This window comes from Microcebus murinus, chromosome 25 (genome assembly GCF_040939455.1).
Source record: "Microcebus murinus isolate Inina chromosome 25, M.murinus_Inina_mat1.0, whole genome shotgun sequence".
NCBI lineage: Eukaryota > Metazoa > Chordata > Mammalia > Primates > Cheirogaleidae > Microcebus > Microcebus murinus.
Window position 1 is genome coordinate 22,383,401 of NC_134128.1, and position 143,830 is coordinate 22,527,230.

At 48.3% G+C, this 143,830-nt stretch overlaps 1 protein-coding gene across 2 annotated transcripts; it reads left to right on the forward strand.

Annotated features, from left to right (window-relative positions):
- Window positions 1-19,182: 19,182 nt before the first annotated feature.
- Window positions 19,183-117,740, forward strand: PRKCQ (protein kinase C theta). Of its 2 annotated transcripts, none has more exons than XM_075997654.1 (18): window positions 19,183-19,438; window positions 58,026-58,152; window positions 62,942-63,141; window positions 67,336-67,396; window positions 74,192-74,354; window positions 75,558-75,589; window positions 75,688-75,773; window positions 79,000-79,129; window positions 83,460-83,569; window positions 84,370-84,487; window positions 85,961-86,121; window positions 90,650-90,823; window positions 100,683-100,774; window positions 102,834-102,896; window positions 107,111-107,249; window positions 107,903-108,091; window positions 115,805-115,933; window positions 116,631-117,740. In XM_075997654.1, exons 2-18 carry the CDS (start codon window positions 58,035-58,037, stop codon window positions 116,784-116,786), a joined length of 2,121 nt encoding a protein of 706 aa, XP_075853769.1. In that variant the 5' UTR covers window positions 19,183-19,438; window positions 58,026-58,034; the 3' UTR covers window positions 116,787-117,740. The 2 variants fall into 2 exon arrangements, with proteins under 2 accessions (XP_075853769.1, XP_075853770.1); XM_075997655.1 differs by lacking the exon at window positions 19,183-19,438 and adding an exon at window positions 55,971-57,825.
- Window positions 117,741-143,830: the final 26,090 nt, after the last annotated feature.

Below are 143,830 nucleotides of genomic sequence, written 5' to 3' on the forward strand. Positions count from 1 at the left end.
TACGGTGTGAGGTAGGGATCTGGACCCATTCTTTTGCATGTAGATATCATGTTGTCCCGGCACCATTTGTTTTCCATTGAATTGTTTTGACAAGCTTGTTAAAACTCGATTGACCATACATGTGAACGATTATTTCTGGGTTCTCAATTCTATTTTACTGATCTGTACTCTATTTTTATGACAGTGCTACATATCCACTTCTTCTTGAAACACTTTGCTCTCTGGGCTTCCAGACCACAAAACTTGCCTGTTTTTTTTTGTTGTTTTTTTTCTCAATCTTTCTGTTTCCTATATAGGTTCTTCCACCAGCTATGCTTCTGCTCTCTATGTTTGTCTGTCTAACTACTTCTGTGGCATCTCCATTTACATGTCTCATAGGCACTTCATCTCTCTGCTCTCTGCTACCACCAAGAGACACCTGTCTCCAGCATTTTCCCCCATGCACCGTGGTCTCCCAGGGCCCTCTGACCTTCCATCTGCTGCTCTGTCCAAAACTGCCGCTGCCCACTTTCCAGCGTGTCAACTCCCGCTAGCCCTTTACCACATACCTCGCGTGGCCCTGCTCCTGAAGCCTTTCCCAGTCAGCGCTCCTCCCATGCTGTGTTCGGGACCCTGCCTTGAGCTCCTTCTCCCTCTCCTCCTGTTGCCATGGCTACGCAGCTGTGCGGTAGCTGTCTGTCCCCTCGCTTGCCTCCTCTATTGTCCACACTCACCTGTAGGGCAGGTGATCTTTGTGCCTGCAGTCCCTGAGTAGATGCTCAATAAACATCTGCTCCTTACATGAATGGCTACGTACAGAAATAAAGGAAGGCAGAAAGGAAACAATTAACTTGCTTCTTTGCGCATGTGCCCCTGGTAACGGCGCTGAGATGCAAACAGCTTTTCTAAAGTCCTGGAGGGGAGCCAGCACTCTCTTTTGAAGCTGAAAGCAGCAAGGCATTCTCTCCAAAGAAAAGGGGTTCTCGAGTTTCCAGGAATCTGGCCTGTGGCCACAGGTGTGGAAATTGTAGATTGGCGAATCCGGGTTGAGGGAAGGGGCATCACTCGATTGCAAAGACCATTTTTCCTGGCACTCGTCAAAGAAGAGGACAGAGACATCTGCATGTCCCAATGACATCACTTGGCCCTGCCATGCACAATAGAGGAAAAAAACTGTCAGGGCAAATTTCCAGTTTATCTAGACATCGCTGAGCCAAGGCCAGGATTTTCCTCTCCTCTCACCACCCGTGCTGGTCCCAACACTGAAAATGGCTCTGGGGGCCACTGAAAAAACTGCCTGGAAAGAGTCACACTCTTCTTCACATCTGCAGCCAGGAATCCAAGGTGCAGTCGTCACAACCCTCTCGTCCCTTTGCATTTCCACTCCCCTCCCCCCACCCCCCACCCGAGGGAGCCACTCCGTCACCCTGACGGTCGGCACCCCATGCATTTCTTTATGCGTAAACTGTGGATATGCACATAGTCTTAAAACTGTGTGGCATTGCTTTGCGTTTTTACAACTTCATCTAAGTTATGTTGTGTGCATTCATCTCTAAGTTACGTATGTCTTCTCTCAGTATGATACTGTGACTTTTAACCACAGGGATATTAGTAAGTTTGCTTCCTGCCCCTGCGTGAATATCAGATCCCCGGGGTGGGTATCAGATGTGATGGGTGCCGATTGGAGACATGTCCCGTGTGCCACGTGAGGCTGCTGGGGGGGGGGGTAGGGAGGGCACGGTACACACAGCTCTCAGCCTGTCCTCACCGCGGGGTGAACGTGTATCCGGGGAGTGCTGTGGTCTGTTTTATCACGTGGAGACCGGGCTGATCTCATATCCTGAGCTTTGCTCGCCTCTTGAGCGATTCTACAATCAGGCAGCACGTTGTCACCAAACGAACAGGAGGCTGAAAGACAGAAACCTAGATTTCTTGTCCCGGTTCTGTGATAAGAACCCATGTGACCTCTGGTGAGTTACGTCACCTTGGCCAGCCTCGTCCTCCGCACAGAGCGTGACTTGGTTCCCATAAGCTGTGCAGGTCTCAGAGGAACCCAGGGGGGACACGTGTCTAGGGTAGCTGACGGTGCAATTGTCACACTTTGTGCAAAAGAACCCAGTGGCAGTTTCTGTGCCCTCCGCATCCCAACCGAGGCTAATCAGAGAAGTGCCTCGACTTTCCTGAGCCTCACTCACCTGGTCCCCACACAGCGAGAAAATGATGATCCAATTATTACACGTATGCGAAGTACCTAACACAAGGCTGGCACGTAAAAAGTAGTAAGTATTAGTTGATAGTAGTAGCATTTCTCTGGTGATAACCTTTTCCCATTCTTTTGTGTAGGGTCTGGCCTCCTAAAAAATGTCCCCCATACCTATTTTAATGTCTTTAGATGGTGTTTTGTCCTCTCCTCTAACTGCTTCTGCTTATGGCCCTAAACCCCACCTTGTCCTCCAGCTGGGCCCGCCCCTCAGGGCCAGCCAGAGACACTGTCCAGAGCACTGTGCATCCTATCTTCCCACCACAGTTCCCAAAAGTGAAAACAAAAAGCAAAACTGCCTCTCTCGGCCATTATTGTTTTAGTTTGGTTGTTATTTTAATGGTTGCCGTGTATTTTCAGCCCCGTTGCCTCTGAGCACTTACGGCCTTTGAGCTGGGGAACGAGCGTGAGGGAAGCTCACCTCCCTAACTCCCAACAGCTAAGGGTAGTTGTGTCTCTGGGCTGTATTTATGAGATCCAGGTCTCTAGACCCAATTTATGTGCCTTGCTGTCATCACTTCAAATATAGTAAGTTCCAAAAATAAAAAATAAAAAGAAACCCCGGTAGCCATGCCCACCTTGGCTGTAGCCTCTGCTACTCTGGGACTCCCGGGGGCCCTCCCTGAACACAGGATTCCCACCTCGGCCTGCCGCAGCACTCTACGGAGACCCCTGCTGTCCCCTCGTTAGCGGATTTCTCAATGCCTTGATGGAGAATGAGCCACCTGGTCCCTCTCAGGGGACATCATTAGGGAGCTTGGTAGACAAAATAATTGCCTTCCGAAGACGACTTCATCCTGATCCCCGGAAACTGTGACTATTCACATTACGTGGCAGAAACGACTTTGCAGGTAGATTGAGTTAAGGATCTTGAGATGGGGAGATGACCCTGGGTTACTGGGGTGGCCCAGTGTAGGGTCCTCCCAAGAGGGAAACAGGTGGGTCAGAGTTAGAGAAGAAGGTGGGACCACATGAGCGGAGATGGGAGAGAAAAGGAGACATTTGAAGACGCCACGAGGCTGGTTTTGAAGATGGGGGAAGGGGACGTGGATCAAAGAAAGCAGGTGGCCTCCTGTAGAAGGTAGAAAAGGCAGGAACATCCAGAAGGAATGCAGCCCTGCCAACACCTTGATTTTAGGACTCCTGGCCTCCAGAATTGTCACATAGTAAATGTGTGTTGTTTTGAGCCACTGGGTCTGTGGCATTTTGTTTCAGCAGCAGTAGGAACCTAACATGGGGTGAACGAGCAAGTTCAACGTGACAAATCCACTCCGGCATTCCTGTCCACTTAAGGCTTTTGATTCCTTCCTCTGCCTTCAGCCAAGGCACTCCCGGCATCTCAAAGTCCTTTAGGGTGGGCTGCCACCTCCTGAGTCCAAGCTTCAGTCGACCCTCCGAGCAAAGGTTCAGGACCGTCCTCTGTTACTGGAGCTAGCACACCAAACCTAGAATCCCCAGCAGGTGCCTCTGTTTTGGTGCCCTCAGCCAAATCTAAAATCACGTTCCTTTCTTCCTGGCTCTGGGACTTTTAGCATTCACTCCCATCCATGCCCCCTGCCAGTTTCTGCTGGTATTCATGAGCAAAATCTTGCGATTTCTCTAGTGCGTAGGCATTTCCCTCCCAGGTGAGACTGTATTGACACCGAGCATTGCTGGGCTGTGACTGGGGAGTTGGGAGGAATAGAGGAATCAGGAAGCCGGAGGCAATGAGAGAAGTGTCCTGTTCGTGTCACCCCAGGCGAGATTTTTACATCAAGCCACGGGGCCTGTTTCCATTAGTGAGAAAGCTTCTTTGAGGGTTGAATCTGCCGTAACATCCTCTTCCAATTCCCACGTTCCCAGAACTGTCCTATTTTTACAAAAAAAAAAGGAGTAAGTGGAGCTGGAAGCGTACAACCTGTGCTATAACTCAGCCGCCCATGAAAGCAAACCACGTCTGAGTTGTAGTTGCGTCTGCCCCATACACACAAGACATAAGAGACATTTTTTAGGGCACCCACAGACGTACCTTGGTCTCCCTGACTGTGTCTTTAAAAGAAAATGTTAACCTGTTAAAAGAAAATGTTAACCTTGTCTTTTCTCCTTAAGCTCTCTGGCTCAGGTAGCCCACGCTCTGAAGTTGCTTTCACACCCAGTCAGACGAGGTTGCCAATCCTGGAGTGCCCGTTTTCTTGAGAATAGTCACACCAGCCAAGGGGGAAAGGTTAGTGGCAGAGAGAACAGATTCCATTCTGGGCACTTTGAGTAAGGACAGATTCTTATCACAGGCTAACAAACACCTGCCTTGAGATGGCAAACTCAGGGCTGTGCCTCTAGAACAGCATTGGAATTACACCCCGGTGCCGGGCAGCCAAGGGACCTGGTGCTTTTGTGACAATCAGGCATCGGGAAGCAGGTGATCTAGGGACAAAAGCTGCTGCCACACCTGGTGCTTCCAGCTCCATACCTGCTCTGCTAGGGTCCACCTGAACAGAAAGGGTGTCCATTGCCCACCTCAAATTCAAGTCCTGAGCAAATGTTTCTGCTTGTGGAGCCTAAATCATGTCTGAAAGACTAACTGCAACAGGGTCTAGGAGGTGCACTTTTTAATGTTCCAGCCGCTACTCTGGGAAGGCAAGTGAAGAAACAAGGTGCAGTATTGGCCCCACCCCGGAGAGTTCTTAAATGAAGCACCACCCAGGAACTAGCTGGAAAATCGTGCAGCAAGCGTAATGCAAGCCGAACAGCTGAATTTCGGCCAGGAAATTCAGCCTCAGCACAGACATCATTTAGATCAGAATCCTGAACACCAAATTATGTTCCAATTGTAATCTTTGTGTGTTTGGGATTTCTCTTGCAAGTTACTTTTATATTTAAAAGTTCTCCTATGTTATTTCAGGAAGTGGGGTGGGGGTGAGATTTATTCATAACCTACAATGGGAGCATTAATCAGGGCAAGAGAAATCCTTCCAGCCAGAAGGGAATTCCCTCTGCACACCTTCTCGATTTAAGAATTCTCAGCTTACGCTGAATTTGTCAAACAGTCCTATGTGCATTGTTTTTATTTTGGAATTTGGATCTATATGATCAACTCCGCGGAAGCTAGTATGCTATATGAATGCTAACTAATTACTCCTCATTTCAATAACAACAATTAAGACATTGTTAGCCGTACTGGTTTGTACAGGCAAATTGTGTTTGCCTCAGCTACTCAAAAACTCACTGATCACAGCTGTGTGAAAAATGTCTGGTCTATGAAAGTTCCATCAATCTTCACATGATAATGCTTGGTTATGCAAAATTAATTAGCATTTGCAGATCAAGAGATTTGACTTTTATTTATGTCTACCTTGAACTGCCAGAGCTGTGCAATTCATCCCTTAGAGAACATATGAAGAATAATCATTTAATATGAAGTCAAATGTTAACAGGCCAAAGCTGGGTTGCACATATGCAAATGAGCGTGAGACCGAGTGAGCTTCCAACAGCAATCCCCAATCCCGGAGAAGCCCCAGGCAGCTCCCATCGGCACAGATTCCATAATGCCTAAGACTGTTCTCGTTTTTTCTACACCTTTTCCCACTTTCCCATAAGTGGTTTTAACCCTTTGCACTCGCTTGCTTTTTTCTCGATTCCTTTATTCTACTCGGGATTTAATTTTTTAAATACCCCAGAATAATAAATACTGGAGTTTCTTTTCATGCAAACTTATTTATTTGGATTTTTTTTATATTTCAAATTATTGATACATTCAAAGAGTAATTTTAATCTCTATAATTTTTCATGGTGTGAGCTGCTACCGATGCTAACCGTGTCGAGTCACACTCGACACCCGAGTGCAAAGGGTTAAACTCTGCACTGTTTTTCGACATTGAAATCATCGAATCACCTCAGAGTTTTAAAATAAAGTGGAGAAAGGCCATTACTTAATCACAGCAGTGACAAAGTGCATGAGCTGTTCCAGCATTTGTATGAATGCATCGAATTATCACATGGACCGAGAAAATATGTACAGCTATGATGTAGCAATAAAAATAAATAAATAAATTTTTTAGAACAAAGTAAAAGACCCAGGGGAAAAAGTTAAAATAATAATATGAAATAGCATATTCTAAAAACTAAACAAATGGCACAAAGAAAAAAATCATTCTCTTTAAGGTGACTCTTTGGGAAAGACGTGGAACTTGAATTGGATGTCCAAGAAAAGATTGGCTAGTCAGAGCAGTAGAAAGAAATTTCAGGCTGAAGACCAATTTTGGGTTTTTTTTTTTCTGTTTTGTTTTTTTGAGGCAGAGTCTCACTCTGTTGCCCTGGCTAGAGTGCTAGCTCACGGCAACCTCAAACTCCTGGGCTCAAGCGAACCTCCTGCCTCAGCCTCCCAGGTAGCTGGGACTCCCTCCGAGTGGGAGGCTGAGGCAGGAGGATCGCTTGAGCCCAGGAGTCTGAGGTTGCTGTGAGCTAGGCTGACGCCACGGCATTCTAGCCTGGGCAACAGAGTTGGACTCTTGTCTCAAGAAAAGAAAAAAACAACAAAAAAAGAAGTGAATGAACAGAAAAGAGAAGTTGTCCAAAGACCCCGTGGAGTAAGCCTTGGGCACCACAATATTTTAGGGCTGGTGGGGTCGGCAGAAGAGAGTGAACAGGGAAGCAGTGACCAGAGGCTAGTAGTAGAGGACATTTAGTATATTTCGTGTCCTGATAGCCAAGTGACACAGGATTTTTCAAGACCGAGAGAAGGAGCCACTGATTGCATACCGGTGATCCACTGGACTCTTATTATGTTACTCCATGGTAACAAGTCAGTCCCAAATGTCAGCAGCTCATTTCAACAAAAGTTTATTTCTTTCTTATGTCACACACTAGCTATAGGTCAGCTGTAGCTCTCTGCTCGGCTCTGTGTACTGGCTTAATTCCAGGATCCAGGCGGAAGGAACAGCCTCCGCCTGAGACACGCCATTCTCGTGACCAAGAGAATCATAATCCACGTGACCGTGCTTAACCTTGTGCGTTCAACTGGATTCCTGGTAGTCACATGGCCGAACCTAACTGTTAGGGAGCTTGGGAAAAGTAGTCTAGCCATGTGCCCAGAAGCAGAGAAAGGTTTGGATTAATAATTATCAGTCCCTGGCCCAGCTACCTTGTTAATTATTTTTAATGATAAGTTTTTAGCTACCACATTTTTTTCGCTGGTATATTAAAATCCATTCATTTTTATAGGTTGATTTTATGTATAATGACCTTCCTACACTCTCAACCTTATAATTTATTTATGTGATAGAGTCTTTTCAGTCTCCTACTAAATAATTATCTCATCTCCAAATAATGATTTCTTTTTTCTATCCAATCCTTATACTTTTATTTCTTTCTTTTTCTTGCTCTGCAAGCCAGGACTTCCAGTATAATGTTGAAATTCAGTAAAAGCAAATATTTTTTTTATCTCCTTCCTGATATCAACAGAAAGGTTTTCAGTGTTTCATCATTAAAAATCATGTTGCCTATTGTTTTGTTTTTTGTTGCTGTTGTTTTTTATTTTTAACATATTCTTTTTCAAATGAAGGAAGTACTCTTCTATAATTAAACTAGGAGTTTATCATGGCTAGATGTCAAATTGTAGTTTTTCTGCATCTCCTAAAATGAGTTTAAGTTTTTCTTTCTAATTGGTTATTGTGGTGACTTACATTGATTTTTCTAACGTTAAACTAATCTTGCAATTCTTACATGAATTCAACAGGTCATGAAGGGGGATAGGGGAAAAAATAGATGATGTTAAGTGTTCTTACCACAGTTTTTAAAAAATTGCACTAAACTCCTAAAATATGTTGAAATGATGTCCCCCACCTTTTTTTTCCTGTTTAAGATTAGGCATAAGATTTAAATCGTTTCATTAATTTTATTACTTTTATCAATCATGTTAAGGAATAATAATGCTAGACATGCACACATGTTTAACTACATAAATAAATGACTTTTGCTACATGTGTATCATGTAACTACCTCCCCAGTCAAGATATAGAACCCTGGGGGTGAGGAGATCAAGGAGCTATTGATCAAAGGATACAAAATTTCAGTTGTATAGGGAGGAACAAGTCCGAGAGATTCATTGTGCAACATTGTGACTCCAGTGAGCAACAATGTATTGCTATCACTCGAAATTGCTAAGAGACTACATTTTAAATGTTCTCACCACAAATAAATAATAAATACGTGAGGCAATGCATATGTTAATTAGCTTGATTTAGCCATTCCACAATGTATATGTATTTCAAAGTATCAGGTTGTGCACTATAAATATATACAATTATATTAAAACAAAAAATTAATATAAACAAATAATTTTAAAATATATATATAGACCATTTCCATCTTTCCAGAAAGGTCTCTTGTGTCCCTGTGCATTCAATCTCCACACCCACCTTCTGGCTCAGGAAGCCACTAATCTAATTTCTACCTGCATAGACAGGTTTTGCCTGCTCTAGTACTTCTCACAAATGGAATTGCAAGGTCTGTGTTCTTTTTTCTGTGTTTGGTCCCTTCACTTAGCATCATGTGTAAGGGGTTATTTGCAGGAGGTTTTTGCAGTGGCAGTACCAAAGCTGTGCTCCCAGCTGGTAGGGGTTACCTTCATGGCACAAGAGCTATGAGTCAATTCTTTAAACTTTTCTTCTCCGGCCAAGGGATGGAGGCAGTGGCAAAGGTGCTCACGATGCTCGTGGGACTATCCCCTCCTATCCCGCCAGAGCCTCCCAACCCCACCCGAGCCACCACTACCCTGATTTTCCACCTGGTGAAACCTGGAGTGAAGAAGCAGACCAAGTCAACCGGGACTTCTGACCTGCAAAACCATGGGCCAACAAAGTTGTGTTGTTTGCAGCTACATTGTTCGTGGCAATGGGTTCCAGCAGCCATGGAAACCCAGCACAGCACCCTGCCTGCAAAGAACGATGCCTTGGCTCTGAACTTTGGAGTAATTATCCACGAATAAAGGTTTCCATTGTCTTATTACTGATTTTTATGGAGGATATTTGATTCCAAATGTCTGAAGGAAGATATTTCATTTACGGTAAAGCATTTCCTGTTTTTTGTTTGTTTGTTTGTTTGTTTTTGTCAATGTATCAAATACTTCTTAAGGTGTGAAAATTAAATCACAGCTACTCAATTATTCTGCATAAATAAGTGAATCTAATTCATACACGTGCATGGTGATTAGTTGCATTTCATTCATTCCTTCATTTAACAAACATTGTTTGAATGCCTACTATGTGCCAGGTACTCTCTGGTTGTTGGAGATATGATAATAAACAACATAGAAAAAAAAAATCCCTGCTTGCATGAAGCTTATATTCCAGACAGGTAAAACGAACTACAGGGGCTGCAATTTTAGGTGGAAATGATCAGGGAAATCATCTCCAAGAACTTGATTGTTCAGGCTGAGACCCGAAAGATGTCTTGCGCAAGCATCCTGGGCTGAAGCTTGCTGGCAGGCCAAGGAGCATGAGTGTGGCTAGAGTGAGCAGGGAAGATGGGGGTCAGATGTGGATCTGGGGAGTGGGAGCCGGGCAGGTCCTACAGGGGGAGGGGACCCCTGGACGGTTGGGGCAGACTAGTGAGTGGGCACATCTGACTCTCAGCTTCATGGGATCTTTCTGGCTGCTGTGCTGAGGACAGGCTGTGGCAGACCAAGGGCAGGAGGAGGGGCATCACCCCCAGGCAGAAGCCCCCACCACCACCACCACCCTGGGGTTGATACAAATGCATGTTTCACCACTTGCATAAACACGCACGTGCTGATAACATCTGCTCTCCGGCAGATAAGAGCTTGAGAGATACAGAACAGCTCACTCCGGCTGTCTTCTTCTTCGCTGTCTTGTTCTACTACGCATGCTGCCGTTCCTCCCTCCAAGACTGAACTGGCTTGTGAAAATCGCTTGCATCTGTTCCTCTTCTTATATACTAAGGAGCTTTACTCATTGTATTCTTAACTGATTGTCATCTGTAAGGCAATCAGAAGAAAAACTTTAAACTGCTGTGGATTTACAACTCCACTGCCGTGTTCTTCTCTTGTCGGTTGAGCAGTTCGGCTTTTTCAATGACTGCGTGAGATTTGGTGGGGTGGTTTTTCCCCTCCCCCATCACTACTATCTCCCCCAGGCATCTGGAGAGAGGACTTCCAAAGTTCCAAACAGCAGTCTCTCGTGAAAATAGAATGTATGTAAAACTTACTCCATACCTCTCATCGTTTTAGATGGCTACATTTTAGAAAATTCAAAGGATCTTTTTTTTTTTTTTGCATTTGTGTCTTTCATTTCCTTCTGATTAACTGTGAAATTCAGATGTGTGCTCACATCAGGAACTTAGTTGGTGCTCTTTAAGTATTTATTGAAGAATGCATCAGTTTCAGATATAAACTCAGCTGTTCACAATTGACTACAGAGCCAGCAGTTAAAATAACCGGGAAGGTAGAATGCTCTAGAGGAAGAGTGATTTGAACAGGCCAACTCGGTTCAAGATGGGACCTGATAAGAGACTCTTACGGGGACTTGAGTACAAGACTCGGACCACCAGGAAAGATGTGGTCATCGGGGTTCCCAGAATGTGAACCAAAAAAGAAGGGAGAAGCTGCTTGAAGAACTGTGGGCAATTGAACATGTCCCCGGCACTAAATCCTCCGAATCTAGATGTTCAACCACAACTCTACTCGCCACAACATATGGCCTCGTGCCGTGTCTTCCAACAACTTTTGAAAATTGCAACAATTACCAGTGTTCCTCTCAAGGAAAAAAAACACAACTCTTCTAACATGGGTTTTCACAACTAAGGCAAAAAGGAACCCCCCACAAACACTCTTTCTGATCTACACTTTTTCTGTTTTCTAGTGGAAATTATAACCACAGGTTTACCATGTTTTCTTTCCTGCGTTTGAAAGCCACGTGTGCTTTAGTGAAAACATTACGGTGAACAATGAAACGAAAGATTCCGAAATACCAGGCACCTGTGGCTGGAAAATGGAAATGTCTCACTTACTGCTTCTTCTATGGCCATAAATCCTAGTGAGTTGGAGATGTGAATTCTGGTCAATCAACCTCAGCTGAATACAAACCATGTCTCATTAAACAGAATTTTAAAGAAGTACAAATATTTGCCAGACTTAGGTTATTTTATGCTTTATAGACTTTTCGAATGGTAAGAACCATTGTATACACCATCACTCATTCTACAGCTGAGGAAACTGAGGCCCGGAGGGACGGCGTGACGCCCCAAGTCCACACAAGCATGTCGGTTGCGAAGCCCATCATTTCTCAGCCCTTTGGCGAAGATCAAGGGCAGCTGCAGAGCTCAGACATGCTACGATCATGGACTTGGACTTCTGAGACTCTGAAGTACACAAGCTTCTGCCACCCCACGCTGCCTCTGCTCTTCCTGCGGCAGAAAATGGCGGGAAAGGAGAGGGAGGGCAGCACCGCATGCTTACTTAGGAACATCTACGTTTTATTTAAACTTATTCTCACCTATGATGTAGGAAAGAGGAAGCCAAGTCACGTTGTCCAACCCAGTGAGTTCGTACCATGTGGGCAGGTACTACAATACCCATAGGAGACATTGTTGCCAGCATTGAAGGTGGGGAGAAGGTGATCTTACTTCTCTAAGGCTGAGAGTCAGAATATTATACAAACAAGTTAATATTTATGCATTTCTAGAAGCATAGCTTGAAATTTTCCTCCACTTTTGACTGCCTCAGCTACACCAGACATATCTCCAGAACCGTAACTAACAAAAACTACGGGCCACCTTGCTGTAAATTAATAGAAGGGGTTCAACACTCACAGGTATCAGGGAGAAGGCTGCAGGTGCGGTCAGGTGAAAAAATCAGCCTGAAGTCTGAGTCTGTTCCAGCCCGGCACATGAGCCACCTCTGTCCCCCTCGCTCCTACACCGTGCCCCTCTCTGCTCCTGGCACCGCTGGCTGCTGGGAGTATGAGACCCTCTGGGTGGCTTCTTTCTCTTTAAAAGAATCCTATTCTAGCTCCTGATCCTGGATTTGGCAGTTTGCAAACACAGTGTTAGCAGAGTGTGGTGGCTCACACCTGTAGACCCAGCTACTCAGGAGACTGAGGCGGAAAGATCACCAGAGCCCAGGAGTTCGAATGTAGCCTGGGCAACATAGCAAGACCCCAGCTTACAAAATAAAAATGCAAGAGAAAGAAACAAAAAAAATAAACAACTCAGTTTTGTATGGGTAATCAGCCCATGATGAAAAAAATATGCAAGAGACCAGTCTGTTATTCATCACAGGGGGTCTGCCTCATAAGGTCACGGGTATTGTTTCAATCACTCAGGAGACTAAACCACAGATGGAAATGGTCCTCGGTGAGCAAAGACAAACGTGAGAAAACAATAATAAAGCAAAGTTGGTATTTTGGGGGAGGATATTTATATCAAGTGATAGAGGGTTGACCTTCCGCAGTTTGGCAACACTTTCAGCTCCTTTAGTGAAGAAGTACCATGAAGTACAATTGAACGATTCAAAAGACAAGCTGATGAATTCTTATCATCAATTCTCTTTTTAAATGGTCTTTATCAATTCCCAAGACCTCTGTCAATAACGCCTCACCTTTACCTCAAATTAAAAGTTTCCAGATGATTCTTTTTCCCTTTATTCATATTTTACGGCTGCCATGTGAGGACACTTTAATCTCACAGACAAGACACACTACCTCCAAATACCAATACTGCGTCTTCACCGTTCCCTTTTGCTCTTGGTGCATTTCTGTTATTGGATTCCGTTAGAAATTGACATGAATTGCCTTTTGCCCAAGTTGACATAAATTCTGTTTTTTCAAAATCTTTGTGGCATTTTACCCACTGACCCTATTATGGAATTCAAACTTTCCTTTGCTAAACTTCTGCCTTTTTAGAAAAAATTTTTTTATCATTATTTGCTCTGTACAAGACACATTGCTAGCAAACCAGGAGAGACACAGGGAGAAATTTAACACGATATAACGCAAGAACAAGTCTGGGGGTGGGGGGAAAGAGAAAGAGAGAGACTGGGGGAGAGAGAGGGTGAGAATGGGCTGGAAACACCATTTTAACGAATTAGTTCACTCATCAAATAAGACAGAAGGATTCAGAAAGTACAAATGTCTTCTTTGAGGTCATACTGTCCTTATGCTTAACCTATTGACACTCTGCATAACAGAAAGAGAGAGAGAGAGAATCTGCCACCTGAGCTCCACTCCCCAAGCTCCTGGTGACCTCTCCCTTACCTGGGAAACTGACCCTGTTTCTGGCCACAGGGAAAGGGCTTTATCAATAGAATAACACTATATTCCATTTTCAAATAATCTTTTTGCTGGAGTCGGCACATGCAGAAAAGAGCACAAAACACAAATGGGCAGCCGGATGAACTTTTACAAAGTGGACACACCTGTGTAACCACCCCACATCAAGTAATAAATTGCCACCACGAGCTGTCCGGTGCCTCTTCCCGGACATTTCACCCCAAAGGCAATACCCTGTTTCCCCGAAAATAAGGCCTTCCCATAAAATAAGCCCTAGCAGGATTGCTAAGCATGTGTGCAATAGAAGCCCCACCCCGAGAATGAGACCTAGTGATGGGCGTGGCTGCGCAGCGCATCTGCACAACCCATGCGTGTCGTCGCGGAGCGGGAAAGAAGACGAGCAGCCCTTCTCATCTGCCCCGTGAGAGCTCTGTTGCTCGACATGAGAGATCGGGGCCCATGGTTCTAAAGGAAATTGAGTCCCAAGAAATTCAGGATGGGATTCAGGGTTTGGAGAGTTATGATGATGTTCCAGAAGAAGATGACTTAACTCGATTTGATTTGAATAAATGTAGATGGTTGTATCGTACTTAAAAAAAAATAATAATACATCCCCTGAAAATAAACCCTGGAATGTCTTCTTGAGGAGAAATAAATATAAGACCTTGTCTTATTTTGGGGGAAACAGTAGCTACTATCCCAACTCTTCACAGCAGGAATTAATTCCACCTGGTTTTGAACCTTATGTAAATGAGATCTTACAGCATACACCCTTTCGGACCTGGCCTCTGTCACTCAAATCATGTCTGTAAGACTTGTTCATGACACGGCATGTGAACAGTATCGTGTTAATGTTTGTTGCTGCACCCTTTCCAATGGCTGAAGTATCACAATCCTATTTTGCAATGTATAGTTGATGGGTACTCGGGTTGTTTCCAGTTGGGGGTGATTATGAACAGGGCTGCCATGGCATCGGATACATGTCTTTCAGCACGTATGTGCGCATTTCTGTGAGCTACCTACCCATGGCATGCCTTGGTCACTGGTTTTGCATAGGTTCAGCTTCAGAAGGTGCTGCCAAAGAGTGTCCCACAGTTGTACTAATTTACAAATTTACCTCCTCTAAACGTTTGACATCATTACGGATTAGATTTTGTTTTGTTTTCTATAGTTTTATTTTTTTTTTCAGCTACTCAATTTATTTGGCTCACTTCTAGCATTGTTATGTAAAATAAACTCAAATAGCATCAAAACACTATGAACTTACATAGCATCCCAAATACTAAACAAACAAACAAAAAAGCACTCTATCCCAAGCATAAGTTTAGGTTAAAAGTTTCTTTTGTTTTTCATATTTTGAAATATTTTATGGACTAAACCAACTGGTGATAAATGCCTCATATTTTTTTAAATTAATGCTCTGGTTTTATTTAAGTGGCTTTACAGCCCTTTTTATTAAGAAATATTGGGTAGTATGTACAGACATAAGGAATTTAATAACCCATTCTATTAAGTGAAGTATCCCAAGAATGGGAAAACAAGCACCACATGTACTCACCAGCAAACTGGTATTAACTGACCAACACCTAAGTAGACATACAGGAATAATATTTATCGGGTGTCGGGCAGGTTGTGGGGAGAGGATGGGTATATACATATAATTTTATTATTAAATGGGCATTGCAAAATATTATAACATACGCATTGGCCATCTATCCATATTTTCACTCTTTTGTCTTTGAAATATCTTACGAATCAAAACATTCATAAACATACACAATTCTTTGACAGTTGCAAGAGTCAGGTTAGCATTTCAGCTCTTGCTTTATTTCTGGGAGTATAATGGCAAAAATCCTAAATTTGAGGACCAGTTAGACTGGCGTCAGCCATCCTCTGCCACCTGTGGGCCGAATGAGCTTGTGAAGTCATTTGTGTAACCTCGAAAGCTCAACTCTCTTAACTGTGAAATGAGGAGGATGTTACCAATCTCAAGGGATTTGTTGTAAGAATCAAATGAAATAATTGAAATAAAGTGTTTAACACCATGCCCTGGGACAGGTAGTAAATTTGCAATAAATATTAGCTAATATTAGGTTCATGCCTCATCTCTTTTTTAAATAAAGAAATAATACCCACCTCCCCTACCTTGTCTGAGATTTTAAAAAAAGGTTAACATTGCAAATCGTGTCTAATAACTATTTCAAATAATGGAACTTTTAAAACTGTACTATGGGCTTCACACAGCGGCTCACACCGATAATGTTAGCACTCTGGGAGGCCAAAGCAGGAGGATCGCTTGAAGTCGGGAGTTCCAGACCAGCCTGAGCAAGAGCAAGACCCTGTCTCTATGAAAAACACAAAAATTAGCCAGGTATGATGGCATTTGCCTATAGTCCCAGCTACTCAGGAGGCTGAGGCAAGAGGACGACTTGAGCCCAGGTATTTAAGTTTGCAGTGAGCTATGATGATACCACCGCACTGTAGCCTGAGCAACAGAATGAGACCCTGTTGCAAAACCAAACCAAACCAAAACAAACAAAAAAAACTCCATTGTGAGCATTTTTCCTTTTTTACCGAAGGGTAAGGTTTGCATCCACCTTTCACTTTCCCCTCTGCATGGTTTGGAAACATTGAAGGAAATCGTATTATCAACAGTAACTGAGGTCTGCTTACTCCCCAAGGTGAGGGCCAGTTTTTGTTTCAGATTTAGAACTCTTTTCTGACACTAACAATTTCTAACTTCTAATTATCTTCTTTTTCCCCACTTAAACTCTAAAGTTGAACTGAAGAGGAAAAACAATAACATCTCCCTTTTCCTTGTCCAAGTTGTGAATTTAAAACACCTGGGTTTTTTTTGTTTGTTTGCACACCTATCACTTTAACCCCATAGCTCCTACAATAATTTTGACATATTCTGAATAAATTTACACTAGACCTCACACGTTACTTGAGTCTTTGGTTCGGGTGGTAACTGTCCTAGAATTCCATGCTGATTCCCACCGGGGAGCTCAGGCGGGCCACTTTATAAACAATCTCTGCCAAACCTTTGGGCAAGTATTGGTGGCTTGGTGGCCAAACTCGTCGTCAAACAGTGCAAACTGGTTTCCTCCGAGTGGTAACTTTCTGCAGAGAGAGAAATGAATGTCCTTGTTAAGTAACACTGTACTCAAACTCTCTGTCTGTCACATCCTACTTCTTTCTCCCCAAATACCACCCTTCTTCAATCGAGGCTCAAAACAGGAACGTTTTCTTTTAAACGTCTGTCCTCAATCTCTTATAGAAGACCAGCCCCACAGGAGGGTACAAGAAAGAAGTGGTCTCCCTGGGACATATTTCGCCAGTCAGGTCCAAAAGAAAAGCAAAGGGATGTCTCCACCGCCCTTTTCCAAGTTTTCCAGGTGGAAGGAAGATGGGTTTGATGGCTCCAGGGACTGGAAGCATGGGAGTCCCTCAGCTCCGGGGTGGGCCGCGGAATCCACCGCAAGAATCCCAACTTCCCCAGCTGGACTGAACTGAACGAAGCAGCTGCCCCCAACACTCTGGTTACCCAACACGATTCCAGGAAACTTTAGGGCAAAAACCAGAGGAGGAAAGGAAGCACACAACTGAAAGCTGGGGTGTGTTTAACAGAACGAGTGGAACCTCACCACCACACGCCGGGCCCCGCAGGAAATGCCACTTTGTCTTCCAGGAAACAAAGGTGTGGAGAACTTCTGAGCAGCCACCCTGTTTATAAAACAATGAGGCAGTGGCTGATGGGAAACAGAAACACCCTTGTAGCCCGGGGAAGGAGCAGGCTGGTCCCACAGGATGCCCACAACACCTAAGGTGTACCCACAACAGATTTGGATTTTTTTTTTTTGCTTCAGAGGAAATTTTAAGACCAAAAAAAAAAAATCCCCATTTATTTTTTTTGAGACATATGATGGATATCGTTTTAAAAGATCCAGACTTCATTCAGTTTAATGGGTTTCTCATTGTAGGACTATATGGTTATAGAATGTTAGAGTAGCAGGGATCCTCAGAGACTAGCTGTCCAAAAGAGAGAGAGACAGAGACAGAGACAAAGAGAGAGAGAGGAAACGGAGAAGTTGGTTGTCAGAAAGCAGCAGGTTGAGGGGGCTGCCTCACCCTGGCCAGAGTTTGAATCCTGGTTCTGCTACTTTGTTAATTGCAGAATCTTGGGCAAGCTACCTAACATTTCTAAGCCTCATAACTCTCATCTGTTAAATAGAGATGACGATGATGATTATAACACTCCATAATGACGATTGAAGATTGAATAAATGAATAGTGCATCCAAAATGCTCGTCACAGGGGGCAAGCCTGCAGGGGCACCGTACCTGGTCATAATGATCATCATTATTTGAGACATTTTTCTAAAGCCATCGTCTGCTGATTGAGTCAACCGGACACATACATTTCCCCTGGGCCCCTCTACGTATCTAACCTCCTTCTCAAATTGTCAATGAAAACCCCAGAAATGGGGAACCGGGAGTTTACTATCTTCTAGGTACAGTAGCTGTGGCCAGTTTGCCGTTTATTCTTTGCCGATGTCCCAGGCTCCGTTGAAAAATGGTTGGGACAAGAGCCAGGGAGGGGCCGGGCGCTGTGGCTCACGCCTGTAATCCTAGCTCTTGGGAGGCCGAGGCGGGCGGATTGCTCAAGGTCAGGAGTTCAAAACCAGCCTGAGCAAGAGCGAGACCCCGTCTCTACTATAAATAGAAAGAAATTAATTGGCCAACTGATATATATATAAAAAATTAGCCGGGCATGGTGGCACATGCCTGTAGTCCCAGCTACTCGGGAGGCTGAGGCAGAAGGATCACTCGAGCCCAGGAGTTTGAGGTTGCTGTGAGCTAGGCTGACGCCACGGCACTCACTCTAGCCTGGACAACAAAGTGAGACTCTGTCTCAAAAAAAAAAAAAAAAAGAGCCAGGGAGGAGTCATCGCCAACGAGGGAAGTTTCTCTTTCCAAGTCTGCAGAGAGAGAAGACCAGGTGGGGGCTCCGCCAGCTTGGCCCCAGACCTGGATTCATCTTTCCGCCAAATTTCGATAGCAAAAGCACTCGTCGTCGTGTGTACCATCATCAGCCTCCCCAGCTTAAGGCAAAAAAGATCCCTAAAATGACACCGGCTTGGTAACAGCGTCGCCCGGCAGCTCCGAGCATTGCACAGTTTAAGAGCAGCTCAACTCTGGAAATTGTGTATCAAACGCCAACGTGCAGACACAGAAAATCCAGACAGTAGGTAAGAGGCAGCCCCAGAAACCATTTTCCCCAGCACAGCGTTGTGCCCAAACCTCGTTTTTGAACAGGTGATTTTGTGCCCCAGTAAAAAAAAAAATTTTTTGAAAAAATAAAATAAAATAATAAAATGCATGATTGAATGAAGTAAAAAAGAAAAATTAAGGAAAGAACAATGTGGACAAGTCCTTCCTAGTGTGGAAACGGACGAGTGACCTTCTCCCCTGCTGCCAGAGCATCATTTTCGGTTCCTGTTCGGTTACACGGAGGCGACCTGTGGTCTGTCGCCGCCGTTCCGGGCACTCAGAATGCGGCCGCGGCGGAGGGGCCCCCCAGCTGGGCACCGGCGCCCTCCGGGGGTGTCCCGCGCGCGCCCGCCGCGGCCTGCGGGTCCCGGTCGCAGCAGCAGCGGAGCGACAAGCGGCCAGTGAGGAGTGACGACGGGGGAGGGGACAGGACGCCCGGGGGAGGGCAGACGGAGCCGGGCGCGCCGCCTGTGCGCGGCTGAGCGGAGCGCGCGTCCCTGGGCCGGGGTCCCGGGTCCCCTCGGGCCGCGGGCCCGGCGGGGAGGGTGGCGAGCGCCCCCTGGCCAGCGCCGCCCGCGGGGCGCACCCACCGCGCGCCGGGCCCCGCAGAACCCGCGCCCGTCCCCGCGCCCGGAGCAGCAGCAGCGGCGGCGCCGCGCCCGGACCAGGTAGGGCCCCTGCGCCCCGCGCCGCCGGCCCGGGAGGGACCCCTGACTGCAGGGGCCGGGACCCCGGGCAGGAAGGGCCTCCCAGGTCCCCCTCGGAGCTGTTCCAGGAAGGGGCGAGGGCTGCTGCGGGCGGCAGGGCTGAGAACGAAATCGAAAAGAGCTGGCGCCAAAGCCAACTTCGGGCACTTTTCTCTCTCTGTGGGGTGGCTTCTGGGGGGTGCGGGTCGCGCAGGATCCGCGATGGGGCGGGCAGGGGCGCAGGCCTGGGGCGCCCCCTCCTTCCTCCTTTTTCCCTCTCACCCGAGCTAAAGGGAGCGTATGGGAAGAGGGGCGGTGAAAGGAAAGTTTTTGTGTCTTGGCAAAATGGTGTAAGGAGAGGTGTTTTCTGGAGACGGCCACCTGTCCAGGGAGGACACCTGCTTGCAGGGAATTTGCTGGAAGGGCCGGCAGGGCTGCCACCTTCACTCCCGAACAAACCAAGTGTCTGTCTTGTCAAGGCCTGGGTTAGGGTGAAGCAGGTCTTTGATGGGGGTACAGACAGAGGGGAGGGGAGAGGGAGGTCTGGGCGCTCAGTCCTGTAACCTCGAGTGAGACGGTGTTCCGGCTTTGGGGGCCATGTTACCGCAGTGCAGTCGGGTCAATACAGTCTCTGTATGGACTGGATTTTGGAGAGCCGCAGCTGCCCATGGGAGAGTGACTGTTTAATGCTAAAGGTGTGGGCAGTCCCCACGCGCAGGAAGAGAGGCCCAGAGACTGGCTGCACTGCGGGATTCTTGTCATTTCTGCAAAGGGAAGGACCACGGAACTGCCCTGTCCTCCGGGCTGGCCGTGCCACTGTGCCGGGTGGCCGTGGTGCTCCTAAGAGATTACTGAGTGATGGCACAGGCTGACGGATGTCGAGGTGGGTGGGGAGTGGAACGAGAACTCATTGCTTTTTCCTGTGAGTGGGGAAAGTGGCCCATCTGTGCCCAGTGCCCAGGTCCCTGAAGTTCCTGGTGCCCTGGAACCTCCAGAGCACAAACTGTACCTGTTGGATTGTTTTCACGAACCTCCTGCGATATCCGAGGGAACCCCCCACCCCCACCCCATGCTTTCCCTCAGCTCCAGCTTCTTTGTCTTTTTCTTTTGGCAAAGAGAATTCTAAGGCATTGGGATTCTGGTGCCAGCCTTGTCCCCTAGAGCACCCGTCCCTTCCTGGCCGTGTGTGTGTGTGAGAGATAGACAAGCCCTATTGGCAAGGCCCCGGGTCCCCCAGCCCACGTCCGTACCCCAAGCTTGCGAATCCCCGTCTTCATTTTTTTTTTTCCCCTAACGTATCTTTTGGTAAAATTCTTGTAAAATGGCAGGCTTTACACGGCGGATGCTCACTGTCTTTTAAAAAACGCTGTGTCTAGTGGGAAGAAGGGTGACATTTACTAATTTGGTTGCAGATTCCGTTTGAAGTTTATGCGCAGCTGCCTAAGAGCCCTGAGAGCTGGGCCATTGTCTCGCGCAGGTGTCTGCCGCAGAATGGTCTCGTTAGGCCCTTTCTCGTGCCCCTCGGACGTCCGCCTATTTAAAGATGCGGCATAAGAAGATCTTGGAGAACCTGCCAGGCCCCAGCTGCCCAACTCCCGCACGTCAGCCATGGCGACTCAATCAGATACTTTTGTTCTTTGCTTTTCTTTTCGCTCATGCACTTTTGTTTCTGAATTCCGGAAATAACCTGTTTCCGGGTCCTGTGATTGTCTTCTGTACTTTTAAAATGCGAACTCCCAAGGAAGACTCTTGTCCCTCTCCGCTTTGTCACTTTCATTTCTGCCACCGTCCTCCGCTGTGGTGGCTCAGGATAGTGAGTATTACCTGGGCAAACTTTTACCTCTGTCTTCTCACCGGCTCCACCTGCCGCAAGAGAACGCCACGCTGGGTCTCTGCACTTAGTTGACATGGCGGGACTCCTAGAATTTTGACTTGTGTTGCTGTCTTGCTTGTCTTGCAGGTATTCACAGAGATATTGTTCGGTTATTCACACCTCGGCCCTCTCTGTAATCTACACTCTGTTTCTCTTGCTCACGGCTGGCCCTGGAGGCCGCACGGCCCATTTGTCATGGGTCGTTTTCTATACAGATTCCTCATCCCATTGTAACTTGCATTCTCTCTCTTCTGCGGAAAAGACCGAATTCTTCCATATAATGAGTTAGATGTTTCAGCTAAAATTCCTGTGGGTTGGGTCCAGGATTTGCTTTCAAGAGCGTGGGCTTCTGGCACAAATCTATAACTTCAGAGACTCAGGACGGAAACCGTCACACACAAATCTCCTTAGAATGCAGTATTTAATTATAGTATGTTTGCCTTTCTTTAAACCGGGAATTAGAATGAGCACTTCCCTTTTAATGCATCTGATATTATTAGAATTACTGATTGTGTTGTTTGCCCCTAAAATTGCTCCTGATATATTAGTCTAATGTAAATGGTTTGTTAACAAGGGCATATTTGATTTCAGGTGATTTCTTTTTTATAGAGTTCAATCTTTTATTTTTTTTTTTTAAAAAAAGAATTTCCTCCAAATTATTTAAAATGATACAGTTATATGATGAAAAATCCCAGAAACACAGATGCATCATGTGATTCTGTATTTTTTGCCCAAAATCAAAATCTGTAATTAAAATAGGGAAATTAGCATTAAACGCATTCTATCTGTTGCTGTCCATTATTTTAAAACTTTAAGCATCTCATTTCTAAGCAGCTAGCCATCCAGCTTAGCTTTTCCATAATTCTTCCAGTTTGTAAGGCAGAAATCCTGAGAAAACTCATAAAGAAACATGATGTTAAAGCAGAAGAAACACCTTTAAGCAAAAGGGGTTTCCTTACAATGATGGAAATATCTTTCATTATTTTAACATGCCAGGCATTTATATATACACAGTCAAATTCTGACTTCTCTTTCATCCCAACATATTCCGGGGGCAGATTGAGAACCAGGGCTCACCCAAACGCAGCAGAATCGTAGCTTATACTCTGGGATTAAATTAGATATTTAAAGTTTCTCATTGTGACAGCACGTCCTTGTGCAGCTTACTGCAGGTTGATGCTAACTTTTGAGTTAAGCTAATACTATTAGTAATAATCAGAGCTAGCAGAAGAGTGAAGAAGGGTTCTATTGAGTCATTATTGTTTACAATTTGTGTGCTGGATATTATACGCAGGATTAATCTGCAGTCCTGGGTGACTCACCAATTAATTCCTTTAATTATGGTGAAATAGGCATAACATGAAATTTACCATCTTAGCCACGTGTAAGTGTACAGTTCAGTGGCATTCAGTCAATTAACCCTTTGCACTCGCTTGCTTTTTTTCTCGATTCCTTTATTCCACTTAACCCTGTCGAGTCACACTCGACATCCGAGTGCAAAGGGTTAACGTTGTTGTGCAACCATCACCACTGCCCATCCACAGGGCTCTTTTCAACTTATAAAACTGGAGCTCTGTCCCCATGAAACACTAACTGCTAAGCCCCCTCCGCCCCAGCCTCTGGCAGCCCCCACTCTGCTCTCTGTCTCTGTGATTGTGACTATTCTACTTCCCTCATGTAAGCGGAATCGTACGGTGTCCGACCTTTGGTGACTGGCTTATTTCACGTAGCATAATGTTTGCAAGGCTCATCCATGTTGCAGCATGTGACAGGGTTTCCTTATTACTTAAGCATGAATACTGTTGCATCGTATGTGTGCACCGGAGTCTGCTTATCCATGCATCTATCTGTCCATGGCCATGGGGTTGCTTCCTCCTTCTGACTGTTGTGAATAATGCTGCCAGGAAGGTGGGTGCACAGATATCTGTTCAAGATCCTGCTTTCAATGCTCTCGAGTGGAAGTCCTGGGTCATAGGGTGATTCTATGTTTAATGTTTTGAGGAGCCGCCATACTGATTTTCAGCATTTTACGACCCCGGCAATGATGTGCAGGGGTTCCAGTTCTTCCACGTCCTCACCAACACTTATTACTTTTTTGTCTTTTTGATAGTAGCCATTCTAGTAGATGTGAGACGTTAGCCAATTAACTTTATTCCAAATCACTGGGCGCCTGGTGTCAGGGACCTATAGGCAGACACTACTCCTGAGTTGGTTGATTTGTTCCCACCTCGGCGTGTGCCAGTACTCCTTCTTGCCGTGCAGAATCCCTGGGGGACCTCCTACGCACGCAGCCCCTGAAGGACTAGGGGAGCCATGGGCAGGAGAGCCCCTAAAAGACAAACAAAACGTCCCTGTAGGTAGGGTTATCCTACCTCCATGAAGGACCTGTGATTCAGAAATGCATTGCTGTCGAGGCAGAATCAGTATTAATAACCCTGAGTGTGTAGGATGCTCTATAGAAGACGACTCGCAGCGTCAATTATCTTGTGTACGTGACCAGACTAAAGCAAATTCCCAGGAGAGAACAGAAAGAGAAACTGCCATTGATGAGTTCATCGGGCTTTTGTTGTGAGCCTCAGACCCACACACCGCACTGCTACGCAACCCGGGTGAGAGGCAGCCGGCAAATAGGAAATTAGAATGAAGCATGATGAATGCACGAGATATTTGTATTATTGTGTGTCAGTGTCTAGTGTTATGCAAGTATTATATATATATTTTTTTTCCTTCTTCCTGTAGCATGCAACCCCACGTGGGCTGTCGTTCTGTCCGCAGCTACACCCCAGTCACTGCAACAGGGCCTGGCTCATACCAGGTCCTCAGTAAACATGCGCAGAATGGCCGCATAAGGGTTACAATAGGGGGACACTCATGATGTCACTGGAGCACCTAGATTCGGGGTGTCTGAGAAGATGCCCCAGAGCCGTAAACGACAGCTCAGCAGAGACCTGAGGATAGAGCCAGGCCGGGGGGTGGGGTGGTCCGGGAGGCGGGAGCAGTGTTCACGTGATAGAACGACCCCGCGGCACCTGCCCACAGCATCCTCACGAGCGAGACCTGGTGTGAGCCTCTCAGGTGAGTGGGAGTGAGCAGGCTAAGCCCGGAAGCGTCCGTGTAGACCTCTACTCTCCTCGCTCATTTGCTGAATTTGATCTTAATCAATTAATCGATCACCTTCTCAGAGCCCCCCATTCTCCCTGTTTGTGAAATGAGGAGCACAATGGTCTCGATGGCAGTGATGTTTCCAGAACCAGCACAGGTGGTGTAATCGTTGGCTGAAGCCCGGGGGTGGGGGTTGGCTACGTCAGATCACACGGGGCCAATGAGCAGCTTAGCCCTGCCATTCATCCTCCAGGCTGGGACACGTTTGAGAGTGAAAGGGGACATTATTAATGACAAAACCGGGAAAGCAGGTACAAACCCAGAGTGTCCCGGGCAAACCGCTCTGCAGGGCCACCTTACTTTTAAGTCAGACAGAAGAGTTTGATCCTGTTCTAAGAACAGGAGGAACCCGTTACTGGTTTCCCTACCGATGGATGTCAGCTCCGTTCAAGTTCTCTCCAGCATTTCGGAGTCGTTTTACCTGGCCGAGAACTCGGCACCTGGCTGGCCTCGTAAACTGCTCCACACCTTGGCAGCCGTCCACTCACGAGGCACTTAAATGAGCATCCGCGGGGCGTGGGCAGCTCAGAGGGCTGCGGGTGGGGAAGACAGCCAAGGGTCTATTCTTAGCACTTTTAGCTAAAGAGCGTGGGCTGGTGCCAAGTCTTTTTTTTTTTTTTAAGCCTGTCATGCCTAAGGGACTGGGTGCGGAGTGTTCACAGGAAAGAATCTCAACCTAGTGGTTTAAATGTCTGCACAAGCAGAATGGGTATCGTCCTGGAAGTTTTTGCAAGCAAAACTTCCCCATGGACTGCACAATCTATGGGGGAGGAGAGGTCCTAAAAGTAAACCGACAAAGCGGATATAGTCTAATGATTATTGATCGGTCACGATAGGCCACCGGTCGTGCTGAGCGCTTTACGTAGATGATCTCGTAGGTGCTTTGAGAACAGGTGGAAGGGAACCACGTCCCGACTTGGAGGATGTGCAAAAAGGTTCCAGAGAACAAGATGAATGAGGTGGGGATGGAAGAAGTTGCACAGGAATTAGCACAAGCGTGGAAGGAAGGGTGGGGAGACAGCGAGGAGGTGAGTCTTTCAGGAAAGAAGCTGAAATCTTCTTTCCTGCAGTTTTGGGAGAAGTTCATCTCAGCATCTAGCATTTTCAGGGCGGTAGGATTCAACATTTCTCATGCTGTGTTCACTTAAGCGTTATAGTTATGCTAAAGCAGGCCTCATGCACAGTATTTTTCAAACTGCAAGATAGTCCATTAGTGGGTTATGACACTAATTTTGTGGGTGGTGACAGGTGTGTCTTTAAGAACGAAACAGAACAGAACAGAAAATACTGGAGTGTGTTTCATAGAGTAAGGGTGACTATTTCACGAAATTCTGTATCCTTTGGTTTGGGACATATTAAATCTGTTTCTTAACCTTACCTAAAAGCTTGAAAAGGGACTGGGCGTGGTGGCTCACGCCTGTCATCCTAGCACTCTGGGAGGCCGAGGCGGGAGGATCGCTCAAGGTCAGAAGTTCAAAACCAGCCTGAGCAAGAGTGAGGCCCCGTCTCTACTAAAAATAGAAAGAAATTAGTTGGCCAACTAAAAATATATAGAAAACATTAGCCGGGCATGGTGGCGCATACCTGTAGTCCCAGCGACTCGGGAGGCTGAGACAGGAGGATCACTTGAGCTCAGGAGTTTGAGGTTGCTGTGAGCTAAGCTGATGCCACGGCACTCTAGCCCGGGCAACAGAGTGAGACTCTGTCTCCAAAAAAAAAAAAAAAAAAAAAAAAAAGGCTTGAAAAGGGTAATATTAAAATATTCTAAACTATCCTACAAGCAGAAGAAAGAGGCAGTAAGTAAACATAAAATGTAGCTATACCAAGAACTCAGAAGAAGTTATTTTAATAAAGAGAATATAGGAAAGGATAAAAGAGGTGAAAAAAATTCAAATTAAATGATAAGAAAGAGTTTAAGAATTCCTCAGAACAAAATCATAATTATTTTAAAGCTCATTAAAACAGTTAAGAGTACGAAAAGTTAAAAAGTAAAAGGCTACACAATTAGATATCACTTAACCCCAGTGAGAATGGCCTTTATCAAAAAATCTCCAAACAATAAATGCTGGCGTGGTTGCAGAGAGAGAGGAACACTCCTACACTGCTGGTGGGACTGCAAACTAGTTCAACCTCTGTGGAAAGCAACATGGAGATATCTTAAAGCGATACAAGTGATTCTACCATTTGATCCAGCAATCCCATTGCTGGGCATCTACCCAAAAGATCCAATGACACTCTACAAAAAAGACACCTGCACTCGAATGTTTATAGCAGCACAATTCATAATTGCAAGGCTGTGGAAACAGCCCAAGTGTCCATCAATCCAAGAATGGATTAATAAAATGTGGTATATGTATACCATGGAGTACTATTCAGCTCTAAGAAACAATGGTGACATAGCACATCTTATATTTTCCTGGTTAGAGCTGGAACCCATACTATTAAGTGAAGTTTCCCAAGAATGGAAAAATAAGAACCACATATACTCACCAGCAAACTGGTATTAACTGAGCAGCACCTAAGTGGTCACATAGGTGCTACAGTAATAGGGTATTGGGCAGGTGGGAGGGGGGAGGGGGCGGGTATATACACACATAATGAGTGAGATGTGCACCATCTGGGGGATGGTCATGATGGAGACTCAGACTTGTGGGGGAGGGAGGAAATGGGCATTTATTGAAACCTTAAAATCTGTACCCCCATAATATGCCGAAATAAAAAAAAATTTTTAAAAATTAAAAAAAAAGTAAAAGACTAAAGTCAAGAATTCGTATGATAGGAGTATGCCAAAGATAAAATAAATGCAAACATTTACACACACACGAATGTTGTTTTATTTTTTTAAGAGTAATAAACTACTTAGGGGACACACTTAAAGGTAGAATAGCCCCAAAGTATGAAACCAAAGGGAAAAAAAATAATCTTTTAAAGAGGATTAAAAATAAATCCCAGCCCTAATAAAATAAAATTAAAAAAAAGGGCACTGGCATTTAAGGGCTGCTAACAACAGCTAAGCTTCAGCCGAGGGAATGTCAAAGCCAGCACTTGGTTGGGCTTCTGGCCCGCGTGCCGCAAAAGGCCATGGTAACCGCCATGGGATGCCACGGAGGGAAAAGGCACGGAGTCCACTGTGACATTTCCCTCCCGGGAAGAGCTGGCTCGGGGTCACGAAAGGGCAGGCAGAAGAGTTATGCTCTCCTCCACCTGCGGAATTAGGAGGACGCCTCCTCCTGCCCAAGACCCGGCATCTTCCGCGTCCCAGCCCCTCCCCTCTCCCCCCGTCATGGCGTCTCCACGCAGAGCCCCCTCCTGTCCTCCCGGCTACGGGAAGATAGGGTGGGCCCTTAAGTGCCCAGCACCCACCTGCCTCTGAGACCTCCCGGAGACCCTGTCTCAGACGCAATTCCTGCGACCCGTCCGTGAGGTCTCCCTTCCAAACAGGGTGCTCTTTGCCCCTCCCACGTAACTGGCGGATTTCATTAAAAAGTGTCCTGTTGCCTCAGACCTTCACCGGGTCGTGGTGACTCGTTGACTACTGGCTCTCTCTTCTGCTTCCAGCGCCTCAGGGGACTTGCAGCTTCTAGGCGTGTCAGTACTGGAGCCCAGCCAACGCTGTTTTCATTCAGTTATTGCCTCCGGGGTGAGCTCACCTGAGGGCACGTGCCGGGTCTTCTCTTTCTCTTCCTTTTTTCTCTAACTCTTGGCGCAGGGCTCGGTCTGGCCCTGGAGCTGAGAAGGTTCACGAGGCCGCCTGTTGCCAGGGAGGATGGTCCATTTCCCTGGGGTCACCAACGAGGCGGTTTCTAAGCATGACCGTCGCGCTTTCGGGGCCTGGTCATTCGTGGTAGGCCCCCTAGGCACCCCGATTTCTGTCCGTATTCTCCACGTGAATTTTGGGGGTGCAGACTGAGAAGCGGCATTCGGGGACAGGTGCTCAGAAACCCTTGGGTGCGTTGGTCTCTGCTGGACGGACCGGTGTCTGCCTTGTCGTCTGTTGGGTTCCCCCCCTCTGAGAGCCCCTCCGCCCCGCTGCTCTTCCATTTCCCTGTGTGATGGTAGGCGCCGACAGGTGGCTGTTGGCATACGAGAGTGCTGCAAACCCACGAGCTCGGCCCTTGTAGGAGAAGAGACGGAAGAGAGGCCACGGAGTCCCGCTGCGTCCTTCACCCTGCCCGGCCCTGCTCCGCCCGGGGCATGCCGGTGTCCCCAAGCTGTCCAGGGGCAATGGAAGTTAGGAGGCGAGACTCTGCTTCAGTTGTGCCATGTTGACCGTTAACCACTTCGGTGCGGTGCTCACCAGCCCGAGACGCCTCGCCGGAAGCCGACGCCCACAGTCCGCACGGTGGTCTGCGCTGTGCATTGACCATGCATCCGTTTTGCTCTTGGGTGACGAGGAAAGCTTGAAAGCACCGAGAGCTTGTTTTCCTTTCCAGGCAGCTTTGCTTGTCATGTAAATATCAGAATAGGTGGCATAGACATATATGTTTTCATTACGTTATTTTAAAATGTTCACAATGTTATTTTGATGAATGAAAAATTAGAAAAGTCTTATCACGGCTGTCGGCTAAAGCCACCGTGCGTGTTCATCTGTGGCTGTCGGCTATAGTCGACGCTCGTCCCAAAGTGGTTAAATGAATGAGTGGGATTGGGTGGTCTCTAGGATTTCCCTGATGCTAATGCTTTGTAGCTGGTGTTCATGGGGGGGGGGGTCCTTTTGGCATCCACGCGTTCCCCCAGGCCTGGATCTCACCTGGGCCGCGGGGCTCAGAGAGAAGTGGGTAAGTTTCAAGGACCCCGGGCTGTGGTCGACCCGTCCCGTCACAGCTGTTGGTGGGGTGGCCCTTGGGGACTGAGTGTTGCCTGTGACCCCTCACCCATAAGCTGAACTGCAGTCGCCCCCACGGGGAAGTTATTCAACTACAAGTAGTTTTGATTTGGGGAATTAAAATGTAACGCCGTAGCGGCAACAACGAAACATCGTTTCTCCCACCGTGTGGGTGGTGATAATAGCACAAGGACGGGTGTAACAACCACGTTTCTCCAAAAACGACAACCTGATTTCCTCAGCGGGCTATATTCCTGGAAAATAAGGTAATGATGAATACAGCAAACAGATGGAATCTTCTCTCCTCTAAGAACGGGAACTCTTTTGCTTCTTCTGCATCAGTCATTCGAAAAGAAAAACAAATGAGTGTACATTTTATGTGGGACATAGTCAGGCTACTATACAGAGTGGTAATATTGACAGTAGCCACAAATAAAACCTTTCATAAGAAGAACTGGAATTATTCTACTTCTTAGATACAACCGAGCCACTTCTAGACAATTTTATTTAAAAAAAAAAAAACTCTTAACGTTGGTGAAAATAATTCAGTGAGAAGTAACTTGCATAACTCTGAATTCTGAGCCAGAAGCAGCTTAAGTATTTGCCAAAGGTGCAGCACAAGGTCCTTTAGCCTTTTTCCTTCCATTTCAGTAAAAAGCAGGATTTTACTAATGGGATTCTTTCCTGGTTCCTGGGTGTTGAGATTTGTTAATATTTATAGTACACTTGAGAGCCGTGGCTAAAAGTGCTTTAGGAGAGGTAATGCATCTGATTGGGAGGAAAAGGCTGTTTGTTACTCATTAAAATAAAATAAATGCAACTTATTTGACCAAAAAAGGCTAATATTGCTAAGCATAAATTAGCACATCATCTTAGAAATTAATGAAATAAAACCCATCCATTAACAGTTTCCCATAGTTGGAGCTGGCAGAAAGAAATGTCAACACATAACATCATATTTGAATTTTTATTATTTCAATAGAATTGAAAGGGGGAAAAAAGCAAACCCCTTCTCTTCAGAGAACAGCCTTGCAGTATGCAGAACACAGAGAATATGTGCTTACTGAAATACATAAAATCAGTTTTCTTCTAGGAAATAGATATTTTCTCATGGAAAAAATAATCTAGACCCCTGGGTCTAAATGACATAGACATAGCGAGAGATCACACTATTTATTCGAGTACTGTCGTATCTCAGGACACTTAGCCACACACAGCTAAGAAGGAATTTATGAAGAATCATCAAGCATTCTTGCAGGTTCAGAAAGTGAAACACACATTTGCTTGAAAGTTGGTCTGAAAAAACTACCCACAGGAAAATTCAAGCTGAATTCCAGGGGATTTTAATCCACGGGCCACATTTTCTCAGTCTTTTTGCAAGATAGAATCAGAGGATTACATTTTTCTAAGAACCCCTTTTTTGAAAAGCTATGCCCTAAGCAGCTACATGTGACAAAGGCTTGAAGTGGGATTTGGTAGCAAGTGATTAAGGATGAAGTGCAAGCTGGGGCGTGAGGACACAGGGGACCCTGAAATTGTCAAGGGTACGGTTTGTTATTTAGCGGACATGTATCTATTTGACCTACGGTATTGCTTTGGACATAACTGCCGTGGAACAAATTGCCCCCAAACTCAGTGGCTTCAAATAACGCCTCCATTGTATCTGCTCTTGATCCTGCAGGGCAGGGACGTGGGCTGCTCTGGCACCCGGTGGGTGGGTCTCTCTGGGGCTGCAGATCTGAGGCCGGGTCACTCCCATACGTGGCCCCTCGGTGGAAGGTTGGGACTTCACACACACACACTCACACCTCTCTTTCTCCCCATGTGGCTCCTTTGGGCCTCTTTTCACAACAATCAGATCCTAAGAGCCAGGGTCACAAACACACGAAAGCAAAAGCTCCCATCTCTTAAGGCCCAAGGTAGGAAGTGGCACAGCATCAGCTCTGCCGAGGTCTATGGGTGGAAAGAGGTCACAGGCCAGGCAAGACCCAGGAGGGGCGGCAGAGAGCACCTGGGTGGACCGGGGGGAGGGGGCACAGTGGCATCGCAAGAGGGCAGGCGGGACGGGACAGGCCGATGCACCCGTCTTTGGAAAGCCACTGAGCACACATATTTACGCTGTTGATGAGCCCACGTTGCCTAAAGAGGACCTCGTTTATTTTGCAATGTTGAGCCTCTAGTCTCACCGTTCACGCAGCTGACGGGATCTTAACGGAAACAAAAATCTGACCTTTGTGCTGCACTTTAAAATGCCCTGGTGGCTCCGCACTCCCTACAAAATAGAATCTGGACCCTTTCGTGAGGTTTGCCGGGCCCCTTCGTGGCCTGTCCCCTGCCTGCCCGGGACCCAGCTGCCCCGAGGCCTGGCGCCCTGCAGCTCCCCACGTGCGCCTGGCGTTCATCAGCACAGCTCTGCCCTGACCGTGCACTTCCTGTCACTCACATCCGCGCTGCTAACCCCTGAGACGCCACCTCCTCTGAGAAGGCGCCTGCAGGCTGTGTCAGGCGTCCCTCCTCTGTGCACGGTGGCACCCTGTGCATGGCATGGTGGCACCTTGTGCATGGCACAGTGGCACCCTGTGCATGGCACGGTGGCACCTTGTGCATGGCACGGTGGCACCCTGTGCATGGCACGGTGGCACCCTGTGCATGGCACGGTGGCACCCTGTGCATGGCATGGTGGCACCTTGTGCATGGCACGGTGGCACCCTGTGCACAGTGGCCAGCACAGCAGCGATGGGCTGGGAGCCCCGAGGGCAGGCTCTGCGTGCCCCCATCCATCCAGTCTTGCCCTGGCCTTTAGCAGAGAGTCCCCTGAGGAACAAGAGCTCAGGGAATAGAGGTCGTATGTCAGCTCAGTACAGGCCGGTGGCAGAGAGGGAGCAGTGCCCAGCCTGGGGGAAAGACCAGAAAACCCCAGAGCGCTGGGCTCAAGACCGCCCAGTGGACACTGAGAACGCTCTAGAAAAACCAAAGTCGTGACACGAGCGTAGAAAGTAAAACAGAAAATCCGATTCGGCGTAGGAGAAACCGAGGCGCGTGCCGAGGTCAAGGGCGTGGAGAGGAGAAGGGGCGGCGGTGAGAAGGTCAGGTGGCCGTGAAGGTGGGGGAGGGAGGACCTTGCCTCCCCCACCCAGGGTGTCCCTGACCTGGAGTCAAAAGGCAGGACACTCGGGACCCAAACGGGCAGAACCTCACACCTCCAGAGCCCGGGCACAGCTCACCAAGTGACCTCCCTGCCGCCCGGAGCTACTTGTAGGTGAATGACTTCTCTGTGGGGGGTGACTGCAGCTCAGCTGACGGGTGAGGGGTCACACGCAACGCTCAGCCGGAGAGAGGCAGGGCAAGGTGACACTCACTCTGAAGTCCCAGCTGAAGTCACTCGCGTCACGTGACCGGGTGTCTTCACTCTTGCGCCAACCTGACTGAACACCTTTAAAGGGAAACCGCATGTGTGCCTTTAACTCTAGTTGACAAGGGACAGGGGACACTGTGTTACTGGGGGGGAGGGGGTTCCGGCTAAGAGCCACCTTGAAAGAGCCCATGGCTGTCTTTTGACAAAGTAACTGCGAGGAATGCAGTCATTGCCAGAAATTATTTCTCTGCTGACTATTGAAAGAAGAACACCCAGAAATTATTTCTCTGCTGACTATTGGAAGAAGAACACCCAGAAATTATTTCTCTGCTGACTATTGGAAGAAGAACGCCCAGAAATTATTTCTCTGCTGACTATTGGAAGAAGAACGCATGATTGTGGTCCTTTTGTCTCTGAGGGTGTAAAATAATTATAACTGACACAGGCTGAGCTTTTCTTTTTCTTTTTTTTTTTTTTTTGAGACAGAGTCTCACTCTGTTGCCCAGGCTAGAGTGAGTGCCGTGGCGTCAGCCTAGCTCACAGCAACCTCAGACTCCTGGGCTCAAGCGATCCTCCTGCCTCAGCCTCCCGAGTAGCTGGGACTACAGGCATGCGCCACCATGCCCGGCTAATTTTTTCTCTACATATTTTTAGTTGGCCAATTAATTTCTTTCTATTTTTAGTAGAGACTGGGTCTCGCTCTTGCTCAGGTTGGTTTCGAACTCCTGACCTGGAGCAATCTGCCCGCCTCGGCCTCCCAGAGAGCTAGGATTACAGGCGTGAGCCACCGCACCCGGCCAGGCTGAGCTTTTTCTATCCACTAGCACTGTTCCCATCACCGCACCTCCATCCTCCTAACAAGCTTTGAGGCGGGTCCTGTTAGTGTCCTTATTTTAGTGACAAGAAAACTGAGTTTAAGCCACTAAATCACAGAGCTGGGATTCCAACGCAGGCAGTTCCGTCTGAGTTTCTAACACTCTGTGTAGCTGAGCCCGGATTTGGCGATACACTGCATCTACTGACATTAGAAAAAAAAAAACAAACAAAAAAAACACAACCTGACATTTCTTGTTAATTCTGAGAAGTGAGTTTTGAGGCTTCCTTCCCTCTATATATGTCAATTACTGTTTGGGGCTATTTCCTCGTTTTGCTGCCCAACTTCTCGCTGACCTTAGTAACAGAGAAGATGCTCAGTCCGGACCAGCAAAGCTGTCAAGCCGGGAGCTTTTCTGGATCCTTCCCCAGGCTCTCTCTGCTGGGCCATGGGGCGCTGATCTGTGTATTCAAGCATGTAAAAATTCCTCCTGGAGTTTAAGAGAGATTTAGAAAAGGCTGAAAATCGGTACCCAACTCCTGAAGTTTGTATCTCTTCAGGGGAAGCTTGGGAGGGAGAGAGGAGATTGCCACCGTGATTTGTTTCCGGCTCATCCCTGACTGGGGCGTTTCGAAGGTTGCCCAGAAGCAGAATGGGGTCGCGGAGGCCAGGAGACCAGGTGGAGCTCTGTGACCATGAACATCCATGTCGATCCGATTTAGTTTCTTTCTAATATAGCCGGATGCCAGATGCATTGCACGGCGTCTTCCCTTCTACCAGCCGTATTACAGACCTGCAGCGTTGTAAATTAAAAAAAAAAAAAAAATACATTTCAAGGAAACCTAAAAAATGTGCTTTAAAATGTTAGTCCATTCTCCCAGACTTTGATTCATTGCAGTTCTCAAACTCTCATGACTTCTTCCTTGAACTTCCCTCCTTTCTTCTTTCATCAACGCTTTATCTTTTAATGCTATATTTGATAATAAACTAAATGGATTTAAAATGGCAGATTCTATCATTTGAACACACACACACACACACACACACATATGTACGGACCGCTGCAACTTGCAGATAGCTGTTAAGAAGAAAGTTTGTTTAATTGGAAGTGAGCGAGAAATGAGGCCAGGTTAACATTCTTGGGGAAGAATAGCTTTGGAATTTGAACTTCAATTTTATGGAGCTGTTCTGGGGATTAAAAAAGTAATATACTCTGCTGTCCTGTGAGATATACCTAAATTATTTTTCAGCACGTGCCTTTGTCACTTTCTAATTTGCTTTTTGGTCAGTACGTTCTTGTATATCTGAATCCATAGAAGGTCACATCAACTTTCTGATCCTTTTCGATGCCAATTATTTAGTAGAAATGGACAGGCTCTTGAAACACAGGATTCCAAAAAGCTCACAAAGGAAAGATGTTCAAGGAAAGATCTCTTTTGTCGATAATGTCAAAAGGATAGTTGTTTTTGTTTTTTTTAATTTCAAGAAATGTATACTTTACTGTTTTGGGGTTGGTTTCCCAAATAAAATCAGAATACAATGCATTCTTCGTATTTGAGCAAATGGACAATTTTCAGAGACTGAACAATGCATCGAATGTAAGTATTAGCCCTAAAAATGAATAATAAATGGAAAAATTAGAATAGCCACCAAGGTGCAGGACATCGGTGGTACGCTGTTTCGAGGGCGGAGACAAAGTGCCCACACTTTCCGTGGTGGTTTCTGTTTTATCCTCATCCTTCTGCCGGGGACCCCTCTCCACTGCCTGAGTTTTTAGGGGATTTGTGGATTCAGTCCCAGAGCAGGGGAGGGAGCTGTGGGGGACAAGGACAGGCAGAGGAGGTGTTTTTCTTGGAGTCGACTGCCCGGCAAATCTGGGGTGACCGCCTTTTGAACACTGCCCTGCACCTAATCTCAGAATAATGCCCGAAAGTTCTCACTATGTCTTATCCATCCAGTACCTGAAATTCTGCCAAGTGGGATTTTTAAGAAACACAGATCCTCTTAAAAATGCAAGTACTTCTGAGATTTTCTTCGCCTATCAGAGTGGTTTAAGGAGTAACAAATGGGAATTTTTATGGAGAAAGGGGGCAGCTGGGTTTTACCAGTCAGTCAACAAACGTTTGTTGATCAAACACATAACAGGTCAGGCGTTGTTCTGGGTGTTGGGAATACAGGGGAGAGAAGAGAGAACAGGGACTGGCCCTCAGGAAGCTTTCCTTTCTTTTGGAGGAGAAAGTAGGAAAGTACACAGCACACGAATAGGAGAAGATTAGGCAATGGCAAAGTGCTATGAAATAAAAACAGAGTGAAGAACCAAAGAGAATTTCTAGAACCTGGCCTGATTTTAGATTCCTAATTTTTTTTTATGAAGAGTGAGGGAGAGAAAAATATCTGATATATTAAAATAGAAAAATATCTGATATATATATATATTATGGCAGTGATATACTCACTGCCATAATCCATGGTTTAAAAACAAAACAAAAAAAAAGGATGAAGATGAAGAACACACATCCAGGTGTGTTCTTCCTTGCTGGACCCAAACAACCTGCAGCTCTCGTCTCCTCCAGTTCCAGGGAGGCTGGGGTCTGGGCTCTTCTCTCACCTCCGAGTTCCTTTGCTAGTGGGGTCTGGCATGTAGCAGGTGGCCAAGGTATATTTATTTCTCGGCAAATATAAGTCTAAAAAATCTGACTGTTATATTCATAATGAGGATTCATAACTTGTTTTTTTAGACCTCAGCTTTTTTATTGACTATTGCTGAAATTTCAGGCAGGCGAATGAGTAGGAGGAACCTCAAGAACTGCCCAGTGAATTCCCACTCATGCAGCCCAGCAGGAATTTCTGGTCCTCCTTTTAACTTCTGCACATGTCACCTCTGAAGGGACATGGACACGCCTCGCTGTGCACGATCTTGTGCTTGGTAGCCTCTAATGTTCCTCGGGAGAATGAATAGCCCTAGCTGATTTGCAAACGGAGTTTTTCATTGCCCTCTTACACCTAAAGGATAAAAACTGTCTTTGAGAATTCTCCCCAAATCTGCATAGACACAGACAGAAATAGTAAAATGTGGGATGAGACCCCCTCCTCCCAACTTCAACTTGAAAATCTTATTTCTCTTCCTGCATCCAGGTGACCACATCCTCACAGGTACAGGAATAGATGACACAATATTCCAGCAGGCAGTGGTGCCCCTAAAATTCCAACGCTCCCAGGGGCTCTATGGAGTCAATCTGCCGGCTTCCCAGACCAAAGCGATTTCTCAGATCTTCATATTATGCCCGTGATGTTTGCTTGCTAAACCATCAGCTTCAGTTATTTACCCTGTATCTTTTATCTCCGTTTCTGGTTGTATTTTATCTAAGTCATCTTTACTTTAGTTGAGCTAAAGCTGTGGTTTTGCAAATTACATCGGTTGTGGGTTTCTGCACATATCTGCTCCATGTGTTTACTAAGCTTTTTTTTTTAAATTAGTATGGTATGTCTGTTTACGTCTTTACCATGATGTGAGGGAAGGTTTGTTTTGCTTAAGGTTCTTTTAAACGAATTCAAGACTGTTTAGAAGAATGCATTTTAAAAAGTCAACACATTTCTTTAAGCCCCTTGTTTAGTGTGTTATCTCTAGCCACAGCTGAATTCTCTTCGGCGTTTTGAAGTTTGTATGTAAGGGATCACGTGGTTCGTAAGTCTGGACTTCATACTTTAGGCAAAAAGAACCTGTGGATTCGGTCCCAGAGCAGGGGAGGGAGCTGTGTTTTCAATAAGTTTCGTGTTTTCAATAAGGAAGAGATTTCTTAGAAGACAGCTCACGTGGCTCATGCAGAGGAGAAAAAGCAACATGAGTGCTCAAGGCAGTGGGTAATTCGGCCGGGCGCAGTGGCTCACGCCTATAGTCCTAGCTCTCTGGGAGGCCGAGGCTGATGGATTGCTCGAGGTCAGGAGTTCGAAAACAGCCTGAGCAAGAGCGAGACCCCGTCTCTACTATAAATAGAAAGAAATTAATTGGCCAACTAAAGATATATATATAAAAAATTAGCTGGGCATGGTGGCGCATGCCTGTAGTCCCAGATACTCGGGAGGCTGAGGCAGGAGGATCGCTTGAGCCCAGGAGTTGGAGGTTGCTGTGAGCTAGGCTGATGCCACGGCACTCACTCTAGCCTGAGCAACAAAGTGAGACTCTGTCTTAAAATAAAAAAAAATTAAAAAAGGAAGTGGGTAATTAGAAATCTATTGCAATAATCCTAATCATGGAGAGAAAACATCTGAAGTCCCCAAGCTCCAGGACCTAAGAGTAGTGATCAAAAACAACAGATAACCAGAAAAAAAATAAAACAGGTCTTGCTGCAGGGATGGATGGAGGGGATCAGGACAAAGGAGGACTCACAGTTGATTCCAGTATTTCTAGTGTGGAAGACTCAGCCGGTGGCAATTCCATTGACCAAGACGGAAGAGGGACACACAGGCTCCTGCTTGTGTTTGCTGTGTTTGGGGCAGGTGGCACACCACCAGGAAAGGTCTGCAACGGACTCGAACATGTGGCACTGAAGAGAGTGAGTGTGTAGTTCAAGAAAAATGTCCTGTCCGAGGTTACCACTAAGTAGAGGGTCCTGGAAGTCATCAAAAACGGATGAGATTGGCGGTAAAGGTTGGTAGGAGTGCAGGGAAGAAAGTCGAAACCTGGATAGATCCCAAAATGTTTAGGTAAGGAAGCGGAACCCACAGAGTGAGCGGGACAGTGGCCACAGAGGTGGCAGGACGGCAGGAGGGACAGGGGTGGGCGGTGCTCTAAGGACTATCAAGGAAGGAGACCAAGAAGGATCCGGTACATCTGGAAATTAGCAAGTCGCTTGGAGGGTGCAACACGTGCAGAGCGATGAGTGGCAGAAGCCAAAGGGTGCAGAGGACAGAGACGTGGATGGAAAGTGAGGATGTGAAGATGGTTCAGGAAGCTATCAGAGCAACGTCAGAAGTCGTCAGAGGATGGAAAGCGTGCGTGTGTTTGCAAACGGGAGAGGGAGAGAGGCTGCAGTCACAAGAATGACAAGGGGGAAAAGAGAAGACTGGTTCTTGGCATGTGTACAGGGGTTGGACCACAGGCATGGGATACTGGAGAAAGAACAGGTGGAGATGGAGGTAAATTTGAACTAGAGGGAAGAGAGGTGAGCAAATTTATGCCTGACGGCTCTCATTTTCTCTTTAAGACAGACAAGCTCGCTCGTCTGCCCAGGAAAAGGGGAGGGCAGAGTTGGGGTTTTGGAGACATCAGGAGAACGAGTGTGGAACAGCCTGTTTAGGAAACGGGAAGGAAGGCAGACCAGGAATAAGATCAAAAAGAAAGCTAAGAGTGTCGGCAAATTCAGTAACAGATCAAACACTTATATTACTTGTTGCTTTTGTACTGTGGTGAAAATGTGCATAACATAAAATTTGCCATTTTAACCATTTTAAGTGTACGATGCAGGGGCATTCATTAGATTCACAGTGGTATGCGATCATCACCGCTATTTCCAGAACATTCTATCACCCCAAGCACCCCATTCTGTGCCCTTTAAGCCACTACATCCCATTTCTCTTTCCCTCCAGTCCCTGGTAATCCCATTCTACTGTCTGTCTCTGAATTTGCCCATTCTAGATAGCTCATATTATTTTTTGCTTTTAAAGCATGATTTATAAAATAAGAAAAAGAAAGGAATTGTCCTACAACATGATTACAATGCTATAAATTGATACGATGCACTACCCTTAAAGTGATTCAAAGCAGTTGTAGCCGTTGAACCCTCCAAATGCTCCTTTGAATTTAGTAGTGTATTTATCCTACACATGCACAATGGTGAACCCCGTTTTTTCCATTCAAATGATAGCACAGAATTGTAGTTTGGTAAATATTTTTCTGGTTAGCACTCTGTTCCAGAGGATTGCCTTATTTACTGAATATATGTTGCCTGAAGCAGAAGTTCCTAAAAATTAGCTGATACATGCATCACGCAGAAAGACAAGGGGTTTTGCTATTAAGAGATGCAAACAGGAGCGGGGAGGAGGGGATGGGTATATACAAACACAACGAGTAAGATGTGCAACGTTTGGGGGATGGACACACTTGAAGCTCTGACTCTAGGGGGGAGGGGGGCATGGGCAATATACGTAACCTTAACACTTGTACCCCCATAATATGCTAAAATAAAACAAACAAACAAACACACAGGGAAAAAAAGAGATGCAAACAGCCAGGCATGGTGGCTCATGCCTGTAATCCTAGCACTCTGGGAGGCTGAGGCAGGAGGATCGCTTGAGCCCAGGAGTCTGAGGTTGCTGTGAGCTAGGCTGATGCCACGGCACTCACTCTAGCCCGGGCAACAGAGTCAGACTCTGTCTCAAAAAAAAAAAAAAAAGAGATGCAAACAAATAATCACTCTGCTTTCTGTGTCAGTCAAAGGTGATATGAACAGACCTTGCTTCTCAAGAGGAGGAGCCAAATGAGCCCCCACAGCACCAGACTGAGTTATTTTCAATGGACATACTTTTTTCCCCTCCAATAAAAGTAAATGCTAATAGAAGACGTATCAAGAGTAACGTCTGACATTGTGATCCTCTTCCTAACGCTACTTCTATTTTCATTTTCTGTGAAGATGAGAGCTTTCATTTTCATTTCCACCTCATGGCAAGAGTTGACAAAATCCCTGCCGTGGGGACGGGTGAGATGTGGCTCTCATAGGATGACGCTGGCTGAGCAGATGTCCTCTAACCTCAGAGCTACGGCTAGGAACGGCGACGGCAGCAGCATTTGCAGTATGAAGCTGCCGCGTTCTAGACGCTGCTGGCCCAAGCTCTCGGAAAGCGGAACTGTTCTCGTTTTGTCTCGCTTCCTCCAAACTTACCTTCCCTAATCCAGTTCCGCCTGTCCCTAACACCCAGCTTTGACCCCCCATTTCTCTCCTGACACTGCTACTGCGGAGTTCTCTCTCGCAGGAATCTCAATTCCTTCAGAGATCCGGGTGGCCGTTGGTCCCCACCGGCCCTTGTTGCTTTGTGTGTGAGTCCTGCACCCCAAGGAAACTATAAGTTTCTTGAAAAGAGCGTGTTTTCATTCTTAGATTCGCGAAATAGTACCTTTTTACAAACGAGGGAGTTGGGCCCAGAGTGGTAAAGTAACTTGCCTGACGCCACACAGCCGAATTCAGCAAACAGTGGAGTTAGCCTTTCTTTCCTGGAGCTACTGTCTGAATGTCCTCTCCAAGATGGTCTCTATGGCTCCCTGAGTTTTGCTATTTCCATGGCTAACCGGCACCTTTGTTCTGCAGACCCTTCTCCGAATCATACACAACTCTGCACTCTTGGTTATATCTTTTTTTTTTTTTTTTTTCTAAGACAGAGTCTCACTTTGTTGCCCAGGCTAGAGTGTCATGGCATCAGCCTGGCTCACAGCATCCTCCAACTCCTGGGCTCAAGCAATCCTACTGCCTCAGCCTCCCGAGTAGCTGGGACTACAGGCATGCGCCACCATGCCCAGCTAATTTTTTCTATATATATTTTTAGTTGTCCAATTAATTTCTTTCTATTTTTAGTAGAGACAGGGTCTCGCTCTTGCTTAAGCTGGTTTCAAACCCCTGCCCTCAAGCGATCCTCCCACCTCGGCCTCCCAGAGAGCTAGGATTACAGGCATGAGCCACCAGGTCCTGCCTATATTGAGTTTTAAACCCAGTAAAATCTGCTGCATGTAGAATATATACATTTTAGGAATACATAGGTATATATTACATGCATAAAAATGGTAGGAATAATGAACTCCAAATTCCGTATAGCAATTCTCTCAGTGGGCTGGGAGGTGGGAAAGAGATTGCCGTCGGTCAGAAGACATTGCAGACTTTAAATTTATTAGTGATGTTTTCTTTTTAAGGTTGGTGTGGATATAAAGGTGTTCATGAAGTTACTTTTTATATTTTTGCATGCCTGAAATGTTTTGCAATACAATTTTAAAACTATAAATAGCTATATACAACTCAACCACCACCACCACAACAACAACAAAAAAAACCAATTAAAAATGGGTAAAGTACTTGAATAGACATTTCTTCAAAGAAGATTTACAAATGCCCAACAAACGCGTGCAAAGATGTTCAACATCACTAACCACTGGAAAAATGCAAATTATAAGCACAATAGATATTATCTCATATCTATTAAAATGGCTACTGTAAAAAAAAAAAAACCTGCAGAAAATAACAAGCACTGGTGAGGATGTGGAGAAATTGAAAGCTTTGTGTGCTGTTGTCAGGAATGTAAAGTGGTACAGCTGCTATGGAAATCTGTGTGGCTGTTCCCCAAAAAATCAAAAATAGAATGACCATATGATTCAGCAGTTCTACTTCTGGGTATGTATCCAGAGGAATTGAAAGCAGGGTGTGGAAGAGATATTTGCACACCTGTGTTCACTAGCGTGTGCCGTCTTCTCCATGGCATGTACCGCCAAGAGCCAACCTGGGCCACTTGGTCTCCTCTTGACTGGAGGATGCGGATTTTGTGTCCGAGTGGCTGTCCCTTACTCACATAGCTCCACGCACTGCTTCTCCTTTTCTCAGAGGTGTTCAATCCTCCCATTAGAATTTAAGTCCTTGGAAGACAGGGGCCCTGACGACATGTGGTTGCTTGTACGTGCCTGTTTGAAAGCTTTGCATAGAGCCAGTGCACATTAAGACTGGCAAAGGATGGATGGATGGATGGATAAATGGATGGATGGATGGATGGATGGATGGATGGATGGATGGATGGATAGATGGATGAATGGATAGATGGATAGATAAATGGATGGATGGATGAATGGATAGATGGATGGATGGATAGATGGATAAATGGATAGATGGATAGATAAATGGATGGATGGATGGATGGATGGATGGATGGATGGATGGATGGATAGATGAATGGATAGATGGATGGATGGATGGATGGATGGATGGATGGATGGATGGATGGATCTTCGGCAGGTGAGCCGAATGACTTAAGAATTAAGGATAACATCTTTGCTGAACTCCTGTAGCTCCACTCCCATGTGCTTTCCTGACACTTCTTGCACCACACTGAAATTTCCTTTCCTCTGCAGCTTCATCTTGCTTTATCCTAACAGGTACCTTCTGCTCCAAGCCCACATGGATGTGGAGTCCTAACTCCCCTACTGCACTCCCACTGACACCCCATCTCACTGCCTCTTTTGTTTCAAGGGGTTCACTGTTAATTGATGCATAAAAACAGGCAGCAGGTGACAAAAGATATTCATAATAAGCATCAGGGGCTGTGCGTCATCCTGAGTATTGGGCATTGGCTGCCCAGCATGTCTGTGTTCACTTCCCTGCCGCTCCCCTCACTAGCTGTGGGGCCTTGGGCAATTTAACCTTCGGTCTGTTGTGTTAACACATAACAGAATTTACCACGCAGATTATTTTTAAGTGTACTGTTCAGTGACATAAGAACATTCAACCTGCCGTGCCACCATTGCCACCATCCATCTCCAGAACTTTTTCATCTCCCCAAACTGAAATTTCGACCCCATTAAACACCAACTCCCCATATTCCCGCCTCCTCCCAGGCCCTGGTAACCACCATTCTACTCTCTGTGTCTACGAAGCCGACTACTCCACGGACAAGTGTCAACTGTAGTCGACAGCCACAGATGAACGCGCACAGCGACTTTAGCCGACAGATGTGATATGACTTTTCTAATTTTTCATTTATCAAAATAACATTGTGAACATTTAAAAATAATGTAATGAGAACATATATGTCTATGTTACCTATTCTGATTGACATGACAAGTAAAGCTGCCTGGAAAGTAAAATAAGCTTTCAGTGCTTTCAAGCTTCCTCATCACACAAGAGCAGAACGGACGCGTCGTCAATGAACAGCACAGACTGCCGTGCGGACTGTGAGTGCCGGCTGTGGGCGAGGTGTCGTGGCCAGTGAACGCCATACCGAAGTGGTTAAGTGGAATCATGTAATATTTGCATCTTGGTGTCGGGCTTGTTTCTCTCATGTTGTAGCATGTGTCGGAATTTCCTTCCTTTTGAGGCCCGAATAATATTCTGCTTTAACCTTTGCAGGCCTCAGCTGCCTCCTCTGTAGAATAAAATCAGGAGCCCACTTTTCAAAGGTTGCTGTGCAGATTCGCTGAGACCATGTAAAAATGCTGAGCAGGACCCGGCACGGTGCTTTGACCCAGGACAGACACTGGGTTAATTTTCATGTCCTGCTCTTCCTTTCCTAAATTGTAAGTTTCACGAGGAACAGGGGCAAGAAATATGCCCTTCCCCACTGTATGGTTTCTCATGTCCCACATCAGTAAGTGCCCAGTAATTGCTATGACGTTGGACTGAATTGCATAATCTTGTTTGATGAATTCGAGATCAGCTCCCGGAGTCCCAGCCTTATAAAGATGACCATGGACCTCACACTCTCCTGTAGATCGAAACAGAAGGGAAAATCACAGCAGGTCCTTGTCAGGAAGACAGAGCTGGTGTATTATGGTACCGTGTGCAGTGGGGTCTCTGATGGCCCAGGTCAGAATGGTTGCCTGATAAATCCGGATCCTGAGAGCAGGTGAAGGAATCAAACCAACAAGTAAACACCCGGTTTTCGGTTCTCTTAATTTGTGATTGTCCTTGGCCTAAGTCAATTACAGTTAATCACTGTGGAGTTATTAATAATTATAGCATTGCTCCTTGCTATTAATATACGCTGTGGTTATTGCATTATCTGAACACGCAAATTGTTCTCCGGTAGACAGAGTGACCAGGCCATTCACAGAGCAAATCTGCGTAAAGAGAAAACCTTGAGTGATGCTGGTGGTTTTGGTGGGAACATAGACTCATCCCCAAGCTTTCCAGGGTGGGTGGCACTTGGCAGGAATGAAGCTCCCAATGGTAACTCCGTGAGAGACAGTTTGATGTCTTTAAGATTGATTTTCCCCATTGGCAAAATTCCCATTAAAAAAAAAAAATTTACTTCGCATAGTCCTTTGATTCCTCAATACTTGTTTTTCCTGGATGTCTCTCCGAACATTTTCCCAAAAGATGGTAATGTTATTATAGTGAGATAAAGAATGTCACCGATTTGACTTTACCTGCGGGAAAAACGGCAAAGACAGACTACTTCTAAGGCAAACCATCTGAAAAGGGCACTCAGCGCCGTGGGGTTGGAGACCCCGTCCCTCCTGCCCACAGCAGGGAGATCTGGAACCTTCTGCTGCTCCAGTCCTGGCAACTGCCTGAGCAGAGTGTCTCCGAAGCCAAGGCCTGCCACGTCAACCAGGAAGGATGCACTTTACGCATGAGCGACTGGACGTTCACGGGAAAGAGCGTGGCCGGACTCCGGGATGTCTTCCGACCCCCGTCCCCAAACTGGGGGGTTCCTTCCCGCACCTGCGACTCCGCCCTGCTCAGCCTGGCTCTCCGGGGGAACAGGGCCGTGGCCGGGGAGGGGCCTTGCCGGCCAACTGCTCTGTGAGTCAGGGTGTGCCGGATCACCGATGACGGCGTTCTTATCGACTGGAGGTGTGTGTTTGCTTCTCTCACGTAACCACAAGAGAGCGGTTACGTTCTCGCTAATTGATAAGGGGAGGCAGGAGTTGACGCGGGCTTTGAAAGGGTGCACGAACTCTTCCTGGTCTGGTGATGGACGTGCCGCATTGAGTCGTGACAGCCACCTTTCTGACTTTTTCCTTTTCCCTGACAGCACATTTCCCCTGTTGCACGGTGTTTTTGTTTTTGTTTTGTTTTTGTTTTTTTGTTTTTTCTTCTCCCCCGCGTGGAGAGAGAAAGAGGCCAGGCCGTGCTCAGCAGAAAGTAACAGGAAGCCCGTGCTGTTTCGCACCCCCGGGGCGGGGGAGGCTGGTATCTTCAGACGCCTGGGCTCCACCTGTGCAACGATTTCTTCCTTTCCATTTGAAAGCAAACACGGCAGGGTGTGCGCGCTCACCAATGACCGAGCACACGGAGAGGCAGGCACTGCTGGGCTAACGAACGAGCACAGCTTCAAAGCACGGTGGTGACAGCCCGTCGCCTCCTCTCCCCGCTGGGCTCGTAAGGGCTGCGCCCCAGAAGGCTCCCCCGAAATAGCGGCTTCCCGGCCGGGGACTTTTCTTGGAGCCCTGCAGAAAAGGAGCTCTATGGAGGGACAGGGACATATTGGCAACGGGGGTCCCCTCTAGCTTCGGGACCTTCTGGATCCAAGCAAACAAAAAAATAAACCAACCTTTTCATATGACCCTTATTTAATTTAATTTCACCGAAACAATGAAAAGAGTGTGAGTTTGACTTTGCAACTCCGTACACCTTATGAGATACAGCGATACATTTTCCCAGCGTGTTCCTGGGAATGCCTAAGGAAGATGTGACGCCGGTAGCCTTTATCGCCTCTGCCCTTTTTAGGTGAGGAATTGGAAGCACAAAGCACCTGAGTGACCGTGTGACATCGAGTTCAAGCTGATCTTCTGACGTCCCAGTACGTGCCCCTGCATGCGTGCTGGAATCTGGCGTTGAGGAAAAGCGAGTGTAAAGCACACCCGCCAATCCAGCCGCCGGGCTGTGTCCAAATCCTGCTGTTGTCTCCAGAAGGACTGCTCACTCCAAGTTGTAGACCCTCTCTTATAAGTTAGTCACATCCTCAAATCGCCATAGTTTCTATGAGTGCTGTTGTATTCGTGTTTTATTGCATCTGCTAAAATGCAAGTGTTTCTGGGGTGCAATTCATGCCCCCCACCGGCTCTTGCCCGCAGTGCACGCTCAATGAGTATTTATCGTGTGGGTGTTATTATTGAACAGAGCATGTCCACGTTGCTCCCGTAATATCAGAACGCAAGGGTATTTCTCCAGGACGGCAGGCTTCTGTCTACAAATGACACATTCGTCTCAGCGCGCCGGTGAGTGCAACCACCCGGCCTAGCAAGCCACCACGCACCCCAGGGTGTTGGAATTAAAACAATCTGGAGGGAGTAATTCTCTGCTTCCTCGTGTTCTAGGCAAAGAAGCGGAGCCCCACAGAGCTTAAGTAATTTTCCCAAGTTGACTCGGTTCAGGAACGAGTCGAAAAGGCTATGGGTGCTTTCCTTGACCTCACGCCACTCGCTGCAGAATTGCTTTGGGCTCAGCAGGTGCGGGGAGAACGGGAAATTAACATTTCATGGGGAGAGAGTCTCCGTTTGGGGTTGCTGGAAAAGTTCTGGAGATGGAGGGTGGTGATCATCGTTGTGCCACAATGTGAATGTACTAATGTCACCAAATGGCACATTTAAAAATGGCTAGCATGGTACATGTTATATTGTGTTGTATTTTGCCACAATAAAAAAAAAGTTGTTAATATTACCGTGTTTCCCCGAAAATAAGACAGGGTCTTATATTTATTTTTCCTCAAGAAGACACCCTAGGGCTTATTTTCAGGGGATGTGTTATTTTCCCCTCAAAGCCCCAGCTTGCAGCACGCACAGGGTGGCCGGGACCCGACAGGGGGAGCCGACCTTGTTGGTGGGGCTGCCCGCACCTTTCCGGTCACCTCTGGGACAGCAGCTGTCACGATGGGGCAGATGAGAAAGGCTGCTCGTGTTCTTTCCCGCTCCGCGATGACATGCATGGGTTGTGCAGATGCGCTGCGCAGCCACGCCCGTCACGAGGGCTTATTTTCGGGGTGGGGCTTCTATTGCGCACATGCTTAGAGATCCTGCCAGGGCTTATTTTATGGGGAGGTCTTATTTTCGGGGAAACACGGTACCCGCGGATTAATTATCCTGGCAGCAACCACAACTACTTAGGATGGCTAGTGACACACTCAACCTAGACTTCCTAACATTGACCAAAAGCACACGGACACACTGTGTGTGCCCGAGCTGAGTCGATCAAGGCCACATAGGTCTAGAAACTCTGTCAAAGAGAAGATACTGGAAGGAATTGGGACGTTCGCTGGGCAGAACAGCAGGGCAGGGTGCCTGCCGCGCTTCACTAGCCAGAAGAGGTTCCCACGGCCCGGGCATCGCACATACCTGCCGAAATTCCTGGGAACCAGGACCGATGGGAGAAATGACATTCAGGGAGGTAAACTTCAGCCCGGGAAAGAACGAATGAAAACTCTATTTTTAAAATGGAAGGGTTCTACACCAATTCATCTGGGAAAAAAAAAATGAAAAAAAAAATAAAATAAAATGGAAGGGGGCGTAGCTAAATGCGCCGGAACTGAGGATTCACAGCAAACTTTCATGCAATTTGTGACTGAGAAGGGTCCTCTCCAGGGTCGATAAATGTAAATTTAGAAACGTGGACACCCTCGGAGCGCTCAGATGCCTGGCTCTCACTCGCTGAAGAATCCTGAAATTACAGTGCAGCAAAATGTTAGCGCCCACGGAAAGGGGAGCAGGACCATATGGATGGAATTCACCAGTATTTCTCCCCTCGGGGCGCTAGAGAACCCTCACGTAATGCTTAGTCGTGTCATGGTCCATTACTAAAAAGGAAACTCAAAGCACTGCCTTTCCAGGGGGGTTGGAAGCAGGTGAAAGCCCATGTCCCAGAATCTGGACGAGGAGGCGCAGCCCTACCCGGTTCCGACCCTCCACAGAGACTAGGACTCGCGGGTGCTGCTGAGACAGGCGCATGGGACCTGCATCGCCATGGCGACATCCACCCGGCATCGTGTTGGCAGGCCGTCACGAGCCAGCAAGGAAATGCCCCGCCATCGTGGGCCCTAACTGCAGGAGGAACCAGGGGCAGGTGTCTCGGTTTTAAAGAGCCCTTCCCAAGTATCCCAAGAACGGAAAAACCAGCACCACGTGCGCTCACCAGCAAATTGGTATTAACTGATCAGCACCTAAGTGGACACATAGGAGTAACATCTATCGGGTGTCGGGCAGGTGGGGGGGGTGGGGCGGGGATGGGTATATACATACATGATGAGTGAGATGTGCACCGTCTGGGGGAGGGACACGCTTGAAGCTCTGACTCGAGGGGGGAGGGGGAGCAAGGGCACTATACGTAACCTTAACATTTGTACCCCCAAAATATGCTGGAAAAAACAAATAAATAAACGACACATAACAGATTTAAAAAAAAAAAAAAGAGCCCTTCCCAGGTCATTCAAATCCATCTGTGCCCACCACAGATTGCAAACACAGATTTTGTGCTAACGTTTCCCGATGGAACCGCTTCTAGAAATGTTTCCTGTTTCTCTGTGGAGAGGCCATTCCTGTTGAGAGCCTCCATTCCCAAACAAGCCTGGCTTCCTTAGCTCACAGGAGGAGGCCCATGGAGGAAACACCTAGAATCAGTTGTGCACAGGAGGGGCCAGACTTGCATACCTGTTCCACCCCCCGTCTCCTCCCCCAGTCCAGGAGTTGGAGCAGAAATGTACCGTATTTCCCCGAAAATAAGACCTACCCATAAAATAAGACCCAGTGATGGGCGTGGCTACCCAGCGCATCTGCACAACCCACGCATGTCGTTACAGGGGGGGGGAAGACGAGCAGCCCTTCTCATCTGCCCCATGAGAGCTCTGTTGCTCCACATGAGAGATTGGGGCCAGGGGTTCTAAAGGAAATAGAGTCGCAAGAAATTCAGGATGGAGTTCGGGGTTTGGAGAGTTACAATAATGTTCCAAAAGAAGACAACTTCATTTTATTTGAATAAATGTAGACTGTTGTACCGTACTTAAAAAAAATAATAATAACACATCCCCTGAAAATAAGACCTAGGGTGTCTTCTTGAGGAAAAATAAATAGAAGACCCTGTCTTATTTTCGGGGAAACAGGGTAGCAGGGTGGGCCGCTGCCCCAGAGCAGCTATTCCTGCGTCAGAGCCCGAGCTGTGAGGTAAGATGCAGGTCTCAGCCCTGAACGGAAGGCACAGCCTGGGGGAAGCCGGCGGGAGCCTCCCCACCTTCCCCGCCCTCCCTCTTTTCCTTCCTGTTCGCAGGAAGGCCAGATGTTGTGTCTGTGCCACTCGCCTGTGACTCCCAACGCCTCATAGCAAGAGGCGCTGGGCTGCAGGGGCCTCCGGGGAGGAAGCGTGGGGAAGGGCGGACGGTGGAAGAGGAACCGAAAAAGCAGCCTTCACGCTGCCCTCCTGAGACCAAATATTGAATGACAAACTGTGTGGCTTCACTATGGGGAGCAACTTGGAGGTGACAGTGTCTTTCGAGAGCCCCGGAGGGGCATCAGGTGAATAATAACACCTTTTAATCACCATGTCTCTGCAGTAAGGACCAGACACAGAGAGCTGGGGAGCGGGGAGCCCAAAGGTTTCTCGACAGAGATCTCACCGTAACTAACTCAGCCAGATGTCATTAAAAATAATTACTTACAGAGCAGCGCTTAGCTGACAGGAGAGCAAAGAACTGCGTGTGCTTTCAGAATAGACCCTGAGAAAGGACCGGAACATTTGCAGCACGGTGTCCTCAGACTGGCTTCTATGACATTTGCGTTCCAGTCCCCATGGGACCCTGACAAGCTGTGCAGCCTTGAGCAGATGTCTTCACCTCTCTGAGCCTGTTTCCCCATCTGTAAAACAGGGACAAGAATAACAAATGTGGGTGTGTCATGAGATGGTGGCATTAAAATGGGGAAAATATATGTGAAAGAACTTTGAATAGATGTCAGATTCTATTAGTCCTCACTCTCATCTATTTCCTTGAAAGGTAAACTGAGGTATAGATGAACAAAATCGCTTATTGGTTTCAATTATTTTAGAACAAGATGAAATTTTATTTTTAAGAACAGGTCAGGCGCGGTGGCTCACTAGTGTAATCCTAGCACTCTGGGAGGCCAATGCAGGAGGATCGCTCAAGGTCAAGAGTTCGAGACCAGCCTGAGCAAGAGCAAGACTCCCTCTCTACTATAAATAGAAAGAAATTAATTGGCCAACTAAAAATATATATAGAAAAAATCAGCCAGGCGTGGTGGCGCATGCCTGTAGTCCCAGCTACTCGGGAGGCTGAGGCAGGAGGATTGCTTGAGCCCAGGAGTTTGAGGTTGCTGTGAGCTAGGCTGACGCCACGGCACTCTAACCCGGGCAACATGATGAGACTCTGTCTAAAAAAAAAAAAAAAACGAACAAACAAAAATAAGAAATAGTAATAATGAAAATAATAAAGCATCACCAACTTCCCTTCCTTCTGTCCTCTCTTCCAGGGTTCTTACCCAGAAAACCAATTTGAATTTCAAATTTTAAACCTCAGGAAGACATCTGTGCCCAGAGGTGGCTCTGGTCTGTTCTGTGCTGTCAGCCCTGGAGCTGGACATTGAAGGCAGATGCCTCCTTTGGTTACCACTGTTCATCCTTTTCTGTTTTTTGTTTGTTTGCTTGTTTGTTTGTTTTCCTGGGAGGAAGACACAGAAAATTAGCTGGAGGAAGAGGAAGGGACACAGGAGGAAGGCTTTTTAGAGTATTAGTTGCATTTTGCTGTTAGGAAAATTTGTTATCTTCCAGAAAACTCTTTCAGTTATGGTCTTGCCTGTTTCTTAACCACCGTGTTTCCCCGAAAATAATAAGACAGGGTCTTCTATTTATTTTTCCTCAAGAAGACACCCTAGGGCTTATTTTCAGGGCATGTGTTATTTTTTTTTAAGGACGGTACAACCGTCTACATGTATTCAAATAGAGTGAAGTCGTCGTCTTCTGGAACATCATCCTCACTCTCCAAACCCCGAATCCCATCCTGAATGTCTTGTGACTCTATTTCCTTTAGAACCACTGGCCCCAATCTCTCATGTCGAGCAACAGAGCTCTCACGGGGCAGATGAGAAGGGCTGCTCGTCTTCTTTCCCGCTCCACAACGACACGCATGGGTTGTGCAGATGCGCTGCGCAGCCACGCCCGTCACTAGGTCTCATTCTCAAGGTGGGGCTTCTATTGCACAAATGCTTAGAAATCCTGCCAGGGCTTATTTTATGGGCAGGTCTTATTTTCCGGGAAACGCGGTACCTGTCGCATTCCCATGACTCCAATCCCTGAACAGTGGACTGGGCCCTGCTACTTCTGCTCGGAGTGGCAATACCACCACACACTGTATTTTCTTCGGAAAGTGTCACACGCCCTCAGAGGAAATGGGGTGTGGTGTCGAAGCGGCACAGTGAGGACAGGGGTGTTTTTGCTGCTATCAGGGCAGCCTGCGGCTGCAGTTGGAACCTGTGTGTGGTGAGCAGGGACCGGGGAGCAGATGAGAGCGGTCCGGAGGGCAACTTCTGTGCGTTCCCGTCCTTCCCCGACCTAGCCTTCAAGGACGTTTGCTCATGAGAAGCAATTGATTAGTTTGGGTGCAGACACTCAGCAACCAAAGCTGGAATCCGGGTTCTGTCATTTGATAGCTGTGGAAAGTGTTTTGCACGGTTTCAGGAGCTGTAAGGGATCCAGGAAAGTGTCCCCTCCCCCCCCCAACCCCACCCCCGGCTGTGCCTGTGATTGGAACCCCGAAAGAGCCCGGAGGGCGGAGAAGAAATGTCAGCTTGATTGGGAACAAAGGCTGGGGTGGTGGGTCTGGTTAGAACATTCAAGCATTTAAGTGGCCGTCTCCGTTTACCAAGTCATGGATGCTGCTGGGCTGTGGCAGTCCCCTCTTGCTCACGGCATGGCCTGGGAGCGTGGAGACTCGAACGTCCGGCAGGAGGCAGCTCAAAGGGGGCCCAGGCTCTCGCTGGGGCTCCCAGCCCTTGGCAAGCCCCCTTCCTCCCTCCTCACCCGCTTTCCTTATTTTAAAAATATTGCCTTTGTTAGTATCCCAAGAATGGAAAAGCAAGCACCACATGTGCTCGCCAGCACCGGTTCTCTCTCTTCCCCCATCCCACAACCTGACTGCATCCCCAAAGGACTGTGTCAACAGAGGAAATCCTTTATCACAGCTAGACACTAGAGAAGTAAGGCACCCACATGCACCCACTCTGAGGGGCTTTTGCTAAATACATTGCAAATGAGACCAGAGAGACTTCTCTAGCTGGAGTGGAACTTCTCATCTGAGTTTATGTGGCATCTCAAGGACTCAGTAGGGGACATCCTGGTGCATCCTGGTGAGATTCTACACTATCCCAACATTGGAGGACTGGGAGCCAAGGCCACAGGATCTACCCCACTCTGACTTCAGAAATGTCAGGGGCATTGGTATTAACCGATCAGCACCTAAGTGGACACATAGGAATTACATTTATCGGGTGTCGGGCAGGTGGGAGGGGGGAGGAGGGGGAGGGTATATACACACATAAAGAGTGAGATGTGCACCGTCTGGGGGATGGTCACACTTGAAGCTCAGACTTGAGGGGGGATGGGGGCAAGGGTATTACACCCAACCTTAAAATTTGTACCCCCATAATATGCTGAAATAAAAAGAATAAAAAAATAGTTATGTAAACCTCTTTTAAAATTAATAATTAATTAAACAAAAAAGACATATCATCAGAAAAAAATATGTATATATTGCCTTCAGCTCATGCTTATTATTTTGATTTACCTTTGAGACCATATTTGTGGGTGAAAGGCTAATAAATAACCTGATTCTCTGTTATACTACTTTGTTGAAATCTTAGCAACAGGGTAAAACGCTACCTGATTATGTGGTCTTTTTTTTTTTTTTTACTAGTTACCATTTTTCTTCTGTGCACTCTGTGAGGAAGGTTTTTAAAAATTATATGTTGCTTTTAACAGCTGTCACTTTACCTAGGAAACCTTTCTATCTCAGGAAAAAATGAATAAGCTATAGGTGTAGCTAAATTTGCCAAAACTTTTGTGAACTGATTATTTATCTAATTCGTCCGAGCAGATGTAATTGGAAACCATCGAATGCTTTTTTTTTTCTCATTCCCAAGTTTACTACATTGACTAACGTGTGTTCTCTTCTACAAGATTTTGATATAAGTTATTGTTATTTTATTTCCGTGAGATGTCCCCCTGTCACTGAGACATAGCCAGCTACATTATAGCAATGCGGATGGGGTTCCAAGTTATTTTTTTAAAAAAGTAAAGATGTATGCTAATTCTTATTGCATTTGCTGCAGAGGAAGAGAATTCTTGATACTTTCGCAGCCGATGAGTGTCCACAGCACTTCTCTGCCTTCTATTTCTATGGCATGTCCCCCCCGCCTGGCTGCGTCACGCAGACATCCTTCACATTGCTATGAAGCATTGGGGGGTTGAATTGTGGGCAGTGGGTCTGCCTACTAAGTAGGTGCATCGGCGTCCCACGAGTGTGACCTACAACTGAGCACTCGTGCTTGACCATGGGCCTGCATCCACGCTAAGTGCCAAACACAATCGAGATCACATTTAAAGGTGACAACACTGAGCTTGTAAACATCTTTTGCAAGTTTAAAGTACATGTCATGATGGTGTTTTGTAGCTGAGGTAGCCAAAGCGTGCAAGATTGGATGGACGTGCCCGATATCCATCACGGTAAGTGCTGGCCGCGAGATGACTGTATCAGCTCTCCCCGAGAGATATATGCAGGGTTTTATGGAGGCCTGGTAGCAGAACATGGAGGAAGGTCACATAATTTAGACCAAACGTGCTCCTAAAAAAGACCATTTCTACTCTCCTCCTGCTCTTTCTGGTACATACCAATAAAGTCGAGAAAGTCCATTAGAAAATATATCAGAGTTGTAATAACAATAACTAACATTTATGAGAGGTCACTCTGTGCCAGTCCCATTCTAAGCACCTTGTGTGAATTTGCCATTTAATCCTCGTAGACCTTTGAGATGATCAGTGGTGCAATCAGCATTTTCCAACTGAGAAAACAGGCTTGGAGAGGTTGAATGATTGCAGTAGTTGAGCTCATGAAGGCATAGATCTTCTGCCTGTCACAAGTGCTGGGACATTTCCTTTGCTGTTGATCTCTGTAACTGCCTGTCACTTAATTTGACCGTTGTATATCCTTGCAAGTGAAGCAAATGCAGGAGATTAAGAGATTACGTAAAATTGTTGTTGAAAATGAATCTCCCTCAGCAATGATGCCTTATACATCTACCACATGTCAGACAGGGGATTAGACATGTAGGGGATGGAGACATGGTCCCTACTCTTGGAATCCACAGTCTAGTTGTTAAGGAAGACAGATGCGAAGCAATAAATCAATAAAGTGTCCTAGGGAATACGGCAGCGTAGGCACTAGTGCACCGGTGCTCTCTCTTCCCCCATCCCACAACCTGACTGCATCCCCAAAGGACTGTGTCAACAGAGGAAATCCTTTATCACAGCTAGACACTAGAGAAGTAAGGCACCCACATGCACCCACTCTGAGGGGCTTTTGCTAAATACATTGCAAATGAGACCAGAGAGACTTCTCTAGCTGGAGTGGAACTTCTCATCTGAGTTTATGTGGCATCTCAAGGACTCAGTAGGGGACATCCTGGTGCATCCTGGTGAGATTCTACACTATCCCAACATTGGAGGACTGGGAGCCAAAGCCACAGGATCTACCCCACTCTGACTTCAGAAATGCCAGGGGCAAGGCAAATAAACGTGACAGGTGCTGTCTAGCTGTGCACCCAGGGAGCCGGGGGAGACTGGGGGGCCTGAGTCCACCCGCCCCGATGTGCTGCTGGGAAGGCCACGGAGGAGGAGAAAAGGAAGGCTTCAAAGAGAAGACAGAGACTGAGCAGGCACTTGAAAGGCCAGGAGGAGGCTGGCGGGAGAATGATGGAAGGAAATAGGCAGGCACTCGGGAGAGGTGCAGCTCTAGTAAAAGTCTGGAGCTGCCAACAGCAGACCACCCTGGAGGAGTAGTGGCAGCTCTGCAAGGTCCTGAGAGCGTTCGGGCTGCAGCGTGGAGACCCGACGGCGAGTGAGAGGTGACCAGGCCTGGACAGAGGAGACAGGGTGAGCTGCCGCTGAGCACCACAGGAGGGGAAGAGCCGAGTGGGAGCAGAGGGCTAAGCTGAGTGCCACGGTACCCCGGCACTGAGCCAGCAAAGTGAAAGACGGGGCGGATTTGAAAGGGAAGTTCTATATGGGGCCTGGTGAGCTGAGAGCCCCCTTGGGGACATCCAGGAGAGAGTCAAATGTGTGACTTTATTGCTCAGACAGGGGGTCTGCAGAGGGATCTGGCGCCTGTTGTTAGACCTTGGGCAGGTGTTGTTGTTGTAAAGTACGAGGCCGCCTCTGCATCCTCCAGAAGTCCACCGGGGCGGCTGGATAGCAGAAGGGAGAGCTCCGCTGACGATACCAGTTTGCAAACCGGGAAGAGACGGTCTCTGCATGTGCTAAAGGTGCCCTCTCTTCAACGAGGGAAAGGGCAGGTGGGTTTCATGCCTCGCAGGGTCTGTATCACACGGGAAACTCATACATATTCAGCAGGTTTGGGGAAAGCCATGCCTGTTCATGACGGGGGTCAAGAGCGTGTGCAACGAGTAAACATATATGTAACATCCATTCCGTGTGCACTTGGGGGCTGGGTTTTAGCGTTGAAATGAGGTTGAATTTGGCTCTCTACATCAAAAGGTGAACTATAGGGCACAAACGCAGCACGGCGGGTGTGCGGTCTCTGTAAGCTGCCTGCAACTGGCTTCGTGTGGCAGCTGCTTATCGGCGGAGGATGCTTGTAGGGCCAGTCCTCTGCCCAGTGGGAGCTGTAGTGGTCTGCGTTGTAAAATCAGAGTAAGGAAGGTCTGACAATTTGCGGGATAGCTCCTGGTGCTAGGGAATTTAGCAAGAGTGTGATTTTTCTTGTAGCTGTAGGAATTTAGGAAGTTGCCGTGCGGCTAAGCTCCGAACCGTCAACCCAGGAGGTGGCTTTTCGTTTCCTCAACCCTAGAGTTCGTCTTAGTTGATAAACGGGCATCTATTTTGGTCTCTCCCATCACCCGTAGTTGGAGAGTAAAGATGAGATCGACTGAAATTTACAGTCCACAGAGGGCAGATAGAGTCGCACAAGCTTAGCCTGGAGGCAGCTAGTCCAGCACATGTGTTTTTGTTGACAGGAAATCTCCTTTCTATTTTAACACCCAGGGAAATCCCCCCTCTCCTACCATCAGCTCCGAGCAAAAAAGGCAGCCCAGGAAAATCTTTTATGTTAATTTTATTCTCATGTGCTCATTACACATCTTCTTGGCTGTTCATAGATATATACACACACATATACATACATATACACACATATACATACATATACACACATATACATGCATATACACACAAACATATACATGCACATACATACACACACATGAGCACACGCACATCTGTGTGTGTTCAACAGTGTGGTGTGCACACAATGTGTTTCAGAGACCAAGGATCCCTAACAAATCCTGATGTGTATGCAACCTCCTCCTGTAGACAGACTTTTCCAACTCTGCGGGCAATTAGGGCTTCATTAACATCCGTAAAATTACCACCACCTGTCCTCAGGAGTCCCTAATCTGTCACTCTAGAGATCCCCAAATACCCGAAGAACATGAGCGTTCCTGAGTGCTGGGGACTTCTCGGGGCTTGGCTGGATTGGGTGTCAGCCCCCCGCCCCACGATTGCCAGGGTTACTGATTCTCACTTCCGGGTTCCTATTACTCCAACTAACTCTCTTCCTTTGTAAAAAAAAAAAAAAAAAAAAAAAAAAAAAAAAAAAAGACAGCCAGTGCTTTGCTGTGTCGTCTCTGGCTTACTTTGGGAAATTGGATGAGGATGAAACGGTCCAGAAGACAGTGGGAACTGAGAAATAGCTTTTTCACTGACTACCAGCCGATAGTGTCGGGTAAATGGGACGTGGCTGGGGGGAGGGGACAGTTGGTAGAAAGGAACAGGTGTGGGGTTCAGGTAAATGGCACAAGAGGGAGCAGGAGCGGGAGAGGGAACAGGAAAGGGAAGAGGAGAGGGAACAGTCAGACTGGATTCCCGGATTTGTAGCCAACACTGTGGTAATTTTCACGCAAATCTCCTGGAAAACACAATGACTGGTTTTTTGAGGACGAAGCCCTGTTCTACAGTGGAGAGTGGGTTCGGGGTTTTCTTGGTGGTTCACAGTGTTCAAAGGCTCCCGCCGTGCGTGTGTCCCCGTGAGCAAAGGGCTGTTCTCGAAAACATCCCGAGCAAACAGGGATCAGCTGCTCAAAGCCTCCGGCCAATTCCATGCACACACACAGGCGTGCAAGCACTTTGCGGTGTCATGTTAACCAGGGGGACTAAAATAGACTCGCTCTTTAAAAACGCGTTGTCCCATTGCCGCGTGCTGCCTCCCCAGCACTGACTCGGACAACAGAAGAAATAAAATACTGGGGGACCTCGGCGTCTCTCCGTCTGCTCGGGCGGGCGGAGCGCTCTAGCTGGTTCTCTCCCAGGGGGTTGGATGCAGCCTTCCAGAAAGCCCCTTCCCTCGGAGAGCCGGTCTGTGGTCTGGGGTGAGTCCCGAGACGGTGTCCCCGGCAGCGGGGGAAGTGACAGCGTGTGTTCGCATGGATAGTCCACCCCTCTGCGGCTCTGGCTGTTGGTGATAAAAAAAAAAAAAAAAAAAGCCTCTAGTTACATGCAGAACGGGGCACCCCAAAATAATATCTCCCGCGGCCCCCAAATAGCATTTTGTCCTTTGTCATTTCTCCAGGGAGCAGCCATGTCACCATTTCTTCGAATCGGCCTGTCCAACTTTGACTGTGGGTCCTGCCAGGCTTGCCAGGGCGAGGCCGTTAACCCCTACTGCGCCGTGCTGGTCAAGGAGTTTGTGGAATCAGGTAAGCGTGAGTGGCGGGCAGGGGCCGGGGAGGGGAAGTTGGATCCTGGCATGGGTGTGAAGCAAGGGCGTTCAAGGTCATCCGGTTCAACCGGATTCTGCGGTCAAGGACGCTGATGTGCACGCCAATCCGGGTACCTCCTCAAGGACACCCGCTTAGTGGGGGACCCTGAGCCAGGACCTCGTGACCCACTGGTTGTCCTATAGCTCACTGCGCCATTTTCCTCTTGCAGACAAAGAGGAGGAGAGAGTGGGGTGGAGGGAATTTGGAGAGAGTCAGTGGGCAAGGACTCCAGTGAGCTGGAGCGGAATCCAGGACCTACATTGTCAAGCCTGGTTCCCTGACATAAATCCCAGGTAGATTAAGACCACATAGCCCTGGGGTTGTTTCTGAAGACCGTTTACTGCTTCTCTGGCTGAGCGGCGATCAACGTTACAAAGCCTCTGTCTATCATGAGCCTTCGAATCTAGGTTTCAGAAAACACACTTTTGCATTGATGGAGGCCCTGGGCGAATGAAAGAACAGTCATGTCTCATCAAATGTAAATATTTATAGGCAGTCGATGGTGAGGGGAAGAAGGGGGACAGCCACCTGAGGTTCCTCTAGACAGCGGCCCCCAACCTTTTTGGCACCAGGGACGGGTTTCGAGGAAGACAGTTGGTGCAGGGATGGAGGCGGAGGGAGTGGGGAGGGGGGAGCTCAGGTGGTGATGCGAGCAATGGGGAGAGGCTATAAATACAGATGAAGCTTTGCCTGCTCCCCGCCGCTCACCTCCTGCTGTTTTTCTTTTCTTTTTCATTATAGTTTATTGAGAGACGCCAGGAAGTAGGGATGGGGAGAGACTAATAAAAGGCACATTATTAAGGCAGCTGCCACAGTGGTCAGTTGGAGATTCATCCTGCATGGAGGCCGGGCGAGGTGGCTCACGCCTGTGATCCCAGCACTCTGGGAGGCCGAGGCGGGAGGATCGCTCAAGGTCAGGAGTTCGAAACCAGCCTGAGCAAGAACAAGACCCCGTCTCTACTATAAAGTAGAAAGAAATTAATTAGCCAACTAATATATATAGAAAAAAATTAGCCGGGCATGGTGGCGCATGCCTGTAGTCCCAGCTACTCGGGAGGCTGAGTCAGGAGGATTGCCTGAGCCCAGGAGTTGGAGGTTGCTGTGAGCTAGGCTGACGCCACGGCACTCACTCTAGCCTGGGCAACAAAGCGAGACTCTGTCTCAAAAAAAAAAAAAATCCTGCATGGAAACTCTGAGCTACAGTTTAAAACACATAGAGCAGACCTATCTTGCCCGAGGGCCAAGGGAGCCGGGACGTTTGAACACCAGCTCCCAGCAGTCACTGCTTTGGAAGGTCCTGTTAAAACAATCCTGCTACACAGGGGATCTCTCTGTGGTCACTTCCGCCAGCTTCCCCCATCCTCACCGTTGCATTTCAAGACTTTCCAAAAGAAAGGCAGGAGGAGGTGTACACTCCATGACTTGCCTGCCCTCTCACTGGCTTCTCCTGTTCCCCTGCACACGTGTTTTATTGCAGCAGAGACTTTGCAGAGAGGTACGATCGACAAAGATGCAGGTTTGCTTCTGCAGGTTTGCAGAAGCCATCGCCCTTCATTTACACAGAAGTGTTTATGGGGGGTCCCCCTTGTAGGGATGCTGGGGCCAGAGCAGAGAGAGGGGGAAAATAAATCACATACAAGCCAAAAGAACCCAGAACGAGTGCCTTCCCTATAGAGCAGGGGTCCTCAAACTTTTTTAACAGGGGGCCAGTTCACTGTCCCTCAGACCGTTGGAGAGTGCGCACTGTGGGCCCGGGACGAGTCGACCGCTAAGCAGGACAGGCAGCGGTGGCGAAAACACCCAGCGGGCCGGATAGATGTGCCAGGCGGCCCGCATGTGGCCCTCGGGCCGTAGTTTGAGGACGCCTGCTCTAGAGCATCCTTTCTTGCAGAAGGAGACAGGCAATAAGCAAAGCTAGAACGCGGCAAGCAACGCTCGATGCTACACCAGGCAGAGCCAAGGAGTGGGATGTGAGCTGGGGGCAGAGACGGGTGCCATTTTATACAGGGTCGTCCTAAAGAGGCCTGGAGGGGCAGGGCGGGACATTTGCAAATGCAACGGGAAACTGACTTGGATTCTGGGGTTCCAAATCCCACTGTTTTGTGGGCCCCCTGTCCCCCGAAATAAAAGGCTTTTTGTTTCATGGCTGACTTCACCCTTCCAGCCGCTCTGAAGACATCAAAGCCCAGGACCCTGTCTGAGTCATCTCGGCTTCCCTCCTGCCCGGAGTTCTCTCCTGTTTAGTTGAAAGTGAGAACGCCACTTGCTCCCGACCCAAACCTTTCAAATGTCACAGGCATCTTTGAAGTGCAACGTGTCTTGAGTTTTTCAAAGCGGCTGCTTTTGGCTTCATGGGCCTCCTGGTTCCGGTTCTGTTTACAGCCCCGGGTCTCACTGACATTTGCCTCCCGAGAGCTTTTCTTCTTCTCCTGCTGCTTCTTTTAGCCTTGCCTTTGAACTTGATCTCGTCAGCCACGTGGATCGAGAGACCTCGTCAGAAAAGGAGAAAATGTTTTCCTTTTTTTCCCCCCAGGGGACATTAGCCTGCAGGGTTTTGAGGAAGTTTGGAGATGTTTGGTTTTGATTTTTTTTTTTTTTTTTTTGGTTTTGTTCTAAAGAGAAATCTCTCTGAACATGATCATTCGAGCATCACGTCTGTCGTTAGGGTTTAAAGCCACCTCGAGCTGTGGTGTGTGAGGCTGCATTTTCCAGGCTGAATTGACGGAACATGCAAGCCCCAGGGCTTGGGTCCGTGAGCTTTTGACAACCTCAACACGCACCGTCCACGGAGCCTTCTGAGCTCTGGTCCTCTTTTTAGTTGCTTACAAACCCAGTGAATGAAAATGAAAAAAACAAAAATCCTTGCTGCAGGGATTTTTGCCCTTTCTCTGGGGATTTACGGCCTTTTCCTCTGCACCTGCAGGATGGTTACAGTTGGAAGGAATTACCCCATGGGGAAGCCTCGAGTCTGTGGAAGTCAAATGTTACTGTGATCGTTAATATTGCCACTGCTTTCTAAAAAGCCCAATCTGCAGTCAAAAATGTTTTTAACCAAGCCATAAAAACTTTCTCCTTCCTAGTCCACCCTTCGTGGTTTATAAGCCTTTACTAGCCAAGTTTCCCTAAAATTTGAAGTTTCAGCTTATTCAACTCCTTGCATCTATCTCCCCCAGATAAATATTAATTTAACAAATGCTAAAAGCCTGTCCCGTTCAGCCTTGCATGGTGTTGGGGAGAAGGACCCCTCAAGGTTAGAAAGGCTTTGTTTCCTGGCTGTAAGCAGATTTTTTTCCCCACTGCATCCGCCATCTCCAAATGGCTAAATCTGCCACTTAACGTGCTTATAGCACAAGAAACAAACCCTCAGATGCAGCTGCCGTTTTCTGCTTCTGAAATGATTAAGGAATGAATACCGGAGAAAATCCAGTGTGGGTGTAAGACAGGACAAAACTCCTTAATTCCAGTAGTAAACTCTTTCCCAGGCACCTGGTGGCCGCTGGGGACATTTCCCTTCAACTGATCACCCTGTCCCGGGTTGCCAGAGCTCACACCTACCTGCCTCCATCTCCCACCTGTGGGTTTGCAGGCTACCTCGCTGGCTTCACGGACCAAGACCGCCACCTGTGTAAATCACCTGTCAGCTCTTCCTTAGGGCGCAAGGTGTATGCAAAGCGTGTCTCCATCCAAGAATTAGGGAAGGAAATAATGGCTCATTATGTTTTCATAGTTATTGCCTTTGAGAGTATTGATGCCAAACGGAAAATTTTTAAATATTTTTAAAGGTTTACTCATTATAAGCTTAAATTATTCCCCACCATGTCGATCAGATGAACACACAGTGGTTTTGTGTTGACTATTTTTTACTCAACGCCAGAGAAGTTAATCAGTCACATAATTGGCTGTTTATAAATTAACAAAGGAGGATCTCGAAAGGCATGGAAGTTTTTTTTTTTTTTAAAAAAAAGAAAACTTTATTAGCTCAGGTGTTCACACCCAAAGTGAAGCAACAAACTGTCAAGTAGAAAAAGAACATTTCCATTCCAACGCGTTAATAGAAAATGTGGTATATGTGTATACCACGGAGATCTATTCAGCCACAAAAAAACAATGGTGATCTAGCACCTCTTGTACTTGTCCCAGATGGAGCTGGAGCCCATTCTACTAAGGGAAGTATCACAAGAATGGAAAAACAAGCACCACATGCACTCACCATCAAACTGGTACTAATCAATCAACACTTATGTGCACATATGGAAGTAACATTCATCGGGTTATGGAAGTAACATTCATCGGGTGTCGGACAGGTGGGAGGTGGGGAGGGGGGGATGGGCATATACACACTTAATGGGTACAGTGTGCACCATCTGGGGGATGGACAGGCTTGAAGCTCTGACGCAGGCGGTGCAAAGGCAATACGTGTAACCTCAACATTTGTACCCCAGTAATATTCTGAAATTTAAAAAAGAAAAAAGACATTGGCAGACTGTTGCTGTCTAAATTGTCTATGTTGGCCTCGTAAGATTCAGTGCATCACATTGCATGTACACCGTGGAACCGTCTCGTTCTGTCTCCTGTATAGTCTCTGACCGCCGATGTGTCGCTTTCATCCCCCCGACAGAATGACCTGTCCCAGACCGCAGAGGGGACAGGTCCCCCCGCTGAGCTGACTCGAATCCTCGTCGGAGCTGGCCGTAGGGGTAATGAGCACCTGTCTTTCTGTCCCTAGAGAATGGGCAGATGTACGTCCAGAAAAAGCCCACCATGTACCCGCCCTGGGACAGCACCTTTGATGCCCACATCAACAAGGGGAGGGTGATGCAGATCATCGTGAAGGACAAAAACGTGGACCTCATATCTGAGACCACTGTGGAGCTGTGCTCGCTGGCCGAGAGGTGCAGGAAGAACAACGGGAAGACGGAGATATGGGTAATTGTCCGCGCTGTGAGCTTTTGTGTGATGTGCGTGCACCGTTAAGGGGTAAGCACAATGCCACGGGGCACTGGGGGCCAGCTCGACCCGCCCATGTCATCCTAAAGGTGAAAGGACACTGGCCCTAATTAGGTAACACACTCCCCTCACCACTTAGTCATCGGCGGTTTGATAACGGCCACGGTTATTCACTGTGGGCAACAGAACACTCCGGCGTGTTCAGATCTCCTCTGATTCCTACGCAAGGTGGAGAAGGTCTCTTAGATTGTGAGAAACTGTCATTGATTTGTAACGTTAAAAGCAAGCTTGAAAACAGCACAAATTCCTCTTGCTTTGGGGAGGAATCGTTGTCTAGGTATCAACCCAGTTGTTGGCTTCATTTGCTTTCTCAAGCTTTGGGAAGAGCATGCCTAAAACCCAGGGGGTTGTATCAGTTTTGTAGTTTTGACCTCAAGGAGGAAAAAAAAAAAAATCAATACTTCTCGAGCAAGTATATAAATCTTTGCTGGAGTCACTAAAGAAATCTTTAAAGACAAATTCATGCCAAAAGAAAACCTTTTTAACAGGTCCCTGTGCTTAGCTATGTCTGGGTGATTTAGTTGAGCAATGTCTTTGGAGCTTGGGGGATTCTGGATTCCTCTACGGAGGATTCTGGATTCTGGATTCCTCTACGGAGCTGCGTAGGCAAGTAGGGAAAGGCTAATAAACAGGTGGATGGGCCGGGCGCGGTGGCTCACGCCTGTAATCCTAGCTCTTGGGAGGCCGAGGCGGGCGGATTGCTCAAGGTCAGAAGTTCAAAACCAGCCTGAGCAAGAGCGAGACCCTGTCTCTACTATAAATAGAAAGAAATTAATTGGCCAACTGATATATATATATAAAAAAAAAAAATTAGCCGGGCATGGTGGCTCATGCCTGTAGTCCCAGCTACTCGGGAGGCTGAGGCAGGAGGATGGCTTGAGCCCAGGAGTTTGAGGTTGCTGTGAGCTAGGCTGACGCCACGGGCACTCACTCTAGCCTGGACAACAAAGCGAGACTCTGTCTCAAAAAAAAAAAAAAAAAAAAAAAAAAAAACAGGTGGATGATGTCACAGGTGCTCAACTCAGTGTTGAAGAGTTTACACCAGGCGTCCTCAAACTACGGCCCGTGGGCCACACGCAGGTGTTTTTGCCCGTTTGCTTTTTTACTTCAAAATAAGATGTGTGCAGTGTGCATAGGAATTTGTTCATAGTTTTATTTTTTTTTTTAAACTATAGTCCGGCCCTCCAACAGGCTGAGGGACAGTGAACTGGCCCCCTGTTTAAAAAGTTTGAGGACCCCTGGTTTACATAAACCAGCTAAATCAGAGCGTGGAGCCTCTGGCCGGGCAAGGAGAAAGAAGAGGTAGAAAGTCCATTCCAATTTCCCCCATTCCATATGTTTTCTGCTTCTGCCTATTTTTTTTAAATAAGAGAAGCGTTGTCAACTCTCTAATTTTAAGCACCATTCTATTCATGGTTCTCTCTCAATTAATGCAAGGATAACTCCCAGGGTTATTTTTAAATCCTTTTTTAAATTAGCTTCCACTGACACGCAGGTTGCGTTTCTGTCTCATCAGGCCGCCTCTGATTTCTTGCCTAGGATTTTGCGGATTTTATTCTCACAAGACTTTGCACTCTCTTTGCGTTCTCGGCTTTTTTGGACCCAAGCACGTGTGGCGTGCAGAATCTCATTTAACCGACTAGCACACTTTTGGCATTTTAAAACTTTGTGGGTTTTTATTTTTTTTTTCTCAAGGTCATTTCTTAGTTTATTTCTATTTTATTTTAAAGACCAACAGGTTGTTTTGGACTTATATTTTCCCTTAATTTTATTGAAATCTGCTTTCTTAAAATTAATCTTTTTTTTTTTTTTTTTTTTTTTTTTTAGAAAATGATTTTCTCAAACTTGCCTTGCGCCTCCATAGTGGCTGTCTCGTCTCTTAAATGACAAGGTGGACTTGCCTCCCGCCCCTCCGGCCGTGCAGCCGGTTGCCTGGTCATTCCCCCCCCCCCCCAATCACTTCCCTGAACGTGCCGGAACGTGACTTTCTGTGATCGCTGCTTTCCTGGCAGCTCACCGGTTTAATTTCCCCCCACTGGCACTCATTCCTAAATGTGATAATTTTGTGGTCGCACGTGGTGCCAATTGTCACCGTTTCCTTTGGAAATGGGCCCCTTACCTCCGTTTCCCTTTTTGCCACCCTATTCCACGAACCAGAGAACCGTGGTGTCTACACTCGATGTCAAAAACACCTCTCTTCTCATCAACCTGTTGGAGCTCGCGTGAGAACTTACAGCGGGCCCCAGCAGGACGAGCTCATTTTGTCATAAAATTCTCGTAGCAATGATGCTGTGACGCAGACATTGCTATTATGTCAGTTTTTCAGAGATTTTCCAAGGCTTGGTGTCTTGCACAGGACACACAGCCAGGAAATGATGGAGCCACGGTTCACATTCAATCCTGGGTTCCACACCACACGACTCACTGTTTGTCTGTTATTCCGGCTAAGATATAATGACTGATAATGACCTTCAATTCACCTTCTTTCTTTTTCTTTTTTTTTGGACAGAGTCTCACTCTGTTGACCTGGTTAGAGTGCCGTGGCGTCAGCCTAGCTCACAGCAACCTCAAACTCCTGGGCTCCAGCGATCCTCCTGCCTCAGCCTCCCTAGTAGCTGGGACTACAGGCATGCGCCACCACCATGCCCAGCTCATTTTTTCTATATATGTTTTTAGTTGGCCAATTAATTTCTTTCTATTTTTAGTAGAGATGGGGGTCTTGCTCTTGCTCAGGCTGGTCTTGAACTCCTGACCTTGAGCGATCCACCCACCTAGGCCTCCCAGAGTGCTGGGATTACAGGCGTGAGCCACTGCGCCCGGCCTGATTCACCTTCTTTCTTATTCTTCTTAGTGGGATGGTTTCATATATTAGTGATTAGTGCTCAGGTTGTCTTAGACTTGGGTTTGTCCTTTTTTTTTCTTTTTATGTCACTTTACAAGAGATCCTCCATCATCCCTTAAAATGACACTTTGTTCTGGTCCCTTCTACATGGTGATACGGTACTGAAATATATATTTTTTACTCCCTCCCCAGACTAATCTAATTAAAATTCCCTTTAGTGGATCAGCCAGCACTTCCCCTGGCCAAAAAAACGTCGTCCCTCCTCTTGAAAGAAAGAGGCCACCCCACTGATTAACCTACATATACACCCCACATGGGAGGGCAGGGAGGGCTCTGGAGGCACCCTCAAAGCAGGATTTATCTTTCCCCAAAAAACACCTGCTTTTTCCCCACGGCAGATAGTCCTAGCGCCTGTGATTCTTTTGTCATGATTAAGATCTTGATCTGCACTCCAATGTTTATAGCAGCACAATTCACAATTGCAAAACTGTGGAAACAACCCAAGTGCCCATCAATACATGAGTGGATTAATAAAATGTGGTATATGTATACCATGGAGTACTATTCAGCTATAAGAAACAATGGTGATCTAGCACCTCTTGTATTTTCCTGGATAGAGCTGGAACCCATTCTACTAAATGAAGTATCTCAAGAATGGAAGAACAAGCACCACATGTACTCACCAGCAAATTGGTATTAACTGATCAACAACTAAGTGGACATATAGGAGTAACATCTATCGGGTGTCGGGCAGGCGGGAGGGGGGAGGAGGGGATGGATATATACACACACAATGGGTGAGATGTGCACCGTCTGGGGGATGGACACGCTTGAAGCTCTGACTCGAGGGGAGAGGGGTGGCAAGGGCAATATACGTAACCTTAACATTTGTACCCCCATAATATGCTGAAATAAAATAAAAAAAAAAAAAAAAAGATCTGGGTCTGTCCTAGGACAGCTCTTCAGACAAGCAAATCACAGGGCAGGAAAACCAAAGACGATCTATTTCAGAATTTTTTTTTGTTTCGTCCTTACGTGCGTTTTGATCGCCAAGTAAAATTAATGGATTGCTCGGGTGTTTTAATGAAAGAAAGGCTATCCCCACGGCTGCTGGGCTGTTCTGATGGTAATGAGCGTGAGTACAGTGGGAAAGAACAATGGCCGTATTCTGCACTGTAACCCTCCTGCCATTGCCAGTAGCCAGTTATGTCATTGAGCGCAGGGCTTACTTCACATTCTGATTGATGTTTCTCTCTCCTTCTCCCAACCAGTTAGAGCTGAAACCTCAAGGCCGAATGCTAATGAATGCAAGATACTTTCTGGAAATGAGTGGCAAGTGACATTTCTTCTTCCTGTTTTGGGGGGTGAGGAGGGAGTGGCCTTCTCCTCCAGTGCAACTCAACGTTACTTTTGCAATGATCACAGGGAAGGATTGGGAGAAAAGGGAGGCCCAGGAATTTTCTTAAAATTCCTAGCGGTGCCCAGGCACGAATAGGAAATACACTGTCGGGGCCAGATGAACATAGAAATGTAAAACATTTACAGGGTTCTGTTTCAGGTGGGGTGAATTCATGTGCCCATATCGCTTCTGTCGTCTGTATTTTAGTTTGGGCATTTCGTGTAAATGCAAAACACTGTTTATGTGTCGTGATGCGTGTACACATTGTCTATGTGTAAACGGTGTGCTATGTATGACAAGCTATCACCCTGTCAGTAAAATGCAAGAAAGAAAGAAATGTTTTCCATAAATGTAGTGGCAGAAATGCTAATTTGAGGCTAGTCACCTCAAATCCTTTTTGGAACAGAGAAGGGTAAAAAAAAAAATGCATTGCTTAAGAGCTTTGGTTCCGTGTCCCATGCAGACTTTGGCCACAAAAGTTGAATTTCCCATCATGGTGCGCTAGTCACCAGCCAACAAGCTGCTGGTAGTGTTTACACGAATCAAATGCTACTACTCGTAAAATCCTAAACTGCAGAATGGACGTGTGAATTTACTGATGATAAACTGATTTCATTTTTTACCTCAATCAGGTTTGCTACCAAGAAGAAGAGAGTTTTGGTTTACAGATTTTGGGTGCTTTCTGGGTTTTTGCTTAACACATGTAGTTCCTCTGGGTCCAGGGTCAAACAAATACACTGGAGAAAATAATGTTATAAGATAATGAGGGGAAACGGGAACATTCAACAGATATTTGACGATATTGAGGCACGGTTATTAACTTTTATAGGTATGACAATAATATTGCAGTCATGTTTTTTTAAAGGAGTTTTAAGCTTTTACAGATACATGCTGAAATATTTCTAGATACAATAAGACGGTACCATGAGTTTGCTTCAAAATGATCCACTGGCATGGGGTGGGGGGAGCGAACTAGGTATATTGGAAGAGAGAGGCCATGAATTAGAGGCCATTATCATTGTTGACGCTATATAATTACTATGCAGAAATCAATTACAGCATTTGCTCAACTTTCGTGCATATTTGAAATTTTCCATAATGAAGTTTTCTAAAAAGAAAGAAAAAAGTTCCCGAGAAGGGAAAAATGTACCCCGAACTTTTCTTTTGCTTTTTTTTTTTTTTTTTTTTTCTGCTTGGAGGTTGTAGACGTATAATACATATAATGACACTGTTTTCAAATTGGCTAAATGAGATAGAGTCTTTGCAGGGCATCTGAATAACCAGATTTGCATAAAAAGCGGAAGTACTGACCTGAGTGATAATACCAGTAATGTGTAGTTCCATACATAAGAGAAGGTATACTCTTCCCGTAAGTTTAAACCATGGCCCAACGTAACAACGTAAGTTGAAAACGAGTCCTCCATCAGAATGCAAATGTTTTCGATAAATGATTTTAAGATCCCTGCACTGAACACCAATTCCACGGATATTCCTCCTGTTTATTACTCCTATTACTACAGACAAGTCCTTGCCAGCGCCTGCTCTCATTCATTCCCTCTTGGCCATGGATGCTCTGAACTCCAAACCTTGCATTCTCCCCTCTCATTCTCTGCGGCTTTGCTAAAAAAAAGTCATTCAGCCGACTCCATTGCAAACAGCTGCTACTAGGTGATGTTCCTGTGGAACTCACCCATTCTGCCCCCTGGTAGACCTCCTACGTACTTGAAATTCTGTTGAATTTAAATTACAAAACTTAAGCAGGGCGCTCACCCCTGTCATCCTAGCACTCTGGGAGGCCAAGGCAGGTAGATCGCTCAAGGTCAGGAGTTCGAAACCAGCCTGAGCAAGAGCAAGACCCCCATTTCTACTAAAAATAGAAAGAAATTAATTGGACAACTAAAAATATAGAGAAAAAATTAGCCGGGCATGGTGGTGGTGCATGCCTGTAGCCCCAGCTACTCGGGAGGCTGAGGCAGGAGGATCGCTTGAGCCCAGGAGTTTGAGGTTGCTGTGAGCTAGGCTGACGCCACGGCACTCTAGCTGGAGCAACAGAGGGAGACTCTGTCTCCAAAAAAAAAAAAATAAATAAATAAAAATAAACAACAAAACTTAAAGTGTCCAGATTAAATTGTGTCCAAAACTACTCTCAGCATGTTCACCAGCAAACTATTTCTTTTGCAGTCACTATCTTAGTCAGTTATTGCTCGCTTCGAAAAACCTGGAAGTAATTTTCATAGCCTCCACTTCCTCCACCTCCCACCTCAATCGGTCGACCGTTTCCATGCATGCAGTCTAGTCAGTAATTTTCAACGTCGCCGTCTGCGTTGTCACCTCTTGCTGTAATTTTTCAATGTCGCCTCTGCGTTGTCACCTCTTGCTGTATCCCGTCCACTCTTCTACGCCGCTGGTGGAAGGGAAAAAAACTACATCAAGCCCCAATCTGACCGTGCCACAACTCTGCCCCTGGCTGCAGCTGTGCAGCGTCTGTAAATTATCTACAGGGAAACGTTCGCACTGACCTGCCGCCTACCTGTCTTCCAGGTGTGGCCACAGGTGTGGCCACAGGTGCGGCCACAGGTGTTTTCTGCCTCACCGTCTGCACTGAGGCGACGCCTGCACAGCCCCTGGGGGAGGGGGGGCTTAGCTCTGAGCCCTCTTCCGCCTCTGCTCCCCTCACCGCCCCGTCTCTCGCACATCGGCAGGAGTTATCAGTCTTTCAGAGCTCAGCTCAGACGGGCGTCTCTACTGGCACCTCCTGGTCCCACTTTCCTCTCTCCCTCGCCTCCACCTCCCTCCCGCTCCCTTTGCTGGTCCAACGTCCTCCCATCCGCGGCTCCAAGCATCCTGAGAACACTTCTGTTCTCACACTTACCGCACTGATCACACTGATCGGCTTTCTTTGTGGACTGTCAGCTCCCTGCAGGGGGCAGAGGTCAAACCACGTCTTAGTTATCTCTCTCTTTTTTTTTTTTGAGACAGAGTCTCACTCTGCCACCCGGGCTAGAGTGCCGTGGTGTCAGCCTAGCTCACAGCAACCTCCAACTCCTGGGCTTAAGCGATCCTCCTGCCTCAGCCTCCCAAGTAGCTGGGACTACAGGCATGCGGCGCCACCATGCCCGGCTAATTTTTTCTATATATATTTTTAGTTGGCCAATTCATTTCTTTCTATTGTTGGTAGAGACAGGGTCTCGCTCTTGGCTCAGGCTGGGCTCGAACTCCTGACCTTGAGCAATCCTCCCACCTTGGCCTCCCCAGAGTGCTAGGATTACAGGCGTGAGCCACTGCGTCCAGCCTTGTCTCTTTAACCCCAGCTCCGGGCTGCAGGTCAGGGTTAGTATTTTCAAGAAGTGCTTGTTCAGCTGGAATCACTTAGACATGTGGAAGTTTCTTTCATTTCCTTTTGATTCCCACACAACGGCGATTCCTAACATTCCCATCTCCCTTGGTTTCTGAGGGTCTCTTGTTCTTCTCCCACCGTTGGAGGTGCACTTGGCCATGGCATAATCGGAAGACACTGACCTTTATCCGTCTCTGCACTTTGGGATGCGGCTGCCTTCCCCCTCTCCCGTGTTCCCTCCTGCTGCTCCTCCCAGGAGAGCCTCACCTTTCACAGCCTCAGCCTCCCACCCCAGCCTCCCTGCTCCATCAGCACAGGCCGCTGACCCTCAGCGTCTCCAACCCCTCCTTCCCTCCGTGCTTCTCCTCCCCGCTGCCGAAACACACGGCGTTCAGCCGGCTTCCTCCGTCCTGAGAAAGATCTTTTCTCTCTTAACAGTTTCACCTCCGTGACCCTTTCTCTTCTTCCTCTTCCTGATGCATTTCTTGGAAAAGCAATTTGTATTTGTGAGTTTCTAGGTTCTTCGCGGCTCCTTGCGTCCCTAAACCCTCAAACGTCTGGCTTATTTCCCGTGATCTGCCGGAGTGGATTTCTCCGGGATCATGAATCCCCAAGACAAGTTTCTGTTTCTCAGCCCTCTGGTTCCTGGACGTGTCCCCAACCGTCGATGCTGAGACGTTGCACTCCTTGATGGCTTGCATGGCGTGCCTCTTAATTTTTCAGCTACCCCTTCTTGGTCTCTTTTGCAATTCCTTTTCCTACCTCCTGGAAAATATGGATCCTCCTAAAAAATAAGTATCTCTGAGCCTGTTCCTCGCCATTATACTCTGCTTCTTATAGTGACCTGGTCTTGCGTGTGCCAGAGGAAGCCCCCATTCTTGACGGCTGCCCACTGGGGAGTTAGGAAGGACAGCTCACGTTGCCACAGTGCACTCAGCAGGGCAATGCACTCAGAGCCGCTCCAGAAACATCTGTCATCTGATTGACTGCAAACAAGTGATCGATTAGACTAAATACATACATTAGGAACCGTTAGTATATAAGAAGAAGAAGAAGAAAAAAAAAACACCAAACATATAAAAACCAGTGAGCTTAGTCAAGCCAATACATAGAAATAGCAATTTGTTTCAGAAATAAATAATAGTCATGCCCAAAGAATTAAAGAAATTCTGTGTTCTTACATTCAGTCTTTGATAATCATTGAAATGCTTAGAGGACAAAGGAAATCACAGAAGGGAACAAGGGAATAATAAATGCATTTCGAACAATTTCTGATTTGTTAAAAATTTGTAGTGTTAGAGTCTAATGCACAAATTTATATATACATATATATATGTGTATATATATATACACACACACACACACAATAATATAGCTAGGGTTCCCAGAATAATTCACTTCCATTCTCTAAATTTAGAAAGTATTTTTATACTTAAATTTATGTAATCTGGACCAAAATAGAAATGAGCCGCGTGTGATTATATAAACAAATGACCTAGGACGCGAGTCACAGGTTGTAAATAGATCTCCACACTTAGACCAGAACTTGTGGGAGAAGATGATCAACTCAGTGGCCCTCAATTGACCCTTCCGTAACCTAGCCTAATTTATTGTCAGCCTACTCTTAGTAAAAAGGCCTGACTTTCCCAGCCTTAGAGTATTAGGCAAAGTACGACACCCCATCTAGGGAACTGTCTAGAGGGCTATTGGCACTGCCCTCCATCTAGGGGTTTGGGGGTTGCCATAAACCTTTATCTCTGGCCCAGTGCAGAGAAGGCGTGAGTCCTGGGACACCCACAGGGGGACCTTTGTCCACCTGGTGTGTTTCTGGCCCGGCCACTACTAGGGGTTGGAAAACAAGGTGCCTTGGAAGGGGCGCTGGGCCCAAGCACCCTTGCAGACTGATGCCACTGGTTAGCCAGAAAAGAAGTCATTTAGGTTCGATATTGTTAATAAAAAATTATATTGGTGAATATCTGCAAAATATCCTGAGCCCCTTATTCGTGCTAACCCTCGATGGTTTTATATTTGTAAAACCAAAAACATAGACGGAGCAATCCAGGCATCTTCGAGCAATCGTAAAAATTATAGTTTTAGGAGTTAGACTCGTTACCCTTATTTTGTTTTTATCTGTTTATGTATTCATTTCTTATTCTTATTTTAGTGACTGTTATTTTTATTTCTTTGCTGTTTAGCGTGTTGTTTTCTCTCACCAGTGTGTTCAGCAGGCTGTTTAGCCGTGACTGCCTTACCATTTTGTGTTTTTGAGGGGGGGACCTAGACTTCAGTGAGGGCATGATGGATATTCTCGTAAGTCGCTCACCGTAGGGTCCTTCGGCCTTTTGGAAAGATGTCACCTGGCTATCGGGCACTGTGGGCAGTGACCACCCAGAGCAGCTGCACCAACTTTCATGAGCCCAGAGGAAACGGAATAGATGTGAAGTTGATGGTTTGATATAGATGACTAGCTAACACACAGGTTTACCCAGACACTAAAAAAATCGCAGCAATCTGTTAATCGTCCAGCCCTTTCCACGTTGTCGAGTATAATCTGTGGCTGGTGTGTTTGACCCCTGTGGACATCAGGAACCAGCACACACATGACTTCCCAAAGTTCTTCTGCCCCCACGCAGATGCCTGGCCTGCTCTGTCCTAAACGCAACCTGGCGTACAGCATCCCGGCCCCTCAGAACCGCCAGGCTCAAGTGGCTGTCAGTACACACGCGATTCTCTAGAATTACAGACAGAAAAGCATTTGCCACTTCCTGCCTTTCCGGCTGACTCATCACTGAGGGTGACAAAGAGAGGCTGATGAGGGGTGCAGGGGGTGCAGGGGTGTAGGAGTGCAGGGGATACAGGGGTGCAAGGGTTCAGGGGGTGTAGGAGTGCAGGGGTACAGGGTAGCAGGGGTTCAGGGGGTGTAGGAGTACAGGGTGTGCATGGGGTGTAGGGGTGCAGGAGTGCAGGGGGTGTAGGGGGTGCAGGGGAGCAGGGGTGTAGGGGTACAAGGGGTGTCGGGGAACAGGGGTATAGGGGGTACAGGGATGTAGGGGTGCTGGGGGTGTAGGGGTGCAGGGGAGCAGGGGTGTAGGAGTTACCTTGAAAATTCTGATCTCTGGTTCCAAACACTGCAAGAGGGTAGCTCAGCCCAGTCAGAAAGGAGGGGAGGACTGAGCCTGCAATACAGCTTCACTGTTTGCACCTCTACTAACACACTCCGTGATAACTCCGTAGGGTAGAATTAGGGACAGAAGCTTAGTGTGGCGCCCACCTTAGTAAGTACCTGGAATGTTAGTGGTGTAGGCACCCGATGCTGGTCCCTCTCTGCCCCCCCCCCGGCTGGGACAGTCATGTGCAGAGCTGAGCTTTGTGCCCTGCTGTCTTCCTGCAGACACAAAGGACTTGAGTGAATTCGAGACCGAAGGCTTCTTTGCGCTGCATCACCGCCGGGGGGCCATCAAACAGGCCAAAGTCCACCACGTCAAGTGCCACGAGTTCACCGCCACCTTTTTCCCACAGCCCACGTTCTGCTCCGTCTGCCACGAGTTTGTCTGGTACAGTAACTCGCCATTTCGCCCCTAGCTTCCGGGGCGTGGGTTTCGTTGCATCCTCGTAACCCGCTGGGCCTGGCATGCCCCCCCCCCCTCGTGGGGACGGGTACAGGAATAAGTGCCACGTGAGAGCCGTCGGTGGCCGGGACCGAGAGGTTTTAAAGGGGGTGGCTGTGACCCAGTGAGAGATTTGCGTGACGAGGCTCCTGCCCATCAAGGACGCCGGGCCCAGTTGGGAAAGCCGCCCGGAGGATGTTAGCTCCTGACTCGTGGGAGGCTGCCGCAGGGGGAGAGAGAGCAGGGAGGTGTCTGTGTCCCACGCACAGTTCCGCGGGTTTGTAGCCAAAGCTGCCACCACCCAACAGCCCTCCTGCTCGGGTGCAATCGATTGCAACAGACGGCGCTTTCCCATCGTAGCTAATGGATTAAACGGTTACGAGGCTCTTGGGCGTCTTCACCGCCTTCAAACAGAGACCAGTTCGAGCCTCAGGAACCGCGCGCAGCGAAGGCTGTGACAGAGCGGAGCCTGGAAACGGCTCTCGTTTCTGGTTCTCAGCACCCGCACCTGTTACAGTCCGCGCTTCCCTCTGGGCCGCTGCAGGATCTGCGGGTGCACCGCTCTCCCTAGCCGGGGCATCCGAGGGCCAGACAGACTCCCGGTGGATTTCCATCCATGTGTTTTCGTCTAATCACTTAAGAAACCCCTTTCTTTCTTATAACGAGCGTCCCTCGGGAATTCGCCTTAAACTTGACGCTTTGTGGGTTGCCAGTATTCCCCTGGGTTGCCAGTATTCCCCGACAGAAAGAGGAAACACCGTGTGTCGCAGATGTCTTCGTTCAGCCCTAGTGAGTTTAGCGAGGCAATGAGCGTTTAAGCCTTACCAACGTGGAATTCTGCTGCCAGGAGCCCACCAGGCATTTTTTATTCGGTCACGCATTTTAAGCTCTGTATATGTTTGTTTGGAAAATGCAAAAGTGAAAAGGAAATCAGCAGCTCCTCGTTCATTTAGTTGTCAAACCTTTGACAAAGCAGCTCAAAATAGAAAAACACGATGTTATCGTTCTCGGCAAGTGATTCGCCAGGACCACTCATCGGAAACGCTCTGTGGTCTTAGAAGCTCTTAGATCTCATTCCTTTCTTAAATGTCTCTGGTGCTGACATTGACATGAGCATCCAGGTAAAGTCAGTCCTGTCCTTTCTTGCAGGGGCCTGAACAAACAGGGCTACCAGTGTCAACGTAAGTAAGACGGATTTCTGTTGTATTGTGCTATTGTTATTTCCATTTAGTTGTTCCTTAACTTCTGAAAATCGTAAGCGGTGACTATTTCTTTTCAGAATGCAACGCAGCAATCCACAAGAAGTGCATTGATAAAGTTATAGCTAAGTGCACAGGGTCCGCCGTCAACAGCCGAGAAACCATGGTACGTACTTAGATTCCTCTCTTTGTCTGACGTACGATGATTTTATCCTCGTATTAAATGTTATAGCCCACCCGTTCCTTTTAACAATGCCTGAACTTGGAACCTTAACCTTACCAATGAACGTCAATCCCCCAAAAAAATCTTTCCTCTTCAATACCAAGTTGTTACTAAGTTATCCAAACAAGAGAGTGATTAAGAAGAGCACCATAAGAATTTTAATGACTCTACCCTTTTCCAGAAAAATGCAATAGAAAGTGAGCCAGAAAGCACAGTTTTGATGAATTATATGAGAACAGCCCTTGTGACATCTATAGCTAGAAGTGACAATTAAACAGTCAATAAAGGCGAACGATTAGAAAATACAGAGACGCGGCTCTTACAAGGTCAGTAAGAGATGGTAACAGAAGGGTAAGCAGATGTTGAGAAGCAAATAATTCTCTAAGAGTGAACTTTGAGATAGAATCTGAAGATAAGCCAGATTTTACCTTCTGGAGAAGAAGGGACCCTGGTCTAGCACGCTGGACAGCCTGTCGTTATGAAATACTCTTCCTTCTCCCACACTTGCCTTCTTCCTTCAACCAATGCGTGTTGCGTATCTGATGCACCTTGTTTGATGGACGGAGGGAACGGAGTCGGCTGAGATGGTTGCTGGCGAGGTTGGATTTGTAGATTTGGTGGCCGGCAGAGGAGGGCTCTTCCCGCCGGTGACTTACGTCCTCAACAGAGCCTGTGGGTTGGAGGACGGAAGGAGAGAAGGCGACAGGCAGCTTTGGGGAAAAAGGAAGGGCTGTGAAATAATTGTCTTAGAGATGAGAAAGCAAGGTGGTTAGTGAGAAGCAGCTGGGTTGTGGAGCAGAGCCGAAAGCCGCTTTGAGTTTGACGGGGTCAGCCTGCCCAAGTGCATGGTCATCTCCGGCAAAGGGGCAGGCACAGGGTGGAATTTGTTCTAAAATTTCCAGCCAGAAGGGCATCATCTCATATCAACAAGTGACTCTGCTGAGGCCCAAAGAGGTTAAAGTTGTTTGTCCACGGTGAGTCAGTCACCTGCAAGTGGCAGAACCAGTACTAAAACTTAGATGCATCTCCCAGACCGGACTTTGGCTTATTGAAGTCACGTGGCCACTTTCCACACTTCTCCCCTTGCTCAATGTCTTCAGCTTGTCTCGAAAAAATCAGAAATTCTCAGCATCGCTCTTAACCTCAATGGCTAACGAAGTCCCTGGCACCAAGTGAAGTATTCAGAAACTGTTAGCTAAATGAATGAGTGTCTCTGTGGGTAATGTTCCATTCTCTGGGGACATTCTGATTTCTTGCTCACTCAAAGAGACACCATCTTTGGGGTCCTATACCCGGACCAGTATTGCTCAACAGAAATTGCGTAAAAGCCATGTGAGTGATTTTAAACTTTCAAGTAGCTATGGTAAATAAAGGAAAAAGCAACCGGTACAATTAATTTAATATATTTAATTTAACCCAATCTGTCCGAATATTATCATTTCAACAAACATAAAAAAAAATGGGTGAGATATTTTACCTAATTTTTTCATGCAAAATCTTCGAAATCCACCGTGCATTTTACACGGATAGCGCATCTCAATTCTAAATCACCGCCTTTCATGCGGTCGCTGGCCCCATGTGGCTAACTGGTTTTCACGTTGGAAAGAACACGTGCAGAGTCGTGTCTTGTGCCACTAGGGCTGGTGTTCGAGACCAGCAGTGGTTGCCTTCCAGCCTGGACCCTGACACAGTCGTTGCTCATGTTTACACTGTGGAATATGAAACTAGTTCTAAAAATTAATTTTTTTTCTTGGTTGAAAATAGCAAGAGCAGGTGCTGAGCAACTTTTAAACAATTCTACACACAGCCGGTGCAGACCAGCAAGCCCGGCAGGAGCATTAGCTGTGCTCGTTCCCAAAGGAAGTATTTAACACATTGACTGCCACACCTGAAAAAAAAATGTTTTCCTCGGGGCCAGAGCGCTTTATTAAGAAAATAGAAAAAAAAAACTTTGAAAACAAAACGATCCTTTCTAACCTACTGAAAAACTTTTTATTTTAAATTGTTCTCCGTACATGAGTTCTGTGCAACTTGAAAAATAGTTCACGCAGCTCCCAAGGTAAAGAGAAGCGTGAGTTACGTATGCTTCACGAGGCCCCGGGCTCATAAACTAGCGTGAGTTAAATACAACTCGCATGGCGGTTAATGTGTTAATTTGAAATTTCTGCAGAGAGATTATAAGTCTCAAGAAAATAAAATGTTTTATCTCGCAAAAGAATACTAGCATTCTTACCAAGACTCCAACTACCTGGGTTTTTTGTTGCTGTCCATTGGAGAAGTTTGATTTTTAAACCCTGGAAAACTGTTAAAAAAAAAAAAAAAAATCCTGCAATATATCCACTGCTAGTATCCCTTTCCCCCTCACCTCTCCCCATTCCCCCAAGCCTTTACATTTAATTTTGAGGCAGAAAAGAGAATAGATGGGCTCAGATTCTGACTGCCAAGCTCACAGATATTCCAGCTCCATCGCTGTGTGACCTGGGAAAGTTTCTGGCCCTCTCTGGGCTTAATCTCCTCATCTGTGCAATAGTAGAAGCTACATCGAATGGGGTGTTCTAAGGACTGCACGAGATACCTCCTGTGTAATAGACAATGCAGGTGACATATTCGTCTCTGGCACCTGGTGGGAAGCGTTGCCCAACCGCTCTCACCGCCCCCGCTCACGAACAACAGGTGCGAAAATGCTTCCCACGTGGGGCTCTCCCCCTGCCAAGCCTGGGAAGTTGCTTCCTCTAGAGGAGGCATTCTTTGGCATCCTCCAAAGGTAAAAGCACTAGTTCTGCACCGAACGAGAAAAGGAAATATTTATATTAACACAGGAAGAAAAAAAGTTTCCTCTATTTAAACAGGGGCAGCGCTTCCTGAGCTCTGGTTTACATAAGCAGCCCTCGTGCCTTGCTTCCTGCACGCACCGCTGGGGCCTCGGCCGTCTGCAGGGCGCCCGGCGCGTGCGGCCGGCAAGCTCGCCCCTTGCCCACGACCGCTCAGGGCTCCTGCCGTCCTCAGTCGGGCCCAGGAGCCCTGACAAGCGGCGACGGTGGTTTAAAATGTGCACGGCGGCAGCCCTCTGCCACCATGCGGTCCCTGTTGTTACGCTGAGGTGCCCGGGAAGCAGTCGGGGCCCTGGGGACAGGCACCCTCGGTCTCACCACCCACCTCTCTCTTCCAGTTCCACAAGGAGAGATTCAAAATCGACATGCCGCACAGATTCAAAGTGTACAGCTACAAGAGCCCCACCTTCTGCGAGCACTGTGGGACGCTGCTGTGGGGGCTGGCGCGGCAGGGGCTCAAGTGTGACGGTGAGTCCCCAGGCGGACCGCCCCCACCCCCGAGGGGTGCAGGGGGCAGCTTTCCCGAGAGCAGGAGGGGGTGGGGGGACATAGAGGCACGACTTCCCCACCCGGCCCGGAGGGGCCACGATGGCAAATGCCATCTTCCCGGGGCCACACGCTGCTGCTCTCTTTTCCTTCCACCCTCATCCTTGGATCTCAGGAAAGTGCACGACAGTTCAAGTTCAAGGTCAAGGTCCCTGGGCCCCTGTGCCTTCTGTCGCACTGTGGCCCCGGGGAGAAATGAAGACAGTGTTTCTCCTCTGACTGGTCCCTCTGCCCAGGATCCCACCTCACTCTGACCCGACCCCCTGGCTCCACGGTGGGTTCTGGGCGGCCGCGCCCGGTCCCGGCAGGTCCGGCCGTGGGCTGCCCCGGCACCTCCTCTGCGCCAGCTGGTAACATTCACTCTGTCACCTCCGTCGGGAACAAGCCCAGCACACGCATGTGGCTGGCGTGTGGTCCTGCACGGAGAAACTCTGCAACGTGAGCTCGACAGTCTGTCCCTAAACCATCGCTGGGAGCTCGGAGCGCCCAGGAAGGGGCCAGTCCAGCTCCGGGCCCCGTTTCCCCTTCTCTGGTTCCCCACCCCCTACCCACCCACCCAAAGGCCAGCACGGCCGGAGCCACTCTTTACCGACAGAGTTACTCAGACTCACCTTGAGGAAAGGAAAAGCAACAAGGCCTTCTTGCTCGGGAACTCCAGGTTGCTAAGGCAACAACCTTTAGAGACTGAGATGCTGTCATACCAGGATTAGGAGGCAGGGAGAGGAAAAAGTCCCGGCGAGCAGGGACAAAGCGGTCTGCCTTCTGGGTGGCAGTGAGGGTGGCCGGCGGATGGTACAGTCACAAAAGGAGGACCTCCGGCCACAGCACGCACCCTTCTCGTGAGGGACTATTTTAAGTAGCTAAGCCACTTTTTTTTTTTTTGCGGCCCTACTTGGACGTACGCCCCTGGCTGGGATACGTCTTCTCATGCAGGTGCTGGAGGTGGCAGAGGGGAAGGCACCTCGCGCATTTTCTCTCTGTGTCCTCATCCTGATACCGTCCACCTTCCCCGGGGGAGCCCCGAGCGACGTCCCGGGTGGAGGCAGGAGGAGGCAGGTCCCCAAATCGTCACCCAAGGTGAACATCACGGGGACTCAGCATTGACCCCGATAGTCCGTCCGTGGCCCGGAAGTGCCCCTGACCCCTTTCTCTACGCACCTGTTCGAGAAGACTCCCGTAGGCAGGGGACGGGGCGCACAGGCAAAAAAGTGACATCCCCGGATTCTCTCTGCTTGGACGGGAAACGTGAATCGTGTGACCCTCTCACCGGCTGGTGGGTCCTCTGGGGAGGTCTCCGGCCAGGCGTCCCGTCCCGAGAGCCCACCGGCCTGGCCTGGAACCTCCCGAGGGTTCCTGGCATTATTTCACGGCTCCTCCGGGGCTTGCTTTGTTCCGTCCCTTCTTCCAACATTCTTTCCTTCTTCCCCTCCCATTCTCTTTCCCCGCTCTCTCCTACACCTGTTTCAAGCACTCCCCTCCCCCTCTTCTTTTACTCCCCTCTCCTCCCTCTCTCCCCTCCCCCTCCCTCCCCGAGCATTTTCCAGCCTTGGCCCTGCCCTCGCCTTCTCTCCCCCCCACTGGCCGGCGGCTGGCCCGTCTTGCTTCCGTCTTAAGTAGGGCCTCCCGGTAGCCTTTACCCTGCCTCCTCTCTGCCCCCACGGTAATTCCCATGAAAATAGCCACCAAGGGGGACTATTTGCACTCACAGAGATCCAGTTACCGCGGAATAGGTTAGTAGCAAAGAATTGCGACCCCCGTAGAGGAGAGGTGGCCTCTTTCTCCAAGCCCTGCAAGCCAGAGACGATCGATCCATCGTGGATCAGGCTGCAACACTAAGGGAAGTGGGGCCGGGGCCACGGGTCCCTCCGGGGTCACGCTGACGATTCGGAACTCAGAGCGCCGTCCGGCCACACACCTTTCCTGCATTAAAGACTTTCAATGGGCATAAAAGCGTTGGCTTCCGGTGGATTTTTGTGGCTGACTCTATGCACACAGGCTGGGCCTAGTGAGAGTTGAGAGTTACTTACACAGACATGCTGCCTTTATTTTGGTCTTTGTGAGCTGCCTCGGGAAGAGCGAGCTAGTGAAAACCACAGGTGCGGGCTGCCAACATTCCACCTAGATATTTCAACGTGCACGTCAGTGCGGCACGTGGCGAAGACCAAAGACGAGCTGCGTTTGCGGAGCGCCTACCCGATGCCAGTCCCTGCGCCGAGCTCTTTGCACACACGTGTGCAGATGAGCCGAAGGCGCCATGGCCCTGTCGCTCCTACCGCCCGATTCCGTTATAACAACTCCGACTTGCAGATTTCTGTAGAAGCAAGTAGAACTCGAGATTAGATTGGCAGCTGGAGTTTGGAAATCTTTGTTAGATTTTTTTTTTTTTAATTTTAATGGGGATGTTTGTTTCATAAGCAACATCTGCATTTTCTAAAATGAGCGGCGTGATGTCATCGCCGTCTTTGCACAGGCAAAGACAATCCAGGAAGGCTCCCCTGGTCGTAGGAAGTGGAGGTTAGTCCTTTGGGGGGGGGTGTTGTTTCCAGGACTGGTGGATCAGGATGTTCGCCCAGATTTGGAGGGTCGCTAGGCTAGGAGCCCGCGTGGATCATTAGTTCAGTGCCCGGGAGCCCAAATCCGAAGCCCATGGAAAGCACGTGACCTGCCCAAGGTCACACGGTGTCCAGGCTCCGTGCCGAGCCGTGACCAGCACACACATCTCCTCCCCGACCATCGCGCAGGTATTTCCCACTCCCTTTTTCTTTCTCTTTCGCAAAATCTAGAATAACACCCCGTGTGACTCTTACAAAGGCGAAAAGGAAACTTTGGTTCCTTTTCTTGGAGCTACGTTCCGTAACTAGGTCATAGATGTGAACTTGAGCCATGCATGCCTGCGTGCAAGAAATATCTCTCTCTTTACGACCTTGAACCCCACTTCATCGGGACTCGATCTGATAATTATTGTTTGCAGGAGGGAGATGGCCCAGCCAGGGGCGAGGGTGCAGGGTGCAGGGAGCAGGGAAGGAAAGCCGTTTAGGGAGGGAAAGAGGCACCCAAGTAATGTGTCAGCAGATCTGCCCGCCACAATCAGACAGTGCCGTGATCATTCCGGAGGGGTCGACCGGTTCGCTGTTGGGCAGGTCTCCGTGGCCCCTGGCGCCCTCAAGCCATGCACGGTGCCGTCTCCGCAAAGCGATCGCCGCCGTACTTCCTGCACCCGGGCTGTCGCCCTGGCCAGGAGGAGCGTGGCGCTGCGTTTTCCCAACGGCTCTCGGCAGGGCGCCTGTCCATCCAAGCAGAGGCACTCGGGACCTCGGGGACTTCGTGCCCCAAGGAGAGGACCCGATGGCGTGTCCTGTGCAGGGGGCAGCAGGCGTGGGCGCAGGGACGAGAACCGGAGGGGAAGAGAGGCACTTCTGCGCCGAGTCCCGTTCCAGCGACGTCACGCTGGTGTGGCCGCCAGAGCTCCGTCCGCTGTGGGCTTAGGACGCCACCCTCTCACGTCCCCGGGGGAGGAAGATGAAGACTAAAAGATGTCAGGGTTTAACTCCGCCCACCTCTCTGTCCTTCCGTCCTCCAAAGAGAGGGCTTCACTTCGCTAGCCTCGAATGCATCTCGCAGCTATAAAACAAACGAAATTTCCAAGCTTCCTTCCTGTGAGGGACCAGAAGTCCATCGGATGCCCCCACAGCCTCTCAGTCCTGCCTGTGGGAGACCCCAGTAACCCGGCGGCCCCCGCCACCCGGGGCTCAGAGCTGTGCACCCCCAGGGACCCCTTTCTTGGCCAGTGGTCAGGTCTCCCAGTGTGTTAGCCCCAAAGGTGAGCACGAGGTCTCTGGCCACTCCCCCTCCTCCTTATCCAGTCCCGTGTCACACACACACATGAATACACACACACACACACGAACACACACACACATGAACACACATACACACACACACCCCCCTTCCGTGGCTGACGCTGCAGCCCCGGGCTCCCGCCGGGAGGGTGGAGAGGCTGGTGCAGCAGCCCAGGCAGGGGCAGGGACGCTCGGGCTCGGGACCGAGCGTGGGAGGCAGCGTCCTCCCCTCCCGGCACCCGCGTTGCCGCCGTGCAGAGCCGAGGTCACCGTCTTCCTCCCCACTGCGGCACGGCCTGAGCACTCACATGCTTGGCAACAGGCTTTCCCGCCCGGACACGGGGCCCACCTCGAGCGCCCCGGCACCGGCGGGTCCCGCCGCTCCGGCTCACCGCCCCGTTTCTCCGTTGCAGCATGTGGCATGAACGTACACCACAGGTGCCAGACGAAGGTGGCCAACCTTTGCGGCATAAACCAGAAGCTAATGGCTGAGGCCCTGGCGATGATCGAGAGCACCCAACAGGTAGGGGGCGCATGGCGTGGGCACGTCCCCGCCTTGCCGGCTCAACCAGGACGCGCGACGGCCTTTCACCCTCTGCCCCGTAGCCCTACAGGAAGCCCAGGATGCACTCGCGGGCACCGGGCCTGCGGCCGACTTCCACCTTCGGGCTTGTGCCCCGCCACACCCTTTGAGATACTTATTTAATATACTTGTCCTGTGTGGACCTTTGCTAGGTCTTAAGCTCTTTGTGGAATGATCAGGGCGGGAACAAATAAATGCATTGAAATTATTGAGGATTCATCACCAGATGTAGAGAAATTTATTAGTGTTATATAATAGCCAAGGGAGGGGGGAAAACACTTAATTTGCTGGAATCATCCCCCCAAATCCTCCCAGAACACTGAGCCCAGGGCAACTTTTGCCTGGCCAGTTTATTACTTTGGCATTGGTTGAATTCCCATATCCAAGAACAAACCCTCTGCAAGACTTGACATTACCTGCATGAGCTGTCTTTTCTGTTCGTTGACTGTCTGTTTCGTCCGTGATGTGGGCAGCCCGGGCGGATCCAGGCGGGTCGGCCCCCAGAAACGCGTGCAGGAGCAGAGTGTGTTCTGCAGATGCTAAAATACAACCGATGGACTCTTCCCGGAATACGGGAGTCCGAGAAAGAGTGTTGTGGGAAAGAGGAGCTTTCGGGGATCCCATGCATTTAGGAAACTTAGATGGCTTTTGTCCCCCCGGACAGCAGGCTGAGCTGTCCTGTTAAGGTGGGTGTGTGTGGGTGGGTGGGTGGGTGGTCTGACTCTCTGTTTGTCACCCAGGCTCGCTGCTTAAGAGACACCGAACAGATCTTCAGAGAAGGCCCAGTTGAAATTGGCCTCCCGTGCTCCAACAAAAGTGAAGTGAGGCCGCCATACCTACCCACACCTGGAAAGAGAGGTAGCCGTCCCGGCCCGTGGTTGAATCAATGTCAGCAATTAACCTAGATTAACCTTAACCTTGGTCCCTCCTCTGGCTTTACGTTCTCAATTGACCTCACCTGACAGGCACGGCTGTTCTGTTAAAGATTACAGATCCAGCCAGGAGTCGAGAGACTCCTGCTTCTTGGGAGAGAATTCAAACTACGCCCCATTAGGTACCTTTGTAAGGGGGTGGGAGGCGGGGCTTAGAAACGGGATGTGTCTGGAGCATACAACGGCAGGCATTTCCCTAGAGTTGTTTTTAAAACCTACAGCATTCCCAGGTGGTCTCCCATCCAAGCATGAACGCGACCCTGTTGTTGGAATGTTACTTCCCGTCAGTGTTAAGCTCTTTCATAGAAATGAATCTATCTTAAAGATGGTGGGAATACTACAGGGGACATTCTTGTTCTGCACCTTTAAGACTTTTTAAAGATATTTAAGGATAGAAAAGAGGAGGATAGCAGGGCTCGAAGCCCTTGGCATTCCATGGCATCAGGGAATTTCACCCAGCCCACTGTTTGAAGGTAGCTCATGAGAGGGTAGACCACAAGATTCTGGGGCCTGGATGGCTTCATCATAATATAATAATAATATTCATAATATGAAATATTCATAATATGAACATTATATCATATTCATATATACTCATATATATGAATTCAATATATTCATTCAATATATATTCATATTCATATTATGAATAATATTCAATTATGAACATTATGAATAACATTCATAATATGAATATTATAAAATCCATATTTCTCTTGCACTGCAAGGAAAATATGAAGGATAACCCCAGGGATTAAAAAAATAAAAGCGATGTTATAAACTAGGGGAGACTCCAAAAAAAAATGTTTTTCTCCGTCTCTGGACTGAAAAATTGAAATGGAAGGTCCGTGTTAGACTTAGGGAGGGCTGGGTCTGCAGGCACAAAGGGGACCACGGCTCGGAGGCGGTCCACCCTGGCGGCGTCCCCACTCGAGTTCTGTGATGAATGGCGCCCTTTGGATCTTTAACAGTCCGCTAGATTTCACTTCCTCTTCCCTCACGTGGTGCTTCACAGAAACCGATGCCGCCCTGCCCGGGAGCCACGCACACCATTGGAAATCGTGTCTTCTCAAATTCGGTCCAAAGCCCCAGCCGCTGCCCGCGGTCTGACGTTATCAAACGTGCGCGTGCATATTTCGCATACACGGTCCGATCGGCGGACCGCATGCGTCTCTCTAAGCTGAACTGCTTCCCAGACTGTGGGGGAAAAGGGGACAGGGTCCACACTGCAGATGCCAGGCTCACAGGCAGGTGCAGAGGTGTTAAAGCTGTCTGAACCCCGAGTCCCCCCCCCAAGGCCCCCAGGATGGGGAAAAAAAAAATGCGTGTGCTCTGCGCAGCTAGAATGGCGCTCCAGGCCGCCGTGTCGCGTGTGTAACCGCCAGCTTGCCATTTCCAGAGCTGCAGGGAATCTCCTGGGAGTCTCCGGCAGACGAGGGGGACAAGACGTGCCACCACCCCGAACCGGAACCGAACGCGGAAAGACCCTCCCTCCATATGAAGCTAAAAATCGAGGATTTTATCTTGCACAAAATGTTGGGGAAAGGAAGCTTCGGCAAGGTATGCGTGCCGCGGCGCCGCAGAACACGCTGCAGACCCGGTGTTTCTGCCCGCTTGCTTTTTTTTTTTTTTTTAATTCGGAATAAGACGCGTGCAGTGAGCATAGGAATTTGTTCACAGTTTTTTTTTTGTTTTTTTTTTTTAACTATAGTCCGGCCCTCCGACAGTGTGAGGGACAGTGAACTGGCCCCCTGTTTAAAAAGTCTGAGGACCCCTGAACTAGACCATGGAACTGTGGTCTGGGGAACTTGCCTCGTGAGGTGTTCGGAGGTTTCCCGGGAGATCTCCCAATAAACAGGGCCCCCGGGGGTGGGGGCTCTAGGGAAATAGCTGCTTCTGATTCCCGGGAATCTTTGTCCCCAAAGCCACTGTGCGTTGAAAGTGCCCACCCCACACGCTTGTGAGTTTCCTGTCTTCGGGCACCGAAGAAACAGGAAGGTGCCTTGGCCACTTCCTCTGTCGCAGGGGTTTGTTTATTCTATTGTTTTGGTTTTTTTTTTTTTTTCTTTTGCTTCGTTCTCGAGGCTGGAGTGTTGTTTCTCTTTGTGACGTGACTTTTTTCTCTCTCTCTATTAAATGCCTTCAGGCTTGTGTTAGTTTGCTTGGGCTGCTATGACAAACTATCACAGCCCGGGTGGCTTGAATAGCAAAAATGCATTTTCTCCCCGTTCTGGAGGCTGGAAATCCGAGACCAAGGTTTCTCCCAAGGCCTCTGGCCTTGGCTTGTGGGTGGCCGTCTTCCCTTGCCCTGGTCACATCATCTTCCCTCTGTGCACGAACTTTCTCTTCCTATAAAGACGCCCGCCTTAATGCCCTCATTGAACCTTAATTAACCTTAATTACCTTAATTGCCTCTTTAAAGGTAACAGGTTATAATTGCACATAGAGACCTCCTTAATTACCTCTTTAAAGGTAATTAAGGTAATTACCATATTTGGTCACATTCCGAGGTGCTAGGATACCCCAGCCCAGACACAATTCAGCCCCTAACGACCAGGCTGTAGCTTAAGAATCCCTGACTCGGGCCGGGCGCGGTGGCTCACGCCTGTAATCCTAGCACTCTGGGAAGCCGAGGCGGGAGGATCGCTCAAGGTCAGGAATTCTAGACCAGCCTGAGCAAGAGTGAGACCCCGTCTCTACTAAAAATAGAAAAAAATTAGCTGGACAACTAAAAATATATATAGAAAAAATTAGCCAAGCATGGTGGTGCATGCCTGCAGTCCCAGCTACTAGGGAGGCTGAGGCAGCAGGATCGCTTGAGCCCAGGAGTTTGAGGTTGCTGTGAGCTAGGCTGATGCCACGGCACTCTAGCCTGGGCAACAGAGTGAGACTCTATCTCAAGAAACAAAAGAAAAAAAGACTCCTGGACACGTTTTTGTGGAGGAAGTCCCTCCTCTAAATTCCTCCCACCACGCACATGCTCGGGAGATTGTCTCTGTCACTCTCGGGGACAGGTGGAGGAGAAGGAAAGTGGGGAGGGGAGGGGGAGGAAAAAGACATAATATAAGGAATTATTATCAACTACCAGTGATGGCAGAAAATATTCAAGCAACTGATTGTAAGGAGGGACACTATGCAACATAGACTTTTAGGTCATTTTTTTTTTTTTACATCAAGGCTATCTAATGTATTAATAATGGGGCTCCCCACTGTTTTATATTCTATAATTTTAACCAGAGACTACAGCTCCAGGAGTGCAGCATCCAAAGCCAGCGTGACGCTGGGCACCTGCTCACCAGATAAGACAAACTTACCCAGTTTATTTAATAATAAACAAACTAAAATTCCACTGAGCTCCCGACACAGCCGAATAACATCGTGTTCCAGTCGGGGTTTGGATCTCCACACCCATGTGCTGCCTTGCGGCAAAGTCCGCTCTGCCCTGCAAACTGTGGCTCCTACCCACGACTTCTTCCAACTCTAGCTCCTTCCCGCAATAATAATACACACCGCAGCCGGCTCAGTGGGTGCTCATCTGAGCGTTTAAACTGGCAGTTTTGCAGCCAGTCTTCATTATAACTTAGCATCAATTAACGTGCAATTATAACCTGTTACCAAAAAATTGAAAGCACATTACATAGATGGAAATTGCCTTTTCGGCCTCTTAGTTTACTATGGCTGCTTTTAGGATGTCTTTACGGAAAGAGGCAATTGCCAAAAGAGGACTTTTCGTTGTTAATGAAGTGTTTATCTTTCTTTGTTCCCTTGCGGACTCCTACATCTGAACGAGGTTAAGAAGGAAGACATCATGTCAAACCTACAAGCCTTGGCAAACGTCCCAGGGGACCGCCGGAAGCTCCAGATTTCCTGGCCCCGTGTCCAAAGGGGTCCCCTTCTTTCCATAGGGACCCTGGGTCTCCCAGCTCGGAGAGGAGGGGAGGACAAGGCACCAAAGATAGGGAGAAGATCGCCCTTTCTCACGACAGCGAGAATGCTCTAGAACTCACCTTTCCTTTCTCTTTTGGCTCTGTTAGGAAAGCATCGTTCTTTACCAAAATGCCGGTCTCTGTTCTCTTAGCCTCAATCTACTTTTTTTTTTTTCTTTTTTTTTCTTTTTTTTTTTTTTTTGAGACAGAGTCTCGCTTTCTTGCCTAGGCTAGAGTGGGTGCCGTGGCGTCAGCCTAGCTCACAGCAACCTCAAACTCCTGGGCTTGAGTGATCCTTCTGCCTCAGCCTCCCGAGTAGCTGGGACTACAGGCACGCGCCACCATGCCCGGCTGATTTTTATATTATATATATTAGTTGGCCAATTAAATTCTTTCTATTTTTATGGTAGAGACGGGGTCTCGCTCAGGCTGGTTTTGAACTCCTGACCTTGAGCAATCCGCCCGCCTCGGCCTCCCAGAGTGCTAGGATTACAGCGTGAGCCACCGCGCCCGGCCTCAATCTACTTTTAATTAAGCCCGGGAGAACAAATTGTGTGTTCTCTGAAGACGTGAGCATCCTTCATCTGCCTGAATTCCCACCTAACCTCCCTCCCCTCTGTCCAGCCAGCTGGCACGCAGCCACGGCTCTGTGTCCCTGTATTTTAAACCTGGACACTCGCGTTCTCAGTACTGGTTTATGTCATTGACTTCAGCATTTCCTGAGAGTCAATTAAAAAAAAAAAAAAAAAAGACAAATATTCTTAATAACTGTCACTTATACTCTCCCCTCCCAGGCAGGATCTCATTTGATTTTCACAGTCATTCTGTAAATTTCCTTAATCCCTGGTCAAGATTAGGAAACTGGAGCCCAGAGGGGGTGATCGGTTTGCTCACATCTCCGCGGTGGGCAGACGTGTGCGGGATAAAACCGGAGCCGGAGTTTTCTGTATCCAAATGCCACGTCCTTACAATGGCCAACGGCGTGCCGCTGGGTCATTTGCAAACTCGGGCGTTGTTGAACCTCGCCATCACGTGCCATCTGCCGTCCTTTGATATAAGATTTATGAAAGCAAGCAGGAAAAGTAAACTTTGGTGTTAAGATTTTCTTTTCCAAGTAGCTCCATGAATTTGAGCAAGTAACTCTTTTAAACCCAATTTTGTTATTATTGATATCTGTCTTGCAGAGTGTGATGGGCTGAGAATTAAATCAGATAATAAAATCAGGTAGCACCTAATTTTAAGTCCATAGCGGAACGAAGTCCACAGCAGAATGCCCCAGGCCATATAGTAGGTCCCAAAAATGTTATCAGTTTCAGTGTCATCAGATAAAAATGGTGTTCATTTTCTGAGTCGGCGGGGAGAACTCTATCCCTCAAGTGTTCTTCTTGCCTTGAGAAACTGGGTAGAAGTTAAAGCTGAGTTTTGTGTGCATTGACAGAAATGTTTCAAGTCCAAACAACTTCTCCTCTCCACTACTCTTCTTCCTTCGTTTTGCACGTTGTCTCTCTGAATTGTTATTGCACACTGACTCAGGTTCCTGGGCAGGCAGGGCACGCTTTTAAAACCCATCCAATTGCGTAATAATTTTATGAAACCCTCGGAAAGGTACAAAGCTAGTAGGTGTAATATCCTAAACCACTGACGTGTTCTATTTTGTCTCGGGAATATCCTGTCCAGGATGGAGGGGACTGGAGGAGGAATCGTCCCTTCCCACCCAGCACACAGCTCTCTGTCTCAGGACTTTGTCTCTCTCTCTTTTTTTTTTTTCCTTTGGAGACGGAGTCTCGCTCTGTTGCCCAGGCTAGAGTGAGTGCCGGGGCGTCAGCCTAGCTCACAGCAACCTCCAACTCCTGGGCTCAAGTGATCCTCCTGCCTCAGCCTCCCGAGTAGCTGGGACTACAGGCATGCGCCACCACGCCCGGCTCATTTTTTCTATATATAGTAGTTGGCCAATTAATTTCTTTCTATTTATAGTAGAGACGAGGTCTCGCTCTTGCTCAGGCTGGTTTCCAACTCCTGACCTCGAGCCATCCTCCCGCCTCGGCCTCCCAGAGTGCTGGGATGACAGGCGTGAGCCACCGCGCCCGGCCTTATTTGTCTCTTTTTTCCATGAGTGTGAATCCAACTTCCAAAATAAAGCCACTTCTTCCCATTCCGTCTAGGTCTTCCTAGCAGAGTTCAAGAAGACCAATCAATTTTTTGCAATAAAAGCCCTAAAGAAAGACGTGGTCTTGATGGATGACGACGTGGAGTGCACAATGGTGGAGAAGAGAGTCCTCTCGCTGGCCTGGGAGCACCCGTTCCTGACGCACATGTTCTGCACCTTCCAGACCAAGGTATGGCGTCTGCTCAGGCCGCCCTCCTCCCTCCACCCCGTCCAGGTGTGGAGCTTGCGGTGGTGGCGCCCTCTTTGGGAGACGCGGGGTATCGCCTCCAAATTTATCTCCTTACCTTCCAGTTGGTTGGGAAAGATCTTTGCTTCTGGGTCTGTTTGTCCGTTTTCTTGTTCTTTAGAATTTGGTTTAACTTAGCGTAACGACCAGGCTTCTCAATGGGGGGTGGGGTGGGAAATGTGATACCTGTTGTTTAGGCCATCGTGCGTGTATTTGCACACAAAAAAAGTTGTGTGCCCATAGATCAAAATGCATGTGCACTGTTCTTCTCCTATTCAAGGCTTGCAGAAAAAGCAGCCCTAAGCGGGGGCTTCATCATGAGAGAGCCCCTGGGCACCTGGGCAGGGAGGTGTAGGGCGGATGTGTTGTCATTCCCGCTCAGCGCTGGGCCCCTTCCTCTATGCCAACCTTGCCAGGAGGCTTCACCGCTTTGGCAGGAGGACTCTGGACCTGATGTCTCCTTTTTCCTAAAAAAAAAAGAAAGAAGGAAAGAAAGAAAATTTATTCTTTTTTTTTTTCCTGACCTAATAGTTATTCGGGATCACTGTAGAAAATGCTCATAAACTCCAAGAAGAAAATCACTTACAGGCCAGGCACGGTGGCTCACACCTGTAATCCTAGCACTCTGGGAGGCCAAGGCAGGAGGATCGCTTAAGGTCAGGAGTTTGAAAACAGCCTGAGCAAGAGCGAGACCCCCGTCTCTACTAAAAATAGAAAAGAATTAATTGGCCAACTAAAAATACATATAGAAAAAATTAGCCAGGCATGGTGGCACATGCCTGTACTCCCAGCTACTTGGGAGGCTGAAGCAGGAGGATCGCTTGAGCCCAGGAGTCTGAGGTTGCTGTGGGCTAGGCTGACGCCATGGCACTCTAGCCCGGGCAACAGAGTGATACTCTGACTCAAGAAAAAAAAGAAAAAAGAAAAGAAAATCACTTATAATCCCAACACTTGCATATACTCATCATGAATACTTTGAAGTTTCTCCTTCTAGATTTTTCCCCCAGTGGGATTTTAAAAATAAAAATAACAACCCACTGTTTTGCAACTTGTGTTTTCTATACCCTATGATATATATTTTCTCAAATCCATGGCTATCCCATATGATGTATCTGATTAGACCATTTCTAACTTCCTGCTCTGACTTGAACAGAGCTGAAATGGACATCCTGGCAGGTCAGTCTCTGAGCAGGTGCATGGCGACTCCTCTCCCCTCCTTGGTCCAACCCCGTCCCTGCTCTCCCCACCCTCCACATCCCAGAATAAAAAGCAGATCCGTGCAGGACTGTGTGACAAAGGCCCACAGAGCAGAGAGGGTGGGGTTTTCCTTTTTCTATTTCAAGTCATGACAGCCACAGTATGAGTCACACAGGCCCTGGAGGTGCCTTGAGTCGTGGAAAGAATTAACGAGGCAGCCCAGGGATCAGTCAGGAAAGCGGGTGACAAGCAGGGTGCCCGTCCCCACCCCTGCAGCTCCCAGCAGATTCTCAGCCAACATTTGACGAACAAATAAACAAATGAATGCACTTGCCTAAAATCAAGAGAAAGCAGGCCCTGAGGAGGCACTTGTTGAGCACCTACCGGATTAGAAGCTCTATGGAAGGGGACAGAAATATAGAATGCGGTTCCTGGCCCCAAGAGTTCCAAACTCTAACAAAAGAGCCAAGACTGACACTTCTAACAGTGACATAGGGAACTAGAATGCAGACTTGAAGTGCCACACAGGAGAGAAATTAGAAATTAGAATCTGAATACGCAGAAAGGACCTTGGGCATTAGAGGTGTGAGGTCACAGGAGAGGGGGCGGGAAGGAGTGGCCAGGTCACAACAGGTGTTTAAGAGAAAGCAGAGGCCAGGGGCGTGGTGGTTCACACCCGTAATCCTAGCACTCTGGGAGGCCAAGGCAGGAGGATCATTCGAGGTCAGGAGTTCGAGACCAGCCTGAGCAAGAGTGAGACCCACCCCCCCCCCCCCATCTCTCCTAAAAATAGAAAAAATAAGCCAGGCATGGTGGCGCATGCCTGTGGTCCCAGCTACTTGGGGAGGCTGAGGCAGGAGGATCGCTTGAGCCCAGTAGTTTGAGGTTGCTGTGAGCTAGGCTGATGCCACGGCACTCTAGCCCAGGTAACAAAGTGAGACTCTCTCTCTCAAAAAAAAAAAAAAGAAAAAAACAAGAAAAGAAAAAGAGAAAGGAGGCTCACTCCTGCAGCAGACAGTAGATGGAACTTCTGTCATAAGGGCCGGAGAAATTTTCTACTAGAAACTTCCTCCTCAAGCTGGTACCTATCCCTTAGTCTGGGGTGGCAAAGGTATGTCACTGCAGGCAAAGTGACAGCCACCCTCTCCCAGGCTGTTGTCTTCCTTGTCTAAGCACGCGGGGGGCAGGGGGGGCTCCTCATCACCTCACTCTTCCTTTTGCACTATCAGAGGCTCGTAGCAAGCTGCTAAACACACTTCCGGCCAGGCTTCCGGGCGCGCTCCGCAGCCCGGTTTCACTTGGCACCTTCCCCGCCCCGTTCCCCCGCTGTTTTTTTTTAAGTATTTGCACATGTGACTGTTTTCCTGCCTTGTGGGGAAGGCTGTCAGGAATCCCCCCCCCCTCCCCGCAGGAAGGAGGTATATCCCCTTCCCTGGCCCGTCCATCACAGCTCCAGGCCGTGGGGCTCCTGCGGGAAGTGCCTTGAGTCCCCATGCGGCTGCGACGCTTCGCCCAAGCCCTGACAAGTTCGTGCCCGCGCGGGGCTCGGGCAGGAGGAGGGAGAATTGGCAGAGAACGTGCACATCCGATGTAAGCAGGACCAGCTCAGCGCTTAGATCTCAAAGAACTGGGTCCTTTTTTAGAAAGAGATGGAGGAAAGGAAACAAACAAACAAAAAAGCTTGCATCTACCCTTTCCCAAGGACCCCTGTGTCTCTGTTTTGGAGATGTCTTAATTTATGACTCAAACCTCCCATGTCAGAGTAACTGATTAAACCCCACGAGTGAGTGTTGAAAGCAACGACTGATATGCGATACGAGTGATGATTGGCTCTGGAAACATTTGGGAACGGCCTTTCTTGGGGGCACAGTTACCTTTGCACACTGGTGGAGTCATTAGAGAAGATGAGTGAGCTGCTTACTTCTCCAGGGAACTGTTGTTGGTATTTTTGGAGAGTGGCTCGTTTGCTTTCTGCCTCCAGAGCTGACCCGTTGGATACCAGATTGTTCCAGAGGCTCCGAGCATGGCTGTTCACTTGTTATTTACCGGGGGCATTTGGGATGAAGTCGTTAAAGATTTTTAAAGTTCAGGGATGACAGATATACAACCTGTGGAAGGGTGAAAATAGCGTAAAGCCATTGAGGGAGCTACGAGGAGTGAGAATGACGGTGGGCTTGGATGCGGAAGTCCAGCCCCAGCTCTGCCGTTTATGAATCTCTGCAGGGCTGGGGTGGTGGGGGGCTCCGGACCCGCCCCCTGCCTGGGACAGAGAGTAAGATTTGCAGCGCAGAGGGCCAGACAGGGGTGAAAGAGAGACCCTCAGGGAAAGCACAGTGCCGGGGACAGAGATGTCCACGACAGTCTGTCGAGTCTGAACCTGAACCTGAATGAGGCTCAAAGCAAAAGAATCTGCAAAATTAATTTTCTCTGTGCTAGATCAAGATGACTTTGTTTATCGTTCAAGATCTGACATAAATTATTGGCATCAGAGTCTAATCCGGATCAGCGTTATGAAGAGTAGCTGTTGTCTTAGCAAGAAAGAAAAATAGCTTTTGATACTTTTCTTTCCTTTTTACTAACATTATTTCTTCTTTTTCTTTTCTTTTTTTTTTTTTTTTTTTTTTGAGACATATTCTCGCTTTGTTGCCCAGACTAGAGTGAGTGCCGTGGCGTCAGCCTAGCTCACAGCAACCTCACACTCCTGGGGCTCAAGCCATCCTCCTGCCTCAGACTCCCAAGTAGCTGGGACTAAAGGCATGCGCCACCATACCCGGCTAAGTTTTTCTATATATATTAGTTGGCCAATTAATTTCCTTCTATTTATAGTAGAGACAGCATCTCGCTCTTGCTCAGGCTGGTTTCCAACTCCTGACCTCGAGCAATCCTCCCGCCTCGGCCTCCCAGAGTGCTAGGATTACAGGCATGAGCCACCTTGCCCGGCCTATTATTTCTTAATATTTGTATTTTCTGTGTCTCATTATGAAATTGCATGATCCCATCCCAGTATCCCTTCCAGCATGTATAGCAGCCAACTTTTGCACTATTGGATTTTAAACCTACATATTCACAACCTATTTTCTATTATTTACATAGAAAGTAAAAGATAGGAAAAATCCACAAGCACATTTGTCTACAAGAATAGTTGTCATAAATCTTTTAACTGCATTCACTTAATAAGTAAATTAAAAACAATTAGAAAAAAATTAGGTCACCATAAAACTTTGAAACCCCATCTCACAAATTACCTTCAAAGGTCATTTTTTAAATTAATTCAACAAATTTTTCCTGGGGTCCTATTGTTTGTAAGTTCTGTACTCTGCCTCGAGCGCAGACTCTAAAACTGTGTGGGAGTTAAATTACGAAGCTATTTACATTTCCTATTTAATTCTAATTAGCAAATAGAAAAGACCAGCCTAACTTAGAAAAATAATATTCTATTTTCTTGATCTTAAGATACCATTCATAATTAGATGCATCATTATTTTCTTCATAAACAAAATTATTTTTTAAACTGTATATATTTAGAAGCCATCTCCCAGTTTCGGAACTGTCTAAATGCGAAGTAACACGTGTGTCTGTTGGAAATTGCATTTGGCTGCTAAAAACAGGAACAGAAAAATAGCAATGATTCATTAATAAATGAGATTGGCAGTGTATAATGTATTTGGTTTATCTCTCTTGTATAAAAGGAGTGAGAGGTGTATGTTCAGAGCAGGTGGGACAGTTGCACGGTGTCATCTGAGATCCAGGCTCCGTCTCTGTCTCTCTATCCCCTCACCCCCTGCACTGGGTTTCCACCCTCAAGAGTACTTCTTGGTCCACTGTGGCTGCTGGAGTCCAGCCCTCACTGCCACAGTCTATCCCAGAGGCAGGAGGAAGCAGGAAACCACAGAGCAAGCCCACGCCAGCTTCTGTTCCCTACTGAAGCACTCTCCCGTAAGGAGTGATAAGACCTGACGCCTCTCTAGCTGCAAGGAAAGCTGGAAAATGGAATCTTTCCGCTGGGCGCAGTGCTAGCCAGAACAAATGTTTTTACTCAGAAAGGAAGGTAGCCAGCCAGCCGTCTCTGCTCCTATGTACGTTTTAAAATAAAAATAGAATAACAGCTACTTTTATTGAGGGTCCTTTTTTTGTGCCAGATAGTTTCCTAGGCACTTTGAATATAGTGTCTCATTTAATTCTGGTAATTTCAATAACGTAGACACTAGTGTTCCCATTTTAGCCACGAGGAAACCAAGGCTCTTTATAAGGATGAACTCACCTAAGATTGCTCAGCTGGTAACCGGGAACAATGTACAATCTTCCCATTTGTCTGCGTCCAGATGCTGGTCTCCGTATTGTCTACGTATTGTCTATAGATCTGTATTGTCTAAGCACCTTAGTGACCTGCCACCTCTGTAACAACTAAACTTTTACCCACAGGGAAGATCAAACACTGAAAAAACATAATTTCCCCTCTTTGCAATTATGCTGGAGTTAAAAAAAAAAAGATCAATAATTCAAGCACCTAAAGTTTATCTGATTCAGCTCCGATAAAACTATGGAAAAATAAGAGGGTTGGGTTCCAAAATTAGTTTGGGAAGGAAAGATGCAGCTAACACTGTGAGTATATGGTCTTGTTGGGCTTTTTAAGTATTATTTTAAAGAAATAATTTTTTTCTTAGAAATTAAAAGTGAACTGAGGTCTACTTTCATTTGGGTCTCGTTTGAATTCTGAGAGGCCTGTCTGAATTCAAGTCTAAAGCTGTCATTTAAGAAGTGCTGGCCGGGCGCGGTGGCTCACGCCTGTCATCCTAGCACTCTGGGAGGCCGAGGCGGGCAGATTGCTCCAGGTCAGGAGTTCGAAACCAGCCTGAGCAAGAGCCCCGTCTCTACCAAAAATAGAAAGAAATTAATTGGCCAACTAAAAATATATAGAAAAATTAGCCGGGCATGGTGGCGCATGCCTGTAGTCCCAGCTACTGGGGAGGCTGAGGCAGGAGGATTGCTTGAGGCCAGGAGTCTGAGGTTGCTGTGAGCTAGGCTGACGCCACGGCACTCTAGCCCGGGCAACAGAGTGAGACTCTGTCTCAAAAAAAAAAAAAAAAAATTCAAACTTTTTAAACAGGGTAAAAAAAAAAAAAAGTGTTAACCGTTTCACAACGAAAAGGAGCATTAGATCGAATGAGAAACTCTCTGGATCCTTGAAAGTTGGTAGCTGCTGCGGTTTCCTGAGGTTCTAAATCGCCCTCCCCAGCCTGGGGTCGGGAGCCCTAGCGCCATCGTCCATGGACTGACATACTGCCCTTGACCTCCACACTCCCAGCTGGAACCAGTTGAACATTCTTGGTCACTATTACTTTGAAATTTCTCTTTTATAAAAAAAAAGAAAACTGAGTTTCCCTTTCTATTTATAGAACACACCGAGCTTCACTTCCGCTGATGGCTTTTGGGCCTGAGGGGACAAGTTCCTGTGAACAAGTCGCCCAACATTTCCTTGTGACATTGGTTCTCCTTTTTTTGCCTCCAAAAGGATAATGTAAAATAAATAAATAAATAAATAAATAAATAAATAAATAAATAAATAAATAAATAAATAAAATAGCACTTTGCAGAGACGTTTGAATCTTTTGTGGAGAAAGTACTACTCCAACTGTAAGATCTTACTATTTTTACTTTGAAGTAAAAAAGGAAGATGACTTTAACTGGATAGTTTTTTAAGAAGTATGTCAGTTTTGGTATTTCCATGGTTTGAAGGCAAAAATCCATCTGAGACTGCCAGAGAGTTTCTGATTTCAAGTATTTTATTCAGAAACTGCCTCACCTGAAGCTCTCTCTCTCTCTCTCAAAAAAAAAAAAAGAAGAGAAAAATGCATCAATCCATGAACCTTTCAGCTGAGTTCAGAGCTCTGCAAATGATCACAATTGTAGCAAGGAAAAGAAAAACCGCCGAAACCACATCCTCAAAAAGACTTCTCCCTGCACTAAGACAAGAATTAACTTTTTATGTCATTCCCCTTTTGTGGTGACAGAGAAGTCTCTTTTCTTTAAAGTGCTCCAGCAGCTTTCTGATCCCAGGGATGCTCACACATTGTGCTTTCAGAAATTGGGGTCACTTGTGTGCTTCAGATGCCCTTTTGCAGCTGTGCAGTGATTTGGCAGATGCTGGATTTACCGCAAACTGACAAAAATTAGTGGATTTACAGTAAATGTCTGGTACACGGAAGTCACACTCGCCACGTTTTCGTCAGGTTTTTCCGTGCAAAGACACGAGACAGAACGGGCAATTCATGGGCAAGTTTTCAGGAATTCTCTGGCCGTAAGAAGAAGACGCCCGGTGTGTCTGCAATGCACACCTGCTTTTCAAACTCACAGGTGCGTTCGCACCTTTACGCGACTCTAGCGTTTTCTTCAGGGCTCTCCGGCCTGCACTGTCAGTCCCCGTTCCTTTGTCAGCTGTTCTTTTCACAAAGCCCCAGAATTACTGTCACCAGCTTCCCAGGAGACGGGAGGATTTTTGCATCTCCTTTGAGAGAGCGACTCAGGGAAGTGCCTCTCCTCTGAGAATCCGTCTTCTCTCCCTGGTCGGGAAGCTTGCTCAGGACCCACCTCCCCCACACCTGGCTGTCGGATGTGCTACGTCCTCCCGGCCTCTCACCTGCCGCTTCTCAGCTTACCTGCCCCAGAAAGCTGGTCTTGCTCCTGGTTTGCCGGGTCTTTTCCGCGACTTCTTTTCTGTTTCCCATTTAAATAATACATTCCTCGGTGCCAAGTTGCATGCCTCGCTCTTTCTCTCTCCTCTGTGACTTCTGGGCCCCAACATGGCAGGTTCGACTCCCCAGCGCCCACCGCTAGGTGCGGAGTCTGTCTCGAACCTGAGGACAGACGGGAAGGGGGGAGAGGAACGTGTGACGTGGGGTTGAACCTTTGCCTCCAGACTCCTCCCCCCACTATTATTTCCAAGTCCAAACTGACAGTGTGTGAATTCCAAAAACTTCAGCCTTTCCAGGAATTTGCAAGCATCCTAACACGTAAGAGAAACCATGCATCCGAGCACTGTCATGCATGGCCTTCCTGTACGCTTTGATACCTTTTGTTCTCTTGAGTACGTAAGAGGAGATTCCGGCTGGGCGCGGTGGCTCACGCCTGTGATCCTAGCACTCTGGGAGGCCGAGGCGGGTGGTATTGCTCGAGTTCTGAAACCAACCTGAGCAAGAGAGCAAGAGCGAGACCCCGTCTCTACTATAAATAGAAAGAAATTAATTGGCCATATTTTTTCTAAGATATATATAGAAAAAATTAGCCGGGCATGGTGGCACATGCCTGTTGTTCCAGCTACTCAGGAGGATGGCTTGAGCTCAGGAGTTGGAGGTTGCTGTGAGCGAGGCTGATGCCACGGCACTCACTCTAGCCTGGGCAACAAAGCGAGACTCTGTCTCAAAAAAAAAAAAAGAAAAGAAAAGAAAAGAAAAAGAGGAGATTCCGCCGCTGTGGCTGCCACACGGCCAGCATGGTTCTGAGTCGAAAGGCGAAGGATAGACTAGAAGCTCTCACTACAGTGCTCATGAGCACAGGCACTAGAGAGGGGTGTCGGCCAGAAAACGGGGCATGCGCAGGTGAGGCGAGTGAGGACTCTCAAATCAGGTTTGAAATGACGACGTGAAGCTGTGACTTGTGTCAGCTGAGAGTTTGGGCCTGTTCAAAAAAGAAGACAGCGAGCTCCAGTCAAACACACACGGAATTAGGTCTGAGATCCACTTTGGAGAAAGCGAGCGGACGCTCACCTTTACCTGGATTGTCGAGATAACTGCCGCGGTGCCTGCTGGTCCCCATGGCACGGATATTGCTGTCGGGCCAGAACAGCCTCGCCACCGTTCCCCACGCCCCACGCCCCACGCCCCACGCCCCACACCCCGCCGCCTCTCTCAGCCTCACGTTGGAGGTTTAAAGGTTCATTCTGTTGAGCAGCCCCCAGGTGAGGTGCTCGGGTGCAAATTCCAGCACAGATGCGCCAGGTGTCTCCTCGCTTTACGGATGACTCGGTCTGTGATTCGTTCGAACCCTTTAGAAAAAACTCTAACGACATGCACGGTGGCCTCTGTGGGGAGCGACACCCTCGCAGACTGTGGCTGCCCTCCACAACCAGGGAAGTCTGCACCGGAGAAAAATAAGGTCAAACTTGATTGCAAGTTCCCCGGCAGGAATGAGCACGCCACGCCCGCTCCCCCCGAGCCGTGCCGCGCCCGTACGCTACGCCCAGGACTGGTGATGTCCTGAGTGTGGAGTGAATGGGGTCCCTGGAGTCAGAGACCAAAACATACCCTCTTTACCGCCCTACACATGGTCAGTTCCAACAGGTGTGTGTCCAGCACCTGCCAAGTGCCCAGCACCATCCTACCTCCATCCCCCAAGTTCCCTGGGGTGCAGAAATACAGACCCGCCAAATCATTTTGACAGTCTTTTTTTTTTTTATAAGTGATTTCCGGGTACAGTTGGTGCGTCTGAAATGATCTGATCCATTTGGAAAGTAGTCTTTTTCTTGTGGCTTATTTTGTTGTTGTTGTTTTTGTCATTGTTGTTAAGTAGCTAAAAGTTGGGGTTGTTTTGTGTTTTTTTTTCCCCCTAGGAAAATCTCTTTTTTGTGATGGAGTATCTCAACGGAGGAGACTTAATGTACCACATCCAAAGCTGTCACAAGTTCGATCTCTCCAGAGCCACGTAAGAGCCCTTTGTAAAGGGTTTGGGGTTTTTTTTTTTTTCATTATTCTTGGCAGTCTCTGTGTATCCAATGCCCACAGGAGTATTTTTTTTCTGCCTAAATCCCAGGCCAAGGGCAAGGTATTACCCGCTTTGGAAATATATCAAACCAGGCAATAGTCTTCCCCGTGTGTGAAACTGAAGTTCAGGTCTGTGTAGTTTTATTTCTCTGTGTCTTGAAATCAACGACTTACCGTGTTTCCCTGAAAATAAGACCTGCCCATAAAATAAGCCCCAGCAGGATTTCTAAGCATGTGCGCGATAGAAGCCCCACCCCGAAAATAAGCCCCGGTGACGGACGTGGCTGCGCAGCGCGTCTGCACAACCCACGCGTGTCGTCGCGGAGCGGGAAAGAAGACGAGCAGCCCTTCTCATCTGCCCCGTGAGAGCTCTATGGCGCGACATGAGAGATCGGGGCCGATGGTTCTAAAGGAAATAGAGTCGCAAGACATTCAGGATGGGATTCGGGGTCTGGAGAGTGATGATGATGTTCCAGAAGAAGATGACTTAAGTATATTTGAATAAATGTAGATGGTTGTACCGCACTTAAAAAAAATTACGCATCCCCTGAAAATAAGCCCTAGGGTGTCTTCTTGAGGAAAAATAAATATAAGACCCTGTCTTATTTTCGGGGAAACACGGTGGTTTCTTAAGGAAGCGCCCCCGAGGCATCAGGCTCACCTGCCCATGGAACGCGCAGCGTACAGGTGGCCCCGGGGGGTGAAGCTTTCACGGGAAGTTCAATGTGGAGGCATAAAGCGCTTAGCTCCTGGGGCATGAAAATGAGGCAACTGGAGAGGCACTGACTCTATTGGCGGATAAATCTTCACCTGCTCTGGCATCCAGCAGCCCCAGACACAGGTGAGATGGGACAGGCCGCGTTTACCTGGCAGGACCGCAGCTGAGCCCACATACCCACCGCCCTTTCCCACGCTGTTTCCCCGTGGGCCCGACTTCCTGCTTCCCGAGACCCTCAAGCAAAAGAAACCTGTGCGACCGGCTCACTTATAAACGACGGGCACACGCCAGCATCCTTGGTTTGATGTCCGGTCATCCCCCTCTGCAGCAGCACTTCGAGTGGCTTAGGTCGACCTACGTCAAAAGATGGACTTGGTCCACCCCTAGCTCCTGCAAAGCCCTGGCTGAAGCGGCTGTTCTGTCGAATCTAGCGGGCAGCACTCTCTGCTGGTCTGGCTGCCTCCGGGACACTCCTCGGCCAAGCACCCAGAGAAAATTTCATCAGATTTCTGCAGCAGTCACAGGGCATTTTTCATGCCAGAAAAGATCCCCTCAGCCCGCCGCCCACCTCAGCCGGCTTCGACACGCGCTATCTAGTGTACCCTAAATGCCTTCCAGGGGGAGGATTTTGCATTCGTCCCTGAGATCAGCAAATCTCCCGGCCAGGACACTCCCTCTTCTATCTGACCTCAATCACACTCGTGACAGCGTAATCTCATCCCCTGCGAGCCCGTCGCCAGTGAAGATGAAGAGTAACTTACCATCTTGCATCTTCCGATAGCCCTTTCTTCTGCCTGCCGGGCTGTATTTTTTCACCCAGGCTAAAGGTTGTCAGTGTGCAAATAAACCAAGCCGGATCTGTTTCGAATGGCTCAGCCTACATACAGGTCTGTGGGCGCCAAGCAGAGCTGAAAATAAAAAGGGGGAAACTATTTGCCTGTGATACTATATCATTACGTCAAATGTTCGTGCATGTTTTATTAGCAGAAATTGCCAATGTGAGCAATGCGGTTTAAAATATAAGAATAAGCTGCAAGTACAGGTGGGACCCGAGTAAGATGCCTGCTGTTTCACACCCTCAGAGCCAAGCTTGGGGGTGTCTGAGTCTCCACCTTCTTCTGTGCAGAACGAATGGATGAGATTTTCCTCGTTATGATTAAACAAAATCATGTGCGTGCGCCATTTAGCCGGGCACTGCACAGACGCAAGACATCAGCCCGGTCTGGGGATGTTATTTTGTTCGGTGACTGCATTCACCTTGAACCTTGTTCTCTTCCCGCAGGTTTTATGCTGCCGAAATCATTCTCGGTCTGCAGTTCCTCCACTCCAAGGGAATCGTCTACAGGTACACTCTGCTCTTTGGAAACAAATGCTAAGATACGGGATTCCCTGGTCCAGTTCATTCGATCGCCACACGTTAGTGAAATGTCGTGGCCAGTGTGCTTTTGAGGTAGAAAGTTCCACACCCATGCCTCCTGCCCACAGTGATCGATCACATGGATGATGAATTTTTTTCAGCATATTACGGGAGTACAAATGTTTAGGTTTCATATATTGCCCTTGCCCCACCTGAGTCAGAGCTTGAAGCGTGTCCATCCCCCAGACAGTGCACACCGCACCCATTAGGTGTGTGTATGCCCATCCCCTCCTCCCTCTCCCACTTGCCTGACACCTGATGAATGTTACTTCCAATATGTGCACATAAATGTTGATCGATTAGTACCAGTTTCATGGTGAGTACATGTGGTGCTTGTTTTTCCATTCTTGTGACACTTAAGCTTGGAGAATGGGCTCCAGCTCCATCCAGGATAATACAAAAGATGCTAGATCACCTCTGCTTTTGTGTGGCTGAGTAGTACTCCATGGTACATATACATGTACCACATTCTATTAATCCACTCATGTATTGATGGGCACTGGGTTGTTTCCACACCTGGGCAATTGTGAATTGTGCTGCTATAAATGTCCAGAGGTGCATCCAAGTAAGGGTTGCCATATTTGGAGTCACAGGACTAAAGGGTTAGGGGACGCTTGGGAAGGTAGTCTTCTTAGGCAGGATCTTTGAATACAGATATTTTGGGTCCATCTACAAAATAATAGACTAAGGAGTTGTTTAATATTATTTTTTAATCTTCAGGAAATCAAGAAATACTATTTGAAAACCCCCAACAGAATCCGTGCTTCCTTTCACCATTTCTCTTTCTATCTGTAAGGTCTGCAATATATCTAAAATATGCCTATACTTGGGCACTGAGTAGATCATGTAGGATGGATGGATGGATGGATGGATGGATCATGGATGGATGGACAGATGGATTCGGGATGGATGGTGGATGGATGGATGGATAGATGATGGATGGACAGATGAATGGATGATGGACAGATGGATGTTGGGTGAATGAGTGGATGGATGGATAGCTGATGGATAGATGGACAGATGGACAGATTTATCATGGATGGATGAATAGATGATGATAAATAAATGGATGATGGATGGATGGATGGATGATGAATGATGGTTGGGGGATAGCTAGATGGGTGGATAGATGGACAGACAGTTGGGAGACAGGGGAAAAGTCAGGAAGGTTGGCGAGACACAGAGACCTTAGAGCTGAAACCCAAACCTGCATGCCTGGGTATTGTCTGTTTCTCCATGTCACAGTGTTTCTCTCTATCTTGTCACCTTGTAACTTATTAACAGTCTGAGCAAAAAGGCCAATAAAAGCCCATAAGTAGCTTTAATATCACAAACAGACTGCATCCATTTCAGAGCTCTTACTCTGTCCATGCATGGAACTCATGTTCTTTAGGGCATCTCGTGCACCAATAAGAAAGAAAACTGGGTTCATTTAGGCTCGTTTAGGTTCATTTAGGAGGCCCTGGAAAGACATCATCAAATAATTACAATAGAGCAGTAGGTTGTCAGACAAGCATGTTTGTTTACATTGAGATTGGCCATAAGAAATTCTTCAACTGCTCATGTGTAATCTGACTTACCTAAACTTTTAATTTGGCAACTGAATAAACAAGGGGATTCTATTTGTTTCCTTCTTTCGACCACTGATCATAATTTTCTGGGTTGGTTCATAGAACTGGTATATTATAATAGTTTTGAAGGGTTGCCATAAGAAATTACCATAAACTTGGTGACTTAAAAAACAGAAACTTCATCTGTCACGGTTCTGGAAGCCAGAAGTCTGAACCTAAGGTGTCAGAGGGGCCCTGTCCCCACCAAAGGCCCCTTTCCCCGCCACTTCCAGCCCCTGTGGCTTTTCAGGTGGAAGAAGTGACTCCAGCAAAGGCACAGCAGTAGGAATGCGAGGTCAAGTGCAGGAAGGTTAAACTAATGCGTCAGGATTTGGTGGCCAGGCAACCGTTGCTCAAAGACAGGGATCGTAGAGCAGCAGGTGGTGGCACCATCATTGTTCGCCATCTGCTGATGGAACCACAACAGCAGTGACATCTTGTAAGATGTCACATCCCTTGGTTTGGGGTCAATGTAGAAACAAGGAGCTGGAACACATGCAGACACGGAAAGAGAAGACTCTAGAACCTCAAATCTGAGACTACTAGAACGGAAAATGAGCTTAAGGTTGTATTTTGTGGAGATAAAACTGGACCCAACCCACATATTCGAAGCCACTTCCGATGCTTTCACCTGGATTGTGTCATTCCCCGTCCCGGGGTCTGGCGAGAGGAGCCGGGCAGGTGTCATCGCCTCCGTTGTTTTGCAGAGAAATAACCGGAGGCTCGGAGAGCGGAAATGGCATCTCGAAGCCGGCCAGCCAGGAAGCCGGGACTCTGAAGCCAGTTTGACTTCCGCTCTGCCCCTTCCGAATGGAAAAGCTTTGCTCCTGTGGACCACACAACTGAATGAACGGCTTCCACTAACTTTCTGTCGTACTGGACGCCCTGAGGGGCTGCCCCTTGAGCAGATGGGTACTCGCAGAGACAGGCTGGGAGCCTTGGGCTCTGAAGTCCTTCTCTGGGTCCGGACATCCTGTAGAGCATGGGCGTGATGTGCTGCAGAACATTCTGGGTCTTCCGGCTCTGTGGCACCTCCAGTCGGCTGCAGGAACCCTCGCTGGTCCTCCTCTGCCCTTCGTCCTGACCCCATGGAGGTCTGGCTTGCAGGGCAGCCTTTCTGGACCTTTCCTGACCCGGCGTAGATCTCTCAAAGCTTCGGTGACCTTCTCTCTCATGACCCCGAACACATCTGGCTTGCCGTAGAGGGTGGATTGAAAATTTGACACCAGTCTTATTTTTCCTAGCCTGAGGCCCAGAAAACACTTAGTTTTAGAATCAGTTAGAATGCTGCTTTGTATACCTCGGCAAGACTCGTTCGATGGGAAAGGCCTGGCCAGGCTGGTATAAAGGGATGGAAGAGAAGATGAAGATGGGGTGTGCATCCTCGCCGCTGGCTGGCCGTGTGGGCCGGCATAGCTCCTATCACCTCCACGAGTCTTTGGTTTCCCATCGGGAAAACTATGAGTGAAAATAATGACAACTTCAGATCCAAGGGCTGTTGTGAGAATCAAATCATAAAATGCACATGCAAGCAAGAAAACCCAGTGCAAACAATCTACACTCTGTTCATTCGTTTTCATGATCTTTGTGTAGCCCTGCAGATATCTGGCTCCTTAGATATGACCCCCAAAACTGTCCTTCAGCCAAATTTTCTAGAAGCATATGTACATGCTCTAAATGACATCAATATGATGATATCATACTGAAACTCAACATGATATCAATCTGGCATAGCATGTAGATTTGATGACGGACCTCAAATGTTAGCATAAAGAGTTGAATATAGCCTATGAGGGGACACAGTAGCATGTATGCGTTGCAATGAAGCTGTGGGTTTAATTCCAGTGAAAGATGGGGAGACAGAAGACGGCTGGCACTGTCTCGTGAGAGGGCTTAGGCATATAGCACATCTTCAGTCCTGCTAGTGAAAGCATGGCAGCATTTGAGTTAGGATGAGAGAAAAACAGAACCGCCGTGGATAGGAACGTACCCCGGGCCTCCCAGTTAGACAGACGCTGCCGGTGGTGCAGCGTCTGGTTGGGTATGTCTGCTAGTCGTCTCCACCCCAGCAAAACAGCCGTGTTGCACTCCCCGTCTCCCTGGCTAACCTGCTCTCGCAGAAGGTGGGGAAGACAATAAAAGGGAACGAACAAACGGGAACTGACAATCACTGGCCGGTAGTGAGCTCATGCGACGCACACTGGCAGCGTGTGCTGTGCTGTTGTAAAAGCAGTCGCGATGCAGCAACTGTCTAATTACATCAACACACATTCCCAGCTGAACCAGGGAGACAGACGAAACGGTGATGGGGACTTCAGAAGAGTGTGCATATTGACGACAAGTCACATAAAAAAAAAAAGCCACGAGAACTTTTGCATAAGCAGGAGCGAGGCCTCGCCACCACACTGGAGCGGAGGGGGCAGAGCCGCCAGACACCGGGGCCGCGCGTCCCTGTTGTGAGTTGCATTTCCCACGCGGCCTCCCAAGCGTGCCTCGGACAGTGAGATGTTGCTCTTTGCTTTTGTTTTCCAGGGACCTGAAGCTGGACAACATCCTGCTGGACAAAGACGGACACATCAAGATAGCGGACTTCGGGATGTGCAAGGAGAACATGCTGGGAGACGCGAAGACGAACACCTTCTGCGGGACGCCGGACTACATCGCCCCCGAGGTAGGACGCGCCGCCCCCCCCCAGGGCCCCGTGCCCCTTCCCCCACTCGCTGGGCACACCCCCGGGCTGCCCTGCCTGCCACTGCTGCTTCCTCCCCTGAAAACCGGAGGGTTCTGAGTCTCCTGGTCCAAGATTTGTACTTGTTGATTTCCTAAGTGTTCGGTCAATGCACCTGTGGCTGCTGTCGCCATATGGGGATGCCATTCTCGCTGGTTCCAGCTCTCCAAGGCTCGGACGGTCCGCCCATCCCTTTGGGTCAAGGCCCTGACCCACCCCCTAGCCCTAAAATACACTCACTGTGCTCAGAGCCACCGGCAAGGAGCCACCTGCGAGGAGCCAGGTAGAAGCAAATATCCACCTAGGCCAAGTGGCGTACCTGTGGCCTCCAAGACTCGATTGAGGTTTCCAAGCTGCCAAAGTCTCACTGACGCCCTTTTCCTCCTCTGTAAAATGGGTATAACGCTGACGTCAGCCCGTAAGTCAGTCCCATCCAGTCATCAGCTTGTCGGAAGATCCGGTCTTCTGAAGGGTGATCTTTGCCAAAACCAGGGAAGTTGTCACCGCCGATTACTCGCAGAGTGGCCTTGAGGGGTCCAGAGGGACGTTGGCAACCTCACTGCCCTGCCCTCTGTCTCTGCCTCTCGGTTTCGCAGATCCTGCTGGGTCAGAAATACAACCACTCCGTGGACTGGTGGTCCTTCGGCGTTCTGCTGTACGAGATGCTCATCGGGCAGTCGCCCTTCCACGGGCAGGACGAGGAGGAGCTCTTCCACTCCATCCGCATGGACAGCCCCTTCTACCCGCGCTGGCTGGAGAAGGAGGCCAAGGACCTTTTGGTGAAGGTAAGGAAGGAGGTCGGGGAATGGGGTGAACCTTCGGGTGTCTGGGCAGCATCCCTTTCCTTTCTGGACTCTGACTTAGGCGCGGTAAACGATGGTTGCACTGAACCGGGCTTAAATGGGACACAAGGGTCTCCGTGTAAAGTGGGCGCCAATATGATGCACATCAGATGAGTGTACGACAAACGCCCACGTGTATCACTGGGCGTAAAAGAAGTGCCCGGGAACCAATTCCGTGACTCTTGCATACGCTCCCTTGGAGGTGTAGCTGGTCCATGGAACAAGCCCCGTTTGTGGCTTAGAACTCGGACCTTCGCCTCCCGTGCTCGCTATTAAAAAATATTCAGCCCAGCTCATCTTCCTGCCCGTAGTTGGAAACCTGGACGGGATGCATGACTCTTCTGCCTACTCTTAGGTAAAAGGCAAACCCGTTGTCTCTCTGAAGTCATAAAGTACAGTCTCAGCTGAGAAACTAAAGCCACCAAGTCCAGGATAACAGTCATCGCATCTGTCTCAGCGTTAAAGCTAGGATTTCCGGCCCCTTTTCCTTGGGGCAGAGTTCGAGGTTGCCAGAGGCTCACCCTTGTGGAAGGGAGGGCAGGCGTGTCCCAGTGACCCTGTCCTTGCTCCCTTCCTCTCCAACTCTTGGGTCTCTGCCTCCCACCATACCAGGCGGAAGCAGAGAGAGGAAGGAGAGAGAAGCAGAAACAACTGTCCTTAGGTGGCAGGGCAGCCTCACACTCTGAATCTGCAGGGCGGTCAAAGCGGGGAGTGTAGCGAGGTACCCCGGCATGTTCTGCAGAAATACTATCTCTGGGGACATTTCTGGCTAAAACCCTTGAGATACAGGCTGCTCAATGCATCCCCTCGCCTATGCATGGCATCAAAACTGATTCAGCAACGCGCCTTCCCGCTGCCTGTGCAGCTGATCGATTTGTGCAGCACAGCTGACCCTTGAACAACTCAAGTAGGGGCAGCGACCCCCTGCACAGTCAAAAAGCTGCATATAACTTTTGACCCCCCCCCAAAAAAAAACTTAATTACTAATAACCTGTTGACTGGAAACCTTACCATAACATAAATCAGGGGTCCTCAAACTTTTTAAACAGGGGGCGAGTCCCCTGTCCCTCAGACTGTTGGAGGGCCGTTGGAGAGCACGGCGCACATTCCACACATGCGCGCTGTGGGCCCGGGGCTAGTCGGCTGCTGAGCAGGACAGGCAGCGGCGGCAAAAATACCCAGCGGGCCGGATACATGTGCTAGGTGGCCCAAATGTCACCCTCGGGCCATAATTTGAGGACACCTGACATAAATAGTTGATTAGCACATATTTTTATGTTATATATGCTATGAGCTATATTCTTACAATAAAGCGAGCTAGAGAAAAGAAAGCGTTATTAAGAAAACCATAAGGGGGAGGACAGATATTTACTCTTCGTTAAATGGAAGTGGATCATCATAAAGGCCTTCGTCCTCGTCATCTTCACGTTGAGTAGGCTAAGGAAGAGGACGGGGTCTTGGTGTCTCAGGGGTGGCAGAGGTGGGAGGGGTGGGGGAGGTGGAAGGGAGGAGGCAGGTGCACTCGGCGTGACTTTTATTGAAAAGGATCTGCATGTAAGTGGACCGCACACTCACGCCCATGTCGTCCGTGGGTCAACTGTGCTTAAAACGCTGTTCCCCCCTCCCCCGCACGCCCTGCCCATTGTGCACGGGACATATTGTCGATTTCTTCGCCCTAACAAACTGGGAGAGCGCAGGCTGTTGCCGTCGTAGCTGCACTCTCCAGAATTCACCGTCAAAGCAGAGGTCAGCGCTGAATCCACGACGGCCTGGGCGCACTGAGAACCGGCGCGTGGCACTACAGGTGGACACCAGGCTCTGAGAATCGCCGGCCGTGAGCCAGGAGCGCCACCGGCCAAGGCGTGGGTGTGAGAACAGCTGAGAGCCGCCGAGAAAGGCGGGGACTTTAGACAGAGCTCCTGCTTGCCTTTCTTGAGGAGGCAAAATGCTATCCACAGCGTGTGAGTGCAGCCAGTTGCAAAATGAAAATGCATCACGTAGGCCGGGCGCCGTGGCTCACACCTGTAATCCTAGCTCTTGGGAGGCCGAGGCGGGCGGATTGCTCAAGGTCAGGAGTTCAAAACCAGCCTGAGCAAGAGCGAAACCCCGTCTCTACTATAAATAGAAAGAAATTAATTGGCCAACTGATATATATATAAAAAATTAGCCGGGCATGGTGGCGCATGCCTGTAGTCCCAGCTACTCGGGAGGCTGAGGCAGAAGGATCGCTCGAGCCCAGGAGTTTGAGGTTGCTGTGAGCTAGGCTGACACCATGGCACTCACTCTAGCCTGGACAACAAAGCGAGACTCTGTCTCAAAAAAAAAAAAAAAGAAAGAAAAAGAAAATGCATCACGTGCATACAACATGCTAAATACATATGAGAACAAAATAAGGACTTGCATTACCTGAGCTGTCCCAGCAAATATTTGCATCGATGAGACCCGCCCGTGTGACCAAGAGTCTAGCAGATCTAAAGGAAGTGGACCGAGAATACAGGCGTTTGCGAAGAAACGCCGTTTTCGATTTTTAGGGTCTCACATGTCAGCTGGTTAAAGAAATCATCATCTAGGGAAATAATTTCAGGCCTTGATCTTGCTATATGGAAAATGGAGAAACGGGATAGAAGCTACCAGTTGGTTTTAAGTAGGAACTTAGAAAAATATTTGCAGGCTTATCTTTTTTTCACTAGTCTGCTTTTTTTTTTCCTCTTGAAGAACTACTTGGAATTAAATTAGAAAGGAATGCACTTCCACCTCTCTGATAACCGTGCCGGCTTGTCTAGGGCGTAAGGGATTTTGAGGCAACTGCAGAGCTCCGTCCCTGGGGAATGAAGACCATGAATCTGAGAAGTGCTGACCGAGCTCTGGGTCCAGGGGCAACGAAATGAGGCATTTAAAAATCCGAGCCTGTTCCCTTCGGCGTTCGCTTTCTGACTGTGAGCCAAACAGGCAATAAACTCGGAAAACTCCCTTGACGGCCAATTACATTCACTTGTAATGACTAAACAAAACACATAAAATGAAAGCTAATTTCAGAATTAACCAATAAAAAGAAGATGGCAATGGTAAAACTAAGTTACTCAGGGAGCTGAACGTAAACAGTTTCGCCTGACATTAAGGCAAGTTCAAACACTGTTACAACCGCTCCGTTCATTTTACACTTTGGCTTTGGGAAGGACTCAAGGTGAGGTGTGTTAGTTGGCTCCAGCCGCCGTACAGGATCCCACCGACTGGGTGGGTGAAACCACAGACATTGCCCCCCCCCCCCCCCCCCCCCCCCCCCGGCGTGGTGGCTCACGCCTGTAATCCTAGCACTCTGGGAGGCCGAGGAGGGCAGATCGCTCAAGGGCAGGAGTTCCAGACCAGCCTGAGCAAGAGCCAGACCCTGTCTCTACTAAAATTAGAAATTAATTGGCCAACTAAAAATATATAGAGAGAGAAAAAATTATCTGGGCATGGTGGTGCATGCCTGTAGTCTCAGCTACTGGGGAGGCTGAGGCAGGAGGATGGCTTGAGCCCAGGAGTCTGAGGTTGCTGTGAGCTAGGCTGATGCCACAGCACTCTAGCCCGGGCAACAGAGTGAGACTTTCTCAAAAAAGTAAAAAAATAAATAAAAATAAAAAGAGAACATAGGATAGCATCAGTATAGACCACACTTCATCATTTATCTTTCTTCAAATCCTCTAAGAAACAAATTTCCACAATATCTCAGGGCCACACCCTTAATTATCTCCCTGAAGGCCCTCTCTACAATTGTGTTGTGAATTCTGAAGGGACACAAACAATTCAGTCCATAGCATGAGGGTTGCATGCAGGAGCCTGGGCCAACAAAACCCTGTAGAAAAAGAAACGAGGAGGAGACTTGGTCTGTACCTTCAGAGGGCCAAGGGCACCTCCAGACTCAGGGCTCTGCCCAGGTGAGTCACCACCACGGGCTGGAGCCCCTGGAGCTGCAAGTGCAATCCCCCCCGACACCTGGTGAGGTCCCCTAAAACCAGCCTTCCCACGCTGTGCCCCCCACACGCCCAGCTCCAGCCCAGGATCCGGGCCAGCTTCAGGCTGAGAGTGGAGGGGTGGCGGAGGTCCGCAGGAGCTCACCAGATGTAACCCCGGGGGAGAGAAGGTGGGAGTGATGCCTTCAAAGGAGAGGAAGGTTGGGTAGGAGGCAGGGATCACTTCCCGTCGGAGGAGAAAAAGCCGAAAAGCTGCGAGCATGGAGCCCTAACCTGCAACAAAAAGGAACGAACTGTCGATGCCCAAAACAACTCGGAAGGATCTCAAGGGCGTTATGTTGAATGCAAAAAGCCGATCTCAAAAGATCCATGTCTGTGCGTCCGTTCACCCAACATGGGTGAAACGACAAAGCTGCAGAGACGGAAACCAGGCTGGCGGTTGCCAGGGGTTGGGTCGTCAGGGACGGGAGGGCAGGTAGCACAAGACAGATCTCTGCGGTGATGGAGCGGTTCCGTTCTGACTTGTCCCGGGGGTTGCCCAGATCTGCACAAGTGATAAAATGGCACAACTAGTTCACACACACACACACACACACACACACACACACACATATTGTAACAGTGCCAGCTCCTGGTTTTGACTTTGTGCTATCACATGAGACGGAACCGTCGGGAGAGAGAGGGGTGAAGAGCTCTCAGGACATGTCTGTACCATCTTTCCAATGTCCTGTGAATCTATTGATATCATTATTTTAAAATAAAAAAGTTTCAGAACAAAACTAAATCTGAGGCTACATGACATGCGAATACCAAAAAAAATAAGTAAATTAATACAAAGTCGCCTGCAGAGTTTCGGCGGCAGGAGAAAGGACCTTCTACTTCCTGCAAGAGTAGAAAGTGAGTTTGATTGACTAGAGCAGAAACCAGGGCCATTAAGGATAAAGAAGTGAGCAAAAGGACTCGTGGGTGAAAGAGGCTTTTAAATCCACATAGGAGAGTTTGGGCTTATTATTTCCCACGTTGAGTGAGTAAAAATTCCACGGTCCTTTTTCTTGCACATATTCTTACGCTTGGGCTGATAAGAATTCGTTTCCATTGTGCGGTCTGTCGCCCCTAAGACTGGCTTCCAGTTTTCATCTTGATTCCTCATTTGTTTTCATCCGACAGTGCCCACAGACCTATTTTCTGCAAAAAAAACAAAGGTAATGCTGTTTTTCAGACATTTTTCTCTAGGGAACTTGACAAAATGCCGTGAAACCCAGAATCCGTAGGGCCACTGGAAAAGCTGGACAGAGCAGCATTTGGTGGCATCTGTTACAGCATCCGTGCCGGCCTCTGTCCCCGTTTACCCTCCCGGCACACGGGTGCGTGCAGCGCGCCGAACAATTTGCACGTCGGGGCAGGCTGTGCTCCATCAGGAATGACAGCTGGGACGCCACCGCATTGCCAAAGAAACACTCTTCTCTTCCTCGTTTATTCGTCCAGGATGTGCTGTCCGTTTGTTTGAAAATGACAGAAGACTGATAATCTCAAACAGAAACACCTCTCCCTTTGATGGAAGGACATGTCTGGGACAAGCAGAGGGAAGGCAGATTCCAGGGGCGATCTGTCAGCGGTCACCGGTGGTCCTCCTCCACAATCCGGAACTGTTTGCTTGCCCAGACTGTCCAAAAAAAATTCAAACAAACTCCTGCGGCATCCTAGCCATTTATTTCCTATAAATGTAAACCATCCTCCTGACAGCTTTTTTTATGGACAAGAGCAAGTCTGTCTTCAGGAATTTTATTTCCTTTGTGCAGCCTTCCTGCCACGAAGCCACCAGCCTGGGCCTCCCCTGAGGTCACTAGTCGCCCCCTAAATCTCTGTGGGTTGACCGGCCTCGGGGAAGAGAACGTAGTAATTTACTGTTCCGTGCAAAGCTAGAAAGAATATCGAACCTTCGTAAGTGGGAGCCATATTATCTTCTCATGATACATTTTTTTAAAATATACTTTTTAAAATGTCACAGTCTAAGCCCAGAAGGCTCTTTGTCACGATCCCGTTGGTACAAACGCCACCTGTGCACAGAAATCTCGTGGAAAACCCAGCATGGTGCTTACTTGGCCCGAGGCACTCACTTCTAACTTAAACTTCCTGAAACTTTTCAGTAGAACCGCAGGAGCTAGTTTCCGGCCCGTTCCGGAGACTACACCTTCTATCTAGCCTCGTGGCATCACAATGTGCCTGAGAAATGGAGGTTGATCGTTTATCATCATCGTTCCCTCCGCTTCTGAAAGACCCGATCTGCGTTCCCATCCTTCGACTGGCACGGGTCTGGGGCTCTCCAGAGAAATATCTCACTGCGAGCTTGGTGCCTCGTCGCTATGCGGAAAACAAGAGGCCGGGGGAAGATGAGAACTGAAGACTCGTGACCCGAAGATAAAGAGGAAGGACGGCTTGCTCCCTTACTCCACAGACATTCACGAGTATCTGCAGAGCGCTTGGCACTGGGCTGGATTCTGTAAGAAACAGAACTCGAAGTAGACCTACCATTTGATCCAGCAATCCCACTACTGGGTATTTACCCAAAGGACAATATATATATATATATATATTCTATAAAAAAAGGCACCTGCACTCGAATGTTTATAGCAGCACAATTCACAGTTGCAAAGATGTGGAAACCACCCAAGAGCCCATCAATACATGAGTGGATTAATAAAATGCGGTATATGTGTACCATGGAGTTCTACTCAGCCACAAAAAACAACGGTGATCTAGCACCTCTTGTACTGTCCCGGATGGAGCTGGAGCCCATTCTTCCAGGTGAAGCATCCCAAGAATGGAAAAACAAGCACCACATGGACCCGCCATCAAATCGGGATTAATCGATAAAATCGATCAACACTTACGTGCATATATGGAAGTAACTAACATTCACCCGGTGTCGGGCAGGTGGGGGGGGAGGAGGGGATGGGAGAATTCACACCTTACGGGTACAATTCGCACTATCTGGGGGACGGGCACACTTATAACTTTGACTCAAATGGTACAAAAGCAATTGACGTAACTAAAATGTCTGCACCCCTGTACATTTTATTTATTCTGAAATTGTTTTTTTAAAAAAGAAAAGAAATGGTGTCTGACCTCCAGAGCTTACAGTGTAGTAAGAAAAACAAGACGCTAAGAAAGATCCAATGTGCTGATTTCTGTAATGGAGGGAGGACCTTGGAAGGCACAGAGGAGAGACCACCCACTGGGAGAAGTGGGAAGGAGCCTCTTCCCTCCACCGCTGGCCAGATTATGCTCTTGAGCAAGTTACACAGCCACTCTGAGCCTCGGTTTCCTCCGCTGGCCATTGGGATAATGATACCTGCCTTTAGAATCTGTTTTTAAAGCCAGGATGATCTGGCCGAGGCACCTGGCACAGTGCCTGACTCTCAAAGAACGCTGGGTGGGGCGAACGATGCCATCAATCATAGGACCCTGACTATCACCTGGAGAGGAGCAAGAGTGAGCTCACTGTCCCCGGAGGTAATCAAAGAAAGCTTCGTAGAGAAGGAGGAGTGAAAGATAAGGCAGGATGTAAAGAGGAGGAGGAGGAGATGGGAGTGGGCTGTGGGGAGGGTCTCTCAGGAGGTCAGGAAACCCGTGGGTTAGCGCGCTAGGGAGGCCAGCCAGCTTTCCCCAGGGGAAGTAACGTGCTTCTCTGCTCTTCTTCCAGCTCTTCGTGCGAGAACCCGAGAAGAGGCTGGGGGTGCGGGGAGACATCCGCCAGCACCCTTTGTTCCGGGAGATCAACTGGGAAGAACTGGAGCGGAAGGAGATTGACCCACCTTTCCGGCCTAAAGTGGTAAGGACTTTGCCCTGGGGGCCTCGGTTTAGCCATCTGCCTGCCTCCACCCTGCCCCACCCTCCGACTCATATGGGCTACTGGGCTGCTGGTGGGGAGGTGGGGAGGTCACTCCTGTTTAGGAAATTTAAGCTCTGTAGTAAGGACGCAGCTGCACAAGGAATGCCGCGTGCACCTGCCTTAGGTCAAATGCGTGTCTGTGAGGGTGACCGTCAGATGACACGGAGGTTTGCAGGTGGCACATACATGCTTCATGGGCACCGTCGGGGTGACCCAAGCTTGTGCATAAACCCTGCATCCTATGTCAGGAGTTCCGGCACCGTTTTTAAATGCTATTTATTAAAGTTCAATTACATCATCTGTGATGCGTTCCTGCAACTACCTCCCCTAATGGCAATGGTCAGGTATTCTTTGGCTTAAGGGAAAAAAATAGATAAATCAGTGCTTAGAAAAAGATAGATCTCCAAATTCCCACGGACAGGCTTGCTAGCGAAAGTCAGGAGCCTACAACAGGAAAGGCAGATGCTTAGTTTATCTGCAAACAGCAACTCTGGTCCACAGATCAGAGCCTAGATGCCAAAAGTTACGATCATGAATTTAACGGCTCATTTTCTTCTCTTCTCTCTCTCTCTCTCTCTCTCTCTCTCTCTCTCTCTCTCTCTCTCTCTCTTTTTCCTCCCTTTGCCCCGTGACCAAGAAATCCCCATACGACTGCAGCAACTTCGACAAGGAATTCTTAAACGAGAAGCCCCGGCTGTCGTTTGCGGACCGAGCCCTGATCAACAGCATGGACCAGAACATGTTCAGGAACTTTTCCTTCGTCAACCCGGGCATGGAGCCGCTCATCTCCTGAACCTGGCCTCCCCCGGGGACTGGAAGCCGGGATTCCCTTTTCAATTTGGGAAAGAACAGAAAACACTCAACAATGAAGGCTGAGACCCGTTACCTCCTGGCCAGACCGTTCACCTGTAGCAGAAACCAACTCTACTTCACTAATGACCACGCCCTGCGTCGTGGCTCCCGCCACGTTCCCCGGACACTCCCCAGGTCAGGCCGAGACTCACCCTAGCCGTTTACTTGAACCCTGGTTCCCCGCACTGGGAAATTCGAAAACTCGACACGGCTCTCAACGGTGGCTCTTCACCTGGGGCCCCAACTGCCGGGTAGTGACAGGCTCTGCAGACGGAGGAGCAAACTGAAAACAGATGCCTCCAGACTGCAACAGCCTGGCGTACGGGGTGGCCCGTCCCACGTGGCCTCGGACAAGTAACCGCTCACCCGTTTTATCCTGTTTCTATCTGTGGACGTGTAAGTGGCTAGGGGGGACAGCCCCGAATAGGTTTTTATGGGAATTCTTCACAATAAACATAGCTTGTAACTTGAGATTCACAAATCCATTCATTCTCATTAGCCGTGAAATTCCCGGGAAAGAGGAGAAATGGAAAGATGGGAAAAGCTTCCCCAATTGGGAAGTTTGGCTAGAACACCTTACGCTGGTTCTCTTGTCAAGAGAGACCTCAAATGTAGAGTTCAACCAAGATAGTGTCACTTCACTCTTGGCAGGAAAACCTTTCCCTCCATCCATCCATTGCTCTTTGACTTCCATAGTAGCCCGGTCATTCATTACCGTCCTCGCATTATAACAAGAAAAGAAAAAGTGCGTAATTCTTCGGAGAGGAAAGAAAACCAACCCCTGGTCATACCATGATTGACGAGTTGATGACTCATAAACCCCTCCTGAGGCATCATTCAAGACAAATGCCCCGCACCTGCTACTGGCAGTGGTCAATCGCGTTGAATTAGAAAATTCTAAATATGTGTTTTTAAAGTATCTGTGCTGTTTGTATATTTTGATAAAATGTTGTGACTTAATGGCAAAGAGGTGGATGTGTACAAATGGAATAAAAGAAAAAAACAAAAACAAAGACAGACACCTCTTAATAATTTAATTCCCTGCTTGCCCCTCTCCACCCCGAGAACTTGATTCTGTCACGTCGATCATTAAAACGTAGCCAGCGTTGCGTTGATGTTGTAAACTTTGGAAAGCATAAAAAAAAAAAAATCCCAACATGGGTGAGAAATTCAGATCATTCTTAATTATTGTTGTTATGGAAACCTCGAGGGGGGTTTCAGAGGAGATCCAGTTGCGCACCACACAAAGGTCTGATTATCCAGACAGCAAAGGTTGCCAAGGAAGAAAAGAATTTTAATTCGAACGACAGACATCTTTTGGGAGAGCGGGAGAATGAGATCCTGGGCTTTGTGAGGAGCAGCCAGGTGCATGGGGCAGGTGGCAGGCCCTGGGGCAGGTCGTGGGGGTGGTGACCTCTGGCACCCGGACTCTCTTGCCCGGGGCCCTTTGGAGTCTCAACTTCATCTTGTAGAACTTCCACCATCTCTGGGAAACAACTCAAAAACTTCATATAGTTAGTTAAGAGAGAAGACTATTAAATATATATATATATGTAGGGGTCATTGAGATTTGTTCATAGAGCCTTGTCCTCACATTCTTCTGTCTCCTCCCGACAAGATTTTCTGGCAGGAGTGGCCGAGGGTGTGGGGAGTGGCCCCTTCCCCATCCTCAGGCCTCTCTGGGGACGCTGCCTCCTCCAAGGCTAACGTCGGGATGAGGGAAGGAAAACTTGGCCTTCACCCTCATCAAGTTCGCTGAAAAGTCGACTTACAATAAAGCACGTTTTCTCATAAGAGAACACCCATCAAATTTATTTTAACGTGTATACACGGGAACCCTCAGAAATGGAGATTCCACTCCCAGCCGGGCTCGGAAGGAAGCTCCTATGCCTTCCTGGTAAAATGGGTTATGAGAGGAGGAAAGAGGAGTCCTGCAAAAGATTTCTATTGAGGAAGAACAGGATGGGTAACAGAGATTAACTGGTAAATTGTTCCCTTTGGAATTTAAATGAGTCTGGGGGTGGGGCAGGAAAGTCAGAGAGACCTTGAGGCTTCTTCTGTCCATCTCACATGTCCAAATGTCATGTTTTTGGGGTAAACTATTTCTAATTTCCCTCACCAACTTCTTTCCAGCCCTTGTGGAATGTTCTCAGTGCTTTCTGCAGCATTTATTTAAGGAAGGCCACTTTGACCTCTGACCTCACCCCTTGGACCCACCTGGGTCGGCCCCTCTGCTGGCCCCTTCCTCCACCTCCTTTCTCTTCCACCTCCCTCCTTCAGAGCATCTCAAACCTGAGTCTCCAGTCCTGGCCCTCTGCCCGGCTCTGCAGCAGCCCGTTAGCCCAGTGCACTCTGGGCAGTTCATCCACTTAGGGTCTCCCTGTTCCTGTTGTCAAGCACCCCCCCCCATTGTAACAGAGTAGTCACCCTCCTCCCATAGGTATGAAAAGGGGGAATATGTAATAGAAGAAATGGCTGGGGGAAAAAAAAAAAAACAGCAAAAAGGTTTTATGTGTCTTTAAAACATCTTGCACTCCTTTGGGAGAACTAGAACTAGGCCCGCAGGCCAGCAGTCGGGAGGGGCAGGGCAACGTCTTTCGTTGTTTGTGCCACAGGACATGGCTCAACGGAATTGTCTGGGTGGAGGTCACGAGATCGTATCTCTCTCTTTCTCTCTCTCTCTCTCAGAAAGCAAAATAAACTTTTTACTTCTTTATATCCTCATCTTTGCATTGAGAATTCTTTCTCAGCCCACGTACGAATTCCCACCCTAACAGGGTGAATTTAAAAATACACGAGTGCGCTGCGTGCAGGGTAGGGTGGCGGTGTTCCCGCAAAAGATAGGACCTGTGACCTGGGAGATGTATTTGGAAAGAGAGTCTTTGAGAGTGTAGCTGAGTTAAGGATCTCAAGAGGAGATCACGCGGGATTATAGGGATGGGCTCTAAATCCCTGTAGTGTCTAGTATCTACATGTAGATGCTAGATTTATATAAGAGAAGGGAGAGGAGGGTTACACACACACACCACACACACACACACACGCACGCACGCACACAGCAGACAAGGCAGAGATGGGATTGATGCGGCCACCAGCCACAGAAGAGGCAGGAAGGATCCTGCCCCAGAGCCTTCAGAGGGAGCCCGGCCCGGCCAGCACCTTGATTGTGGACTTCCCACCCCCAAAACTGTGGGAGAGTAAATCTCTGCTGCCTTTAAGTGACCCAGCTTGTGGGCATTCATCACGGCGGCCACAAGGCACTCATCCACTGCTCAGGGAAGACAGCCGTGTGTTGGGACAGGGCGGCGGCGACATTTGCGGCTCCTGCCCAGTGCGGCCACCACACCTGCAGGTGGGGGCTTCCCGTTCCCGCCTGGGAACTTCCCACCATGGCTCCACTTCCTGTCTACGGGAATGTCCCACCCTGGTTCTCACTGTTCTTTGCATTTTCTCTCACCAGCCTTTAGTTTCCTCCTAGATAAGAGATACTGGATACTGGATACAAGATACTAGATATGACATACGACATACTAGATACTACATACGAGATACTAGATACTACATACAAGATACTAGATACTACATACAAGATACTATATACTGCATACAATATATTAGATACTGCATACAATATACTAGATACTACATACAAGATACTAGATACTACATACAAGATACTAGATACTATATACAAGATGCCAGATATGACAAACAAGATACTAGATACTACATGCAAGATACTAGATACTACATACAAGATACTAGATACTACATACAAGATACCAGATATGACAAACAAGATACTACATACTACATACAAGATACTAGATACTACATATAAGATACTAGATATGACATACAAGATACTATATACTGCATACAATATATTAGATACTGCATACAATATACTAGATACTACATACAAGATACTACATACGAGATACTAGATACTACCTATGAGATACTAGATATTACATAAAAGATACTAGATACTAGATATACTAGATACTACATACAAGATACTAGATACTGCATACAATATATTAGATACTGCATACAATATACTAGATGCTACATACAAGATACTAGATACTACATACGAGATACTAGATACTACCTATGAGATACTAGATATTACATAAAAGATACTAGATACTAGATATAATATACTAGATACTACATACAAGATACTAGATACTGCATACAATATACTAGACACTACATATGAGATAGTAGATACAAGATACTTGGTGCTACATACAAGATACAAGACACTAGACCTAGATATAAGGCTCAGGGCTTTTCCACCACAGTGGGGGCTGTTTCTCTTCGTGAGTCAGCAGCCGTTTCTTCCTGGAGACGTGACGCCCCCACTGCGGATGTCGTTTATGAACTCAGGCCAGTATTTAGAGGGGCAGAGACTCCCGTGTGCAGGTGTTCACCTGTCACTGTAATAAGGAACACAGGAAACACCGAAGCCCGTCACCTGCGAGGGCGAGGGGTGAGGCAGGAGATGCTGTGAGATCACCTTCTCTGAGGTTTTGACTCTTGAAAGCATCTTCCCGTTCTACCTACTCGAAATAAAAATTAAATTAAACCAAAAAGAGTAGAAAGGGGAAAAAAAATCTACAACCGAAGGTAAGCTAACACAAATCAATCCAATTGCATTTCCAACGAATAATATAACCCTGTTGAAGGAGAAGGAAAGAAGAAAGGTAGGAAGGAAGGAACAGGAGGAACAAAAGTAAAGAAAAGAAAGCGAATCCACACGACGCTTCAGAGGCAAGGATTGTAAAACTGAAGGGGTGGAAAGATCTTGCATGAACTCTGAAGTACCACACACACCACAGGGAAGGGCATCACCGCCCTCCCACCCTAACGTTCAAGGTGGAAGCCTCTGGGGTCATCCTAGATGTTTCCCCATCTCCCCATCACCATAACGGGAGGCCTTTAAATGCCCCTCTCCAAAATCAAAAAAAAAAAAAAAAGTAGGCAAAAATAAGTAAGGATGCGGGAGATATGAATAACGATTCTCTAGCTCGAGCTAATAACGAGAGAGTTTTAAAGTCAGTAAACACTGAAAAGGCACCTTACCTGGCAGGGCTTGGTGAGGGTCACACGAGTTAACATACAGGAAACACTTCTCCTGTGCCGCGCAGAGCGAGCGCCCAGTAGGTGCGCACCGTGGTTAACGTCCAGAATCTGGCCAACGAGCAAACCAACGCCTACTACAAACCGGAAGCCATGAGCCTGCAGCTACTGACGACCATTAGGAAGTCATGCCGGGAGAAGAGGAATAGCATTCCACGTGAAAGCCTAGAGCAGACTTGCAAATTTCCTAGGTTAAACAGAAAATTGAAATGGAATTTACAGACTATTTAGCCATGAATGGCCGGTGGGTGAGAGGAAGGACTTCAACTAGCAGAATTCGTTGCTGAATTTCCCTTCTGCTAGCATGTGTCCTGGCCACCCACCCGGCCACTGCACCGTCCAGCTGCGGGGAGAGCTGAAGGTCAGGGCCATCGCCAGGCACCAGGGAAGACGGCCAGGTGGAGTGTGGACAGATCAACAGAGACTGGGCACACACTTGGAATCGTTTTAAATCGCATGCACCCTAAACACGAGAACAATCTCTCCATCACCTCCACGTGAATTTTGGATTATCAAAGTAATACCCAGACAGGAAGAGAATGTCTCTGCACATGTATGTAGTAATCAGCACACTGTAATGAATTTTTTTTTTTTTTGGTTTGGTTTTTTCCAGTGTTACTGCGGGCTTTAAGAAGCTTTGGATGCTCAACCAAAGACACGATTCTGAAAACAAGTGGAAAATCTAAGTCCTGCAAAGCCTACTCGAAATTTCAGTCTGTATTTCAAAACTCGGTGACACCCACCCACCTGGAAACTACCCACCTGTAACTGTCCCCCCACCCTCCCCCAGCTTCCCTCCTCAGCCCCCACCCCTCCCACGCTCAAGGATGAGATGCCCGTTTGTCGTTGCCGTGGAGATCGTGCTCTTAAAGGTTTTGCCGCTGAGATGTCATTGGTCATATGGTAAGGCAGAGCCCTCTAGTGTCCCCACATTGCATTGCCTCCAAGAATAAAGTACGAGGTTGGTGTTCGCGGTGGTGATTTCATCAAGAGAGGAAAGTTGGTTCTACTGGCTGGCTCCGGTGCTAAACTGACCAAACCCCAGAGTGGGATAAAAGTAAGAGTCTTTTGTGTTTTGTGTGCATTGCATGTCTGGCCAGCCATATGAAAAAAATCCAAATTGCTGTATAACAGCGAACATTTGACCCCCGCCCCCAGGAGACTCATTCTCCAAGGGTAGCCTATAAACTGGTCACCACCAGCCTCAGAATAATACGTAGAAATGCGCAGTCTCAGGAACCGCAGCATACAGGGAATTCCACGGTGCCAGCCATCAGATTTTAATGACTGGTGCATACCTTGTTTCCTCGAAAATAAAACAGGGTCTTCTATTTGTTTTTCCTCAAGAAGACACCCTAGGGCTTATTTTCAGGGGATGTGTTATTTTTGTTAAGTGTGGTACCACCATCTACATTTATTCAAATAGAGTTGAGTCGTCTTCTTCTGGAACATCATCATCACTCTCCAAACCCCGAATCCCATCCTGAATTTCTTGTGACTCTATTTCCTTTAGAACCACTGGCCCCAATCTCTCATGTGGAGCAACAGAGCTCTCTCAGGGCAGATGGGAAGGGCTGCTCGTCTTCTTTCCCGCTCCGCGATGACACGCATGGGTTGTGCAGATGCGCTGCGCAGCCACGCCCGTCACTAGGGCTTATTTTCGGTGTGGGGCTTCTATTGTGCACATGCTTAGAAATCCTGCTAGGGCTTATTTTATGGGTAGGTCTTATTTTCGGGGTAGGGCTTCTATTGCGCACATGCTTAGAAATCCTGCTAGGGCTTATTTTATGGGTAGGTCTTATTTTCGGGGAAACACGGTAGTGTGATCTGTCACCTCACCCCAACAGGCACCTGTCCCCACGACTTCACCTTCAGGAGCTAAATTAGGAAGCTCTTAACCAGAGGTTCGTGAATGAGCAGGAATTTCCAGTAAATTTTGAGCAGCTGTGTATACATGTGTTCTCTTGAGTTTAAGATTCCTCTTTATCATTGAGTTTAAGGGATTTGATTATGAGTCGGTGCTGTTTTCTTCATGTCTCTTGTGCTTGGGGTTTATGATCTTACTGGATCTGGGAATTTAAGGTTTTCATCATACTTGGAAAATTGGAGGGACATTATTCCTTTCAATATATCGTCTGTTTCCCTCTTTATTTGGGTCTCCAATGGCAAATATATGTGGCCACTTGAAGTTATCCCATAGTACATTGATGTTCTGGTTCTTTCTCTTTTTTGTTTTTTCTTTTTTCTTAATCGCTTTTGTCTCAGGATCTTGTCTTGGATAGTTTTTATTGCTACCTATTCAAGTGTACAAATCTTTTCTTCTGCAATATCCAATCTGCCATCAGTCCCTACAAGTGTATCAATCATCTCAGATATTGTCATTTTCACCTCTGAAAGTTCCATTTAAAAAATATCTTTCATGTCTATATTTAATGTTCAATATTTCTTCTAGCTTTTTGGACTTACATATTACAATAATATGTTAAATGTCCTCATCTATTAAGTTTATTCTCTGTGTCATTTTTAGGTCAAGTTGCACAATAATTTGCATGTTCGACATGCATTAGTTCATTTCAACTTTATGACTGTCATCTCGTCAAAACAATTATTACAGTTTCTTTTTCATTCCACTTTTGAATTGCACCAGGGTTTTACATGTTAATTATGTAATTAACTGTGATTAAATCATCAAACCCAAAATGAGTATCTCTGCGCTCACACAAGACTTTCTAATTAATCTTACACTAAGTCAACCAAACATTTGCATCTTGTCATTGGAAAGTGTTGTTAAAAAGTAGCTGGGGCTCTAGTTTCTTGTCTGCGGTGGCAGTAATGAGTGACGAGCCACCACAATGGTGCCCAGCCCATCCGTTAGTTCCCCGGGGCAGCTGATCTACAGGGTGAATGTGTTATCATAACAGCTGCACAAAGATACAGATTAGTTTCATGGTATTATTAATAACTATTTTCTGATTATAAAAGTTGTAAAAGCCTCTGGTCAAACATGACAAATTGACTAGAAAGTGACCTCTTCACTCTTTAAAAAAAAAAAAAAAACTCCATTAAAAATAAAATTAAGGCTGGGCGCAGTGGCTCACGCCTGTCATCCTAGCACTCTGGGAGGCCGAGGTGGGAGGATCACTCGCGGTCAGGAGTTCAAAACCAGCCTGAGCAAGAGCGAGACCCCGTCTCTACTAAAAATAGAAAGAAATTAATCGGCCAACTAAAAATATATAGAAAAAAAATTATCCGGGCATGGTGGCACATGCCTGTAGTCCCAGCTACTCGGAGGCTGAGGCCAGGAGGATGGCTTGAGCCCAGGAGTCTGAGGTTGCTTCGAGCTAGGCTGACGCCATGGCACTCTAGCCCGGGCAACAGAGTGAGACTCTGTCTCAAAAAAATTAATTAATTAAATTAAATTAAAATAAGCGTGGAAAGTGATTTCGAATTTATAATTAAAAATTACAATAATAAAAAACAAGAGCCGGGCACTGTGGCTCACGCCTGTAATCCTAGCTCTTGGGAGGCCGAGGCGGGCGGATTGCTCAAGGTCAGGAGTTCAAAACCAGCCTGAGCAAGAGCGAGACACCGTCTCTACTATAAATAGAAAGAAATTAATTGGCCAACTAATATATATATAAAAAATTAGCCGGGCATGGTGGCGCATGCCTGTAGTCCCAGCTACTCGGGAGGCTGAGGCAGAGGGATCACTCGAGCCCAGGAGTTTGAGGTTGCTGTGAGCTAGTCTGACGCCACGGCACTCACTCTAGCCTGGACAACAAAGCGAGACTCTGTCTCAAAAAAAAAAAAAAAAAAAAAAACAAGAGAGAAGACAATATCAGACGAGAGATTTCAACCAACTTTTGAAAGAGGGAGGACAGGGAGGGGCAGCCAGCTCCAGGGGGGCAGGGACACACCCACCCACAACCTGGAGAGAGAGGGGAGTGGACCCACCCCTCTGGATCCCAGGGAGGCCCAGCCCTTGGAGATGCCAGGGGATGCATGAATGCAGGGTGCAGTTCTGAACCAGGTGGATGGGTCGAGAGCCTACAGGCATGTCAGCTAGGTGCTGGGTCCTCAGCCCCACCACGTGAAACTGGGCACCTAAGCCCACCCGCACCCAAGACACCAGAGGTCTGCTTCTTGGACAAACCGCACCCACGCATCTCCAAATTCAGGGGCAGGCATAGCGAAGCGTAGAGATATTGGTGGGATTGAAAACAAGAGAATTAAGTGAAAATTTACGAAGTAAAATACGGCACTCTTAGCCCATTTTTTTTCCCTGCCCTGCTGCTAGAAAAACGAACAGTTGGCTAAATGACACTGGGGGATCCTTCTCTAAAGACACTACATGGCCACTGAGAAAAGATGGACAAATATTATTTGAGGCATCCCTCCAACATTAAGACTGAATGTTGGGCTGGATATACTGTAGGTCAAATCTACCAGTTGACTAAGAGAAAAACAAGCAAACCCTACCTACGCATGCAGAGCTTGCATTTAATGTACTAAAACAATGCTGTAAATTAGCACGGATAGCTAAAGACATCATGTGTTTGAGGAAAGTCTCCAATAATAGAGATACCAAAACATACATATGGAGAAAACGAACCCAGACAAATATAAACAATGCAGAGAACAGATGAAATGTTTTTTAAAAAATATGTAAGCAATGCCCTCAGAGTAGAAAGAGAAGTTATTTTGGGCACGTAAGATAAGAATAGGAGACTGCAGAAGGGGAGCAATCAGCAAAAAGTAAAGAGACCTTATAAACTCGAATATGTATTAATGAAATGGGTAAAAAAAAAAAAATCTACCTAAATGCAGAAGGATAAGTTGAGGCAGGAGGGAGGAGAGGTCGAGCAGGAGACTGCTGTCTTGTAAACTTTCCTTATCACTATGACACTTGGAGCTCTGCGCATGTTCATGTCCGTTGTTAATTTATTGTCTCACAGCTCCAAATTCACCCTTCTCCGCCCAGTGTGTGATCCTGGAGCTGGGCCAGAATGGGCCTCCTTTGCAGATGTCAAGCTCTGTCCGTAGAGGGCGCTGGGGAGACATCAGGGAGGACACAGTAGAGGACCAGAGACTCTTCCAGATGCTAGGGGGACTGTTTTCCTTCCTGCAGCAGCCACTGGTGTCCACACTCCAGACAGTGTCCCCAGCACCTTAGCAAAGCAAAAAAACAAAAAAACAAATAATTCATGTGTCTGACTTTGAGAACAAAGTACTGCTGAGGCTAATCGTTTCTCGTTCATCCTTTCCTTCATTTATTCCTGAAACAACCAATTATTGAGCCCCAACCATGTCCCAGGCACTGAGAACACAAAGATCCGTTAGCACCCTGCAGCCCCTGCAGCCGGAGCGACACAGACACCCGATCGTGACACGCTGTGCTTCAGTGCACGGTAAGATAAAAACGGTCTGATGCTGAGAGTGAAGCCTCCGTGTGGCACCTCTCTCAGGTTCCCTCAAGCCACTGGTGTGGTGGAAGCTTTGTCTCTATGGTTACCAAGGATCTCCTCTGAGACACACCAAAAAAAAAAAAAAAAAAAAAGTCAGCAGTACCCTGGGTGTTAGCTGGGAACTCACGGTCCAGCGGCATTGGCTGAGTCCAAGGGACAGCAGAGTGGTGACGAAGACCTGGATGCCGAGCCAGATCCTAGAGGTGCTGGGTGGCCTCTGGGATGCTTACGTAATGAGCACGTGCAGAATCCCCTTCCTCTGTTCCTTGTTTCCACGCGGCAGGGACCAAGGCCACCTGCACCGTAGCCTCTCCCCGTTTTGAAAGGCTAAGACGCTGGGGGCAAACTCCCCAGTGTTTGTGGGATCACGGTGTCACTGGGAAGTCTGACCCCTGCCCCGCTCCACCGCGGAGTGGTCACCGGTGCAAGGTGCTGGAAGTATTCACGGGTGTTCTAGAGCAGAAGCGAGCAGTCTCCTCGGGCGTGAGGGCCACCGGCAGCTCAGCAGTGCCTGGGGCTGGGCACGGCCCCCAGGGCTCATTGGCAGAGCAGATAAAACGTAAAATAAAAGAGGACCCGGGAAGGCACAGAAGAGTAAGAGGAGAGAGAGGGAGAGAGGGAGAGAGGGAGGGAGGGAGGGAGGGAGGGAAAGAGGGAGGGAGGGAGGGAGAGAGGGAGGGAGGGAGAGGGAGGGAGGGAGGGAGAGAGAGAGGGAAGGAGGGAGGGAGGGAGGGAGGGAGGGAGGGAGGGAGGGAGGGAGAGAAGGGCTCATGCGGCCAGGAACTAGTGTGCAGATGCTAAATTTAAAAGTATCTTGGCCGGGCGCAGTGGCTCACGCCTGTAATCCTAGCACGCTGGGAGGCCGAGGCAGGTGGATGGCTCGAGGTCAGGAGTTTGAAACCAGCCTGAGCAAGAGCAAGACCCCGTCTCCACTATAAAAATAGAAAGAAATTAATTGGCCGACTAAAAATATATAGAAAAAATGATCCGGGCATGGTGGTGCATGCCTGTAGTACCAGCTACTCGGGAGGCTGAGGCAGGAGGATTGCTTGAGCCCAGGAGTCTGAGGTTGCTTCGAGCTAGGCTGACGCCATGGCACTCTAGCCCGGGCAACAGAGTGAGACTCTGTCTCAAAAAATATAAATAAATAAATAAATAAAAGTATCTTAAGCTGAGCACAGTGGCACGTTGCCTGCAGTCCCAGCTACTGAGGAGGCTGAGGCAGGAAGATGGCTTGAGCCCAGGAGTTAGAGATCAGCCTGGGCAACACAGCAAGACCCTGTCTCAAAAATAAAATAAAATAAAATAAAATAAAATAAAATAAAATAAAATAAAGGAGGTCTATTCCCATAACAGAAGTCTCCCAAGTCACACAGCGCTTCGCCTTCTACAATGACAGCCTGGGACCAGAAGGAGCAGTTGCTACCACTGTTCTCTGGGATTTCAAGTCTCCTTTGCTTCCTTTGGCACATCCTAAGCGGGGAGATGCGGGGCCAGCCTCTGTCTCTGTCCTTGGTTTGGTGTCTATCCCAGCACTTCACACACAGCAGGTGCAGAGGAGGGGAGCAGGGGAGCAGGGGAGCAGGGGAGCAGGGGAGGGGCAGACAAGGCCCAGCTTGCCTGATGCATCTGTTTCCTGCAATGGTCCCGGCTGCGCTGTTTGGACTTGAGTCACTAGGGGGAGGCAGAGGAACGTGAGAGAAGCCACCATCCCCTGTCCCTGCCGGGGCGGGAGCCTGTCAGACCAGATCTGAGGCTGAACGTGCTTCGCCGGCCCTGCGAGCTTAGCCATGGGAAGAATCAGAGTCCTCAGCCTTGCCCTTCATTCAAGATGTGTATCCTGCCTCTGACCAGAGTGCAAGCCATACATGTGTAGGACGTAATGAGAGAAAAAGCTGCCTGTCATAGAGCAATGCAGGGGATTCTGGGGGGCATTTGGTCAATGCCACCCAGCAGAGGGTGTGACTCAGCAGGAAAATGGGCAGGAATCAATCAGAGCCTTGGGACCAGTGCTCTCCGGCAACGTGACCCCCGCCCACCGGGTCCCTGGTCCTCCTGGAACGCCCGTTTCTCTTAATGCCAGTGAAAGGACGGCGGGAAGCACTCCCACCTTGTGGAGTTCCTGCACAAGGCACGAAAACTGATCCCTGAAAACAGTCTCTCACAAAACAGCAAAGAACCGCGTGGAGCTAAATCCAGTTGTCATTATTATTAACCGTGTGTTCAAGCCATGAGGCTGTCTACTTAAGCATGCTCTTGGAGTCTGCCAACATCAAATAGTGAGACTCAGAGAACAGGATTAAGTGCAGAGTCTGTCTGAGCACAAAGCTTAGGGATGCTTGGAAAACAGCCTCCAAGGGAACGGGGTCTGTGCGCCCCGGCCCCGGTTACACGGGCAGAAGCAGTTTCAGCAGGGCTGGGACATTCCCCGTGCAAGGCCGGCATGCACGTTACAGGATTTATTGTTGTAACAGTGCAGCCCACTGCGTTCTGGGAAAGATGGTGTCAACATTCCGCCTGGGGGAGCAGCATCCCGGAGGAGTCCCCCCAGTGCCCCCGCTCGGCCATCCCATTTCCCGTTCAGGGGAAAAAGAAGTTGTGATGACTCGTTCCATGACTCAGGCCACATAGCCACATTTCTCTCAAGGCTCAGAATAATTTGAAGCCCCAGCGGCTTTAAGTTCGAGTTGTTGAATTCCACGAGCTCTCCAGTGAGAGTCCAAAGCCAGCTCTAGGAGGGCAGGAACTATATTGTGGCCAGCGGTCTTGGCGTCTAACACGGTACCCGGCAAATAGGAGATCGTTATTTTTTCCCAGTTTAGTCGATAAGTAAAAACAGCTATGTGTAGGAAAACCATATCATTTACTAGCTAAAAATATGTATATATATATATATATATATATATATATATATATATATTTTTTTTTTTTTTTTTTTTTTTTTTTTACTGAAAAGAAGCATTGTTAGTAGTTACTCCAGAAAACAGGCTAAAAGCAGGACTGTCCTGGGCCGGCTGAGACCTGGGACACCTGGCACCTGCTCACTCTAGTGACGCCGTCCTCGCTGTGTGTCGGAATCTAGCTGCAGGCAGACGGCTCTGGGCTGGGCACAGTACCAAGTCACTTAACCTGTGTAACATCCTAGTAGCTTGGTCCTGTGATGCACCATCTTCAACACACATTTATTGACCGCCTGCCATGTGCCCCAAGCCTTCTAGAAGCTCGGAATACCTCAAAACTCGACCGCCACCGCAGGAAAGATTTGGGTCCTTTCAGAGCAGGGGGATGGGGGAGACAGACAGTAAATATTAAACATAATAAACACGTAAATCCCCTAGGCTGCTACCCGCAGCCACGGGTAAAAGCAGCGCAGGGTGCGGGGCGCTCTGAGCTCTGGGTGAGAAAAGGCAGGGGGAGCCGGCAGAGTCCCGACTGTCCCCAGGCGATCTGGGCACGTCCTGCTTTCTCTTTCAGTTCCGGTGTGCACCTGCCCTTGCTACACACCCAGACTCACTTCCTCCATGGGTGGCAGACAGAGAAGGTCACACGAGGTCTGGCCTTACCACCTTGAGCGAAACTCGTTGCCCACCCCCACAGGCGCCAGACATTTGCACCCCCCCTGAAGACTTGATCCGGGTGGCAGGGGGGTTCCCACGAGGCGCTGGGCCCCCGGAATCACTTGCTGACCCAGCAGGCACGAGAGGCACGTCCCTGCTTCACCTGGAGAACGTTTCGCTCCTGAGCTTGAGGAAGTGGCCGGCCGAGCCCACCAGACGGAACCGAGAAGGGCCGGGCTTCCCGAAAGCCTTGAGCCAACGCTGGCGTCTCAGCATGTCTGAGCCGCCCCAACCACGTGATGTGAAACTTCCTCCCCCCCTCCGCCCCGACCTCCTCACCCTGCTCTCCCCGGCTTCCTGACCTTCCTCATCTTGTGACTCTGGCGAAGCCCCAGGGTGCTTATTCAACCTGTCTCAAGACACCCTGTGCCAAGGGGAAAAAGAAAGAAAAGGAAAAAAAAAAAAAAAAGGCAAGTGCGGTCTCCAGGGCAAAGGCTGCCAAGAGCCCATCAATAATAGCACAAGGCTAGACGGAGCACAAAGCAAGCTTTAAATGTGAAATCCCGTCTGCAGAAAGAGACGGAGCATGTTCTCAACATTCTGCATCTGCCCGGCTGTGGGTGAATGTTCCGGCCGCCAGCCTGCACGCCATCTAATAAGCAAACCGTGGCAGATATTTATGGAGGGTCTCCTCTGTGCAAGGCACTACGCTCACAGTTATTTACTTGTGTGGACATTGTAGCTTTCCCCCAAATCTCTTTCTCTCTAGGCTTCCATTTGATGTCTATAAAGCACAGGAGTTTTAAGCTGATAGTCTCCAGAAACTCAGCTGTAGAATTCTGACTAGTTCCTTGCTAGAGCGTGGGCATCCCGAAAGCAGAGATAATGTCTCACTGATCTTCCCTTCCGGCACCGGGCACAGGCTATGATGTGGAGGAGATGATGGGTGAATGCCCGTTGAACAAATCAAACTTCTGAAATAAGGCTCTTCGAGAAGTTTCCAATGACCCCAGCCAAAGGCCGACATTACAAAGGTACACAAAAAATATGATACGATTTTCCCTCTGCTGGGCAGGTAGAGTTTTTGACCTCCCCAAAAGAACATTGGCCAACTTCTGCAAACCTTTCAAAATCTAAAAGTATCTTCAAATACATGGTCAAATTATATGACAAACAACCTCTTATTTAAAAATGAGCCTCATCTTTTGAAGAACTAGGTTGGAGGGCTTACACTTCTGAATTTCAGAACTTACTGCAAAACACTAGCAGCCAAGATAGTGATGGGGTGCTGGTATAAAACACGACGTATAAATCAATGGAAGAGAGAGTCCGGACGTAAGCCCTTATTCTTAGGGGCACTGAGTTTCCACAAAGGTGCCAAAGGAATAAAGTGGGGAAAGAACAGTCTTTTCAACAAATGACACTGTGAACAGCTGGACATCCGCATTCAGAAGAATAAATTTGGACCCCAACCTCACACCACACACAAAAATCAAATTATGTTGACTCTGGAGGGCAAAAAAAAAAAAAAAAAAGACTTATTTTTAGCCAAGGTGTCAAAAACAATGGCTGGCCTGGCACCCGCAGGACCTTCCGGAAACACTCAGGAAAGGATGAGACGTAGGTCTGGAAACAATCTCCCAAGCTATTCCTCTCAACCATTCCTATCCCAACACAGTCGTCGTTTGTTTTCGAGAAAATAGATTGCGAAATCGCCCTGCTTCTCGGGAGCAATGTGGGTTTTCTTTCTCCTGCTTTCTTTCTCCACTTTCCACGGGGGGAGGGGGTGGAAGGTGCCACAGGGGGTGAGGCTGGGCACGGAGGGGCGACACCCTTGGCTGCTCCGGCCCCCGGGAGCCACGGCGGCCCTGGGCTCCAGCACCACGGAGCCCGTGAGGCCGAGGAGGGCAGAGGAGAGGCCGGGATCGCAGCCGGGGAGGGGCCGTGCTCAGCACAGGACGGCCACAAGCTCGGGGGAACTCCGTGGACGGAGAAGTGCTTGTCACTGAATATCGAATGTCCACCCCACCCACCCCCCCACCCCTGCAACACACACCAACAACAGCACTCGGGGCGAGGGAGCGGGCCGGGAAGGTGAGGACGGAGGAAGGGGCCCCGCGGCAGCGGCTGCCTAGGCGGTGCAGGCCCCACGGCCCCGGCTCGGCCGGGAGCTCCCGCAGCCGGGCGAGGTCCTGCTGATCTGAGCTCCTCAATGCCAGGAGTAGGTGACGCCCAGACCTGTCGCAGCACAAAATATCTGCCCCCGAAGTGTGGCAGTCACTAAATAAGACAATTACCGTGTCTCCCCGAAAATGAGACAGGGTCTTATATTTATTTTTCCTCAAGAAGACACCCTAGGGCTTATTTTCAGGGGATGTGTTATTTTTTTTTTTTAAGTACGGTGCAACAATCTACATTGATTCAAATATAGTTAAGTCACCTTCTTCTGGAACATCATCGTCACTCTCCAAACCCCAAATTCCATCCTGAATGTCTTGCGACTCTATTTCCTTTAGAACCACTAGCCCCAGTCTCTCCTGTCGAGCCATAGAGCTCTCACGGGGCAGGTAAGAAGGGCTGCTCATCTTCTTTCCCGCTCCGAGACGACACGCATGGGTTGTGCAGATGCGCGGCGCAGCCACGCCCGTCACTAGGGCTTATTTTCGGGGTGGGGCTTCTATTGTGCAAACACTTAGGTATCCTGCTGGGGCTTATTTTATGGGTAGGTCTTATTTTCGGGAAAACACGGTGGTTGGGTTCCCTATGCGACTTGGCATAAACAGTGCAGAAATAACTAGCTGGGAAGAAGAAAAGGCCAAAGCAAACACACGGAGGGAGGAACAGATACCCCGTGACAAAAAAAGCAGGGTCTTCACTGCGCAGGTCAGTTGGCAGGTCCGGGCAGCAGGACAGCTGGGGTGAGGCCTGTTCGCAGCTTCCTGATTCCGCTCACAGACCTCACGCAACTCCGCGACAAACCCCTGTGTGAACTGTGTTCCCTAAAACCAGCAGCGGGGGCCAATCTCACCGGCTCAGGCTTTGCAAGGAGTTGGGTGCAGCCCTGAGGGGGCAGGAGGGAGAGGGAGAGAGGCTCAAGGTGCAAGGTGTGCGCTGCCCAGGGCCCTCCCCCCAGCCTCAACAGAAAACCCAGCCAGGTGTCCAGAGGTGGTTGGACTGTAGGACACAGCAGGGACAGGCCAGATACATTGCTGCCCTGGAGCAGGGTGTGGGGTGTGGGGCGGGCCAGGAGGGAGGTGGGCGGGGCAAGAAGCAGGTGGGCGGGGCAAGAAAGTGGGCGGGAGGGCAGTGGGGGGGGCAAGAGAGGGGCCCACAAGGGCCTGCCTCCTGTGTCATGGGTCACATCTCCCGGCAGGGGTTGTCAGCTCCCCACCTCCACCCACACCTCCTTCCGGTCCTTTTCACCCCCTGGCGTGTCAACACACCTGGACGTCCAGGTCGGGTCTCCAGGCACTCTAGGAGCTGCCAAGGCCACCCTGAGCCCACCAGGCCCAGACGGGGGGCCAGCTGCCTGAGCCACTGCGGCTCCCACCACCGCCAAGCCAGCAACGGGACACCCAGGGGGCAAGGGGACACCGGGAGGAGGGTGCGTACATCCCGCCCAAAATGCACCCTCTGCAGGGAGCGAGCTGAGGTGTCCCTCTTTAAAGTTGCAGAAGCCAACTCAGACCTCGAGGAGTGAGTCTCTCCTAACCCGGCACCAGCTGCAGCCACTTCCCAAGTCAGCGCCAGGTGAGGCTCCTGGCTGCTTCACGCGGCCCAGGCGGCAGCGAACCTGCGTGCGCAGGAAACATTCCCTTATCCAGAGACCAGCCCGTGCCCTCCTCGGCAGAGCAGGCTCCGCGCTCAGACTGCGCGCCCCAAGACTTGCATTAATATCAGGAAAACACGATCACTATACTGACAGCGCCAGATCCGATCCCAGAGCCTTTACATGCTTCCCGGGGGATGTTTTTGAACACTTTATAATGCCTTTTTCCCCTAAAACACCTCGAAGTGCACAGCCCCGGCAACCACGTGCAAAGTTCAAAGTGCTCGTGGTGTGAAGTTGTGCAGCCGTGCGTGCTGAGGGGAGACTTAACCCTTTGCACTCGCTTGCCTTTTTCTCGATTCCTTTATTCTACTCAGGATCTAATTTTTTTAAATACCCCAGATTTTACAAAGCACAGCAGTAGAATAAAAAAAAACTGGAGTTTCTTTTCCTACAAACGTATTTATTTGGGGTTTTTTTTTTTATATTTCAAATTACTGATACATTCAAAGAGTAATTGCACTCGACATCCGAGCACAAAAGGTTAAAGGGGAATAACGGCTTATCGTCCCAGCACAGGCACAAACCGCCGGGGACTTGGGGTGCACCGGCCCAGCTCTGAGAGCTCCCCGTGCCCCCCCCAAATGGGGGCATCAGATCCCAGACCCTGCAGCGCCACCATCCTGCCGTTCTCCAAAGATTTTGACTCCAACTTTCAAAACTTGAGTTTCCCGAGTTCAGAACTGAAAGGCATGCTTCTCACCGTTTCTCTTCCTTCGGATGAGGATGTGAAGTTTCTAACCAGGCTACGGCGGCGTGGCTGTCACAGGGTCCGTCGAGATTTCCTGGGACCCCGATGACTCTCGTGGCCGTGGGATTGTTTGAAAGTTGGCTTTGTGGCCGGGCGACACCCAAGTGCCGGGAAAAGTCTCCTCCCAGGAACATTGGCTCCTGCCCCGCACGGGGTCACAGAGCCCTCGAGGACAGCGGGCAGGGACTGGGCAACCGGTGTTATATAGCCGAGATCTGTAGGGCCACAGGACAGAGAGACAGAGTCACCGAGGCTGTGATCATCAAAAGGAGGTTTATTGTCTAGGTCAAGCTAGGGTCTGAGCCCCCAGAGTGCCAGCGCAGTGGCCTCTTCTCCGGGCAGGGACCCTCCTTTGTGTGCTAGTGACCCTTTTATACCCAAGCTGTTTACACGCCGATCATGCATCCGCCCCCACAGTGACTCTTACTTCATCTTGCCCCCGATAGGCTCCAACCTATTCCGGGTCCTAGCTGAGAGACCCCGGTTTCCGAGTCCTTTGTCTTTCTCCTCTGCATCCCATGATGTACCCACAATGCCTTGTGGTCAGCAGGCAAGCAGTAGACAGAAGCTGGGAGGTGTCCGTTGTCCTTATGGCCCAGTATGTTACACTGGGGCCCTGCCGATCTCTCTGATCGGGGAGCCCTGCGTCTCTGTCCTGGCAGCCGGGGTCTCTGCATGGAGGACGAGACGCTGTTTTCGGTTTCTTCTGGTGGGAAACGTCACTTCCCGCTGAGGCTCTGAAGTCTAAATGCACGTCCCCCTCCCTGCGTTCGTGTGCCACAGGGCCGAAACCTTCCGGCTCGGCATCAATGACCCAGCCCCAGGCAGCCCGACCCTGCAAACCTGGGCATCCCAGGGACCGAGTGACACTCGGTGACCTAAAGCCTCCGAAAGCCAGACCCGAGCCCAGCCCAGGCCACACACACACACACACACGCACACGCACACGCACACGCACGCGCACGTGCACACGCACACGCACACACACACACACACACACACACGGCGACACAACAGAGGAGCAAGATGAGAAACCGCTTCCTGCAGAAGCGCACATTCCGAAACAGCAAATAGGCGTTTTCTCTCTCAAATCCCAGAGCAGGGAGAGGGCGGGAGCAAGGGGGGACTTGCCGGGCATGCGGTGGCCTCCTCCTCCTCCTCCTCATCAGCCTCTCTGTAGAGGAGGCGGCTGTCGGCTAGTGTGGTTCGAGGGACCCCAAATCCAAAGGCTCCCCTGGCCCCCACGCACCGCCCTCCTAGGCCAGCCCCCTTCCTGACGAGCCCGGGGTTGTCCCCATAGGTGGTTGGAGCTGAGACATGATGCTACTACTTGTTTTTTTCAAGGCTGCCTTATTCGGTCAGCGGACACCATAGCCAGGACCCCTCTAACTGGTTTAATCATGGACAACGTCTTGCAGCCCAGCACGGGGCCTGAGGCCACGGGACGCGGAAGTCAAGTGCTAGGCCCCTGGGCGGCTGTCTGCCCGGCAGGGCTGTGTTGCCATGGATACAGCAGGGCCAGGCGTCGGGGTCTGGAAGGGAGCGGGAGGTTCCAGAACAAGCTTTGCAAGCTCCCACAGCCGCGGCCCGGGCAGGCTCTGTCCCAGGGTTACATTTCGACTCCCCCACAATGAACGCGAAGGATGAATGGGTTTTGTTTGGCTTCTCCGAGATGCATCTGAATGCGAGGCCTCCTGCCTGAGTGAGTCAGAGGCAGGAAGGGCTCCAGCGCCACACCAGCTGGTACTTTTCCATGCCTTCCCCCCGGGTTATATAACAAGGCACATTTTTAGAAACTTGGTTCTAGTTGCAGAGGCTTCCAAGCTAAAACTTCAGCTTCCCAGCCCTTACACTGTCAAATTTTCAAGAGAGGAGACACTAGTGGTTTTTGAGCTATAGAGAGTAGAAGTTTGGAGAACAACATACTCGCGTTATACGTAAAAGGCATAAGGAGTCTGACGCAGTCGTCTCAAAAATACCTCCTTCCCATCCCCGTGTTTATACAGGGACGAAGTAGGAGAACTTGGAAATGACTGAGTTTCATCTTGTTGTTCCTGGGAAGTTGCCTCGGCTGGGATATTTTAAGTGTAGTGTCTCATGTTGCTGACATATTGGCTAAATTTCATACTAACATGTAAATGACTGACACCACATCCAGAGATATTTTCTAGAGCAAGGGAGTTTGATGGGGACACCTCGAGAGAACTGGGCTCCTGAAATAAGTGAGAGGAGGGAAATGGGTTGGTAGGGATGGAGGGCAAGGGGCTTGGGTAAAAAGGAAACTGAGGCAAACACTGCTCCATGACTGTCAGGTTCATGTTGTAAGAGGAGCAATGACAAGGACCAGATTCCAGGTCCCCTCGTTTCTCACCTTACTTCCCAGAATTGTCCAGCCTCACCCTCCTTGAACTGTTTGTTCAACTCAGCCCTTTGTCCCCAGTCTGACCAAGAGGTGTCCGATCTAATGGACAGGCCAACGTGTCTTGCTCCATGGAGCTTTGGCTGTTTTGAAGTCTCCTTAGCTGCCAAAGACCATGAAACCTAAGTCATGGCCCAAAGCGTTGGGTAGAAGCCAAAGAGGAAGCGAAAGCAGCAAAGGGAAGGGTCACACGATGAGATACAGCCGCCCTGTTGCTCTCCACTGGACCCAGGTCTGCTTTCCTTACTTTGCGTCCCTCTGGTGCCCACGAATGCCGACATTCCGTGTGCATGCCATTCCCAAAAGCCTTCAGATTATTTTTAAAAAAAAAGAAAGCAAGAAAGAAAGCAAGCAAGAAGGAAATTCCAGCTGCACCTCAGAGAAATCGTGTCACATAAACCCTGCAGAGAGCCACAGCTTCATTCCGGCCCTATATTTTTAGGCACCTGATTTTTGCAAGTGGCCACGGCATTGCCCTGCATGACCTTTCCCCTTGCCAGTGAAACATCTGCACGCCACGATTTCTGTTGTAACTGCATTTTAGGTTAATGTTCCCCTCAGACCCCGAGAAGCAAACTCGTGGAGGCGTGGAAAGGTCTCGCTGTAGAAGTTCTCAGGGCCCTGTCTCCAGAATAAAGACAGCCACGTGTAGAAGACGTGCCCCTGTCTAACCGCGTTATGTGGCTTTCCTTAGTGGGCCCTCTCTGCTCAGTGATTGTTACAGGACGGCCACAGTGATCCACCTCCAAATTGTCCCAGCAAGCTGGTCCATGGAGAGATGTAGTGACCACCCAGTCATTCAAATACACATTCATTGAGTGCTTGCTGTATGCCAAACACAGGAGCAGGCACTAGTTGAAGATGAATGAGCCATGCTCTCTGTTTCTCTTGCCTATAAACTTGCATAGTCCACATGGAAACTGGACCACAGTGAGGCCAGGTCTATAAAGTCCAGCTGTGTGCTACAGCCAGCTTGTCCCAGCTCTGGAGAACTGACATTACACATCCCTTCCCAACTGCAAGTTCAGAAATCTCAAGTCGGTGGCTCGAAATCAGCCGTGGTGGGAGCATTTACAGTACAGAAATTGGCAAACAACAAATCAGGGTTTTGTTGTTGTTGATTTGTTTGCGGTTTTGTTGGCATATATATACATATATATATATATATATATATATATATATTTGGAGGTGGTTTATCAGAACAAATCAGGGTGTGAATATTGTAGGCTTAGTTTAGGTTTTGTTGCCTTTTTCTTTGTTTTTTTGTTTTGTTTTGTTTTGTTTGGCGGTTTGCCAGCACATTGCTGTCTGCAATGGTAGAATGATTGAAGTGCTATAGCAGGCAGCACATTTTTTCTGCTTTTTTGTGGGCAGGGTAAGGCTTTACATAAGCGATAACATATTGATTGCATGCTGCAAGCTGAGTAGGTTTTTAGCAGGCAGCAAAAGAAGAAGAAGAACAACAACAACAAATTCCAGAAAGGATAACATAAGTAAAGCCACATAAGCTTCGAAATAATAATGATTTAGAAGAATCTCTAGGAATTCAGGGGGTGGGAACCAGTACAGGCTGTCGTGCTGCCTGGGGAAGGCTAATTGAGCTCTAAAAACTAGCGAGGTCTTTGGCAGGTGGATGGAGGGGCCAGGGATTAGGGCGCGGGGCTGTGAGAAGGCAGACGGGGTCTATGCAGGCTACACAAGCCAGGCTGCGTGACTCCGCCGGGGCAGGGGAGGTTGGCAGCATCCACTCCTGGTCTCCTCCCTGCCCTAGGGGCCCCCATCACAGGCCTTGCACGTAGAGAGAGACATCGCACAAAGTTGCACAGAAAATCCAAGCTCCCACGTTTCTGCAGACTGCAAGGATGGGGCAGGGCATCTGTCTCCGGTTCAGATTCTGAGCAGAATTTCAATCTCTCTTGAGTTTGCCACAAATTATCAGCATCTTCCCCAGGTGAGTAATTCCTTCTTTCAAACGCACTGCCTGTGTGGGCCCTTCTTTCTCTCCAAAAACACGAACAAGCGAGTCAACAGAATTAGGGAATTTTAAGATTTAAAATGATGGCTTAATAAAATGTGGTATATGTGTACCACATGGAGTACTGCTCAGCTTTAAGAAACAGTGGAGATACAGCACCTCTTGTATTTTCCTGGATAGAGCTGGAACCCATTCTACTAAGTGAAGTATCCCAAGAATGGAAAAACCAGCACCACATGTGCTTGCCAGCAAACTGGTATTAACAGATCAGCACCTAAGTGGACACACAGGAACTATATTAATAGGGTGTTGGGCAGGTGGGAGGGGGGAGGGGTGGGTATATACACACATAATGAGTGAGATGTGCACCGTCTGGGGGATGGTCGCACCTGGAGCTCAGACTTGTGGGGGGAGGGGGGACAAAGGCAATATATGTAACCTTAACATTCGTACCCCCATAATATGCTGAAATAAAAAAAAATGATGGGTTAAAAATTAGCACAAAGACCACACTACGCACCTACAAGAATGGCTAAAACCCAGAACGACGACGACACCTAGTGCTGGGAAGGATGTGGAGCAACAGGAACGCCCGTTCATTGCAGGTGGGAAGCGAAATGGTGCGGCCACTTTGGAAGGCAGTTGGGTAGTTTCCCACAAAACTAAACGTGCTCTCACCGTAGGATCCAGCAATCGTGACCTACATGAATTGAAACCTTTCCACACAGAAACCTGCACACGGTGGCTCACGCCTGTCATCCTAGCACTCTGGGAGGCCGAGGCAGGCAGATCACTCAAGGTCAGGAGTTCGAGACCAGCCTGAGCAAGAGCAAGACCCCGTCTCTACTGAAAAATAGAAAGAAATTAATTGGCCAACTAAAAATATATAGAAAAAAATTAGGTGGGCATGGTGGCACATGCCTGTAGTCCCAGCTACTTGGGAGGCTGAGGCAGGAGGATCGCTTGAGCCCAGGAGTCTGAGGTTGCTGTGAGCTAGGCTGACGCCACGGCACTCTAGCCCGGGCAACAGAGTGAGACTCTGTCAAAAAAGGAAGGAAGGAAGGAAGGAAGGAAGGAAGGAAGGAAGGAAGGAAGGAAGGAAGGAAGGAAGGAAGGAAAAGGGAAGGGAAGGGAAGGGAAGGGAAGGGAAGGGAAGGGAAGGGAAGGGAAAGGAAAGGAAAGGAAAGGAAAGGAAAGGAAAGGAAAGGAAAGGAAAGGAAAGGAAAGGAAAGGAAAGGAAAGGAAAGGAAAGGAAGAAAAGAAAGGAAAGGAAAGGAAAGGAAAGGAAGAAAAGAAAGGAAAGGAAAGGAAAGGAAAGGAAAGGAAAGGAAAGGAAAGGAAAGGAAGAAAAGAAAAGAAAGGAAAGGAAAGGAAAGGAAAGGAAAGGAAAGGAAAGGAAAGGAAAGGAAAGGAAAGGAAAAGAAGAAAAGACAGGAAAGGAAAGGAAAGGAAAGGAAAGGAAAGGAAAGGAAAGGAAAGGAAAGGAAAGGAAAGGAAAGGAACCTGCACACAGATGTTGAAAGCAGCATTGTCAAAACATGAAAGCAACTGAGCTGCCTTTGAGTCAGTGAACGGATAAGCCGGCACATCCAATGGGATATTATTTAGCGTTAAAAAGAAATAAGCTATGAAGCCACGAAAAGACGTGAAGGAAACGTAAATGCATATTACTAAGTGAAAGAAGCCAATCCAAAAAGGCTCCCTAGGGCAGGATTCCAAGTGTACGACATTCTGGAAAAGACAAAGCTGTGCAGACAGTGGGGAGACCAGGGGCTGGCGTGGGGAGGGACGGATAGGTGGCCCACAGGGGGTCGTCAAGGCAGTGCAACTGTCCCGTGTGCTGCTACGATGGTGGACACGTGTCACCACACGTTTGCCCAAATCCGCAGACCACAAGCCACCGAGAGTGAGCCCCAGTGTAGGCTCTGGGTGATCGTGGTGTGTCGATGTAGGTTCGTCAATGGAAGCAAATGTACCATCTGGTGGGGACTCGGAAGCGGGGGAGGTACAGGAGAACTCTCTGTGCTTTCCACTCAATTTAGCTGGGAACATAAATCTGCTCTAAAAAAAAAAGTTTGTCAATTCAAAAAAAAGACATTAAGAAATTATCACAAGGAACGAAGCCTGTGTTTTGTGTAAGGGCTCCTTGCCTCTGCGGAGGGTTTGCCCCCAGCAGTGGAGACGGGAGGGAGAGGCCTGGCGGGGAAGATAGCATCAGGCACCTGGGGCAGGTGCAGATTAGGCCAGAGCACATCGAGCTACTTCATCGCAGAGTCTTCTCCGCAGAAACTTGTATTGAGAGGGGTGGAAGGAACAGCAGATTGGAGGATAAGTTTCTGCCTGTTTCCCACCTGGCTTTGGGGGACGCTTTAAGGATCCCCACCGGACTGTAAGGACAGGCGAAGGCGCCCAGTTCAGCTCTAGAGACACGGTTGATGGCACACACCTGCACACGCCCCACCCCTCTGGCCGCCACCTGCAAACTGCAGCCAGGTAAGTGAGTCCTCTTGGGTGTTCCCGCTCAGGTGAGCCCACGTGGAGCAGGGGAGTGTCCCAGGTGACCTCAGACCTGTGACCGGTAGGAAAGGGCTGCTGCTTGAGCCGCCAAGTCTTGGCGTGGCCTGTTATGCAGGTAACTGAAACAGGACACCATCTAGCGAGTCAATCATGCGTCTCTTTGCCCAAAGTCATTTGCTATATTATAAAATGATCAGCATCACAACTTTCACGAACTTTCCCTAAAACTCTCAGAAGTAGATAGTGGTAGCGATTTGCCAACTGCACCAAAAAAAAAAAAAAAAAAAAAAAACACTGCAATTTGTGATACAACTCAGGGCAAAGTTCCCATCGTTCACAGACTGGCGTGGCGGAGTTCGGCTAAGTAGAGAGTCCCGTTCCTCTGCCCAGAGGCGCCGACATTATTGCCAACAACTTCCTCTAGAGCATAAATTGTTCAGTTGAAGCTATTTTACATGTTGGTACTCCAGGCAAGGAGGAAAGTTTATATTCTAGAAAAATAAATTCAGAAAGGATGTTGCTCATAATTTACTGGTAATGTGAGAAGCGCAGGATGCCCGGGCAGAGGCAGCTCTCAGTCAAGAAGCGAGGAATTAAGTCGGCCACGTGCACGCCACCTCGCACCTTACCTGCAGGGCAGAGGGGAAAGAAATGCCACCAGACAGTTGGCCTTCCTGGCCTGTGGATTATTTCCAGCTAAAGGTAACGGAGATCTGGCAATTGCAGGACAAGCTCTTCCCCTTCCCCTTCCCGCCTACAACTAGAGTGTGTAAATTCCTCCTTTTGCAAAGGAAATGTACACCGATGGTGGAAATTTTTACTCGTAAAGATGTCCCATACCAGGAACAGAGCTACTCCCTAAGAAAACCCTATCCCCTGAGAGTGTCACCTGCATAACAGCACAGCCCTATTCACCAGAAGTCTCCTCCCCACCCGGAAGCCCAAGACCACTTTTACTTTGTCTAGCCTACGATGGTATGCAAGCCTCCCTCCTCTGGCCTGCTCCTCAAGGCAGGAGGCATGTTTTTCTTTGTAAATTCCCCCTGCATGCACACGTGATTAAAACTGCTCTTTTTTCTCTCTCTCTCTCTCTCTCTCTCTCTCCCTGTCTCTCTCTCTCTCTCTCGTTAATCTGTCTTTTATCAGTTGGATTCATGAGCCCCAGACATTGAACCTGGGAGGGTAGAAGGGGAGAGGTTTTTTCCAATCCTGACAAGGGCAACAATGTATCCAGCAAGTGCGATCATGTGTCCAACAAGGGCAACAATGTATCCGATAAGGGCAATAACGTGTCTGCCGAGGGCGGCAATGTGCCCGGCAA

Excerpts from the sequence above, each read along its gene's own strand:
- PRKCQ (XM_075997654.1), top strand. The coding sequence starts at position 58,035 with ATGTCACCATTTCTTCGAATCGGCCTGTCCAACTTTGACTGTGGGTCC. Across the intron at positions 100,775-102,833 it reads TTCGATCTCTCCAGAGCCAC|GTTTTATGCTGCCGAAATCA; the intron begins GTAAGAGCCCTT and ends CTCTTCCCGCAG. Across the intron at positions 108,092-115,804 it reads CCAAGGACCTTTTGGTGAAG|CTCTTCGTGCGAGAACCCGA; the intron begins GTAAGGAAGGAG and ends CTCTTCTTCCAG.